The sequence below is a fragment of the Phycodurus eques genome, chromosome 7 (assembly GCF_024500275.1).
Source record: "Phycodurus eques isolate BA_2022a chromosome 7, UOR_Pequ_1.1, whole genome shotgun sequence".
Classification (NCBI taxonomy): domain Eukaryota; kingdom Metazoa; phylum Chordata; class Actinopteri; order Syngnathiformes; family Syngnathidae; genus Phycodurus; species Phycodurus eques.
The window spans coordinates 14,910,389-15,049,895 of NC_084531.1; the positions used below are offsets into that span (position 1 = coordinate 14,910,389).

Below are 139,507 nucleotides of genomic sequence, written 5' to 3' on the forward strand. Positions count from 1 at the left end.
AGTACACTATATTGAGATGCAATACAAGACCTAAATCGAAAATCCTTCCTTCACACAAATAGCAATGCTCAGTTTTAATTGATCGTGTCTGTGGAGATTCTCAGCCATCCAGCTCATGATAATTCACAAAAGTTGAACTACTGGACTCTTCTTGGTTGTTAAAGAAGTTTTTCCTTTTCTGTAATTTTTTTTTTTTTATTAATAGGTATGAATTCAACAATAAGTTTACTGCCGTGGTTGAAAAACGTTCACTACATGAGTTCAGTTCAGTATGCTTTATCGCCCCACAGCAAAGGGCAAAAGACAGTTTGACGCTTTGGGAACAGTGAATGCGTTTTAAAACAGTCAAGACAAAGTAGACTTGACAGGCCCTAGACATTTCACAGATTTAAAAAAAAAAAAAAAAAGACACAGACCGATGCACCAATTTTGCAGTACTTTAGCCATTTGTGGCATTGTGAAAATTAATCTTTTTATTGCTCGAGGGACAAATGTGTCCCTGGACTTATTTATCCTGTATAAGGGGACACTAAATCTCATATCATCAAGTAAGTAACCGCCACAAGTAAACTACAAGCACAACAAGGTGTTCAATGAATGAAGATCTTGTATCGATCCTAAATAGAGTGTTATACATGCAGATGTACTTATTCTGGGCTTTGCGTATATTTGAGTCAGACGTAGAAAAAAAAATACACTTTAAAATCTATGTTGGTCAATTCATTCAGTGATAAGTATAATTTGTGAGTAATACATTCATGTCTGATTTGGGTTATCTTTTTTTAATAAATACTGTTCTAGATAGGTGCATGTTTTTTTAAGTTAAGAAGGTACCAATATAAAGATGGCAAAACAATTGTGGCAGGTGCCATTTTTTTCAGTACATCAAATTGAAGTATTATTTCATCAAATGCAGATCCCGTCCAAAACCTTTCCAACACCGTCCCCAAAAGGATCCTCCTTTCTCACAAGCGCAGGTAATAACAGAGGAGAAAAAGAAGGCAATACGTTACTAAAGATGTGTTAAATGTGTGGATTTCTCCTCCACAGCCACCATCACATTCAGCCCGGCCAGGCACGAAGTTTGGCTGCCCGCCGACACCAGCAGATGGGTTGGGAGAGTGTTTTTGGCTGCCATCTTGCTGGCATGGGTTCACATTACCAGAATGAAAATGTCACCGATCAGAGTCGGCAACACCACCGTTATGACGTTCTTTTCTTTCAAACTGTGTTGGATTCCGTTGCCAGTCACCGTCCGTCCATCCTTCCAGTGTTCCTGGATAACCGTGGCCTACTGCCTTCAGTATTCTCTGTTCAAAAGTTCACATCTGCTCATCTCCTGTTGGGCTGCTCATCGTGCCATGAAGTGGTTCCGACCCACACGGCAGCAATGTCTAGCTCTCCCTGCCACTGTGCTCGTTCTCGGCTTGACTCTCTGCCTTCCTTATCCAACCAAGAGTGACAAACACTGGTTTGAAGATGTATTCCTTGGGTCAACATTGCAACAACTCTGGCCTGTGTTAGACCACAGGGAGCTCACGTCTCACTTGTACTGTGTGTTGACGTCACTTCCCACTTTGCTGCTCTACATCTGGACTCAGCTGACTCCTATGAGCATCTTCTTACATGTGCAGGTGGTAGTAGCCTGTGTGCACAACTCAAGGGCACCAACAAAGTATGTGCTGGTTATTAAGATGAACCAAATAATGTGAGAATGTCGACAAATGCTATGTCACATTGCAAAACAATTACTGTACACCTTCAAAATCTCTTCACATTTTACATTCATCCATCTCTATTTATCAAATGTTTAAAGTATGCTGTGTACATTTGTATGTCTAAAATGTCTTGAGTCTACACACTAGTTCTGTGATCTATAATATTAAAAAAAAAAAAAAAAGGGGGGGGGGAGACGTAACATTCCTTCTAACAACCTGGTGCTTTTTACACGTTGATGTTTAATGTTTCAATTTAAAGGCACATTCATTCCATATAAGCATGTTTTTTTTGTTTTTTGTTTTTTTTTACCATACCAGGCATTATATTTTGAAACATTAAAATAATCTCCAGTTGTTTGTTGAGTGTCTCATCAATCTGTAAATGAACACTTTACTTTTTTTTCTGTGATGTCTTACAACCAATAATGATCGATTCTGTCATGCCTTTACAGTTTGTGAAAATTAAGCTTCAAATACAGTAAACGCATTGCATGAATTCTAATGACGAATCCTGCAGGATCAAAACAAGTGCTCGCAACCACAAAGGTATGCACCTATGACATGACATTGCCTTGTCATTGTCATACTGACATGATATGATCAAATATTCAGTATCCAATACTGAATTTCACTTATTTTCAGCTGTTTATAGGGACTTATTAAATATTTGTGAAACACACTTTCTATCAAAATATTTGTTTCCTCTTCACCATTCTTTCCCAGAAAATTGTAAATTAAAAAATTTAAATTGTAAATTGTTTGCACCAAGTCACAAAAAAATGCAATACCTTTTTTATAACTTCAAACCTAACTCAAGTCAAATTTATTTGTATTGCCCTTAATCACAAAAGAGTCTCAAAGGGCTTCACAGGCCCACAGTTGGCAATGATAGACAGCATCGCCTAATCTAGACCCCCCGATCCGGCAAGGAAAAACTCCAAACCCCATTTAAGGAAAAAGGAAACCTTGAGAAGGGATTGCAGATTGCGGTGGGAGGCTTCCAGGATGACCATGCTGCAATGGATGTCGAGTGGGCAACAACTCTAAAAGCCAAGCTACAAATACAGAAAAAGTCATCTTCTTTGTGTGTTTTTCTTTCCGTCACCTGCATTATTACCCAACATACTCAAAAGGGCTCCATTTGATTTGTTGTACTGCAGTCTGACATTGACATAAGTGGAATAATGCAAGTGTAGTTGTTTTTGTTTACAATTTCTTTAAACGAACCAATGAGTGAATCAAGGTGTCATTTCAAACATATGAGATCACACAGTAAACAATAAAACAAACAAATCAAAGTAGTCACACAATACTTCAGCAAAACAAAAACATATCTATTGCATATTTAACATGTTGGAAAATGAGTAGGCAGAAACATACAGCAAGTTTATTCAGTCCTACTGCATCTCCACTGGTCAACTGGAATAGAAATGTCCTATCCTGTCTTCACACAGTTTGTCACAAATTCCTACGTACATGAAAACTAAATACAGTACAGTATTTGTGCTCACGCACTCACATATTCATACAATAATTACATACATATACTATGCATATTTAGAAACAACAGAAGTACAAATGAACAAATGTGTAAAGATTTGAAAAAGAAACGTACATACCCAAGGAAATGTACTTCATGAGAACTGAGTCGGACTTTCAGTCCAAAAAAATGATGCAGTCTAAGTAGTCGGTGATGAACCTAGTAATGGGATTCCTGAAAAAGCTTCGTCCCTTGTCTTTTTAAATAAAAATATTGAGCTCTAAAATTATCCCCTAATCACAGAGTACAGCATTTTCTGTCCAGCCTGTTTGCCAAAACACTAAAACAAAATACTAAATCATTTTAATGAAGGACCTTTATACTGTTGGAAATGATTTTCTGTTGGATCACATAATGTGACATTTGACAAGTTGAAAAATTCCGATAACCATGGAATCCGTAAATGTAGCTATCTACAAAACTTAAAGTAGATAAAAGTCTGTTAGAAGATAAGCAAATAATTAATCCCAAAAATGTCATATCCATATCAGGAAAACAACCACTGAAAAACATGCAGTATTCGTTTGGGAATTGGCAGAAAGTGCATATTGGCTGCTGCAATCTCTATAAAGGTCAGCTCCCAGGGTCAGTATTGCATCAGGGAAGGGGAGGGTGGCTGACAATGGGTTGGTTCATTGTGATCATCAGCTTGCTGGCGACGACCAACTCAGAGAACCGAACATGCAAACTGATTGGGCAGACAGGCTTCTTGGAGTTCTCCAGGGAAGGAGATATTCTGATTGGAGGGATTTTCTCCCTGGCAAGCACTCGAAAACTAAATGATAATGACTATAAGGCGGTTCCATATTCATACTGCACAAAGTAAGTTGGTGTGTAAAACTGTATTGTACGTCCAAATGTTTAACACTTGAAATGGTTCACAGGTGGAATGACAGAGAACTGAAGTTTGTCCGCACTGTGATGTTCACGGTGGAGGAGATCAACAGGAATACGCAGCTCCTTCCAGGAATCAGTCTGGGTTATCGGATCTACAACGGCTGCGGGAGTGAGAACCTGATACGAGCGGCGATAGAAGCTGTAAGCCGAGAGGAGTCTGCATGCGGTGGTCGGATCCAGGCCCTTCTTGGTCACTCATCGTCCGGAATAAGCGAAGATATCAACATCCTTCTGAGCCCGTTGTCCATTCCACAGGTGAGGAGAAAACGTAGAAAGACCTTTTCGCATGTCAGGATTTAATGTGATGGTGTAGTGGTACACTCGCCCGACTTTGGTCTAGGCAGGGTGGGTTCAGTTCTATGTCAGTGACAGTGAGAATGTTTGTGGGAATGGTTGTGTCTCTATATTGCCCTGTGATTGACTGATGACCAGTGCAGGCTACTTTTGACACTGAAAAGGATAAGTGGTATAGAAAACGGTTGGATGAAGGATTTAATGTGTTTCTTTGTTTCACTTGAAGGTCAGCCATCTTTCAACATGTGCGTGTTTGTCAGATAAGAATCTGTATCCCACCTTCTTCAGAACCGTGCCAAGCGATCACTTTCAGGTGCTGGGGCTGGTGCAGCTCATGAAGTATTTTGACTGGCGCTGGGTGGGGATTATTTATTCAGAAACCTTGTACGCCGATGAGGGCACAGCTGAATTTATTGTGGAAGCAATGAAGGAGGGCATATGTGTTGAATATCGACTACCATACCTAAAGACTTCCACAAAAAAGCAGAAGGCCATTGTGAAGATGCTGAGGGAATCATCATCCAAAGTGGTCCTGCTGTTCATGTCTTTATCTTACATCAAGTCATTTCTATCAAAAATGGAAAGCTACAACATAAATGGGAAGCATTGGGTTGGCAGCGAAGCGTGGATCACACAACAGGACCTCGCATCCCTGGAGAGGAAGAACATTCTACAAGGGGCGATGGGCTTTGCACTACCAGACGTGTCTATTCCCGGGCTGGGCGAGTTCCTACTCGACCTGAAACCATCTGATGAGCCTGACACTGGTATAATTGAGGCTTTCTGGGAGAAGTTCTTTGACTGCAGCTTCTCTCCTTCCAACACCTCAAACCTGTGCACTGGTGCAGAGGACCTGAAAACTGTCTCCAGTGACTACACGGACGTGAACAACCTCAGGGCAGAGAATAATGTGTACAAAGCTGTGTACTTGGTTGCATATGCACTTCATTCATTGCTGCAGTGTGAAAATGGGGTCAATCCCACCACAGGAAATTCCTGTGTAAACAAGAGTGAGGTCCAGCCTAAAATGGTAAATATAAAGCATACAGTATCTGTGTCAAATCTGACCTATGAACATGTTTTTATCGGTCTGTCTAATATCTCTTCAGGTGTTGGAGCACATTAAATATGTAAATTTTACGACGCAGAACGGTGCCAAGGTATTCTTCGATGATAATGGCGACTCTGTGGCCCAGTACGACTTAGTCAACTGGCACATGAATGACGACGGCTCAGTCGAGATCCTGAACATTGGCCAGTACGACACGTCTTTTCCAGTGGGTAAAAAGCTCAAACTGAGAGAAGATGCCAACATAGTTTGGGGGGGAAACAGCACAGAGGTAAAGTGAGCCTTATGTTCTTTTTCAAGTAGATGTGAGTGGTTGTAATCCACTTCCTATTCTCTCTTCATTTCACCTCGCCAGGTGCCACGGTCTGTGTGCACGGAACCATGTCCGCCAGGGACCCGCAAGGCCATAAACAAAAACAAGCCCGTGTGCTGCTTTGATTGCTTTGAGTGTCCCGAGGGAACAATAAGTAATCAGACAGGTGAGGGGCGATTTCAAAGTTGACTCTGTCCTGTGCATTGGAGCATGCTTAAATGATTTCATTACACGTGTCAATTTGTGGTTTCAGATTCTCCTGACTGTTTGGCATGTTCACTGGAATTCTGGCCCAATACAAAAAAAGACCAGTGCCTTCCAAAACCCACTGAGTACCTTTCTCATAAAGATATCATGGGTGCTCTTTTAACGGCATTCAGCTGTGTTGGTGTGTTTTTAGCCTTTCTGACTTTCCTCATATTTCTGACCCACAAAGAGACTCCCATCGTCAAAGCCAACAACTCAGAGCTAAGTTTCCTGCTGCTCATCTCCTTAAAACTATGCTTCCTATGCTCTCTGACCTTCATTGGCCGGCCGACTGAGTGGTCCTGCATGCTGCGCCACACGGCCTTTGGCATCACCTTTGTGCTCTGCATCTCCTGTGTTCTGGGGAAAACTTTAGTAGTGCTGATGGCTTTCCGAGCCACATTTCCCGGCAAAAATATTAAACTGTTTGGTCATGCCCAGCAGAGGCTCAGTGTTCTGGTTCTCACTCTAGTCCAGGTTCTGTTCTGTATCATTTGGCTGTGTACAAATCCGCCGTTCCCTGCCATGAATGTGAAATACTACAAGGAGAAGATAATCCTTGAATGCGCACTGGGTTCAGCTGTTGGGTTCTGGGCTGTGTTGGGTTACATAGGACTTCTTGCCCTCTTGTGTTTTATTCTTGCTTTTCTGGCCAGGAACTTACCAGACAGTTTTAATGAAGCCAAGCTGATCACCTTCAGCATGCTAATATTCTGTATGGTGTGGATTGTCTTCATCCCGGTTTATGTCAGTTCCCCTGGCAAATTCACAGTTGCCGTGGAGATTTTCGCCATTCTGGCCTCCAGTTTTGGAATGCTGGTTTGTATATTTGTTCCAAAGTGCTACATTATCATCTTCAGACCAGAGAAAAACTGCAGAAAACATCTCATGGGAAAAATACCTTCAAGAACCCTTTAAAAGTGTCCCCTATGTCAAGTACGGTAGTGTATACTTTCGTCATAGTCTGAAACTATATCGACTCCTAACTTGTACAGTAGATTCATTCATTAAATTAATTGAATCTGATGACATTGGGTCCATATTTTCCTTCAAAATATAAAATCCATCCCACCGCAGTGTTATGTAGACCAGGTGTCTAAAGTCAGTAATTAAATTGCAACCTGTATCATCCCTGCCAATGAGCAAGCAATGTGCACAAGCAACATACGATGAGCAATCCTCCACAGACATGAATCAGAATCATCTTTATTTGCCAAGTATGTCAAAAACACACAAGGAATTTGTCTCTGGTAGTTGGAACTGCTCTAGTACAACAATAGACAGCCATTTGACAGAAAATACTTTTGAGACATAAAAACACAGTACGGAGAGTCACTGAGCAATGAAAGGTTACCAGTAATGTGGTAATGAAGATTTTTTTTTTTTTCACAATTGTGCAAATGATGCACTTAATTGCCGTATTTAGTTCTAATCATTATTTTCAATGTAATATCAGCAAACTTATCTTCAGGCAAATTCCACTCTCATTTTTCTATGCGCACACACAGATATAACATGTGATGGCTACCCCCAATGGGGATTATATCCACTGTTTATTAAGAGAACAAATCCATTTGCATCATATAATAGCCAAGTCCTCGTCTCTCTTACTGCAGAGCAAACATGCTGGGCAAAGCCATCCTCTTGTCCTCTCTCTTGTCTGTTTTGCCATTTGTTGCAGTGAGTGGTTGTGAGCTGTTTGGCAGGTTCAACATGCCCAGTCTTTTACAGAGAGGGACATCATGACTGGGGGCATTTTCCCAATTTTTAACAAAGCGATAGGAAGCACCTCAACATTTCAGCACAACCCTCCTGAAGTCAAGTGTGCAGGGTGAGTTTAATAACTTCCCAATAGTCCATCTTTCAATTGTGACAAAATAGTCCAAAGTACAGAAATCTGGTGTCAAATGCAGGGAGTAAAAGTAAAAAGTCAAAGTATTTGTACTTTGTTGCTTCCCACCACTGCATCTAAAGGATACTTCATTTTAACTCCTGAGGTTCCAGTATCGGTGTGCTCTGTGGAATGTCCAGTGGGGACAGGGAAAGTGCAGATAAAGGGAGAACCAACCTGTTGTTTTGACTGTATCCCATGCACTGAATGTACTATTGCCAACACAACAGGTGCGTGCATCAACATGTACTCAAGAAACCAATTTCAGATGCAGAAATCAAACTTTGCAGTAGATTGCGCGCCCTGTCCTCAGGAGTTCTGCTCCAACGAGAGGAGGGATGAGTGCGTTCCGAAGACAATAAAGTCCCTGACCTATTACAAGCCGATGGGCATAGCTTTGACCGTTGTGTCTCTGCTGGGGGCCTCGCTGTCGCTGGCCACCATGCTCATCTTCATCTACTACGGACACATTCCGGCGATCAAGGCCAGTAACTCCGAACTGAGCATCTTCTTGCTGTTTTCTCTCTTTTTGTGCTTTCTTTGCCCCCTCGCATTCATTGGCAGACCCACGGCGTGGGTGTGTGTGCATGCCGCGCCATACAGCGTTCCGAGTGACATTCGCTCTCTGCATCTCTTCCGTCTCGGGTAAGCCGATTGTGGTGGTGACAGCAAGTTAGCCGGAAAGTTTGGGCTGGCGCAGCAGCGGGTCATAGTGTGCTCCTGCACTCTGGTGCAAATTCTATTATGCGTGCTTTGGCTCAAATTAAACGCACCCTTTCTAGCTGTGGTTTTCAGATACAGCAATAAGATCATTTTAGAAAGCAACACCAGCTCTGAAGCTGCGTTCTCTGCAGTGCTGCAGGCTTTCTTTCAATTATATGTTTAGTTCTGGCATTTCTAGCAAGTAAGCTGCCTGAGAACTTTAACGAGGCCAAATTGATCTCATTTAGCATGTTGATATTCTGCGCAGTCTGGATCACCTTTATTCCAGCGTATGTCAGCTCCCCTGGCAAGTTTACTGTGGCTGTGGAGATATTTGCCATTTTGTCGTCAGCCTTTAGTTTACCATTCAGCATTTTTGCACCTAAATGTTACATAATACTAATAAAGTCTGAAAAGAATACCAAAAAGCATGTCATGGGGAAAATGTTTAATACAGGTCCGTGAGACAATTGTATTTTATTATAATTTGCAGTCTATCTCTTAACGTGCATGTAAAAAATGACAATAAAGATATATGAATGCAATGTACTTCAGTGAAAATACTGTATTTATCACCTAATGGACAATTTACTAAAATAAATAAATAAATAAATAAAAAGTTAAGTTCTTGTTGTCATAACATGCATTGTTTCAGAATGATTCAGGGACACGCTACTGTCAATTAACCATTTAAAAAATGTGTAGTATTTAGACTCTATACAGTATATAGCTGGTACACTAGCTTCAATGAGATCCAATACAAATATCAAATCAAATATTAGCTCCACAAAGATAATGTTCCATTTTGATTGATTATGGTTCTAGTTTGCACTTTTTTTGCATTATAACGAGAATTGTTTCTAATACTGTATTTAGGTGAACATATTTAGCTACAGTAAACATACACAACTGGAGGAACCCCATGTTTTTTTTTCATGCAACCTTTATGCATTTCAAATAAGAGTAATTACCAACATGTTCAATTTTGAAAGGGAGCAATATTCTTTTAAGGATCATTGCACACTTTACTTGTCGTGGTGAATTCAATGAAATTGGATAAGTGGTTGAGAATCACTCCGCTGTGGTATTATTCCACCCCATATTGCAGATCCTGATGGGAGGTGCTAGCGTCCATACACTTGTGATGAGAATGACGATTCAGCACCGCATATAAAACAATGTGGCATGAAGAAATGGAGCAAAAATGAGACCAGGCATCATGGGGCTGTTCCTTGACAAACATTTCTTCTCGTGTCTGCTCTTGACTCATTTCTCCTCGTCCTCTTTGAGCTCATCTTCTCATTCCACTTCATGCAAGCTATGGAGGCATTTCCAGCTGAATGAGGTGCACCAGCCCGGCGATGTGGTTTTGGGCGGGCTCTTTGAGGTCCATTTCAAGTCTGTGTTCCCTGAGCAGACGTTCACTTCGGAACCACGCCAGCCCAGGTGCCAGGGGTACGTACTGGAATATGCAGACCTGTACTACCAATTCCACTGTCTTCTTTGTTGACTTTTTGTGTGCATGTGTCAGCTTTGACACCTTAGGCTTCAGGCACCTCATGACCATGGCCTTCGCTGTGGACGAGATCAACAGAAACAAGGAGTTGCTGCCAGGCCTCACTCTGGGTTACCGACTTTACGATAACTGCGGCGAACTGGTGGTCGGGTTCAGCGGAGGGTTTTCGCTGGTCAGCGGGCAAGAGGAACAGTTTGTGTCGCAGGACAACTGTGTGGGAACCCCTCCGGTGCTTGGGATTGTGGGCGATTCCTATTCGACATTCTCCATCGCCATGTCCGTGGTGCTGGGTTTATACAGGATGCCCGTTGTGAGGTTCTTCTTTAATCACTCTTTAAATGCAGACTTTAAACGAGCTACTTTATGTGTATTGTGTTGGTTTCTATCTACAGGTGAGTTATTTTTCCACGTGTTCCTGTTTAAGCAATCGGAAACTGTTCCCATCCTTCTTCAGAACCATCCCGAATGACGACTTCCAGGTTGAAGCAACATTTATGGATCAATCAAGTAGCATATAGTCACGGGAGCTGTATCAAAAAAAATCGGGCTGTTTTCTAAGATAATGTTCACTTTTGATTGAATGAGGTGTTATTAGTAGTGTACAACTGCACCATGTGATACTAAGAAATGGTTTTAATATTTCGGTAAGGAGAGGGTTAAAAATATAAGGAACATCTCACTGTAAAATGCAGTGCAGTATTACAATTATAATATTGGAATATTAGAATAATATTCACACTTCGCGGCATGGTGGACGACTGGTTAGAGCGTCAGCCTCACAGTTCTGAGGAGCGGGGTTCAATCCCCGACCCCGACTGTGTGGGGTTTGCGTGAGGTGAGGAGAAGCGGCTCAGAAAATGGATGGATGGATGGATATTCACACTGCAAAATGTTCTGATTCAAACCATTCCAACTTCAAGTCTCATATTGTACATGTCAAAAACGTAATTAATTCCGCAGCATTTCAGTTCAGCTTCAGCGTTCACATTTTCAACAAAACTCGCAGTCTCCAGTTTTCTTTTAATTGTCGTATTGTGTCTGATTCATGCTGGTACACCTAAAGAAGTGTCTTGTGAGTCTACAATATCTTCTAATCTCTCTGTTCAGGTTCGAGCTTTGATTCAGATCCTCAAACACTTCCGCTGGACTTGGACCGGCCTGCTGGTCACGGCCGATGACTACGGAGTCGGCGTGGCCCGGGCCTTCCAGCACGAGCTGGCCGAGTCTGGCAGCGGTTGCTTGGCCTACCTGGAGGTCCTACCGTGGGACAACGACCCGCCGGAGCTCCAGAGGATTGTGGACATAATGAGGACATCGACAGCCCGCGTCGTCATGGTGTTTGCGCACGAAAGCCACATGCTCCATCTGATGGAAGAGGTTGGAATCAAGATATAAAAGAGAAATTTATCATTCATTTATCAAGTCTGTGTGAATGAGATGATGATTTATTTTCTGTAATTTTCCAATACCGACTTAGTTTTATTCTTACTGCAGAAAACAACAACAACAACCACAATCATGACTACATTGCCAAATCAATACCAAACTTAATAATTGATACATACTCGAAAACTGAGCATTATTATCTTTTTATAAAGGTAGAATGTTTCACACAGCTCTTGTATTGGATCTCATTAGATTGTGTAGGGAGGCATGGTGGACGACTGGTTAGAGCGTCAGCCTCACAGTTCTGAGGACCCGGGTTCAATCCCCGGCCCCGCCTGTGTGGAGTTTGCATGTTCTCCCCGTGCCTGCGTGGGTTTTCTCCGGGCACTCCGGTTTCCTCCCACATCCCAAAAACATGCATGAATTGGAGACTCTAAATTGCCCGTAGGCATGACTGTGAGTGCGAATGGTTGTTTGTTTCTATGTGCCCTGCCATTGGCTGGCAACCAGTTCAGGGTGTACCCCGCCTCCTGCCCGATGACAGCTGGGATAGGCTCCAGCACGCCCGCGACCCCAGTGAGGAGAAGCGGCTCAGAAAATGGATGGATGGATCGATTGTGTAGGTAAATGTCCAATACCTTACTTCAACATGCTATTGGATAAGTTTGACTAAATTGTCATCAGTAGACAGAATAAAAGAGGAATTTTCTTTTTTGTGTTAAATAATAATTTAATATTAATAAATATTCTTAAAATATTGTAATACTACCACTTTATTGCTGTAAAAACAATACTGATTTGTATTACTGTGGCTTTAGTGTTGTACAGTAGATTTATGACATTGAACATGTACTAGGTCTTATTATCGTAAAATTCTGCCCTTTTTTTCTTTAAATATTACTCAACTCAGCTTTATTTTTAGACCACATTAAAAATAACTCACAGCTATGACAAAGTGATGTACATATGTACATAAAAATCTAACATAAAAGATGAAAGAAAAACAAACTCAAAAAAAGAATAAACAAATTTATTCTTGTGAATAGGAATTTCATTATCACAATTGTAAAGCTACTTTATTCTGGTCGAAATTTTGTTTTCATAAAATAATAATTTAATTCCTGTAAAATAATGACTTTTTCTTGTGGTGTTACAACTTTATCTGTGTAGAAGTTTATTTTCTTGTTATATTACATACTTATTCATGTGAAGTTATGACAGTTTATTCTGGTAAAATTACAATTTAATTTACACCCAAAAAAAACTAGCGTAAAATTACAATTACTTGTTAAAAAATTATATTATATTATATTATCTTATATTATATTAGCCGGCACGTTGGACGACTGGTTAGAGCGTCAGCCTCACAGTTCTGAGGACCGGGGTTCAACCGGCCCCGCCTGTGGGGAGTTTGCATGCCTGCGTGGGTTTTCTCCGGGCACTCCGGTTTCCTCCCACATCCCAAAAACATGCATTAATTGGAGACTCTAAATTGCCCGTAGGTGTGACTGTGCGTGCGAATGGTTGTTTGTTTGTATGTGCCCTGCGATTGGCTGGCAACCAGTTCAGGGTGTACCCCGCCTCCTGCCCGATGACAGCTGGGATAGGCTCCAGCACGCCCGCGACCCCAGTGAGGAGAAAAGGCTCAGAAAATGGATGGATGGATAGATTATATTATATTATGACTATTTCGACTTTATTCTCATAATATTGCCATAGAATGTATTTCTATTTTGTCTTCAATGTGGCCCTAACGCTCCTTTCTGATGAACTTGCTGATTTAGTAATCAGACTATGCTTCATCGCTTTAATTCATGGTCCATTTAAAATAAAGAGGTCTGAACTCATCCTCCAGGTAATTGGATGTAGCTTGGGAACTAACAAACAATTTGACTGCTCTCTTCAACATAAAGTCTAGCATTCGGATTATTTGCACCCCAAAGGTCATGAAGCAGAACGTGACGGGCCTGCAGTGGATCGCCAGCGAAGCCTGGACAGCAGCCACGGTATTGCATACATCCCGTTTCATGTACTATCTGGGGGGCACGCTGGGCATCGCCATCCGCAGAGGAGAAATACTGGGACTCCGCGACTTCCTCTCACAAATACGTCCTGACGAACATGACAAAAGCGAATACAGCCTGGTGAGCCTTTAAACTCGAACCGCACCTTCAATTGAAGAGGCTACTACTGTTCAAATGACGACTGTTCTTCTTTTTCCAGGTGAACCAATTCTGGGAACACATATTTCATTGTCGGTTTGCACCTCCAGCGGGCTGGTTGGAGGCGGGTGGAGAGACATGCACGGGCCGTGAAGACTTGGCGAGTGTAGAGACAGATTTTTTGGATGTTTCAAACCTCAGACCTGAGTATAATATTTACAAGGCGGTCTACGCTTTGGCTCATGCCCTCCATGACCTGCTGCATTGTGTGCCCGGGAGGGGGCCTTTCCGCGGCCACAGCTGTGTCACTTTGCAGGGACTGGAGCCATGGCAGGTATAGAAAATTATAGACTGAGGTAAACCCGCACAATCTATTAGAGGAGCGGTATTTCTAGCTTTATAAAGAGACTACATTTTGTCAGAGAGGTATGAATTTAACATGTTGGTAAACCCGGTGTCAAATTCAATTATTTTGAAAGACACATTACAATATAATTACAGGTACTTCATGCATACAGTCCTGCGAAGAATGAAAATTGTAAAATTGAGGCTTAATATTACTAACCTTCAGAATGTTATGACCAAAAACGTTGTCAAGTTTCTGGAGTAAAAGTTGTATTTGGGATGGCTTTTTTCTGTTAATATTCTGACCTCACTCCTGAAAATATTCTAAATGAATTATTGAAACAAAATCTGACTATTTTGTCTAAAAGTACAACTTCATTTCTGTAATAATAATTCTTCTTCTGAAATATACTTAATTTCTGTGAATCTATTTTGCTATTGCGGCATTATGACTTAATTCTCAGAAAATCCATTTTTCTTAAAATATTATGAATTTATTCTTGCAAAATGCAGACTTTTTTTCTTGTCATATCAGTATTTTATTCCAGTAAAATTATCATATTATGACTTTGTATGAATATGTAACATAAACTTTACACTGGAAATTGTATTAATTTAAGAATAAATTGAAAAATCTGATTGGTTTTGTTTTGTTTGTTTTTACAATTCATTTTTTGTAATATTCTGACTTCAAATCAAATGACATTTTTCTGAAACTATTATGAATTTTATTTTTGGTAAAATTGTTAACTTTTCTCATGTAATATTACAGTTGTATTCCTTTTTCTGTAATATGATGACTTACCTTATCTTTACCTATCACTTCTTCCCCTAAAATTTTGAGGTTACTCTCGTATGCGTTTATTCTCTATTTTTTTACCCTACCATTATTTCATCCATGATAGCAATCATATTTAGATAAAAACTCACTCACATATTTTGAATGTCATTATTTGTACATTTTGTATGTCTAATTCAATGTATTTGGTTTTTTTTAACTGTCATTCGCAGCTTCTGCATTATTTGCAAAAGGTCAACTTTACCACATCTTTTGGTGACCAAGTGTCGTTTGATGACAGTGGTGATGCAGTACAGATATATGATGTCATAAACTGGCAATGGCTGCCTGACGGGCAAACCAAAGTTCAGCATGTCGGTGAAGTTAAGGAGTCAGCATTCAAAGGCGAAGAGCTCACACTTGATGATAACAAAATCATCTGGAGCTTTGGATCCAAAAAGGTCAATTCCAAATGTGTTATGATGTACAGCAATATTGTGATCATGTTCAATAGATTATTTTCTTCATGTGCAGCCTCCTCAGTCTGTGTGCAGTGAGAGTTGTCCTCCAGGTTCTCGCATGGCCAGAAAGAAAAGACAACCTGAGTGTTGCTTTGACTGCATCCTTTGTTCTGAGGGCAAGATCAGCAACACGACAAGTGGGTCATTGTTTTTAGGTTTCGTTTTCAGAAGACCCGTCCTACATAAGCGTGGTAAACACATCCCGATTTATAACATGTTTAAAAAAAACGAACGAGACCCAACACATGGGCAGGGGGGAATAGCAACTGTAAATACTTACTGCTTATAGTATATGGTATATTCGAGTTGACCAAAGCACTCAGCACAGATAAGGATGTCTGTGGTAGTACCAAGACTGACCTGTGAGAGGAAGCATGGTGCCATGTGGCATCCAGGCCCCCAATATTGCTAAAAAAATACAAAATACACCCGCTATATGGGGGGAATAGTGAAAATTTGCAAATGATTGAAGCCCCTAAAACAAATCAATTCCATTTGAATTGATTTGTGAACTGTGATGCTAGCTCTATACCTTATCGGGTCTTTTCCTCGTTATTTTTCTCGTGGTGAATGACTTGTGAGACACGTTATCCAAACACTTAACACAACCAGTTGCTCCTCTATTTGTGTCCGGCAACAGGCAGGCCTCACGTCGCTGCACGGAGTCCATGGCTTGGCCCAATGAGACACTCGAGGAGAAGGACACAAGAAAATGACATTTCAGTTTGTGTAGTTTGCCTTAGAAGGTTACATCCACTATATCAAACTGACACAAGAAAATAAAGCCCCAAAAAAATCAAGATGGAAGCTAATGCATAAAGATCACATTTCGCGACAGAGGAGAGGGCTGTGATATTAAGGAGAAATACTGACCCTGTAAAGTTGGCTCGCTCTTGATTTACTATTGCACTCTAACATGCTTGGACAAACATTGCAACCAGGATTATGAAGCTAGCCTTGTTCACTTAGCTGGTTTAAGCCTCACATAAGTAACACATTTTGTTTAAGAAGCTAACAACAGCATAATACAAGTACATTGCTTACCTTGGAGCAGACAGAAAGACATGCCTGTTGATTTTTTGATGGCTTTGACTGACTATTCGGACGGCCGCATTGCTTTATATACAGCCTATATTGATGCAAACTCTCTTGTACAGATCCCCCAAGTTCATCATGGAATTACCTTTCAAAATGCCAAAACTATACTTCAAATGTTTGCAATCACTTCTACTGTTTCTGCAGACTCCATGGAGTGCTCCAGTTGTCCAGAGGATTTCTGGTCCAGTCCTCAACGTGACCGTTGTGTTCCAAAGATAACAGAGTTCCTCTCTTACCATGACCCCCTTGGTATCTGCTTGACAAGCTTCTCATTACTGGGCACGTTAATCTGTGCTGTTGTTCTGGGGATTTTCATCTACCATCGCGGCACACCCATTGTACGGGCCAACAATTCGCAACTCAGTTTCCTGCTATTGATATCGCTCAAACTGTGCTTCCTCTGTTCACTGCTCTTCATCGGCCATCCGAGATTGTGGACTTGCCAGATGAGGCACGTGGCATTTGGCATCAGTTTTGTGCTTTGTGTGTCCTGCATCCTGGTTAAAACCATGGTGGTTCTGGCTGTGTTCAGTGCCTCCAAACCAGGAGGGGGAGCCAGTCTCAAATGGTTTGGTGCCATGAAGCAGAGAGGCACAATTCTGGCTCTGACTTGCATTCAGGCCATTGTCTGCACTGCTTGGATAGTCTCTGCCTCACCAAGTCCTCATAAAAACATTGAATACCACAAAGATAAGATCGTGTATGAGTGTGTGGTTGGGTCCACTGTGAGTTTTGCAGTACTGCTGGGCTATATTGCTATACTGGCTATCCTCAGCTTTCTGCTGGCATTCATGGTAAGGAATCTGCCCGACAACTTCAACGAGGCCAAAATGATTACCTTTAGTATGTTGATCTTTTGTGCAGTATGGGTCGCATTCGTCCCGGCTTACATCAACTCTCCCGGAAAGTATGCAGACGCGGTGGAGGTCTTTGCCATCTTGGCCTCCAGTTTTGGCCTCTTGGTAGCGCTCTTTGGACCCAAATGTTACATAATCCTGCTGAGACCAGAGAGAAACACAAAGAAAGCCATCATGGGCCGAGCCGCTGAAAAGTTGCATAAGCACTGTTAGAAAGAGAATTGCATTTTCTGACAACACACCTGAATGTTATAATATGTATCTGTTATATTTTTTATTACCTGAACTATAATGAATAAATCATTTAGAAGCTGCTAAATATTTTATTTGGACCCAGTTTGTCCCCCTCATTATATATCCAAATTGTAAATGAAACTCACTTCACTGTGCCAACTAATTTTGCGCCATTGTCGAACGCTAAACTATACCACGTGTCCAAACCTGAACAGGAAGCTCTTACGGACTATATTTCATCTTCACTAGCCGTGGGGCTCATTCGACCTTCGAAATCCCCAGTAGGAGCAGGATTCTTTTTAATGGATAAGAAGGACAGGACGCGTCGTCCTTGTGTCGATTACAGGGGCCTAAATGATATTACGATCAAGAATAGGTACCCGCTGCCGCTGTTGGACTCTGCATTCAAGCCGTTGCATTCTGCTAGCATCTCCACTAAGCTGGACTTGCGTAATGCCTATCACTTAGTGAGAATCAGAAAGGGTGATGAGTGGAAGACTGCCTTCATGATGCCGTTCGGTCTTACGAATGCCCCCGCTCTGTTCCAAAACTTGATCAATGACGTACTGCGCGATATGTTTGGTCGATTCTGTTTTGTTTACTTGAATGACATTCTCATTTTTTCCAGAGATCTCAAAGATCACCAGCAGCATGTTCGACTAGTCTTGCAGAGACTTGTTGAAAACCGTCTGTTCGCCAAAGCAGCGAAGTGTGAATTTCATGCCCGTTCCGTTCAATTTCTGGGGTTCATCGTGGAGGCGGGCCAGCTAAGACCCAATCCAGCCAAGATACAGGCTGTGGTCGACGGGCCATCTCCCACACCAAGCAAAAACAGTCATTAAAGGCAGGCAGCTGTGTTTTTCAAAAGCAAAGCAAAGCAACAAGGCCGCAGAGACAACCCGCTCAAGGGTCCACTTGCTGAGATGAGGCCAGTCTGTTGGTTTCTAAAGTGAGATCAGTTAGCCTTCATTCAACCACTCTCGTTTTATCACACGAGAAAGTACTGTAGATAGATTTGAAGTAATAATGAAAAAAGAAGGGTTTCTGAACAATCAGTATTCACTGATGGCGTAGTGATGCACTTGACTGACTCCCATGCAGGACGTTTTTCCCACTCGGTGACTGAGAGTGTGAAAGATTTTCTGTTTTAACAATACAGTACACAGTATGTGCCCTGTTATGGACTGGCAACCAGTCCAGGGTGTTGTCGGCTGGGATAGGCTCCCACTGCCCAAGACCCTGAACAAGATACGTGTTATAGAAAATTGGGAAAACTTTTAGTTTGTTACAATATGACCGTGTGGTCAGTTAGATCAGATGAGGATGTTGGACAGAGGCATACTGTATGTATAAATGGAAATATTTGCCCGAGTCTCCAAAATGGCCGTAATCCAACGCCTCCATTGCTGAAGCAGCCAGTCGTAGCTGTGGCCGCAAAATGTTTGGTGCAAGTTGGAGCGGAAACCCCCAAACCAAATGGTAGAGTTGGTAGTAGAGGTAGGGGGAGTCCTAGAGCTTCCCCCTAGCTCTTCTTCTGCCAACCTAACAACGTGTGGATTAATTGAAAACACGAACAAAACTCTCCGGTCTTGTGTTCCCCCGTAGTCTTGGCCCATTTGTGAAACTCCCGAAACAGATGACAGGTACCAACAGGCTAAGCAATGTTCAGCACTTTTTTGTCACTTTCATCATATCACGTTCTCCACTTTCTCACCAAACAATCTCAAATTAACAGATTTTTAAGCAGTCATTTATTGAAAATTTTCAATTCAACATCATTTTATGTCGCCCACACACACGCACACACTACTAGTTGGGAAATTTCAAGTTTGACAGCATGTGAAGTCAAATGAGGAGGAAAAGCACAACTTGACTGGTCTGACGTTGCCATCTAGTGGTTATCATTTGGTGATTAAGATTTAAGAGGACATATCTTGCCACACAACTACAAAAACTTCATAAACAGGAAGAGTTCTAACAAAGATTTCGATGACAATACAATGTTAAAGTCAACAGAAAGACTACCTGGCCATCAAGTGTTTCTTGGTGTTTTTCTCTGGCCTCAGAACAATGACGAAACTTTTTTCGGCAAAAATACAAATGAGCAAGCCGTAGCTGGAGGTCAGGATGTCAAAGATCTCCACTGTGACAGTGCACGTAAGCGGGCATGAAGGCCACCCACACGGTGCAGAAGACGAGCATGCTGAAAGTGATCAGCTTGGCCTCATTGAAGTTATCCCTTCTGCTGACAAGGACCGAACCACTTCATTAAGTTTCTAGAACGACCCGAGCGGAAGGCCGCCAAGACCACCACAGTCTTGATGAGGAGGCAGGACAGGCAAAGCTCAAAACTGATGCTGAAGGCGGCCTGCTGGAAGCGACATGAACACGCGGACGGGCGGCCCATGAACACCAGCGAGCACAGGAAACAGAATTTAAGAGACACGAGGAGCAGGAAGCTCAGTTCGGAATTGTTGGCTCGAACCTGAAAAAAAAAAGACATGAACGTACCAAGATGGCAAGTTTTGTGACCAGACCTATCATGTCAGACAAATAAAAGATGGCGCACAAACCAATTAGGATGGCTACATATCAGGAAATTTTGTGCCCGGTGAGCTTTTCAAATTTAAATGTACTTTCCAACAGCAACAACTAATTCATGATTCATTATACAGCTGAAATTATTTTAGGATTGGGGTTGGGTTTAGGTTTAAGGTTAGCTGCGTTAGGATCAGGATTCATATTTCTGGTCCTATTATATTCATTCACTTGCTGTTAGATGGAATATGTGGCGCAAAAACATTTGTGTGTCCCTCAGGCCCAATGAAATAATTTATGTTAAAAAGGGTCTATAGCAGGGGTACTCAAACACAAATCTTGAAGGGCCACAATTCATTTTTTTCAGTGAGTCAAAGGTCCATTTATTGAGGCCAAATTCAATAATACTCTAATATTATTATTTATACATTGGCACCAGGAGGGCAACTCTCACTGCACACTGAAGTAGGCACCGACAATCCAAGAAAGAAAGAAATTCAATTTTGGTTAACATGGCAGCGTAGGCAATCGCTCTTAACGACCAAATCGAAGCAGGAGAAAGAGGTTGGCCACTTGATATCGCCGACCCGATTGGATCCCGTGCTCCACCGGATAGCCGTCTCATTAAGGTACAGGTCAAGGCCGTCCACCTGGCCAATCACAGCCAGTTTCAGGAAAGGTCGAGGTCGTACTTGGCCGGGATGTCGGCCCCTTGGAAGTGTAACTCGTCCCCGTGCGGTGTGCTGACTCGCACTTTGTTTAAGTGCTGCAACAGCTGGAAAGCATCATTCGTGTTTCAGAGACCGTTGACCTTTTGAAAGTACATACGACCTAAAGCCACTAGAGAGCGCCACACACATGCGCAGTATGCTGAATAACGTCACATGTTGATCGAGTGAAACCTCCTCTTCAGTCCATCCGTCCATTTTGGATTGCCCAAATGGGGGTCAAGGGTGAGCTGGAGCCAATTTAGAGTCTTCAATGAACCTCTTTTTGGAATGTCGGAGGAAGTCAGAGTCCGGAGAAAATGCACACAAGTACGAGGACTCGGGGAGAACATGTAAACCCGAGACATAAAGACCTGAGATTTGAACCCAGAACCTCTCCACTGTCGTCTGCCTGACGACTAAACTAACGAGTAGGGCGCTGTGCTGCCCCATTACCGTTATATTTATACTACACAATTTTCGGTTGCTTATTATGGCACCACTACATTTTATACCTCCTGTATATTTACCAACAGCCATATACAATTCAATTGTATAACCATATTTAGTCATATCTACATCACTTTTTCTTTTTTTACCTTGTCTACTGTATGTAGACAAAGTTTGACTTAATTAGTCATACCGTAATTCTAATTATTAGAGTTATTACCAAACCTATACAGTAAATAAAAAATTGTTATATGTTATATAACATATAACAAAAATTGTTATATCTAGTTCTCATTCTTCAGGAGTCATGTTAATACATTGTTTTTATTGTTTTACATCTATTACATACTACTGACCTTTGCAGCAAGGACATCCGATATAAAAACTCCAACATCCGTTCTCTATACCGCTTATCCTCACTAGGATCACGGGTGAGCTGCAGCCTATCCCAGCTGACTTTGGGCGAGAGGCGGGGTACACAATGGATTGGTCGCCAGCCAATCAGAGGGCACGTATAGACAAGCAATCATTCACACTCACATTCACACCTACGAATAATTTTGAGTCTTCAATTAACCTAAGAAAGAAACTGTTGAAGAAAATAAGAATAAGGAACTGCCAATACATTTAGAATGGGGGGCATGTGCCAAGACAAAAACATTTAAATTTGGTGCATATCTATTATTGTTGCTGAAAGTCTTCCCTTTGTCGAAACTGTAAGGGCAATTTTGTTTTCTCGCTGACTAATGCACGAATCACAATTTGGCGGCGTTACAATTCAGTGTTGATCCACTAATACAGTAATTAAGGAAGACCACAACAGAGTGCGATTGTATGCATGTGAACTATAATTGATGCCTCTGCTGTCTGATGATGATTTAAATGAATGGCATCTATGAATAATACATTTTAAAATGCATCCCTGTGTTTACCTCAGCGGGGTTGATGTGTTTGGAAGAGGAACAGGTGGTGCTGCTGTGTCAGGGCAGGCGAGGAGGCTGTGGAGGGCGTGAGCTGCAGCCTAAACAGCCACATAGACGTTATCGGACCATCGGAGCTGGGAAGTGTCAGTGAAGAGTTGCTGCAAACCCTCCAGGGACTCTTCCCCACTGCAGAGTGGCAGGGAGGCCCTAACAACTGAAGACTTGCCAGCTGAGGAGTTTGATGGCTGCTCAAAGTGTCTCTCGGGCAACAACGAGTGGGGTGTTGTTGACTTTGGTGACCGAACTCTTTTTCTCAGAATCCTTTCAAGAAGTCGTCGTCAGGGCGACGAATGGGGTTCAAACTTCGGAGGTAGCGTTCAAATGTTGCCGCTTCGGATGGCCACCCCATTTGAGCTATGATTTATGACTGCAGTTATCCTTAGTGTCATTTTCATAGAAAAAGGTCATTTTGCAGTTATGACATCATCATATCAGTGCATCTTGACAAGTTAGTTGCACATCTGGAAAGTCCTCGCCAAGAGCTTGCATTTGAGGTATGATTCCATGTGGTTTGTTTTTGGTGACATTTTCAAGTTTTTATCCAGTACGTCATCATATGAGGGATTATGGACAAACTAATGTCATATCTGGAAATCCCTAATTGAGCCATTTCATTTGCGGTATGACACGTTACAGTTAATCATTGGTGTCATTTTCCAGCAAAGAAAAAAAGGTTTTACAGTCATTACAACATCATATGAGTGCATATTGACAAATTCATGTCATATCTGGACGTTCTTCTTGAATAGCTTTAATTTGAGGTATGACTCCATATGTGGTTTTTTTTCAAAATGTATTTTGAACTAGTTACTGGCAAACAAGCGCATATACATATATATATATATATATATATATATATATATATATATATATATATATATATATATATATATATATATATATACATACACACGTTCTATTTATATATGTACATCTATAGCCAATAGACCATAGTCATTGTTTCCAACCACAGCTCCTACCCTGGTCCGCTGGAAGCGAACGGCCCGTCTCGCGAAGGCACCGGCTTGGTAAACGCCACTGGAGATGGTCCTGAAGAAGTTGGGGAACTTGGACCTGTCACTGAGGCAGGGGCAGCTGGCCAAGTAGCTGATCTGTGATCAAATATAGAAATATTTTCATACTATTTTTCGATCAACATGCATGATGTTGTTACAAACTACTTCAACTCAAAATAGGCACAGAGAATGGGCCCAGAATGTTTGACACCCTTAGGCTTGACGTGGAAGAGGCTGGACCGATGAGAACTGCGGCGGATTGACCACCTGACAACAGCATTAAACACACTAACTGTAATGATCTTTTACATTCTGTCTTCTATGTATTTTTTCCCGTTTTATTTTATTTTTAATCTTTTGTTTATTTTTAGGAGCAATTTTAACTTATGTACAATATTTTTTGAAATTATTCATTATTTAAGTTATTTTTAGAGTTATATTAGAGTTAATGTTGAAACTGTGCATAATGTTACATTAACTTACAATAAAATTAAGTATGCATTTTAGGAATGAAACCAATGTAGGTCATTATGTTTGTACTTGGCGAGCAAAGTATTTTTTGAGGTTGAACTTGATGTAAAAATGTCAAAGAACCACTGCAGTAGATAATGGTAAAATTTGTTGCCTTGATGTAGCAAGTTTACCCTGAAATTAGTTACTTAAAATGCATTAATTCATCCTTTCCTTTTGTTTCAATTAATTTATCTATTTAGATCAATTTATTGTAAATTGTAAACATATTAGTAACAAGCTATTTTTCTTATACATTTAAGGATGTTTTACATTTTTTAACAAATAATGTTAGTTAATTATAATTAATAAAATTGAGAATTGTTTTGTTTGTCAAATAAACTATCCATCCATCCATTTTCTAAGCCGCTTCTCCTCACTAGGGTCGCGGGCGCGCCGGAGCCTATCCCAGCTATCATCGGGCAGGCGGCGGGGTACACCCTGAACTGGTTGCCAGCCAATCGCAGAGCACATACAAACGAACAACAATTCGCACTCACATTCACACCTACGGGCAATTTAGAGTCGTCAATTAACCTACCATGCATGTTTTTGGGATGTGGGAGGAAACCGGAGTGCCCGGAGAAAACCCACGCAGGCACGGTGAGAACATGCAAACTCCACACAGGGGGGGCCGGAGATTGAACCCCGGTCCTCAGAACTGTGAGGCAGACTCTCTAACCAGTTGTTCACTGTGCCGCCAAATAAATAAACTATTTTATTCAATATATATTTTACCGACACATTTAAACTTCTTTAAACTTCATACATGGATGACCTAGCCCAAGTTACCCCACCTCACATAAATATCTGCCAATCAAAGAGAAGTCTTGTTAAACCCCATACGCTTCAGAATCAGAATCAGAATTAGAATCATCTTTATTTGCCAAGTGTTGTTTTGAAAATTTATAATAGTCGTGAGGCCTTTGGAACACAAAAGCGATGACGCCGGCCGGAATTGAAAATGACTCGTCTCTGGAGTTCAGCTGGAAAAACAAGTTAACACGTGTGCATATTATGCGTACAATATTTTGTACAATATCACACAGGGATTTTATCATATTTATTTGATCAATTTAGTGAGAATTGTGTTTGATTTTCTTTATTGTGTGTATTGTTAATTTTGATGAAAGTATTTATTTTAACATCATCTTTTTTCTATTTTAGTGTTATCATTTTTAATTGATTGATTTATTTTGATTTTGTTTGACACTTTTATGTTTTTAAATTTTATTTATTTTGTAATTTATAAAATTTTTAGTATCTGTATTTTTATTATTTTTAAGTGTACTTTTTAACAGATTGATTAGATTGCATAGTTTTATTGAACTTTAATTGTATTCGATAATTTCAAAATGTTTTCAAATAGTTTGACTTTTCAAATTGTTTGACTTGATTCTTTGTAATAGTTTTATTAGATTTTAAAATGTACATTATATATTAAATGATTAAGGATTCATTTATTCAGATTTTATTTTTGATACACTTTTTTATTTGAATATTTTTAAAGTGATTTACTTTTCATCTATTTTTTGTATTTTCATTTTTTATTTTTAATATACTTTAAATGTACTAACAGATATTTTTATGATTGTATTTTTTGATTGTACTTTGTGCATCCCATTTTGTTTTTATTTTTTCTCACTGTATTATTTGTAATATTTTAGTTTTATTACTTTTTAAACATTAATTGTGATTGTATGGTTTTATTGTACTTTAATTGTATTCTATTATTTCATGTTTATTTAAATCATTTGATTGTATTCTTTGTATTTGGGGCCAACCCAAAAGGTTATGAGTTCAATCCTCAGTCCTTGTGACGACCTCCAAGTATCCGTGAGCAAAATACTGAAGCCCCAGTTGCTACTGATGCTGTGTCATCAGGAGGTGAGGGAGGAGACAGTCTTAAAACCATCTGAGTACCTTGAAGGTAGAAAATCGCTATACAAGTGTAAGCCCATTTACTAATTATTTTGATTTAATTAGATTTCACTTGGATTTTAGTTAACACTAATGAATCCATTTTTAAAATATATTTCCTTTAAATGTTTTCATTTAGTATTCTTATTTTTTTAAATGTACTTTTTATGTCCTCTGTAGTCTGTAATATTTTCATTTTAGTAAATATTTCAATGTACTTTTGAATGTATTAATTAGTTTGGAATTGATTTGAATGTGCTTTTCATAAGGATATAATTAGACACCTTTTAAAAATGTTTTTAAACGATTTATTATTAATTTATTTTCTTTTTTAGGATTGAGATTTTTTTAAATTCTACTCTCAAAAATGTTTTAAATTATTGGATTGCATTCTTTGTATTCTTTTTTATTAGGTTTATAAATGTTAACTTTAATTTAATGTTTTATATTGGTATTCTTTTGTTATTTCAAATGTATTTGTAAATTTTTTTTAATTGATTTCTAAATTACATTTTTAAATGATTGATGCTTTATTAGTTTTTTGTGGCTTTTTAATTTTAATAGGGGTTTGTTGGGTCTTTTGTGTGTATTCCCCCCCTCCTCCCATCACCCCGGCGCCCCCTCTTCTTCCCCATCTTTAATAATACGGAGCCCCCCCTCCCTCCCCATCTTTAATAATACTTGTAGTATATTATAATAATGGATATCTACAAAAAAATTCAATGAAGACAATTATTACATTCATAATTATCAGCATTATCAAATTCAAATCTACACATAATCTAATGAACTGATCTTAAATTCTCCCACAGAACTAATCTAAAACTTTTAATGAATACAATAAAATAACCAGATTATTAAATGTATTTAAAATACATTTAATTTTAATGAATTCACTATAAGTTCATGTAATAATTTAATTACGTAAATACCTCAAAAAGAATGTCCCGAATTTACCTGATTGAAAATTGACGCAAATCCAAAAAATACTGCAGCTTTATTTTCACCGTTATGGTCCGCTTGCATCGGGGCCAAGTATGTCACACCCCCCCCCCCCCCCCCCACACCCCCCACCCCGCTTGCATCGGGGCCAAGTATGTCACCCCCCCCCCCTAAAAAGCTTTGCTGTGTGTGGCAGTGAGCACACACTTTAAATTGTGTATGGTATGACATCACAATTTTTCAGTGGGCCCTTTAGGATAATTCAGCCTTAGTGCAGATCTGTGCCCATAGTCCATTCATATATTATTGAATTAAATTTTTTTTTTTTTACAATTTTAAACGAAATTCCAAAATGTATTGAATATTTTTGAAGAGAAGAGACAACAAAACACATGATCAGTGGAAATGAAATACTTCATTATTTGTATTGCATTGGTAGGAAAATGCTCACAGTTGTCAAATGAGCAACAATACAAAGAAAAGAGATGGTCTACTCTGGAACAATAAAAATAATACAATTACAACTTTGCTACGCTCCCTCCCTCAGCCTCACCGCTGTACACTTATTTGCATTCTGTTACAAGTTGTACAAAATAAAAATCACCAGAATAGACAAGAGTTTGTATTCTGTATTCAAAGCAATTAAAAAAATAAAAGCCTTTAAGTTCCAAATATTTTTTTGTTTGCAGATCATAGACGGCAACAAGTCCAGAAGCAAAGAAGTTGATACACTAGATGGCACCCGGTGTGAGCCTTCATCTTCAATTGCAACTGTTCATTCTGTGCAAAAGTTGTCCGGAGCTGTAACAACGTTTGTATAAACGGGTGCATAGTCATGCTCGACATGTTCACATGTGGGTAACATGCACAAACATACGTTCAGTGTACAGTCAGAATAAAAATACCATCCAAGGATCCAAGACAACAGCGGAATTATTTACACTTAAAATAAAATACTTGGGTGAACGAGAAGACTTTTATGGTGATGACCTTCACTTATTATTTAAAAACAAAACATTCCAGTAATACAAAGAAACACATTCTGCTTCATAATCCAGTCTTTTTTCTTTTTTTTCTTTTTTTTGCTTCAGAGTCACAGTTTTGACATCACAGGGACAATGATAACACGTCTGTCTTATTTGGACATGAAGCAGAATATCGACAATACACCGCCAGACTAGAACAACTTTTAACTAGTACAACTGCTGACAGTTCATACATGAATTTCATGCTGTAACAATGTTGTTTGTATGGTGTCATTTGGAGTGTTTAGCTGGGCATACACTGTGCAAATTCACCTTTGACCTTCTAAGGTGACATTCACCATATCAAAATGATACAAGGAAATAATACAAAACAAATCTAGATGAATTGGGAGTAGCGTAACGTTAGGCTTTTGGTTAGCGTGCTAACAACAGCATACCATTATTGTACGAATATTACAAGTATATTGATTACCTTTTTGTTTTTTGACCCGATTCAACTATGCAGACAATCGCAGAGGTTTATCCAGAGCCTGCATTTATCTGTCGTTTGCAGATCTGACGAGAAATTGTGCAAAACAAATCAATATGGAAGCTAACATGTAAAACTCGCAGAACAAACTAACTATAAACAAAACAGGAAACCCATTGCGAAACAATACAGTTCCTATAAAGCGTGCAAGTTTTTAAAAAAATTTAAATCATTTGAAAGGCTAAAAATAGGCCTAAACAAATGTTGCAACTCGGAGTCCATAGCTAGCCTTGTTAGCGCAGCTGGTGAAGCTTGCTATCGCCACAGATATGAACATGCCCTCACATTTATAGCAGTATTTTACAAATAATAAAAGTACATTGCTTACCTCAGAGCAAATGAGTGCCTGCTTATTTTTGAGGGACTATGACTAAGCAGTCAGCCGTTTAGCTTTATCTGGGTTAGTTTTGGAAATAGAACTAAGAAAATAAAAAAAAACACATTTCACCTTCAACCTCTCTGACATCATTTAACCTTAATTACCTTTTAAAAGAGCAGACATATATCCAAAACTGAAGTCATAAAATTATCATTGAATCCCTTGGGATTTAATCTTATCATTACAGACCCTAGAGCATTGAGACACTTTACAACAATAATAACTATGTTCCTTTAAAACTGGCCATCTCTCTAGTTACTATTACAATCATTTAAAAGGCAAATGTCCAACGTAAACATTACGATCAGGAGCCCATAGCTAGCCTTGTTAGCATAGCTCTTTATGCTTTCTAGTGTGGATAGTGACATACCCTCAAGTTTGTAGCATGAGTTCGTAGTAATAAACATAAATTGGTTACCTTGGAGCAGATAAAAGCCTGACTTTAGATTTCAAATGACAGCCGCATTAAAAAAAAAATCATTCACGCTCTCTTATATTATTTAACCATATTTATCTTATAAAAGAGCCCAATTATATCTAAAACTTAAGTCATAAAATCTAGCGCTGGATTCCTTTGGAACATCACCAAGAAAATGTCAGATCTCTGTTCTCCGTTCTGATTGGCCAGTCCGCCTTTCCAAAGTATGGCTTAGCAAAAGTGAATTTCCATTGACTCACTTTTATAATTGAGACCGATTTAAAGCCTTTTCGTTCCACGTACAGTGTACACGGCAAAACAAGGACCGACTGACAGATACCAAACGGTCATGCGACAATCAAATTATGAATATGGTCGGCTGCGACAATGTTCTCGCACAGGTGGAGCAGAGTTATGACTATCTTTTCCAAACTCCTGAGCCCTTTTCCATCCATGTGCTACTGACATCTACGGGACTTGAGTGGAACAGCAGCTGTGTGGTAAGTCCAGGTCCAGTGTTAGCACATCAATTGCCAGCTTTCTCTTTTTCTGTCGCAGGCGATTAACTCCTAGAGAGTGAGTTGGAATGTAAACACAACACTAGTAAAATGGTACAGTGTATGTCCAGCTTCAGGGCAAACCTTCTGGTCTGCAGATAAAACAAAGTTTATAATTCCTTGATCAACCAGTATAGTCACAATCAGGCCTTTATCTCATTTTACTGTCAAAGCTAAAGTCTGAGAAGGAAGTAGACCTCTGGCTCTGATGAAAATTGGGAAGAATTTGAAGGAGGAAGAGAGTCATCGGTACAGTAGTGATCTGCATGTTGATCGCTGTTTCCGTACTGTGATGATGTACAAGCTCCCTCAGGAAGTCCCCTGTCTTCCAGCCGGCCTAAGTAGCCTGCAATATAAGAGCCAGTAGAGTGTCTGTTCACAGGTGAATTCTGTGAGGCTGGTTTATTCCTCAAAACCACCCCGCCTATGGTGGTGGTGGTGCCATTGACCGTGCCACCCGAGCGCGGTTTCAGGGCCTCTTGTTGTCTTTCGCGGGCGCGGCTGTTGATGTGGCGCACTCGGCTTTGGCTACGGGAGGATAAGCGACGGGTGAGTAGTGGAGGGTCGTCGTCGATATCCAGGGAAGTAGAGGGTTCTGTGCTTGTTGTCTGTGGGGTTTTCACTTCCTGATCGCACTGAGGAGACTTGGACATTTCTCTTTCACTATCCTCAACCTCCAGACTGACCAGTTTGCGCAACTGTTCTGTCAGCGGGTCACGAGATTGGGACTGGAAAGTTCCTACCCCCATGGTTCCCATCCTCTTTTGTTTCCTCATTTGTGGAGTGATGAAACTGCGACTAATGATGTGGTATTTACTCTGAAAGTTACATGATATGTCTTCAGACGTCAAATCTCCCAGAGACTTGGACTTACATGGAGTGTTGCCGGTCAAATCGACAGTATTCGACTGGGGACCAGTTGATAAAGATCGTAAAGTTGAAATCTTTGGAGCTTTGGTGTTGGACTGTACCTGGGACAAAGTTACCTTTTGGTTCCACGAATGCTTTGGAGTGAACGCTTGGTCTTGACTTTGACAACATGGCTGTGACACTGAAGGCGGTGGAGACTTTGATAAGGATGTAATGCCATTATAGTTGACGTGGCTGTACACTGTATCCAAATCAGAAGAAGGAGAATAAAGGCCTCTACCTCTACAGCTATTGGGCGAATGCGCAGAGTGAACTGGGAGATTTTCTGAAGAGGAGAACCCATTTTGCAAGCATCTTTCCTGCTCTGTGACTCTATATCCTTGTCTTACTTGGTAAAAACTGTTGGGGGCCTGGCTGCCTTGTCTTCCTTGGTGAAAACAGTTTGGGGTCAGGCTTCTGTTGAAGCCTCTCTGTTGCGCCAAGTCTCTATTATGAAGAAAAGGATTGCTTTGAGGACTCGGGTAGCCGTTATGGCTTAGTGGTCTTGGTCTGGAAACCTTAGAGTCTATGGGTCTATGCGTTGGAGAAGATTGGATGCTGAATTGGTGATTCAATTTCTGATACTTTACTGATACTGAACTTGGTTTACTATACGGGGAAGGACACGATGAAATTGTTGGGTACTGCTGAGGCTCACAATATGGCAGAGGGTGTCTTTGGTGGGAGTATTTGGACTCATTTTGATAAATAGCGTTCTGTTTCGTCAGACTACTGAGGGTCTTCCATGAATGTCTTGGTGTGGTCAACCTCATCTCTGTTGGATCCTCATCAACATTCACCTCCACCTCTGCAAAAGCATTGCAGACATGGTCATGGGATGACTGGAAAGACTTATTCACAGGTGAAAGTGTATATCTTTGAGTAGAACTCCTCTGTTGTTCTGTTATAGGTGCTGGTGGATCAAACACTTCCTCGTACACACTCTCCTCTACCTCCTCTGGATCTTCAATCCTCCCTCCATTTGTGGAAATATTTTCCCAACACACATTGCCCGGGCTTCTTAAACATTGAGCCACCTTTAGTGGAGAAGAAGCCAAGATACTTGACGGTATGCTATCCAGTGTATTTGTCTGAACATTGACTGACTGATTCTTCAGGTTGTACAGTGACACAGGGGGTGACAGCATCTCCTCATCTAGAATGGTGTAGACCTCCTCAAGGTCAGCGGTTTCTGGACTGGAGAGGAGGGCAGGGTCTGCCGGAGGAATCGTGCATGGTGAAAGGGTTGTTCCTGGAGTGGCAATTTGAGGAGCTTTCTGGTCGGCTGACATTGTTGGAGTGAACCTGACATCTTGATGTTCTCTAAGAGGAGAAAGGGCCCGATCACGAGAGGAGTCGAACTCGTTTTGGTCAGCAGTGCTTTCAAATTGACTAATCAGAGCTGATATGGAGCCTCGCGTGTCTTGCTCGTTGCCTAAGGACATGGCGTCAATGAGTCTGGAGATAGTGCTGTCATGCAGCGTTCTGGGACTCTTCACGTCATGGTCCATGTTGACTGGGGAAAGAGGAGCCACAGACAAATGGGCAGACGAAGAGGAGGATGAGGACACGGAAGGTGCGACTGTGAAAGCCATGCTGGTTGAAGAAATTTCCGGTTTATCTAATCTGCACTGGTTGTTGGTGGAAAGTGCAGAGTGGATCTTAGATTGGGTGACTCGATTGTTACCTGCTTGATAATTGACATAGTCGTCCTCATTTCTAATGTTATCACCAACAACAAGATAAGATGCCTCCTGTGGTTTTTTGAGATCTTTTTTCCACCTGTGGTTCATCTTAGATGGGGATTGGACATTTTTTTTAATAGAAGCTGATGATTTGGTGTGAAGATCCACAGAGGAACACCTGGGTCTGTCAAAGGGGTAAGTTCCTGTGGACACAGATTGTCGACCATAAACAAATACTGTATAAACACAGAAAATGAGTCTGTTGAATGCAGGACATCATGCCATCCAACAATAGCAACGAAAACAATTAACAGTCCAGCCAATACAACGTAAACCACAGACAAATGGATCACCAAGTACGACTGTAAAGGAGAAGCTGGAGAATGAGGCTTTGGAGTCCATGTTTTCAAACACCATATCGGGAAAAGAGATGATCAGATGGGATTGATAAAATGGGAACAAATGGCACAGCGATATAGTTCTCATATCACTTTCAATTGCCCCTTTTCCGCTGGACAGAACCATCTCGGCATGGCTGACCTTATTTTGGTTTGGGCTCGTTTGTTTTGCACTTCAAAATAGTACCACAGGAAACTGTGAAAAGCAAATCGCATTCGTTCTCCTGTGGCTGTTGACAAAGGTAGGGAGAAATTTTATTGGAGGAGACTGTGGAGAACAAGAAAATGGACCGATGCAGCAAAGGGGAGGGTAGTGTCAAGAGCTAAGACACAGAAACAGGGCATGTGTGACCACCAGTGCCTTCCGTCACCCACATGGTATCAGCTTGGTACACTCAGAACCCTGGCTGACCACGTACAGTCGATCCCCGCACATTCCCACTTTAACAATCATGAATTCACCCTTACGCTGATTTTTATTTCAGAACGTAACCCCCCTTCATCAGCAGAAAATCCAGCCTACTCGCGATTTATTTTTTTGTGACGTGGTAAGAAGTCAGAAATTTTTATTTTTCATTTTTGTGGCAAAATACTGTTTACAGTGTGTATGTACTTTGGGAGACCAATTTTGAAGTTACAGTTGTTAAACTGTCCCATTGCGTCAGGTATAGTCTCATGTTTATCTCTGAAGTCATGTAGCATTTGCTTACACCAAGGGTGTCAAACTCAAATTCACGGTGGGCCAAAATAAAAAATTGGGACAATGTTGCGGGCCAAACTCAATATTTAATAAAAAAAAAACACTAAGATGTGCATGTTTCCCTTCTCTGCAGAAATGTAGCGTTAAGGTTTATCATATGACAACAAACTTAAATTTTGCTTAAACACTGAATTTGGAATAAACAAACTTTAATATTATCAACACGAGAAATTAAATTTGCGATAAAAGACATCAGTGGTATCTGTTTGTTGTTTTGTATTTAAATAGATAACATCAATTCTTCTGTCTCTCCATCTTCTATTTATCTGTCTCCAACTACCTTTCTTTTGGATGTAAATCTTTTTTCAAAGGCCAACAACAAAACAACCCAAAAAAATAAGAATGTCCTTCAATAAAAAAGCCAAACTTCCAACTATTAACAGTTCCTGCCTAGGAGTTGATAAAGGGTACCATTAAAAAAAACAAAAACAATTCAATTATATTATATTCTTTGTTACAGCCACATTGCTTCGCACACGAGAAACAGGTCTGTCTTTTACTTTAGTGAACAGACAATCTGCCACCCACCTGTCTTGGAAGTTAATTGTTTTCCATCTTTCGTTTGGCCATTTTTGGGAAGGGGAAGTGTAAATTTGTTCGAGGAGACTGGTTGGGACTGCAACAGAAAGCTCGCCGGTCGAGACTGATGGGCCAACACACGAGCAAAGCATTCTAGGATTTAGAATATTAGTGTCGCATGTGCTATATACTGGCAGGTCAGCTCTAATACACATTTGATATGGTCTTGCGGGCCAAATATAATTACATCGTGGCCCAAATTTGGCCCCTGGGCCTGAGTTTGACATATATGGCTTACACAGTAGAATGTAAAGCCAGCTTGAACAAACAGCGCTGAACTAATTTGCTTGATAAAAAAACGTCAACACTTTACCTTAGCCATTCACCGTTCAGCAGTATTATCCAACATCTGAATAAGATATCCGCCCACCACCTGTTGTTAACGCTTATATAATCCATCTTGTCGAGGTACTGGTGCTGTCAACAGGCTAAATAGCGAGTTAACGGCTAGCTGGGAGCAGAGGCTGAGGAGGAAGTTAGTTTTTGGATGCTCTTATTTTTGTAACACACACTGGAAGTACAGATGCGGAGCATGGGAGGCATAGCAAGCAAAGCAGACACCGGCAAGAGATTTAAAATGTTTCCTATACTGCACAGTACTGCATTTTTAAGAGCATTACAATGCTTAAAGATGTTTGTAAGTGCATGAAATGCTATTAAAGTGTTTTGTGATCATAGTTTGTGGTATATTTGTGTGTCTAAACTATTAATATAGGCAAGTATAACTTTTATCACTATCACAAATGATAACACTTTTGGGCGTCAATTATTCACTGAAATGCACAAAACACGTCCTGGCTCAGTCACTATCCCCCGTCAAGGGCGGGAGTCCACTGTACTGGAAAGCGGACCTGATACTAACTTGTTGTTGAGAGCCGTGTAGGGACCATCCAGAGGAAAAGGGACAAAATAGAATACACTGGGAGGACGCAATACTGGCATATCATTTCAATGATGCAACCTTCAGACAAGCGGCGTATAACTCTGATTTACCTGCAGGAACATCGAAGTCACTTCTCTACTATCAAGAAGCACAACAAATGAAGATGGGACAGAAAAGGTATGTTAAGGCAACGTGGAGAGCACGCTGTAGTGTGTCAGTTCACATGGTTTACTGGACATAGGTTAGATGAAGAAGTCCAAATTTTGCATTAACTCATATGAGGCAGTTTACAGTGCAGTAGAACCTCCAAAGTCCAGGAGTGGCTCAGCCTCCGATCTGTTTTTTTTTAATTTATTCTAAATCATTTTTAATGACAAATCATGTATAAAATGAAAAATATATATTATACAGTAAATTGGTTGCCTTCATATATCCATCCATCCATCCATTTTCTGAGCCGCTTATCCTCACAAGGGTCGCGGGAGTGCTGGAGCCTATCCCAGCTATCATTGGGTAGGAGGCGGAGAACACCCTGAACTGGTTGCCAGCCAATCGCAGGGCACATATAAACAAACAACCATTCGCACTCACATTCACACCTACGGGAAATTTAGAGTCTTCAATTAACCTACCATGCATGGTTTTGGGATGTGGGAGGAAACCGGAGTGCCCGGATAAAACCCACGCAGGCACGGGGAGAACATGCCGCTGCCTTCAGAGAGTCTTCATTAATTCCAAAGGCCAAAGTAAAATCTATTTAAAACTCCAAGTATATATAAAAAGAAATAAGTGAAGCACTATACGATAAGACTAAATACTAGAGATAGGACTTAAATACTGAACTGAAATAAAATTCCACATGAAGCTTAGCGTACATGGAAGTGAGGCAAAGTGATTGTCGCTCTAGTCATATTGTACTGAGCAGCCAGGACAGAGATGGATGTCACGCTTTGTTATGTCGTTAAGTTCCATTTCCAATTCTATGTCTAGAATCACATTTTGGCTCCTACCCATCGCTGGTGGTATAAACACACACACACACACGCACACACACACACACACACACACACACACACACCAAAGCCAAAGAAAAAGAAAAGGACACCTTTAGATGCTCACTAAGTTTAACTTTGGAGGTTGCACCGTAGTCTCTTAGAGACTAATCCTGACTAACCCTGAATGTTAAACAGTAGAATGGTTTGTTTAGTTTAATTGTAAATCAGTATAATTATAAACATACATGCTGATTTGGCTAAAATTTAAACTGTTAAAAGAGAAAGTTGATACCCACCAATGACCGCATTGGCACCCAAGTCATGCTCCTTGTCTGCAGAGCACAGGGTCAGCTGTCCCTGCAGAAGCCTGTCTAAAGGCATAGAGGTGGGTCTGTGGGTGAGGGGAGGCCGTGCTTTGGCCCGCTTTTCCACGTCTGCCTCCGTCCCGGACACGCCCTCCCCGACGACCTCGACACCCGCACCATTCTTGTGCTCCGACATGGGGGCCGCCGACTCGGACAGCGCCATCTTGGTTTTCTTGCGGCCCTTCACCGGGGCGCTTGCCGTGCGACGCAGCAGGTGGTCGCTGATGGAGCGCTTTCGAAGGCCTGCCGAGGTCGTATCAACGGAAGACTTGGAAGAGCGGTTGAACAAACCCCGGATGCCTCGAAGCTGATTTCCCTAAAGAAAATAAACACAGTGAGCCCAAGTGGTGTGGGAATGTTTTCTTATGCAGTCTTTACATGGCTTTATAAGTGTTGCCTATATGAGCACTTGTGTCTTTAGATACCACTGCAAAACATGGAAAAAGCCAGTGTGTGGGTTAAGCAAGCATGCTCACATTACAGTACAACGTTAATAAATAAATAATATTTGTGAAGTTTAACACCTAAAATATGCTGTCACATGATGCCCGTTTAATGTTTCTGCCTGCCCCTCAAGGATGTATTCCCAGAACCGGCCTTGGTTGTACTGTAACATGTTCAGATTGTTGAAAAAAAATTGTTGACTTTGGGTTGTTGGGGGATGCGGTGTTGAAAGACCCACATTTAGAGGCGAAGCATACTGCGCAAAAGTGGGGGGGTTGGGCGGGGAGGGGTTGTACGGCAACATTTTCGAGGTGCAGACCACTCAAAAATGTTTTCAAAGCAGGGGGCTATTAATTACAGCAATAAAAGTGTGGGTGTTTTTGTCTTTCATCAGGAAAAGCCGCCAAATATTTTATACTTCGTCATGCATCTTATTATCCGCTTATATATATATATATATATATATATATATGCGGGAATATTTTTTAACAGCTCTGATGTGGCAATTTTGTGGCATCTGTGTGAAAGAGGCTTATGAGACATGGGTGTTTTGGGTCACACACAAATATAAATAACTTTTCTTTTTGCATCCATGCATTTTCCTACAGTTCATGCAGCACCACAAAGAGCTTTCACGAAGGCATCCGGATACCTTGTTGGATCCTAGAAAGTGCATTATGGTAAAGCTGGGATTCAGGACTAGAGGACTCCACTAGAAAGAAAAAAGGATCAAGGCGGATAAGCAGAGAATTGAGAAAACTTCATTTCCTCGGGCTCTCTTCTCATATATATTCCCACACGCGTCAAGCCATTCACACGCCAGTCAACAGGCTGCGGGACACTCACTTTGCCGTAGACGTCATGCACCGACACGTGCACAAAGATGGACGCCTCTGTCAGGCCTTCTAGGTAGACGTGTCTGTAACCTGGCGAGAGATTTTTAAAAGAGAGAGTCAAAGCGGACTTGACACAAAACTGCAGCCTACGGCCATGACGCTGTCAAAGGCATGAGAAGAAACATTCGGTAAAATGTGACAGCGTGTCGTGTCGGGTCTGTCAAATTGTGTTCTATATTAGAGCCGCGATGAGACCGGGGGGCGATCGGGGATGGTGCGCACAAACCAGGCATGAGGCTGCTGAAGGCCACCGTCCGTTGGCCGATGAAGTCTCGTCCGATCGGGTCGTGATCCCACACCAGGAAGCGCACTAGAGCCACTTCGGCCATGTGCAGCGTGAAGGACAGCGTCTCCTCCCAAACCGGGTTGAAACCTAGAGAGAGTCACATCATAAACCAATATCAAGCGTTCCTGGGATTATAAAAATTCGCTTTAGAAACCTTTTTTACCTTTTAAGGTAAGCTAAACTATTTATACCTATGTGACTGTGTGAACTGCTCTAGTTTTAAATTTACAAACGTGCATATAAAATGACTTCCTCGTCACCTGACTGACAGCAGTTCATTGTTGACTGACAACAATGAACTGCTGTCAGTCAGGTGACTAGTAAGTTGAGCTACCACTTTATTTAATTTACTTTTTTATTATTTGAAAAGTTAATCACCAAAGTATTAAATATAAAATAAAACATTGGAAAGATAAAGGACAAACACAGCTGTCTACTGGATATGGTAGGGAACTGTCTCACCTGGCCCTAATGCAGAGTAGTAACAAGCCACCTTTCACGCTGCCTCCGAAAAGCGGGACTTGTCAACCTTTTCCCCAGGGTGGGCTGTTCTGTTCTGTTCTGCTGACGGAGGGATGCTATGTCGCCGTGTCAGCAGATTCTATGTTTTCAATGATTTAGAGCCTACGCCAATATGCATCTTTTCATAGAATGTACCCCAGTAAACACAACATGTCAAATAAAAGCTTTTAATAGTTGTGGAGGCTTTTTCCCTGTACCCCCATTGGCTATCTTAATCTAGACAGACATGATGGGGCGACGACACCATCAACGCCCCCTGTTCTGCTACCCTTCAGCCTTTAATTAGTTCATCTGACTCTTTGATCCCACCAGTGCTGCACACACATCCTGTCTGTCTGTGTGTCAATAGTGGGTTGTTTTTTTCCTCACCATTGTCATCAACAACACGTGTTTGCTCCTTGCAGCAGTCAACAGGTAGACCGATAATCTCCACTTCCACGAATGGATCAATAATCTGAAGGGAGAAAAAAAAATATGTCATATAATGTTACACAGCAATGCCTTATCACTAATGATTATAAAGTTGTGACTTTTGTCTCTGTCAATAAGCAGCAGTAATACAATACAACGACTGTGGGACACACCATTAGGTACACTTGCCTCTTGAGATTAAAGCCGCAATCCACAATTTTTTTTAAATAAAAAAAATGATATATATATTCACCCAAACCAAAACTAGAGAAGATGACAAAATGCTGATTAAGCCTTTCAGCCCCTCAAACATCTTGCTGTATTCTTCAACAGTTTATTTTTCTATATTTAGTGAATGCCTGATTCATTTCCTGTACTGGCCCAGTTGGCGGCGCACCAAAAATGACATAGAAATGACGGCACGGAAATGAGGCACTTTGCCGAGCAATGGGCAAAGCCTAGTTGCTCACGAAAAATATTATTTTGCCTTTCTGTAGCATAAAATAGTCATCCAATAATAAAACCGCTTTGTTGTAATGCTGAATTACAGCAGTAGGGGACACCAAAAATATCAGATTATAGTTTTAAATGCAACAATAGCAAAGGTTTGGGCTCTCTCACTTGGCCAGATAAAGTGAAGTAAATGTTTTTCAAAATAAAAAATACAGTACATGAAATAAAATATTTAAAACTATAAAAATATATTCATAAATATGTATTCATAAAATAAAAAAAATAATGTAAACATAATATAAAATGTAAAAATAATCCTGAAAATGACATAAAATGTCTACATTAAACATTGTAAATTCAAGAATTTTTTGACATAATTCTGCCCAAAGTTTACGACTAAAATATAAAAAATTAAAATATAAAAAAAATAAAATAAAAACTAATAAGATTACAACTATCTATTCCATCCATTTTCCATACCGCTGATCTTCACTAGAGTTGCGGGCCTGCTGGAGCCTATCCCAGCTGTCTTCGGGCGGTGGTACATCCTGAACTGGTCGCCAGCCAATCGCATGGCATATATAAACAACCATTCGCACTCACATTCACACCTACGGGCAATTTAGAGTTGTCAATTAACCTACCACACATGATTTTGGAATGTGGGAGAAAACCGGAGTACCCGGAGAAAACCCACGCAGGCACAGGGAGAACATGCAAACTCCAGACAGGCGAGGCCCGATTTGAACCCGGGTCCTCAGAACTGTGAGGCTGACGTGCTAACCAGTCGTTCACCATGCCGCTATATTACAATTAATACAATTAAAATTAAATATAAAAAAGTAATAACAACAGAATAATAAAGGATATGAAAACATTTTTGAATAAAAATAAAGAAATTAAATTCAATAACAATAAAAAAATTAATTTTCTGAAATCAAATATTATAATTCACATTAAATTCATCCCGCAAGGCACCATTTTTTTTTTTATAGCTCTTGTATCGGATCTATTAGACTGTGCAGGTGTACCTAATGAAGTGTCTTGCGAGTGTGTATGACATTCCGTAGCTTTTTGTTTCCATATCTTTCACATTGTTTCCAACAACAACTAGCATTTATAATATCTGACAGAGTTACAAATAAATATGCTTTAGTTTAGATTTGTCTTCAAATTCATTGATTTCTGGTAGGAAAATGATATAAAAACGTTTTTTTTAAACAGGCATATTGAGATTTTGGGTGTGTCTAATTTATTCAATTTTTTGAGTACCTCTCCGCGGTCCCCCAGCATGGAATCCGGCGGTTTGGGCAAATGCTGTCCGCTAATGACCTTAAGAACGAGCTGCTTCTTGGGGCATGCAGGAAGTGGGTCATCACTAAATGGATTGAAGGTGCCTGCAGGGGATGCAAAACATCAAAGGTCTGATGGGAGTGCCATCACTCAATAGTATTAAAACACTGTATGTGGTTGCTTAGTTTGTTCCCTTGGATTTCAATACAGAAAGTGGGCGCGCACACACACGAAAGAATAAACTACGATGATGTAGGAAAAGTTAAAAGGCAGTAAATGCAGCATCGTGAACAAGTCATCTAAGGTTAACCACCCCTCTCCTTTGTTGTCAAGTGAAGATTCAATGCAACATTAACTGCGAGATCCCACTGTAAATCAGACATTTAATCCCCTGAATGACATCTAAACAGTGTTGCAGAGATTCCACTCCATTTTCACAAGCACAGTCAAAACAAGTAAATGATAGTTAGCAATGTGTATGTCTGCAAGCTTGGGATGGGCATAATAATCAGTTCATTGATCATTAAAGAATTCGGTCATTAATCGCATCTTGAAGCAACTGAGGTATAACGTCAGTTATTCTTCAAATAAAGACATCCCCAAAATGTGGAAAAACTAACTTAGAATACTTACCTAAAATGAAGAGAAAAATATAAGAAAGCTAAATACTACAAATAATAAAGATATATTAATATTAAATGTGAAAATACTACCAAAATATATATAAATACTGTAATATAACTATTTTACACATTTCTTAATATCTTCCGCATCTAAAATGAATATAAAAGAATATAAAAATATTAAACAATATGACAAAAGGTAACATAATTTCAAATGTGAAATGCAGTATCATAATGTCAATTTCTCGAAATAGTTGTGTCGCAGTATTAAAAATAATAAATGTAAAATATTTTAAAAATATATTTAATCATTAAAATATGTACAGGTTTCGTTAAAAAAATTGCTTAATTTACAGTACGTACACTTTTCAATTTGCGAACGGTCTTGGCATGAACAGAAGGCTCTCCAGTATGTTGTGCTTCTTCTCGTGCTGCTCTCGTGCCTCCGTGAATAATGCATTGCTGTAAGCTGAAAACTAATTGTCGACTCCGTGGCGTAATGTGGAGAGCTGTTGCGCGCGGAGGCGGAGGTTCTACCTCCGCATCCTCAATCATCCAATCAGAGATCTAATAGCGGACACGATCGTTTTGTCATTGACGTGATAAAAAAAAAAAAAAAAATGCATATTATGTAATTTATTGAATTATAGCATCTCTTTAATTAAGACAACAAATGGTTAATGTCGAGGTTCCACTGTACTGTGTTGCAGTACCTTTACACATGGGCGGGGGCTTGAGGGCATATCCGCTGCCTCCGTTCACCATGAACTTTGCCCTGTTGAGCTGCATCATTCGGCCTTCCGTCTGGTAGTTCAGCGCCACTGAAAGGCAAACACTGAAATATGTAATATGTAATGATCCCTCTCAGTATATTTGAGCTCATGAAATGTCTTCTATGAAATGTTACTCATTCATTGAGTCTGTCGAGGGAAGCAGGCGCTTGTTTGCTTTTGTACTCAAGAGTGTAATGAGTGTTAAGAAGGATTTAGACATCAATAAAGGAAAGTTTGCTCAATTGGCATGTTTTACTCATCTCTCCATCACTTGTGTTTCTAATGAAGTTGCACCTTCCTGTGCGGTCTAACTGCACCGGGATTGGCTGGCTTTCTAGCAGCCGGAATGCATGACAATCACAAATCACAATTGAATGCCTGAGGACTGTGGGCTAACTCCATCCATCCATTTTTGAGCCGCTTATCCTCACTAGGGTCACGGGAGTGCTGGAGCCTATCCCAGTTATCATCGGGCAGGAGGCGGGGTACACCCTGAAGTGGTTGCCAGCCAATCGCAGGGTACATATAAACAAACAACCATTCACACCTACGGGCAATTTAGAGTCTTCAATCAACCTACCACGCATGTTTTTGGGATGTGGGAGGAAACCGGAGTGCCCGGAGAAAACCCACGCAGGCACAGGGAGAACAAGCAAACTCCACACAGGCGGGGCCAGGGATTGAACCCCGGTCCTCAGAACTGTGAGGCAGATGCTCGAACCAGTCGTCCACTGCGCTAACTCAATTTTTGTTATTTTTCTTTTTAATTAAGTGCAGAAATGAATAAAGAAAATGCATATCTTACAGATGGTCTAAAAATCAAAGTTCAATTGCAATTTTCATACGCAGGGGGCAGTCTTTTATTGCACTCAGCACTTTTCCTGATTCATCAGTGCAACAATGTGCCAACTCCCTTTACTGCACCCATGAAACTGGGCTCACCTCCCATAACAACATCCCAGAAAGTGAGGTTCAGACGACTCGGAAAGTAAGTAGTGCTTTAGCTTTGGTGCTAGTGCATGTTACTATACAGTAAGTGAAAGTTGAATGAGGGCGGACCCCCATCTCTCCGTGGCCCGACAACCGAAGGGGAGGGGGTCGCGGGCCCCAAGAGCCGACCCAAGAAAAATGTGAATACCCACCAGTCACCCTTTTCCGAAGGTTTCCAGTTCCCCAATTGGCAACCATTATCCCTGTGCCGTAATCGTGTGTGGTAGGGTGTAGTGCATTCAAACTGGGGACAGTGGTGGGGGTGAGGCGAGACGGTCACAGGGCAATGATGACCCGTAACCGTCACCCCCACGCAGGCCAAACAGCTCCCCAAAGGATGTGCGAATGGATGTGGTGCACTCCAATTCTCAGGGGCTCAAATACAATTTATGGACCAAAGTATCTGGACACACCCCTTAAAACCCTGTAAAGTGACAACAACAACAAAAGACACACAACAACACTGAGCTGACGTATTAACTGACCCCTTCGCCGTTCTAGCAAGTTCTCAAGCTCGTTAGCTAGCTTGTAGCTACAAATAGCTGGCCAATTCGCAGTGGAGCCGTCCCACTCACCATCGCCTCGCTCCGGGCGCCGCGCCTGGCATAACACTTCAAGGAAGATTTTTTTTTGGTGTGTTGTAGGCATAGCTTAATGGCTAACTTCACACTGTAGTGGGAGAAATGGGCCAAGTTATTATTAAGTAATGCGCAATTGTGACAGATAGCTTCTGATAAAATGACAGCGCTCAGTACTTATACAGTGGGGGATGGCCGACTCTTGGGCAGAATGTACACCCAAGCTGAAGTGCGCGCTTTGGCTTGTTTTTAACTCGCCCCCAAAAATCCGTACAACTGAGGTGATGAAAAAAAGTTTCACACTATATCTCAACAATTCAATATTACTGTAACTTGTCGTCAGTCTTTGCACTTTTCAGCACTTATCTTCAAACCTATTTAATGTATTTAGAAAAAGAAAAACAAAATCACAAAATTGACCTTACGGGGTCTTTACTCAATCGATTAACCAATGGAGGGTTGGATGAAACCTCTTAGTTACCCCTGAATTTGAATTCAAGATCATTTGGACAATTGAAGCCCCCTTTTCTGTTCCCCAGTGCACAAGCAAGGTATCCTAGGATGAGATTAGTCTCGAATAAACCCATAAAAAACATAAACTTGATTAGAGATGCTGACCTCAAAAATACATTTTCAGTAACGGGCCAGCGTGCCACATGTGGCGTGTACATATTTCATTGTCACCTTTTTTTTTTTTTTTTTTTTTTTTTTTTTTTTACAACCTCTAATCTAAAAAAAAAATAATAATAAATTCATTGCCACCAAGCACGCAGAAATGCAGAAGACGAGCTTACCCAGCTGACAGCCAATATTCCAGTAGAGCTGGGGATTGAAATTGGACGAGTCGATACGGTACGCCGAGGGATAAATCCGCGACAGCTGCCTCTGATTGAAAGCCAGGAAGTGTTCGGCTCGGTGATTGACGAGCGACTGGGCTCGTGTCTCGCTGAATGACAGGACGTCGCCGGGCGTGCCTTGAAAACAGATGCGGAAAAGGTGTGTTTAGGAAAAAAAAAAAAAGGAATTTCAAATTGCAATCTACTATATTTGAGCTGGCCGGTGCTTTCGTCGCACCTTCATTGAGACACTCCTGCGAGGCCACAGAGTTGGTGAACACCACCAAATTTGACAGATCTCGACTCAGCTTCATCGTCTTCCTCTTCCTTCCTCCCCTACAACAACAGCCGGAGAATAGAGTCAAAGCACAGACGGCCAAGTAATTATTATTTCAGACTTTTATAGATTAATATACACATTTTAACACAGTAGTCATTAGGGATGAAACAGTAAATGGTGCTATGAAACACAGCGGAAGGCAACCAGAAAACAAATGTTTTCATTGTATCTTTTTTTTTCATTATTTTACTATCATTAATTATTTTTCTGCAACATTTTTATTATTTTACATTTTTTCCCCTTACACGTTTGTATAGTTTGTTGAATAATAATATTTCTTCTAATATTGGTGTATTTTTCATTACATATTTTTGTAATTTTTGCAATGTGTTTTTGTCACAATTTTCCTTTTTTTCCCGCTAATATTTTTACATTGTTTATTAGTATATTTTCTATTTGTTTATTATTTTAAATTATATATTTTAATTATTTGTCTAATATTTTTGAATTTATTACAATGTTTGTGTGGGGGGGGGTTATAATGTTTTACATTTTAAAATAATGTTTGTGTATTTTTGTCTAATATTTTGTATGATTTCCCTTATAGTTTTGTATTTTCTTTCTAAAATTAGTCATTTTTGTCTTTTTTAGATTTAAAATATTTTTTTCATTAATCTGTTTTATTTAACTAGTACAGTTCAATTTCTAATTTTAAAAACACACAATCAAGTGTTAGTAGCTTTTTTTTTATTGTTATTATTAGCCGAAACAGATTTAAAAAAATTAAATAATATAGGTTATAATCACTTAATTGTTTTTTTCTTTTTTAGAATTCAACATGTACAATTAAATTTTTAAAGCATCGTAACAATTATTGTACTTTTTTTTTTTTTAAATTCTAATCTTTCCGCCAACCGATTTCCTGAATTGTGCGACACAAGTTAATCGGCACATTGTATTTTTCTTAAATTTTGCTTCATTCATTTTAGTTAGATGTGGTCATGTTTCTACTTCTATGTATGAAGTCAGTTTTTCACATACACTCACACCCACACACACACACATACGCTCGCATACACACTCAAACACACAGCTGGACTCAGAACATGACGCATTTGCGTAGAGTCAAGTCAAACAGACAATATTTTATGTTTTCTATCTATATATAGTATTAAACAAAGACACAAAGTCACATGACTTGGACTCGAGTCATGACTTGGATGAATTTTGACTCGACTTGACAATATGTTAAAAGACTTGCAAATGGACTCGGAATTGAAAAGCAGTGACTCGTGACTTCACATGAAGTGAACTTTGTACCCATTGGCATGTTTCTGCGGTAACCTATGCAAATGTGGTGGAAACACAGACAGCTCTCAGGACTGTCCAAAGTCCCTCTTGAACACTGTTGCCAATGTCCCGAGAAAAATGCACACATTTATGGTATGTACAATTTCCAGTTTCAAGAGTCCCACCATGACCACCATTTTCACTCATTTAACACATACTGGTCAAACTCAAATCCATTTTAGTGAACAGTGTACACCTTTTGTAGCACCTGTAAAAAAAAAAAAAAAAAAAAAAAAAAAGGATTAACTTTTATGATATTTTTATGTTTGTATATTTTGGTCATATTTCAGGAGAAGGGATGGCATTTATGGTATTTGTATTGCTGTCAAATGTCAAAACCGGTCAAATTTGATCCAAACAGTATGTAAGGATTAACAGCAGCAGTGATCACGTTATGTGATTTCCGGCAAGTTCACCTGTTAAACTGTCCTCCGGCGTCCCGTGTGGATGTGTCCAGCTCGTCCTCGTCCTTTTCCACACTTTGGCACGTCAGTCGCGACTTGGAGTGCCTCTGGACAACCCACGCACACAAGCACACACTCGGATGTTACCGCAATATACCCCAACAACAACACAAAACAACTCGCAATATGTCTGGTCAATGTATTTCCTACACGCATACTTCACACGGATCACACACAGTATAGCATGTAAGTGGTTGATGTAATGACTGGCAGTGTGTGTGAGCTGAAGAGTGCAGTTGAAAAAAGTTCACGACAAATGCGACTTGGTGGAGGCATGTCGCCAGCACATTCCACGCGCCGATGCATGCACGCACACACATGAACATGCGTGGGAAGATGCGGATGATGCATCGTGTGTGGCATTTTTAGAACAAAAACATCTAAAGATCTGAGTTGGTAAACAGAGAAGTATGAAACCTCGGGTACAAAAAGATGATGGTAATATGGTATTTAATTTTTTTATTTTTTTTTGAAAGTGCTGTGGATCCTGAATGCTTAATAATATAATACAAAATAAGAATCAGTGTGCCCAACAATAAAACTAAGTATGGCTACTAGAGTGATAAATAAAATAAGATCAAATAAAATAAAATATAGAGGCTCGGCTGTATAGAGTAATATATTCAAATAAATACATACATTTAAATTAAGTGATAGTGAATGGGTCCTAAAATAAAATGAAGTGGCACATTGGTGAGGATAAGCGGTGCAGAAAATGGATGGATGGATGGATGGATGGAAAAATAAATAAAGGCTGCTATATTAATACATTAAATAAATGCATAAAACAAACACAAAATAAAATGACAGTAAATAGGTCCAGAAATAAAACAAAATAAAGTGGAGCATGGAGGCCAGAGTATTAAATATATAATTAAAAACTACAAATAAAATAAATACCGTAATAATGTGTCCTGTAATAAGTGTAGCCTGTGAGCTACCAATAATAACAATAATAATAATAATAGTGGGGCCTGGTTGCTCCAGTAATTCATACAGAAATAAATATAATAACTAGATAAACAACAAAATTAGATTATTGCTTCATCAGGAGCTTAACATCAATCACAAATGTGCAATGCATTTCTTCACACGGCTCAACCTTTGGGAGGTTTATGTCAAGAAAATGTCACTTTAAGAGAGCATCTTAAATCAGTGCAGGCATCCTGCAGATATGAATAATTTATTCATAGTGGGCATCACGTCGAAAATTATTGCACTGAATGTGTGTATAGAGCAGAAATTACATATAAGGCCAGCGGATAAAGGGATACGGATGAGTTGTTTCATTCGCAGCTAGTCTGAAGCTGACTTCTGCCGAAGGAGTCCTTTGAGAAGCCACGCAAATCAATCGAAACACAATAAGTCCTTCTATGAAGCCCACCTTCTGTTTGAGGGTGGTGATGAAGGATCGGCTTTGGGATTTCTTCAGAACACCCCTGGAGCTCTGCAACACACAGCGGGAGGAAGAAGAGCTCGGTCAAAGCTGTTGGCTTATGATCACCTATGAACATTGAGTGAGTCACTTCATGTCTAAATTGTCTATGAGGGTGACCTGAATATGAACTCATTTTGTGCTGATTTGTGAATTTAATTAGCAGTTGTTTAATGGTCATTACATCATCATATAAGAGTATATTGGCCACATAGTTACAGATCTGGAAAGCCCTCACCAAGGCCTTTGAAATGATATCTGACTTGATGTGGTTTGTTGAGAATAGATTTTTTTTTACTTTGGCCACAGTCAATTGACATCAAAAATTAATCAGCTGAATTTCAATTGATTTTGTGTTGGCAATGCAGTTGTGTGGCATTTCCCATCAAAACATTTTTTTTTTTGTTCCTTTCTCATTACATCATCGAATGAGGGCCTATTGATATAATAATTACACATTTGGGAAGCCCTTATTGAAGTCTTTAATTTCATGTATTGTATAATAATTAGAATCATCTGTATTGGCCATGTACCGTATGTTAAAAACACACAAGTAATTTGTCTCTGGTAGTTGGAGCTACTTTAACTAAGCACATCTAACTTGATGTGGTTTGTTGCTAATTGACTTTTGACCTTGTTACTGTTTAACTTTGACCTGGTAAATCTCCTGAAGGTAAAAGTCAATCACCACCACCACAAAAGCACCTGAGCAACTATTTAACTACTATATGTCTACCAAATTTGGAAAGAGCTTGATACAAATTGTTGAAAAATGTATTTTGGGCGATTTGGCATAATTGACCTAATTATTACATTAACCTTTTACCTTGACATTGATGTTTGTGCTTGTGAAAAACTGTTTATTAAATACGCCTACAAAGAGGAAATCAAGTGTTTTTTGCCGATTGGTAAGAGTGAGAAAGCAAGTGTTGGAGATGCCGTTGAAGACGGAAGTAAAGAAAAGCCCACTCTTTATGTTCAAACGGGAAACACAGGCTCCTAAAAATAGCACAAGAAGCAAAGTGAGGAAATGAAATATTACGTAACGCCACTGAAGACTTAGTTTCTCAACACTTTGGAGCCTTTTGACGTGTTACATGACACATCGCCCATGCATTGTGTCCATATGTGCTTGTTGGAGCCTCCTTCCCGCTGATGACCTACTTTCCCTCCTCCACCATCCTTCTCTTCTTGCTAAGCGTCAGTTGTGGTTTTCCACACTGTACCTGGCAGAGGTTCTTCTGAAGGCCCTGGTGCGTGGCCCTCAGCAGGGCTCTGATGCTGAAGCTGTCGGTGTCTTCCTTGTCGCCGATACGAGACTCCTTCAGGAGAGAGTCCAGCTTCTTCCTGATATGAGACTCAACTTGGTGATGGTGACCGTTCCCCTGCAAGGAAAAAGATTGCCTGAAATAGTTGAAATCAAAAATAATGAAAATAAAATAGTAGGCTGGGACCAGCAGAGGTGCTGTCGATTAACTCTCAAATGCAGTAGTTTGCTTTTAAGGCCCGCCGCACACCGAGCGACACGTCTTAACACGACTGAACTGGACAATCGTGAACAAATTACAGTAGGCGACACACACCAGCACACCTGACAATTGACTCTAGCGCACATACCAACACGCACCAGAAAAACTGCAAACCCAGGTGTTCTTTTCAACAAAAAATATTTTGACGTGCTACATATACTGTACTATATTATTTGTCATTTAACTACAAATAACATGGTGCGAATTTCACAGAAGAAGTGGACTGCCAATGTATCTCTATTGTATTATAATAAAGAGAGGAAACGGGTGAAAATAAAAGAAAACGTGTGACATTTGAGAGGTTGTTGGCAATGATAGCCCTATTCATTGACTCCCCTTGTGCATTTCAACAACAGACTCTCTACTCTTCATTTTTTAGCTGCGGAAACATACGGAATTTTACAGTAGTTGTAATTAGTGATAGAACGATTATCGACCGGGACGATTATAGGGGCCGGCATCGGCCTTTTTTTAATCCGACGACCGATAATTTAAAACTGGGTTATTTTGGCTCTGATGCAGCCGCACCGAGCTTCTCTGTCTCTGATTTCTCTCTCCAGTATTGTCCCGCCCACAGCACCACCTGATTGGTTACCCTTGCACAGCCACTGCACGGGTAACAGCCAATCAGCAAGCAGTAAAAGCCGTGCTACGCATGCACAGTGCTCTCAGTCTCACACACACGGGACAGAGAAAAGAATGTTTTACCAAACGAGATGGTCCAGGGAGCAAATATATGTTTCAAAGGTAAACTAAGCCTGCAGACTCTACATAGATTGTAATAAATCCTAATCCTACTACTTGTAACATTACTATGAGGCCATTAAGGTATTTTATATGTGTGTGTGTGTGTGTATATATATGTATGTGTGTGTGTGCCCCTGACTCAACTAATTCCCCTAAAAACTCTCCTTATAGGACATCCTCAATACTTATCGGCATCACCCAAATGTATTGCTGCGCTTGCCCAACAGTGCACTCAGAAGCAATTTAAAACACAGTTTTGTTGCACGGGAAGGAAGGAAGGAGACAATTATCACGCCTTCCAGGCCGCTAGCATTAAGTTTTTGTCTACGGCCGAAGATGTTCATCTGGTTGCGGTTTTAACGAGCGCTCTATTTTTCAGTAGAAACCTGCTACCGTCCGTTTAAAAAGGGCTTTGCTCATCCAAAGTGGCATCTGCAGCCCACGTGCCTCCAGCTAAATATGGGAGACGGCTGCCGTATTTAGTCACACAAGGGAACCATGTGACAAGTGATTGGAGCGCTGTCCTGCTTTATGTCATAATAATAACGAGAATACACCAGGGCATCGTGAGATACAGAGGGACTGAAGAGAAAGGTTTTATTAACAGAAAATAGGCGCAATGATGAGACGTTTTGACGTGACATTTGCATTGCCCTCACGCATGCACACTATCTCCTTTATTAAACCTTAAGAGATCCAAGGGACATTTTGTGACATTATTATTATTATTTTTTTAGGGAATATACTGTTGGTAACATTGTCTAGAAGATAGTCATTTTCAAAAATATTTGAATAGTCATTTCTCTTCCTTAGATTAGCCTAAAATGGCAAAACTGTTCCGGGTGCCATCCCCGAAAAACAGTGAAAACACATTCATCCAAACATAAACTAATGCTACTACTTCAAACAAATTTGATGTTGAGTTTACAATTCAAACTACATTTATCCTCCACTATATCATGGTTCATGATTCCCGTCTCGGCTATATTACGCTTTTTAAACGATCTTTATTTTAAAGGTTTTTACACTTAGTCAAGTGGGAAAGGAGAGCCACAGTTGCCAATGCCCTTTTCAGCTGTTAATTGAATGCCAGTAAAACACATTCACACTTAGAACACAATAACCCAAAAGCTGCTGTTGACCACAGATCACAGACCCACGCAGATACTCCACCCCACCTGGCACAACATACACAACACGCTACAATAAGTAAAGTATGTTCTATACAGTGCCCTGTGATTGGCTGGCGACCAGTTCAGGGTGTACCCCGCCTCTCGCCCGAAGATAGCTGGGATAGGCTCCAGCATGCTTGCGACCCGCGTGAGGATAAGCGGTCCGGAAAATGAATGAATGAATGAATGTTCTATACATTTTATTTGTATTTTATTTTGGGTTTTTTTTTGTGTTCAAATACATTCATGATGTATTTAAAAGATGTTTTGGTAAGTTTAAGTGTGTTTTCATAAGTTTAAATGTGTTTAAACCATGTGAGAGGGGTAAAATTACAACAAAATCATTTTATTCAAATTTACTTCTCTCTCGATGCTCTCGCTTTATCACAGACTTTCACCTATTGCGTGTGTGTCTGCAGCGTGTGTGTCTGCCCCTTGAGAAATGGGAGTTCTCTGTACTGACTTTTGATTTTTAATTTTCATATTTTCCCACCAGATGGCAGTAGATGTTTCCATTCAAAGCATGCAGCTACAGCAAACAAAACATTTCTTGTTTTCTGCAAGGGTGCCTTGTTACTGAAATGATAACCGTGCTTGGCTATTGATGTTGGATAAATATTGGATTCGAATATAGATTTTTCTTTTATCTTAACATTCCCAATTACTCTTTTTGTCTGAATTATCAGTTGCCACATGTCCCATTAGCCTACTGATTTCCCAATCAATGCCTCTCTCCAAACAGCTTGTGTTCTAAAAATAATTTTCAATAAAAACATTTCCTCATACAATGAGCAACATGTCGCAGTAGGTCAAATTTCCCCTTGTACAGTTATCATCACAGTTTTCCACTAGCATCACTCACACTGTTGTGGTGACATCACAAAAAAAAAAAAAGAAGCAAATCACACTTGGGGAGTTCATCCATTAGATGCTCACTGAGCTGAAGTATAACGAGATTTCTGCCATTTTCTTTCTTAGGAAAACTTGGTCATACGATTTTTGGAATGTTTTGACTTTGTTCCATTCAAAAGTAGCATAAATTAAGAGCATCTTAATGTCAGCAATGTCTCACATTGTTGTTCTTGAGCTTGAAGTCGTCCTCAATTTCGTCGGCGCTGTCGTCGTCGGACACCTCGCCTTCCTCGGCATCAGCAGACAGATATGCAGGGAGACGCTTTCCCTGCACGGTGTGAAAGAGACAGACAGCTATTACTAGCAAACAGTAAGTCTTGAACGCAGCTTTGATTAATCCACGTTGTTTTGTGCAATATTGATCCAAGTAAGCAGTACAAATACTTGTCATTAAATTGTTTGATCTAAATCAGCGGTGTCAAACTCATTTTTGCTGCGGGCCACACCGTAGTTATGGTTTCCTTCGGAGGGCCGTCATGACTGCGAACATATATACAGTAAATGTACAATTGCCTCATATGAATACATATATCCCCCCAAAAAAAACATGAATAACTATATTTGAAATCAGAAGCCAGGAGAAAGTTGTTAATTCAGTTTATTTTGAAATGGGAATTGGGAACAAAAATGTTTGTAATCGACATTTTTAAAAGTGAAGACGATTTGCAATGTTGTTATTTTAGTAAGAATCATGAAGTCGACGTGCTTGATTTGCTTTCGCGGGCCACATAAATTGATTTGGTGGGCCGGATGTGGCCCCCGGGCCTTGAGTTTGACACCTGTGATCTAAATGAATTTTCATGACCTTCAATAGAAAATTCAATCAGTCATATATAAAATAAATTGGCGTACTCCTCGATGTTATATAAGTCATTTAACTCTAACAACCTTTAAGTGTTTTTATGATTGCTTTTTCCATCTATTAATAATTGATTAAAACTCAGTGAAGAATTCATGCAAAGTTTATCAGGCGAGAAAGAGAAAGTACTTTATTGATCGTAATTACTAAATTGCTCAGAAACAACAATTATCATAGCTGGATTTGTTTTCTAAAGCACCCCCAAATTATAACTTGAAGTAAATTAAAACAAATATTTTTTTTTTTTTCAATTCAATGATGACAATACAAAAAAAGTTTCCCTTTCCTTGCATTCATTTCGTGGATTTTTGTACTTTAAAAAAGTGTACAAAAATTATCACTGTACAGCAAATCGTATAAAACATTTTAAGTGAAGTACAATGCGTTTTCATGGAATACAGTGCAAAAAAAACAACAACAAAAAACATTACACTTCTTTTCTGGCTTTGAAAAAAAATGCAGTAATAATTAGTGAAACCACAAAAAGCCACTTCAATAGTAGATAACCAGCGGAGTCACCTTCACAGCCTTATTTCCCCTTTATTCAGGTGAGCACTCCATTTTTATGTGAAGGTGGCTTGGTGTTAGATATATTGTAGAAGTTATCATTTATTTGCTTAGCTTGCATTAGTATTATGGACAATGTTTAGAAAGAAAGATGTCTCGCCTTCAAGAAGATGACTCAGCAGGAATCATCTGAGAGAAGGACGTGGCCGGGACGTGGCAGGTGCCATGTTTTCACCTTGAAACCCTACCCTTAGTGTGTTGTGTCTTGTAGCTTAGTACGTTATGTCTTGTAAACTTAGAAACCTCCCTATTTTCAAATAAATGCAGGAGCGACGGGAGAGATTGTTTAGAGCGTGTTGAGAGGCTGTAACCGGAACAATCTCCCATGCGCCCTCCTCATGAGTAAAATGACCAACGTCTTCATTCCTTTTGTGTTTATTCATTATAATGTTTGGTGAGATAAATCCAACACTTGGAAAATGTTTCTTGAGCTGCAGAAACAGCTCTCTGTCTTGGATTAGCATCAATTGGACTCTGGACTTTGGTGTATACAACCGGTTTTGCAGGATCCCAACTGTCCTGCTTCCTTCAGAGATGTAAATCATCATCACAGGTTATCATTGTATTTAATTCTATTTCACTGTATTTCATTGTACTGGTATCAAGTCCGGCACGGTGGTCGACTGGTTAGCACATCCGCCTCACAGTTCTGAGGACCTGGGTTCAAATCCCGCCGCTGTGGAGTTTGCATGTTCTCCCCGTGCCTCGGGTGGATTTTCTCCGAGTGCTCCGGTTTCCTCCCACATCCCAAAAACATGCATGGTAGGTTAATTGAAGACTCTAAATTGCCTGTAGCTGTGAATGTGAATGGTCGTTTGTTTATATGTGCTCTGCGATTGGCTGGTGACCAGTTCAGGGTGTACCCCACCTCTCGCCCGAAGGTAGCTGGGATAGGTTCCAACACGCCCGCGACCCGCGTGAGGATAAGCGGTACAGAAAATGGATGGATGGACTGATGTGACACCCAGGTTGGCCTAGGTTCTAAAAATAACAGCACCAAAAGAAAAAAGCAAAAAAAAAAAGCCCACTATATGTTTAAACAGGAGGCATACTTCTCAAAACGACTCATGTGGCTCTTTTTGCTGGCACATTTCTACCCACAAACACAAATGTACAATCTGCTGCTGACTCTTCCAAAAGCTCCCCAAGAGAGGCTCTTCCGGTCGAGTGGGAGCCCATTAGCGAGGGTGTGAGTGGGCGTGGGGAGATTTTCTGAGCTTCTCTGTTAAAAAAACAAAACAAAACAAAAAAAAAGTCAATGGCAAACTCTCGCCCCCTTGCTGTCTCTTGGTTTACATCACTGTCCCCTCATTTTAAAACGCCGCCGCATGTTTTATTACCACTTCCTTCACATCTTATTTGTCACTCTTGCCATTTTTCTCAGAGGCTGCTGAGGAGTTGAAGAGGAATAAAAGTCTTTGTAACAAAATCAATCAGCCTTTTTCTCTTTTTTGGGTTTATGCTCGGAAGATCTAAAAGATTTTTTGCAGGGGAACAATTCATGCCTTTTCTTCACGCTGCAGAGGACAGACATAAAAACCAACGCGCTCAAAAGTTCTCTTCCGCTCAGAAGGTCGCTCGCTTCCTCTTTATGTCCACCAGCAAAAAGCTCTTCCTGTGCTCTTAAACACAAATAAGTACACATGGGCAACCTTACATCACCGCTAAAATCAATAAGAATTTTGTCTTAAAACAAGAACGGAAGGTTGTTAAATGGAGATACAGTAAGTCCCAAAGGTTAAAAGTAGGGGTGTCAAACTCATTAGGGTCGCCGGCCACATCGTTAATTCACTTATTCACAGATGTTTTGGGGGGCAAACTATCCTCTGTTATTATTTTCAGGGCGAAACGCTGTCTACAGTCTGTACGATATTTATTGTATTGTGTCTCTTTCGTTGCGACGATGAACGGTTCCTCTTAGCCATAAAAATGCCCCAAAAAATATTGATCTCGTTGTCGGCTCAACCAAACAACCACACGCTCATCCAATCAACAATCAAACAGCAGCCGTGTTAGATTTGTGATTGACAGCCAGTGGGACACAATACAGTAGCTATTGTACATGGCTGCGCCCATGTCTGCTTCGGCTCATGATAGTTTTGCCAACCTAGGACTAAACACGTCATTAAAACCAGTGGAATCCGTCACAAAAGAACAGCGCAACAATTGGTGTCACTACATGGATTCACTAGTCTCCGGTCAGACGCACAAGCCATTCTAGCACTAACTGCTGAACCAGTCGGAGCCAGCAGTCTAGGAAGTAACAGACATTCCCACCAGCGCAGGCCGCCACAGGGAGCGTCAGGCCGGCACCATCGATGTAACTCCTCTGCTTTGGTGTGCAGTCAAACGTTCGTTGTTTTGCACTACAGTAAATCATCATTATCATCAAAATTGTTGATGTCAACATACATACTGTACATTGTGTATCTGCGTTTAGCTGTAAGCCGTTTACTGTCCTGTATGTTTTTAGGGTACAGCCATATTGAAAGATGTTTGTAGGCATTATAATCATATTTTGTGGTATATTTATGGTTTCAATTATTAATATAGGTAATTATAATCACGTTTAGGGGAGCATTGATTATTGGCAGAAAATTGCTATTCGCAGTGGGGCTCGGTCCCTGTCCCCCGCGAATAGCGATGGTCCACTGTACAAAACAAAATCATGGATAACCAGTTTTGAAACCAGAAGTAAAAAAAATGTTTTAAAAAGTATTATGTATCAGTATACATGAAGTATCCGCACATGACTTGCTTACGTGGGCCACATCCAATGATGTGGTGGGCCAGATCTGGCCCCTGGGCCTTGTGTTTGACACCAGTGTTTTAAAGAAAGACTGATCCAAAAAGGGTGGCTGGGAGAGCGCTGGATCTCTTGTACTGATTTGAACTCAACCGCAGAGGTCTTCTTTTGCTAGATATCCTTAAAGGGGGACATATGGAAAATTGCCTTTTTATTGCTTGCATACAAATAGCTGGGTCTCTGGAATGCCTCCTCCCACTCATTAAGTGTGAAATTAGACAACCAAGTAATTATTTTTATTTCCGAAAAAGTGTCTGTGACCAAGCCATTCAGCAATTAACATAACAGGTTGAAAAATGTTGGTTGAGAAAATAGTGGCTAATAAAGCATTGAAAAGAAGACCCTGGACCCCAGCTACATGAAAATCTGGATCCATCTTTTGAAATCATTAAGATTCTTGTTGTGACTCAGAAGAAGAATCCATAATCAGCTAAAATAACAGCTTGGCGCACTAAAAGGAGGAAATTTTGTGATTTGATGTCAGCCAATACCGTCAAAAGTCATTCAAAATGAATGGGATTCTTGCCCTTAGACAGAAAACATTAACATTGCTGAATAAACAAGCACTGAGAAGCACTTTTGCAGTATCATAATCATGCAAATGCACACCAAGGGGGATTTTGACAACTGAATCTTTCATTTCTGCTGAATGAACAACTCCATTATTTATGCGATGTTCACATTCAGGACGCAAATATTGCCGCTTTTGTATTTCAATGTGTCATACTCATAAGACACATTATGACACTGCTGATACGGCATGATTTGAATTATTTCAAGCATCATGACAAAAAAGCGATTCCCTGTGCATTGTTAAAACTGTGATGTATTCAAATACTTTCAATTTTTCAATTAATTACTGTGCATTGTTTTTGTTTTTTTTAATGAAATCGAGCTAAATGATTGTGAGAACGGGCTCTAATACAGTAGTTTAACTCTCACTGGTTCCTTTTCTCCTTATTAGGAGGTAAATTGAGCACGGCCAATTGAAATGACGTCCTAAATTCTATTATTTTGTTTGATAATGGCTTCAATTGGCATTTGAAACATTGCCAAAGCAGAAACATTATGGGAGATAATCTGTGCTAATACTGTGTTAATTAAATGGGCTTTATAGCAAGGTGCCCCTAATAATTTTATCAAAAGGTATATAAATGGATTTCACAATATTTTAGGAACCTCAAAAGAAACGTTGTACAGTGGTTCCTTGACTTACGATTTTAATTTGGTCTGTTGCCTCGACTAATGTGTTCAATGACCACGCTAGTACCTCAAAATATGTATATCTTAAATTATCTTTCCCTGTTGAAATTAGGAGAAATGACATTAATTTGTTCCAACAACCCATAAAAAAAACATCAATATATGTTGTAATGTGTTCGTTAATAAGAAAAATAGCACTCTACAGTATTGTACTTTATAAAAATATACAGTAATAACAGAATGTATATGATATATATAATAAGTAATATAATTAAAATAAAATGTTTGTGCATCAGGATTAAATCATTGTGCACCTCTATCTGGGGTGTGTGCCTTGGCCACCAGAGGGCAGTAAAATCCAGACATACCACTATACACGAAAGAGATGGTCACAACAGCTCTGTAAGATGCAGTAGTATTCGTTTTTTTTTCTTTTGCAGAGTATAAAGAATATATGCCTGTGAGTTAGTCTGTCTCGCTGTCTGTCTGTCTATGTGTGTGTTCAAATATATTCTTGCTTATAAGGTTATAACCACAAAATCCACGCTATTTGATAGCCCATCTATGGCGCTTTGATTTGTGTGTTCACACTAAGCTAGCAGATATTCCTAAGGCAAACGACATTGGTTCTTTGAAATACATATGAATTTGTTCTTTGTTTATTTTGACAGTAAACTTCAACCGAGAGTGACAATCAAGAGCAAAAAAAAAAGGAAAAAAAAAGAAATGGTCAAGCGATGGCTCGTAGTTTGGTAAACGAGCAAGTCGCGTTACCGCTGTACCAAAATTAATAATGTTAATAGTTTATTTACATTGGATATAAAAATTCAACACTGCACACAATATGTTGGTTGCCTCTACAAAGTAGAAGTAGAGGGAAAAAAACAACAGTAATAAAGGCATTTCTTCTTTGGAAAAAAGGGTAGTGTATTTTATTGACACACCAAACAAATGAGGATAAAATGTAGTAATCGTAGAGCCATAAAGTCATATTTTTGCAAGGGGAAACAGTGATCATGCAATAATAATAATAATAACAATAATGTACATCTTTTTCCAGGATTTATTTTAGTGTGTTATTTTATTTTTTTAACCACAAATTTTACAAGAATAAAGAACATTTCGTTTTTGACGTGCCCTGAGGGTGAAATTCACTTGAAGGTACTGAGAAAAATATGACTTTTTTTTCCTAGTTACATTTTGACTTTTTTGTCAAAGACATATGTCTTCATTCTTTTACCTTTATGACATTATTCTTGCCCTATAATTGTTGTTTTTCTTTTCCGTGTGGCCCTAACACTTCTTCACAAGCATTAGGGTGCATAACCGAAAAGAAATACTTGCTTTACGGCAGCATTCAATCTATTTTATTTGACCTCTCTTCTTTGCTGGGGTGCTCCGAATGTGTCCCATTGCGGGGATATCTCAGACCCCTTCAGGTCACACCAACAGATTTTCACTTGAATTTAGGTCCCTGATCTGGCTCGCCCTTTCCAAATATTGAAATGTCTTTTATTTCCCTTTTTACCTCAGGACATTGGCGTGCCCACTTTGTACAGTGTATCTCCAGTGGTTTTTAAGTTTAGAGCCCATACATTGTGTTGGTTTCCACTTACTTTAATGAGAATCTTGCCCTGCAGGCTCTGAGGGCTGGGTAGCGTCTTGGACTCTCTGCTGAACACGTGCCCGACGTCCAGCTTGTCGGCAAACACTTCCCTCAGATATTGGGCGATCTTCTTCTGCTGCTGGATGCTGCAGTGGTTTTCGATGGACAGAAGCACCGGGTACCTGCCACAACACACATACGCGAACATAGAGGGATGTTGAGCACATGCTCCAATAGACTGACAGGAAGTGAATGATTGAGATGATGAAATCACAGATCTGCAGCCACAAACCTGCACCTCTAAGGACAGCGTCTGTGCGTGTTGTGCGTGCGCATTGTGTGTGCGTCTTGTGTGTGTTTCTGAGAGCAAGTTGTATTTGTACCGGTGTTTTCGTTTGGAAAAGTGACTTTTGGCCACACGGTAGCACAAATGTCAGCTTTGTCAGAGTGACAGCTTCGCCTTGGGGGAAGCATGCCTGCTTTCACCTCTGCACACACCCACACACAAACACACGAACACACACGCACGCACACACACACACAGGTCCTATGCCTGTGACAAAAAGGGACAGCAGAGCGAGTGAGCCAGTCATTTCCTTTCCCCTATAGCTACATCCTGAGATTCTTTCAGGTGAAACATTAGTGTGTGTCTGTGTGCGTGCGTCTGTGCATGTGGTGATATGCCACTTCCACGCAGCCAGGGGCCCTTCATCATATAAACAGGCGGCGCTCATGATAAGATGAATGTAAAAGGGAGAACAGCAGCGACAATTAAGAAAAACCTGATTTATAAATGTATGTACCACAATTTCTCACGTATGATACGCTCTCAAGTATAATACACCCCCCCAAAATCGACCCCAATAATCAGGAAACCGTGTGCATGCGCTGACATCCGTTTCACTTGCTCACCATGCATTTCTAAACCAGTTCTCATATTAGCAAACAACAAAGACAGTGATCGACTCAAATCAATGCTCGTTCATACGGTATGTTTAACTTACTGTTACAGCAAAAGAAACAAAGATGCCCGAAATGCGTGAATGACCTTTTGTTTATTATTCTAAAAGAATTATGTATTATTCTTTTTTAAATTTGTATTTAATTGTATTTTTTTAATTTTAGTTGGCTTTTGTTCTTTTGCCCTGGCACTATTGAATGTTACATAACAACTAGTAGACTAGCTTCGTGTACCTTAGCCCCAATAATTAATTGGACACGCGACGCTGCCGAGCACACAGAACAAGCTGACAATTTAAGTAAATAATAGCTAAACGGGCACACAAACTCAGTGCAATTCTATTTTTGCTCCAACAAGCTGCTGCCAAAGTGAAACTCCACTTCAGGCTTAATTACACCGCTTGAATCTGCTGCCACCGGCTTTAAAGAAAATAAATAGCTTTATAACCAGAGCCACTGACTTCACATGGTAGAGCAAAGAGTCTGCGTCACTTTGTTGAGGTTGTGTTGGACTTTGCGGAGACAAAGGGCCTCTCCTGAGGGGATAGTGAGGAAACACTGGTGAGCAGATGGTTCACTTAGATGCTAGTGAGGGCCAAAAAGAACTGTGTTGTATGAGAAAGCCAATGTTGACTGTTTAAAACAACAACAACAACAAAATCAGATTGATTTCATGACAGCCGTTTGGCGCATCCTGTTTCCTATGGATTAAAAATTCAACATATATGCATCTTTTAGGATTATTCCGCAACGATTGAATCGAGGCAATTGGACTGGTCTTGTTCGTTGAAGACATTTTAGGATTATTGTTTCCCAAAATCACGGTAGTGGATGAGTGCATGCGATCAATAATGCAATTAACAGCATATCAAATTGTATTGTTTGCAGACAGAATGTCACTGTTGTTTGCCACGAGGGAACTAATTAAATGTCATTGGTGGACTCACGGGTTATTGATGAAAGCGTATTTGTCGATCGTCTCGATGACGGACTTGAAGGTGATCTTGGAGGTCAGCGTGTAGCCGTGCTGGACCATGGGCTCGCCATCTGGACCGTCCCAACAGTCCACTGCAGAGAGACGGAAGGAAAAACACATCTCATGTATCATTCTCTTCGGCAATGAGGGCTTCTTGTCTGTGTTAATGCCTCTTCTCATTGCTCACAATTAAGGTGAAGTGAGGCTTGGGCTTGATGATGTATTATAGCAACCTAGACAGACTTGACTTTCCTAAATTACTGTGATAAACACTCGGGTTTGAAAGCAGATGTTTTTTTTTTTTGTAGGCGACTCTAAGGTGTTGATAGTCAACGTCAACTATTCTATGATGTCATTTATGGGCGGGGTTCAGGGTGTACCCCGCCTCCTGCCTGATGATAGCTGGGATAGGCTTCAGCGCGCCCGCGACCCTCGTGAGGAGAAACGGCTCAGAAAATGGATGGATGGATGAAAAAAAACATAATTCAATACAATTTAAATAATCAAACAGATTAATTAATTGCTCCTCCTTCTGGTGTGTGGGACTTGACCACCAAGGTGCAGTATAATACAGTCATGCAGACGCAAACGAAGAATAGTTTTCACAAGTACTGTAGGTGACTCAGTGAGCTGCTGTAATATTAGTTGTTTTTCGTAGAGGATAAAGAATATATGCCCGAGTATTGTTGTATTGTGTGTTTACATGTGTTGTTGCACCATTTGTGTTCAAATATCCGTTGCTTAATGGGGTTTTACACCGCAACTATCAATGCTATTCTTTTGTCCATTTGTGGCATTGCGCATTGTGTGCGAGCAATAAGCTAGCGGAAGGCAAAGTTGTCTGGTTGTTTCAAATACACAACAATTTTCTTTCTTTTTTGTTTAGTTTGACAGTAAACCTGAAGTTGGCAATACACAGGTTGAAGCCTCTTTTTTGAAGAATTGTTTATAGATCATCGTATCTCAAGGCACCACTGTACTTTCAATAAAGGCACATCGGCCCGTTCTGAAAAAAACTGCCTCTACGACATCACTATCCCACGCCCGCTGACCTTCCACGCAGCGGCAGCCGGATTGCAGAACCCAGGCGTACATGTCGGTCTTGGAGTGCGATAGGAGCTGGTCTCCGGTCAAATACGTGTTGTGAGAGGAGGCGATGAAGTAGTTGCACAGAGGCTGATCCATGTCCTGGTTCACGTCGTTGTGCAGCGGGTTGAAAATGTCGCACGTTGGACTGCGCATGAAGCTTGTAAAACCTGGAGGGAGAAAAACAACAAATTGGTGAGCAGGTGATGGAATAAAAATCAATATTTATGCTTCAATACAGCAAAGACATATTGCCCAGTTCTGATCAAACTTACATTCAAGCATTTAAGCAACATCCATTCGGATAAAGAAATACTGTCCAATTTAAATTAATGTGCTTATATAATAACACACTTATCCCCTTGTTTCCAACTTTCCACCATATTTACGTTTCATTCTTTTATAATTTTGAGATTTTTCCTCAGAATATTCAAATATTCTCTCAAATTTACGATTTCGTTATTATTAAAAACAGAAGACAAATTCTCAAAATATTACAACTTTAATCAATTCCTCCTAACCGTTACTGTTGTAATTTCTTTTTAGAATTATTAGAACTTTGTTTTAATGAATAACAATAATAGTTTCAGTTATTTTTTTTATGTCAAAACTATCTGTAAAAGAAAATCATAGATTTTGTAACATATACTACATTTTTTTGTGTGCTTGTGTATTTCAAGCTTTTCTCATAAATTAACAATTTAACAAATTATTTTTTTCCTAATATGACAGTCTCATATGATTTGTCCACATATTATAAATGCAGTCTTGTATTTTAAAAGATATCACACTATTAAGATTGTTATTTTCTCATTTCAAATCTATATTTTTCTCAGTAATGTCAAATTTAAAGTTTTTTTCTCAAAATATTATCATTTTTTTCACAGCACCAAAACTTTGTTTTGTAATACGCATGTAATTTTTTTTCTGATAAAAATGATTTCCCTAATATGATATACCCCATCCATATTTTTTCACAATATTAATAATGTAAAACTCAAGTTATTTTCCCATAATACTACCTCTTTAGCCTTGTAAAATATTTTATTTCTTACAATGTTCTCATAAGATTACATTTCTTTTTAAAAATCTCATAAAGTTACTATTTCTTTTCATATAAATCACAACATTCTCAATTTTCTTTTTCGAGTTAATCTCATAGTATTACTTATTGCTTGTTTTTCTGGTAGTATGGCATACTCCTTTTATAATAAATGAAATATTAATAGATTTAATGAAATATTAATACATTCAAATAGTACAATGTTTTAGCATTAATATTGCAAAATAAAATTATATGAATAGAAAACATTCTAAACAGGTCACAAAATGAATAATAATAATTATTATTATTCTTATCTATTTTCCTTTAAATTTTGAATTAAACATTGACAATTTTAGTGCGTGTTGCCTCCGTGGCAATATAATGTAAAATAAAAGCAAAACACTGTACTGTAAGTATAGTAACACACATTTGATCATTTCTCTTGAAATGCATTGAAGAGGAATGTCATGACATGATCTCTTCAAAAGCAGGTGGACCATCCAGCAAAAAGCACATGATTGAGGGACAGGCTTTTAATGGTAAAGGATGAGGACACACAAGATTGGGAAGAAAGCTTCCATTCACCCGGAGAGGTGGGAGGGTGAAATGAGACAGGAATAGCAAGAATCAAGCGGTTATAATACGGAAAGCCAACTGTGGTGCTTTGCAAATGTTGGGGGGAAACAATCTTGCTGTGGAAACGCAGTTATCAGAGTGTACATCCATCTTGTCACGCTTCTATCAAATTCTTGTAAGTATTATCCCCGTATGTGAGAAAAGGTTATTCTCTGTCACAAAGGAGGATGTTGAAGGCCTTAGGCCGACGTCATGGCATGATCAGTCAGACTCATCGTGCCGCCTCCCACGACGACAATGACATTAGTCTCGCTCCTACACCTCCTCGCGTCGCCGGCACGCTCCCTTGCAAGCCGCCGCGCTCTGACTTCCCAATTTTCTTACGCCTCTTCGCTCTGTCGCCTCCCTTAAGTCGAGCCATCAGCTGGCACTCGCCGTGACACTGAGGGGGAGTGAGTACTCTCTGAAGAACTAATTATTTATGGGCAAACGCATTGGCACAGCGGCCCCATGACACATCTGGGAAGTGAATGTTGAAGAAAGGCCTGCCTGGCTCAACATCTCATCTTCATGTTCAAGTTCCCCTCAAAGGGTTTTGATGGGCTTGTTCTTGTGCACAATCCACACCACGTCAGTCACGCCTTCTTTCTGTGATTGGCTGTTCTTCTTCAGGCACAGTGGTTTCTTTCAAATCAAATTAGAGGTACAAGATGGGCCCAGAGCATGATGTTTTTTACTCATGTACTACTGTCAGGTTCACACTGACAGTTTTAACAAATATGACAAAGTTATTTTTTTAAGGGGTGCGGCATGTTGACCTAGTAGTCTGCTTCACATTCGAGGGTTCCCTAATTAGATGTAGACAGGTACTACGCCTTCTTCCCACATTCCAAAGACATGCATGTTCACTTTCTTGACGACTCTAAATTGCCCATAGCAATTGGCAATTGGTATACCCAAAGTCAGCTCAGATAGGCTCCAGCATCCCTACTGATGACAAGCTCTATGGAAAATGGATGGGGGACTAAAAGGGTTTCGTCCAACCCCCTGATTGATTAATTCATTTACAGTATTGGGACGTGTCCTTTGTGACTATTCCTACTCTTACAGGTAGCTCAATTGGTGAAAAGGTTTGTTAAAATGACAAAATTTCCAACTGTAGCCAGTCCAAAATGTGTCAGTCAATCAATGACAATGAACTTATCAACTATGTAGAATTGATTGTTGATTAATCGTGTCATTGACGCAATTGAGTCAAAATGTGCACTACTTGGCACAGTTGATTCACGTTCAACTACTGTAGCTAAAGAAAACAAAACATGACATGCTCTACGGCGGCACGGTGGACGACTGGTTAGAGCGTCAGTCTCACAGTTCGCCTCCTGCCCGATGACAGCTGGGATAGGCTCCAGCACGCCCGCGACCCTAGTGAGGAGAAGCGGCTCAGAAAATGGATGGATGGATGGACATGCGCTACAGGAAGTTTATTCTGCGGAGCACAACACTTGCATTGAAACAGGAGTTCAGAACATTCACGGAGATATTTTCAGATCCCATTAAAAAAAATGACCCCACCCCCCGCCTACCAGACCAGACCGCGAACATCCGAGGCTAATTGATACGCATTGTACCTGTAATCGTATTGAAACTTATTTTCACTGCAATTACACGGGTAATTGGGTAAGTGGGGATGAGCTGCCAATAAGCGTCTTCGGGGTTGGTTGCCCCCATAAAAGGAAACTACTAAAAGAAAAAAAGAAAAATAATTTAAAAAATAATAATAATTTGAAAAAATGTGAATAGCATTTGAAAAAAAATCTTTCAATAGGTGAATCCGCAGGTGCTGAAGCGCGAGAATGTGGGGATGCACTGTATATGTAAAGTATATATTCATCTTCGAGGAAATTGTGTCAAATGCTCATCCTTCCCAATCCCTTTTCCAAGCAGTTTCTGCAACCATAAATATTAATACATAAAGAGAACACTACACTACAGTATAGCAAGGCTCACCTTCGATCCCCATGACCCCTTTTTGTTTGTTTTCATCAGACACTTCAAACTTGTCAATGATTTCAGCCACGTATTCCGGAGTAATGTTGACCATCTGCAGACACAAACAAAAGGTTGTCTTAAAAGAAGGGAGGCATTTATTTGTATGGTACCAGTATACAGTATTACAATTTAGATCAAGTGAAAGTGAGGTTTAAAACAAAATTAAAAAGGACTAATAAGTAGAAAGTCAGGTTTCCTTGGGCACCAGATAGCACTACCCAAGGGCCACATTAGTAAGCCGCACCCTGTTCTTAAGAAGAAGAAGAAAAAAGCTCGCCAGTGACAGGTCATTGTGTTGTTGTCGAAGTGATCATTGGAAAATGTAAACACTTAAAGAGATTTCTAGAAATAGTGCTGCATAGCCTCTCGCCCAGAGTCAGCTGGGATAGGCTCCAGCTTGCCACCGACCCTAGTGTGGATAAGCAGTAGGGAAAAATTGATATATATATATCATCATCATCTGCCCTTTTCTATCCACGGCAGGATGAAGGCCTCGTCTTCACGTTTCCAACTATTACTGCAGTTTGCAATTTGTTGCCAGTGTATTCCGGTGTGTTTAATAATTTCATCTATCCGTCTACCTTTAGGTGCCCAGTGGTATCCAATTGATAGTTTCTGTGGTCCACCTTTTGTACGAACTCCGGGCAACGTGGCCAACCCATTTCCATATAAGGCTTTTCAGTTTTTGAATGACGTCGGTAACTCGCGTCTGCTGTCTTATCCAACTGCATCTTTTCTTGTCACGAATGCTTATTTCGGCGTTCCATGTTCTTTAGGGTTATAACTTCGGCATTCGTAGTCCAAGTTTCATTACCGTAAGTGAGGACTGGTAAAATACATAGATCGAAAACTCTCCTTTTCAAGCAAATGGGAAGATTGTTCTTGAATATAACACTAAGCAATCCATAAGCCTGCCAGGCAAGCTTTATGCACCATTGAACTTCAGTGCTTGTATTTCCATCCATTGTTACAAGTTGGCCTATATAGATGTTGTTGTCGACGGAGTCTAGGACATAGTCGTCCGGTCTGACATCTTCTTGCGGACTAACGATTGAACATGACCTTTGTTTTTGTTTTTTTTTGGTTCATTTTGACACCTGAGTGACGGCTTTCTAAGGCAAATTCCTGAATGCAACGCTGTAGTTGTTCAGCATCGAAGGAGAATAAAATGATGTCGTCTGCAAAGCGATTTGAGAAATGACTATTTTGAGTTATGAGCCTGGTCATGGAACAAATTTAACTCTTAAGTCAGGAGACCACTGTATTCACAAACAATTAAGGATAATCGGCTTTTGGGTGAAATGTCAGGATGAACGTAAAAAGCACTGTTACCTTTCCAGATCATCCTAATTTGACCTTCCCTTAAATTTTGACTCCACATGGCCAACTGTTCAATGATTCTTTACTTCTTGCATAACTTTTTGTTTTTTAACAAGGAGCTAAATGGCAGTATTCGCAACGGGTGTTTGATCCATGAATCAACCAATACTTTTCCTGTGGTGTGCGTTATAAATAAACAGTCCTCTTTATTATGCTCTTCACATTTGACATCACGAGACCAAGACGACACCTAACAATTGATCAATAGTAACCCAACATCAAACAGGAAGTGGCCAACTGATCTTAAGGGCGTAATGGAGTGTCATCAACGAAGATATAGAGAAAGCGGAAGAGTCACAGAAAGGCTAAGTAGTGGACGTCCTTGGAAACGTATTGATCGATTCATAGATCAAACACCTGTTGTGAATTTTACCTTTTAACTCTTTGTTAAGGCGGCACGGTGGTCGGCTGGTTAGCACATCCGCCTCACAGTTCTGAGGACCGGGGTCCAAATCCCGGCCCCACCTGTGTGGAGTTTGCATGTTCTCCCCCGTGCCTGCGTGGGTTTTCTCCGGGTACTCCGGTTTCCTCCCGCGTCCCAAAAACATGCGTGATAGGTTAATTGACCACTCTAAATTGCCCGTAGGTGTGCATGTGAGTGCGAATGGTTGTTTGTTTGTATGTGCCCTGCGATTGGCTGGCGTCCAGTTCAGGTGTACCCCGCCTCGCGCCCGAAGATAGCTGGGATAGGCTCCAGCACGCCCGCGACCCTACTGAGGATAAGCGGAATGGAAGATGAATGAATGAATTAATTCTTTGTTAAGCAACAGTGAGTTGTGCAAAAAGTACTGCATAACTGAACAGTTAAAAATGTTAATGCAAAAGTTTAAGATCAAATGAAGTTCAACTTTAAAAGTTACAGTGCATTTCACGTTCAACCTGAAATTTCACCCGAAAACCCAATATCCCTAACTTTTTCGGAGTAGTGTGTGTCAATCAAACAGCATATTGGAGACATGGTACTGTAGAGCTCAACGCGCACCCACCTTCTGCTCGCAGCGCAACATGTTGGTCAGCTCGTCGGCCGTCAGGTGGTCCTTCCTGTCGCTGTAGGCCATCATGAGCAGGAAGAGGTCCCGCCGCATGGACATCATCTTGTAGAAGACAGAGAACTCGTCGTACGTCAGCGTGCCCCGATGATCGTCCGTGTCTGCTTCCTGAAAGCGGGAAAGCCACGTCAGTCAGTCACTTGGATGACCACAGGTCACGACCCGACCTCGGATAAGCGTTAGAAAATGGATGCATGGGTGGATGGATGGACTCAAGGTCTATTAATATGATCATAAACCTCCACAAGGAGGATGGTGACAATCACAAAACAGCAACAACACTATTGATACTTTCCATAAAGGTTTTTTGTTGTTAGTGATTTTTACATGGCAAAGCTTTAGCTTCAAGGTCAAATATAAAAGGTCGAACATAACAAATAACAAAATAAATAACAACAACAAATGATTTTTGGACAACTTGTATGCAATTGTCATCAAACTTGGTGGACTTGTAATAAGCTGACAGGTCCTCTGCTGCTATGTTTTTCGTGGTTATTTATTTATTTCTCCTTTATTTTAAGGAGATCGTCTAAGGTCAATGTTCCTATCAGGGTCAAAAAATATTTTGCAACAAACCACAAAGAATCATACCTCCAATTAAAGAGGGTTATACAGATATGTTATTATTATGTCAATACTTCCTCATATGTTGACGTAATCACAAGGAATGTCCCAATAACATTTTTTGTATCCAAATCCATCACTTGATTTTAAATATCTCCTGTTACCGAATCTCGATAAAATATCTCGGGAATGCATTCACAAAAAAGTTACATTATTTTGCCAAAAGTATTGGCTCACCTGGCTTGACTCAGATATGAATTGAAAATTTCATTCCAGTCTTAATCTTTTTCTTTTCTTCTTTTTCTTTCGGCTTGTCCCTTCAGAGGTCGCCACAGCGCGTCATCCTTTTCCATGTAAGCCTATCTCCTGCATCCTCCTCTCGAACACCAACTGCCCTCATGTCTTCCCTCACGACATCCATCAACCTTCTCTTTGGTCTTCCTCTAGCTCTCTTGCCTGGCAGCTCCATCCTCATCATCCTTCTACCAATATACTCACTCTCTCTCCTCTAGACGTGTCCAAACCATCAAAGTCTCCAAAATATCGAACCTTGGCTGTCCCAAGAAATGAGCTCATTTCTAATTTTATCCAACCTGGTCACTCTGAGAGCGAACCTCAGCATCTTCATTTCCGCCACCTCCATCTCTGCTTCCTGTTGTCTCTTCAGTGCCACTGTCTTTCATCCGTACCTCATGGCTGGCCTCACCACTGTTTTATAAACTTTGCCCTTCATCCAAGAGACTCTTCTGTCACATAATACACCTGCCACATTCCTCCACCCATTGCAACCTGCTTTGACCCCTTTCTTCACTTCCTTACAATACTCACTGTTGCTCTGGACGGTTGACCTCAAGTATTTAATGCCCTCCACCCTTGCTATCTCTTCTCCCTTTAGCCTCACTCTTCCCCCACCACCCCCCTAATTCATGCACGTATATTCTGTCTTACTTTGGCTAATCTTCATTCCTCTGCTTTCCAGTGCTTGCCTCCATTTTTCTAACTGGTCCTCCACCCGCTCCCTGCTTTCACTGCAAATCACAATGTCATCTGCAAACATCATGGTCCACGGGGATTCCGGTCTAACCTCATCTGGCAGCCTATCCATCACCACTGCAAACAGGAAGGGGCTCAGGGCTGATCCTTGATGCAGTCCCACCACCACCTTCAATTCGTCTGTCACACCTACCGCACACCTCACCACTGTTCTGCTGCCCTCGTACATGTCCTGTATTATTCTAACATACTTCTCTGCCACTCCAGACTTCCGCATGCAGTACCACAGTTCCTCTCTGGGTACTCTGTCATAGGCTTTCTCAAGATCTACAAAGACACAATGTAGCTCCTTCTGACCTTCTCTGTACTTTTCCATCAACATGCTCAAGGCAAATCTGTGGTACTCTTTCTAAGCATGAAACCATACTGTTGCTCGCAAATACTCACTTCTGTCCTGAGTCTAGCCTCCACTACTCTTTCCCATAACTTCATTGTGTGGCTCATCAATTTTATTCCTCTATAATTCCCACAGCTCTGCACATCACCCTTGTTCTTAAAAATGGGCACCAGCACACATTTCCTCCGTTCCTCAGGCATCTTCTCACAACAAAACAACAAGCTGGTCAAGAACTCCACAGCCACCTCTCCTAGATGCTTCCATACCTCCACGGGAATGTCATCAGGACCAACTTTCCATTTTTCATCCTCTTTAATGTCTTTCTAACTTCCCCCTTACTAATCATTGACACTTCCTGGTCCACCATACTTGCCTCTTCTGCTCTCCCTTCTCTCTCATTTTCCTCATTCATCAACTCCTCGAAGTATTCTTTCCATCTATCTAGCACACTACTGGCACCACTCAACATAATTCCATCTCTATCCTTAATCACCCTAACCTGCTGCACATCCTTCCCATCTCTATCCCTCTGTCTGGCCAGCCTGTATAGATCATTTTCTTGTTTGGAAAACCCTGATGTATATGACAAGAACCTATGTTACTTTAGGTCCCACACCAATGGAAAATGTATCATTTCATCTATTGTACCAGACCGTATGCGCTTTTTCTATATTTAATGGTTTTGTGACTCCACACTCTCCCCTCATATCGTCGCCCACGTTGCCTGAGGACATGCTCAGCGCGCGTCACTGCTCGTTCCAGTCCGCCACCTCACAATGACAGCTCGCTGCCACCGCCTCATATCACCTGGATCTCACGGGGACCATTCCAATTGACGCCCAATCTAATAATGGCGGCTAATCCCTCCATTACACGACAATTACATTAGACAGAATCTACATGCAAACTCCTTGATGGTCTCCTACAAAAAGCTCTAGATTTTGGCTTTCTGCATGCCATATTTACAATGATTTGTCAGAAAATAGGTCCACATGGTTGTTTGTAACACAAAGCACACTATAGAGAAGCTAAAAGCGCAGGCAAAAAAGCATCACTTTATCTGGTTTCCGTAAAATAAAAATCCTTTTGCAGGGGATATAAATGGAACCGCCCTCGTTCCTCTCATTTCTGCGCAATAAATTATTTTTATGGCATTATTTTTTCAGGCAAGAAGCAAGGCTTTTAAATCACCAAGCCTAAGAGAAGTCACAAATCATTGAAGATGGTCAAAAATAGCCCCCAAAAAAAACGACGAGTCCACAACTAAAAGCGCAATATCTGTTAGCTGTTCCGCTCAGGTTCCTAATAAAGTGAGACATTTATGGTCATTAGCATTGCAATGCACGCTGCGTGGTGGTCCTCAGAAACAACACTAACGTCCCGTGTGGAGTTGCGACATTGGCTCAGTTTAAGAATTAAGGCTCTCCTAGCACTTTATCCTTTTCCCCCTCGTCTAAACCTTTTTATCTCACCTGAGAACATATAACTATTCATGCATGTTGAGTAGAACCCAAAAAAAAAGATAAGACAAATGTGTACATATTGATCTAGAACTGTCATTAATTTTAATAATGCTGTAGAGAACCAGGACATTTCATTAGGCACGGATCCCACTCGGTCTTGACAAAGAATATCATGCGCATTTTTGCCTGATTAATGGGGTGATTCCTAACGAATGCAGTGCGGGAAAGGTTCCAATTTCGCTTAGTTGGTTGGAAAATTATTCATTTTGTTTGCTGATCTATCTATGCCACTGACGTATAATAAGAAACAGAACAATAAAATGCTCCTCCACGAGATGGCAGAAGGTTTAATTAACCTGTGTATCCACTTGTTGCCATTCATACAGATTAATCGATTCAATCCGATTTTTTATCAGTGTGGTGTAGAACTTCACTGCATCAAACTGAAAGCTGTTTCTAATGATTTTCTAGATGAGAAATTTTTAAAAAATAATTTAAATTAAAACTTTCTCTTGTTGTCAATCAAATTCAAAGTGTTTATTCAGTCATTGTATTTTAATATGCATGAAGGAGACTTCATTATATGCGCCTAAACCCTTAAGTGATCATTTCTGCACCACTGCAAAATACCATAAGAATAATAAACATATTCTTAAATGACAACCTCACTGAGAGTCTCAATCAAGACTTTATTATCTTTGTAAAGGCACAATTTTAAATACAGCTGTTGTATTGGATCAAATTACATTGTGCAAGTGTACCTAATGAAGTGGGTACTAAGCATATATAACATTATGTACCCTGTAGTTGCCTTTTTTCCTGCTAATAAAACATTACGACGCAAAGAGAAATGTCTCAATTTTTTTTCCCCCACCTGGAACATTTGCTTGACCTTCCTCCGTGGGAGATTCACGTTGAGCTTGTGGAGGAGCTGGTAGATCTCATCAATGTTCAGCAGGCCGTCGCCGTTCTTATCGGCTTCCTCAAAGGTCTGCTTCATCCACGTCACCACACGCACGTTAAGTATATTTGTCCCAAAAAAATGAAGATTGACAGGGCACTATGCTTGTTTTTTTGGGGGGGGGGTCTGGGAAACCTATGCCTTGAACACATCAGTCAGAAGGAGACACGCGAACAAACAATGGGAGAAAACGAAGGTTCCATTACTTAATTCTGCTACTATAAGGAGACATTTTATTCAAGGGGAGAAAACAATGCACTTCTGCAGAGTGGAAACTATGGAGTAAAATACTATAGGGTCCAGAGAAGGGGTATGCAATATATACAATATATGCATTAGACAATATACATTTTGCATATGGTTATCAATTTGGACTCTATTGACTCATCGCGATAATGCTTGTTGATGACATCATCATTTCTGCCTCTGTGTGAAAATGGCTTCAAGCACGTCAGACTGCGGCGCTGCAGGAGCTGCTTGCACCTTTCTTTTTAAGCACCTTCAAGCTTCCACATCAAGCAGTCGGCCATCTTGCCTGCTTTCCCGGCTCCTCTGGAACTACTAGGGGAATGCTACGCTATCTCGCGTCGCACCAGCTACGAGCTGCACCCGGACAGCTAGCGTGGCTAAACATTATCGTTTCACGGTGCAGGGCTGCTCATCTAAGTCACAGTTCTCTGCATAGTCAGTGTAACTGTGATTTTCTCAGTTCATAGACGCCATTGTTAGCACACAGATATTAAAACATTAACTGATGAACCCATTTGGACTCTGTTGCTAACTAAAACAGCAGCACTACTCACAATATTTGAAATGTGGCGATTTACGGTACGTTGTTCCATGTGTATTATCAAAGTCAATCTTTAACGATGACTAGTGTTACAGTAGCTTGTGGTCACTCCACAATTTTGTGCGTGTCCAGGTTTATGTTCCGCGGACCTACCTGACCTATTTGTTCTGCCTCGTCTGCCTCAGTTGACATTAAATTAATGTACTGGTAACATTGTCGTGAGTGTTTTCAAATAAATTCCTCACCCATCTGCAGTTGAGCAAAAAAATACTACCTGGGCCACTATATGTTAGGTTTTGCATGGGAAAAGGATATTGGTCGTGCGTGCGCTGCCGTTTGGCCAGAGAGTCCTCGTCACTGATGCCGGCCATCAGGTAGCGAAGACCCGTAACCCAGGTCCGAGCTTCGTCCGAGTTGGACGTAACCAGGTCCAGGGACTCCATGTGGTTGCCATGGAAGACCGTGAAGCAGCACGCTGGGTCCAAGCTGCCCTCGGGATGCCGATGGAAGCTAGCCGACTGGCCGCCCTCCGTCACCTTGTACAGCGAGTCGATGGTGACTGACAGGGGGGAAGGAGGGGATGGAAAATCAGAAGACTACAACTACTTACCTAATGATCCAGCCATCCAATAATGTATGTAAATACTCACTAAGCCTCAAATATCTATGCTAACATGCATATGTTTACATATCAACTTGAAAAATAGGAAGCACAACTCTGGGTGTGTGTGTGTTTGTGTGTGTGTGTGTGTGTGTGTGTGTGTGTGTGTGTGTCGTTGCTGTGAAGCCATGGGAGGAAAATAATTTTAGTCCCTAGACATTTTATTAGGTAAGCCGCCTTCAGCACATTCTAATGCAATCCAATAAGAGTTGTATTCACTGAAACATATATATTTTAAAACTGATATTAAGAGTAAATTAAATTAAGAATCCAATGAAGGATTAAACTAAGTATAATACACTTATAAATAAATAAATACATAAATAATATTAATCGCAATCACACAGTTTAATCAGAAGTCATAACTGTCTGCAGACATTTGTAAATATATTAATATTAATATTAAGAAAGAAATTGCATTAAATAAAATCCTCAATAAATTAGATCAAATTTATATTTATAATAATTATTATAATTATAAGTAATAATATAAGTTAGTTATAGTTATCCCACAGTTTTAATAAAACCTCACTGCATCAAAAATACGTTAATTAGGATTCAAATTAAAGGCATGAATGTAATTTTTTTTTAAAATCTATATTTGTTAATGAACACAAAAGTAATATTAACAGCTCTTTGACGATTTTAATTAAAACCTTTTATAATTGCGGACATTTTGAAATTGTTCCTGTATTGGATGTCGTTGGATTGTGCAGGGGGTCATTATAAAGTGAATGGTGTGTGTGTTTGTGTTGCATGTATGTAATGCAATGGCGTATGATGTATGCAGTACAACATATGTAATTAAGTTAGATTACTTGGCTTTACAATGATAATCCTCATTGGCTGTATGACTACACTGTATACTCTGGATAGTGACAAAACCTTTAGCTGCATCCAGCACAATAACATTATCCCTAAATATTGAGAAAAGGGTTTAATTCAAATCCAGTAAGGCCAATGTTTATGTTTTATTTCTATTTTTTTTTTAAAACCATTGTGCCATATTGGATGCACCCAATAAACCAGCCCTTTTAAGATACTTTTTTTTTTTTTATTTCGAGCCAAAATGTTTCTGTCACAATCCATTGCAGAATCATCCATTTCCCTCCTCCAGCATAATCCTTGCCGGACAGTCTCAATATGGCCGCATTATTTTACACCCCATGCACACCCCATGCACACGCATTTTTTGGAAAGAACAAGGCACGAGTGCATATTTCACAATTCGGACGACTGAGCATATTTAAGAGGCTTATCTAATGCTGACAGTCACAAACTGTCGTTTTTAAACATGTTCGTACACATCCATAGGCATCTCAGTGGGTTGATATGGAAAAAAATGTATAATCCTCTCAGTGGCACCAGCAGTGAGGATCACACACAAACACAGACACACACACACACACACACACAGGCACACACGGGCACGCACAAAGCTTCTGGGTGACTTTTGAGCCATTTAAAATGGAATAGGAGGACTGCATAAAACCCTTTCTATAACGACTTTTGACATTTGTTGCTGGGCAATTAAATCTTGTGTTTTGAGACAAATGTAGGCAACACCTCAGTTGAAGTTAAATTTGTGCTACTTGCCTTTAAAAAAATAATAATAATAAATAAAAATTGTCCTGTTCAGCTGAATGGCCTTGCAGAATGGGGGATACACGTGCCTTTTGTGTTGGAACAGATTTGCTGTGAAACAGGGGAGTTTGAAATACTTGCTCTGCATCCATTTGCTTTACCCACCCAGGCACGGAGAGAACATGCAAACTCCACACAGGCGGGGCCAGGATTTGAACCCCAGTCCCCAGAAATGTGAGGCAGATATGCTAACCAGTCATCCACCTCTCACACTGCATATTTTAAAATATAAACAGAGGGACCGACTGGACGAGGGGAGTAGGGTGTGAACCAAAGCAGAACAATCTCGTCTAGATATTTGACCACAAGTAACGTTACAAAAGTCAAATTATTTTCTTATTTGTGGACGGTGGTGACACCCAGTGAGGACATGCAACAACTAACCAAGAGGACAAGATGAGGAAGGACAGGACAGGACAGGACAGAACAGGGCAGGATGATTAGCAAGGCAATGCTACTGACGAGTGGTGCGGTTTTTAATACCTGGAATAACCTGTGAGATGATCTCTTAATATAACCTGTGTTATTATTAGTGGTCCCAGCACAAGCGATTAAAGCCTATAGCGTGTCTATGGAACTTATTAGTGAATGAACACCACATCACATGCATGTTAGTCAACTGGTGTACGGAGGCACATGGAGGAAGGGTGGCCACCCGCTAGGGGGAGGCAAAGCCAGCGCGCCCACCCCACGGGGAGCCCAGCCAGGGGGACGCCACCCACTCCCCAGGACCCAGGGTGGTCTCCCAGCCAAGGGGAGGGGCAAGGGTAGGGAGAGGAAGACGGGGATCCAAGGGCAGGGAGGTGGGCACCACCGTCTCCCCATGGCCCGACAATAGAAAGGGTGGGGGGTGCAGGCCCCAGGAGTCAAAAGAAATGTGAATACCCACCACCCAACCTATTACTATGGTTACCAGGTCTCCGACGGGCAACCATTAGCCCTGTAGCGTGATCGTGTGTGGTGGGGTGTCGGGCATTAAAATTGGGGAGACTTGTGAGGGTGAGGCGAGACGGTCACGGGGCAATGACGACCCGCAACCGTCACTCCCACCCAGGCTAACCGGCTCCCCAAAGGATGTGCGAATGTACAGTATATGGTGCATTAAAAATCTGCGGGGGGAAAGGCATGGCGGGCCACAGAGCAGGCCGGAGTGCCGGAATTCCTGGCTGGGTATCCTGCCCAGCCCAACGTTGCCCTACCCCCACTGACGTGTGTATGATGCAAAACTGGAGGTCGGCAGAGAATCAGGGCGACCGGGTGCCAGGTGCCAAGACCCGCCCCAGCATCCGCATCATCATGCCTCACACCAGCCTCCCAGGGGAACCTGAATGCCCGATGTGTGAAATATGTACAGTGTGAGTAATACAAATGTGCAGAGTATGTGAAGTAAGAGGCGAAACTCCTGCGGGCCTGGCCCGGCCCGACCAGCTGGATGACCACAGAGAAAAATATTAAATATTCATTTGTAGTTTTATATTCAGTGTAATGTGGCTGTATTTTATGTGTATTATTTCATATTTTTTATGGTTTATTTTCATTGCATTTTTTCTTGTTTCAATATCTTTGTATTTTCATGTGTTTGTATTTTCATGTTTTTTTATTCATTTGTTATTTTGGATTCTGGATTTTTAAATTCCCCTCCTGGAATCAATAGCGTACCCTGATTCGGACTCAGTGCAAGTGCCGTGTGCGCGAGCGATCGTGCGTGCGTGCAAACGTACTCTTGGCCTTCTCGCTCTTGCGTGATGGCTTCCAGCGGATGCAGGAGCGATGCTCATCCAGGTAAAAGAGCCTCACAAGCCCTTTGGATCCTGCCTTCAGCTTCACCATCTGCGTCCCGGACTGCATCACACTCATGCATCGCTCCACTGAAGAGGAAACACACACACACACAGAAACATATATATATACATACATATATATATATATATATATATATATATATATATATATATATACATATACATATACATATACATATATATATATATATATATATATATATACATATATATATGTATATACATATATACATATATATATATATTTATATATATATATATATATATATACATATATATATACACATATATATATATATATATACATAAATTAGGTCAGTATGCGTGACTGTAAGGCACAAAGGGAACAGGTGTGTGTTTTTATTTGTCTTTTAATGTGTCGATGTGGTCAAGGTCAGAAGTACAAAGTGCGCATAGAGCGATGCGGCTGTGTGTGAACACAAGGCCATCTATCCACTGAGAGAGAGTTCTGAAAGAAGCTCATAGAGCGGAGACACAGAGTCATTGATGCACAGGAAGAACATCTCAGCCTCGCCGAGCGGGAGGAAGCAAATGTCTCGGCTTCATTCAACACACTGGGAAGAGCCAATGTCCTTTAGGTACACCTGCTCAACTCACACACCATTCTGTAGAGGCTCTCTAATAGAACTATGTTGCTAACCAAAACAGCAGCACCCACTGAGGCACAGAAAAATTGCATGTTGTAGACGAGTTCTTCCCGAGGTATATCTATTGTACATAGAGCAGAGAGAGAGTGGCATGGCTGCAGCGTTAACTCTGAGGTGTACAAAAAACAAGTCTGGAACATGCCATTTTTGGTAAAGAAACAGTTTTTTTTCCTTAAGCCGTTAAACTTCAGCAATGGATTTGGAACTCGGAAGCACATGAATTCCTCGCAGCTCATGAAAGCAACTCACCTATGATGAGTACTGTACGTCAACAATGTCATCATGACCAAGCACACGGGCGTAGTCAGTTTGGATAAACTGTGAACCTTTCAAACATTTTCAAGCTTTTCTTAATATTTATTTACATATTTACTTTGTACTGTACTGGGCATTTTAGGCCAAAAAAAACCGAGAAAACAATAGCTTTTTACTGTATAGTAATATGGGTGCATATGGCCTCATAAAAAAAAAAAAAAAAAAAAATCAGAATTGTCTATATCAGACTTACTCCCCACCCCTATTAGTCCGTTCTATTGAGGTTCCGCTGTATAGTGTTTATGCAGAATGCAGTATTTTATACAGACTTGGATGTGTATGCCTGTCCCAGATGATCGCACTACTCGTCACTTTAAACCGCATACACTCCTTGAAGTCTCGGCGCCCTTTGCACAATGGTCATTGCACCGGACTATTGCAATATTCGTCATTCGAACTGCTCTAAGTGCTAGATGAGTCTGCATCTTTTGCACAATTAACTATTAACCCTTTATTGCTCAGTGACTGTTTTTTGTCAATGTCTGTCTCAAAGTGTTCTCTGTCAATTGACTGTCTGTTGTCGTACTAGAGCGGCTCCAACTACCGCAGACAAATTCCTTGTGTGTTTTTGGACATACTTGGCAAATAAAGATGATTCTGATTCTGAAACATCAAAGAGGAGGAAGATAATAACATTACAACGTGTTGTGTTGTGAAATGAAGAATAGAGGAATAGAAATGATGGGGAGACGACAGCACGTCGTGTTTGATGACGGCTCGCTTGACTGCCTGCCGCTGACCATGAAATGCATCAACGCATGAAAGATACAACATTTTTCATTGAAGCTGAGGCAAGGCATCTACTAGGGTGGATGTCTTTATTTTTGAAATAATATTAAACAATTGTACCTGTATATTGCAATTTAGTCACTACCCATTTTGTTGCTGATGGTGAGGCATTAATTTGTCTTTTCTATAGCAGATGGAATAAGGTACTTAACACGCCAAATATACAGTAGATACTGGTATTGCACATAGGCATTAGGGTAATACCTCATACAATAGATGTCCATAACTGTCGGCATATGTCAATCCTGGGAGTGTTGGGAATTTTTTATTTCAGCGTGGTATAGTTGTATTGATTTAGCAAACCAATTGGATGTTGGATCATGGCGCTGACAATGAAGCTCAGGGAACTACAGTACTCTCGTATGTTACACCGCCAGCTGCACAATAACATGAGCAGCATGCCATCTACTGCAGTGGACCACAACAAAGACAAGATTCTGCCCTCAATCCCTGGCATCCGCTGAGAATGTCCCATACACAGACAGACAGGCAGGCAGAAAAAGACACAGACACACACACACACACGCACACGCACACGTATATTTCATAAGGAGCAGGTTGTGAGTCCTCAGGAATAGCTGAGCAAAGAAACAGTCTGCTCTCCATATTACACCAAGAGATAATCACGTCATTGACACAAACATAAACAGTACTTTACACAACCTACAAGCATTACTCGTCACTCAAATCGAGTGCTATTCAGACCATGCCCTCCCGCAAACAACGAAAAGCTGCAAATGATTGATGCCAGCCAAAAGACGTTTGAAATTGCATATAAATGCCACACGATGGCGGCAAAGCACTTAAAACGGAGAAGACGATAAAGCATCGACACCATGCATCTAGCATGGACACAATCATGAACCCATGTTACAAAAATGACTATTCAGTAGTTAAATTATCCAACACAAACAAACCACCTTCACATGAGGCTCATCAATAGTATTAGATAGCATACTAGCCTAAAGAACACTAATGCAAACTGATAACATCCCACATGAGGAAACAAATTTGCACACTGGCATTTTACACAAACTTTAAACCAAACTTTTGTTGTGTGGAAAAGCCAAACTTTTGGCTTTTCCACACAATTTTAAATCTTAGGAAATAGAGGCAACAGAATCGGTGACAAAGGGCAGCCTTGGCGGAGTCCAAACCTCACCGGAAACAAGTCCGACTGACTGCCGGATATGCGGACCAAACTCTAATTCCGGTCATACAGGGACCGAACACCCCGTATCAGGGGGTCATTCTCCCGAAGCACCCCCCACAGGACCCCCCAAGGGACACGGTCGAACGCCTTCTCCAAGTCCACAAAACACATGTAGACTGGTTGGGCGAACTCCCACGCACCCTCGAGGACCCTGCCGAGGGTGTAGAGCTGGTCCTCTGTTCCACGGCCAGGACAAAAACCACTCTGCTCCTCCTGAATCCGAGATTCGACTTCCCGACGGACCCTCCTCGCCAGCACCCCTGAATAGACTTTACCAGGGAGGCTGAGGAGTGTGATCCCCCTGTAGTTAGAACACACCCTCCGGTCCCCCTTCTTAAAAAGGGGGACCGCCACCCCAGTCTGCCAATCCAGAGGCACTGTCCCCGATGTCCACGCGATGTTGCACAGGCGTGTCAACCAGGACAGCCCTACAACATCCAGAGCCTTTAGTAACTCCGGACGAATCTCATCCACCCCCGGGGCCTTGCTACCGAGGAGCTTTTTAAGCACCTCAGTGACCTCAACCCCAGAGATTGGAGAGCGCGCCTCAGAGAACCCAGACTCTGCTTCCTGATGGGAAGACGTGTCGGTGGAATCGAGGAGGTCTTCGAAGTAGCACCGACCACCTTACGGCCAAAGCTCCGATCGGCCGCCTCAGCAATGGAGGTGCAGAACATGGTCCACTCGGACTTGATGTCCCCCGCCTCCACCAGGACATGAGCAAAGTTCTGTCAGAGGTGGGAGTTGAAACTCCTTCTGACAGGGGATTCCGCCAGACGTTGCCAGCAGACCCTCACAATACGTTTGGGCCTGCCACATCGGACCGCCATCTTCCCCCACCATCGGAGCCAACTCACCACCAGGTGGTGATCAGTTGACAGCTCCCCCTCTCTCTTCACCCGAGTGTCCAAGACATGCGGCCGCAAGTCCGATGACACATGTCCACAAAGTCGATCATCGAACTGCGACCTAGGGTGTCCTGGTGCCAGGTGCACATGTGGACACCCTTATGCTTGAACATGGTGTTCGTCATGGACAATCCGTGATGAGCACAGAAGTCCAATAACAGAACACCGCTCGGGTTCTGATCGGGGGGGCCGTTCCTCCGAATCACGCCTTTCCAGGTCTCACTGTCGTTGCCAAAGTGAGCATTGAAGGTCCCATGCAATCAATTATTTTTAAAATCTGATCAGAAGTGCTAACCAGTCGCCCACCGTGCCGCCCCGACAAAACACTATCAATTCATTCAACCTAATAACAACACTAAGGTTCCAACAGATGGCGCCAAAGTAGTATTATTATTGCTTTAGATGCAATTTTCAGCAAATAATGGAGACTAGTTTCCAAAAAAAAAAGAAAAAACAATATGCAAATATGCAAGTTTGCAAATGACAAATCACAAATATTCGGGGATCCACTGTATACTATATGTTGCATGGAGGTTAGGGACCGCACAATACAGGGCTACCTCATCATCTTGACTACCGAGCATCATTCCAGCTCTTATGGATGGTGTGGGAGTATGGAGCGCCAGGGCCAACAAGACCCATCCAGTCTGTATTATGTAACTCGGATGTGTCCTTGTTATCGGGGCGTATTCACCCGCGGGTGCCCATTCTGCCAATCCGCTTAATTCTGTCATTTGCACACCTCGCTCTGGGTGGAGTACCCCTGAAGTATGGCGTTCCCTCTCATATCTGGCTGAGTGCGCATTCTGCCAAAGATTTAAGTACGTTTCCTCATCTGCATTCCAGAGGCTGTAGTAAGTTTAGTGCCCCGGGTAGGTAAAACAGCATATTGCATGTTTTAATTCAGTTAACTGCTCCTGTGCTCCGACGGCAGCTGACGGCCGGCGACGGCCCGCCCGGCACGGCGGCTGACTCGGGCTGATGGTGCGGGAGACAACTCGGCCCTTACATGGTCACAGATTGCCCAAGGGCCGTAGTGTCCCTACCACGTTACACCGACGGCCAAACGTCGGCATAATAAATCTTATTAATTGGTGAAGAAAAAAAAAATTGGCGCCAGCTGACTTATTTTTCACATTACAGCTTCATTGGGGCTGGCGGTTTGGAGTTTGTCTGAAAGCGCCCCTCACAAAAACTGTAGTCATTCTTAATGACGCGATGGTGAGTTCGATTTTGAATCCTTTGTTTTTATTTTATCTATATCGTTGTCGGCCTTGAAATCCGTTTAAGTGACATGTGTGGCACTAGCACGGTTGCTGGGCAAACCTGATCAAAAACAGCTGGCTTACTCGCTTTTCTATTGATGGCCCAGCGCCAAACATGCGTTCACGTTTGAGCAGTCTTCTGACTAAATTACATTTATTGGATTTATTAAATACAGAATAGAAAAACCCGTGTGCCTTCAAAGTAGCCTGTTACCTGAGCGGTGCACACATTTCACTCACGATGATAACTTCCGTATTCGCTACAGGAGTTAATGTCACATTTACAATGTGACATAACATCCCAAATAGATATCTATGGCATTCATGCGTCTCAGGAAAACTCCACGATGCAGGAATTCCAGCGAGCCTCAGACTTCAATGAGTCACACCTCTTGTGTTGGGGCGCACGTATTCAACTGGTATCCATGGTGGGTGTGTCAGAAGTCATTACGGGAGATTCATCGCACCTTGACGGCGCGCAAGCCAGGTGTGTAAAAAACAGACGCACGCACCAATGAGAGAATATGCCATCCATCCATTTTTCGTACCGCTTCTCCTCACTAGGGTCGCGGGCGTGCTGGAGCCAATCCCAGCTCACTCTGGGCGAGAGGCAGGGTACACCCTGAACTGATTGCCAGCCGATCACAGGGCACACATGATCAAACAACCATTCACACTAACATTCACACTACGCATGTTTTGGGGATGTGGAAGAAAACCGGAGTGCCCGGAGAAAACCCACGCAGGCATGGGGAGAACATGCAAACTCCACACAGGCGGGGCCGGGGATTGAACCCGGGTCCTCAGAACTGTGAGGCAGATGTGCTAACTTGAACCTCATGTTTTTCTGCTTTTGATATTTAATGCTCCCCGAAACGCTGCTCTGTACTAACTATAAAATACATATTGGGAAGAAAGCAAACCAGCGCTATCTAGATTAGATTTGACTGCCTTTCACGCAGAATCACCCCTGCTGATGAGGCATGACGGGTATAGTGTGAACCCTTCAGTGCTGAGAAAATAATAGGACACTGAAACATGGAGGAAAAAATTAATTCATCCGAGACAAGAAAATAGGTGTGCATTATTTATCTCACACAATCTTCTAAAGCCCACAGCTTCATTAACAGGTGGATCTCAAATGTGGCCAGTGTGGGAATGTCATGCTGTTGATCTACAATCTACAGTCCTGGCTCCAGAGAGCGAGACAGAGCATATTCTTCTGGGTGTCCTATCTCGGTTTCAGGCTACAACTGCATGAGTCTGGCGCGACAAGCTTCTAGCAAGATGTTTAATTACGTAACATCATAAATACGGTAGAGAGGGGGGGAATCTGCGCAGGCACACACACACACACTGCCACCATTGGGGAACTGCGCAATTCCCTCAGCATGTACATATGTGACAATGTTTTCGCAGAGAAAAAAAAAGAGGAGGAAGATGAAGAGGAGGATGAGGGGAAACAAGCTAAAGGGGATAAAGCAAGGCTGTATTGATTTATTTATTATTATCCTCGCCAGTTCTTTAAATAGGTGGCAGTTTGGCATCTTGTCTTAATGTGTAATGTTGACATCAGACACATTTTACCATATTTGAAACCAGGGGGACTGAAAGAGGAAAACAGTAGTTGATTGGTTAGCGATCACGTCTGCTTCACAATTCTGAGGTTCTGGGTTCGAATCGTGTTTTCTCTGGGTACTCCCGCACATACACATTTTGCAAACGTGCGTGTGAGGTTCATTGAAGAAGAATTGCTTGCCTCAGTGTGAATGGTTGTTTGTTTTTATGTGCCCTATGATTGGCTGGGGACGTGTCTAGGGTGTACCCGGCTTCTCTCCCCCAAATCAACTGGGATTGGCTCAAGCTCACCCGTAACCAAGGAGGACAAGCGCTATAGAAAATGGATGGGTGGATGTTACTGAAATAGTCCATATTAAAGCACTTCATGATACTCTATAGGATGGTCTCTTTATGCCAGGCGGTCTAATATAATTGCTTAGCCCTGTATATATTTTGCATTTATCATAAGGGAAATCCTGATTGCAAGGAAAAAAAGATGTCTTCTTCTACCTTCCAACCAGATAGTAAAGTTCTATACTGCCACCAAGAGCACTGGAGTGGAACAGTATCCACTCAGCAACCAGGACAGAGTCGTGCATACCACTTTCCTATATTGCAGTAAGTTCTGTTTAAATGTTAACTATCGAGCAAACACAGCAAAATTTAATGTATCGTAGAACTGTTCAGATTTGTTACACTGGTCACTTGTTGCTAGGCAGAGTTCCTAGGGCTGATCATCAATGAGTCAACTACTCATATACACCGGTGACAAAATTGGCTAGGACAAAAAAAGTAATTCCATTCCATTGCTGGCTTGATTGTTATCATCCCATTTTTTCTTTTTATGCCAATAATGTTTGTTATGCAGAGTTAATAAGGACAATCATCAATCATTCTTCCTTTTGATCAAAAAGTGTCACATTTTTGTGGGAGAATTACAACAAAACAGAAAAAAAAGCAACAACAACAAAAAGCCCTTGCGTTGTTAATCCTTTAGATATTCACGGTGCTCAAGTCTCATATGAAGTCATACATGGCGGTGGTTCAATCTCTGAAGTTCTGTGTGCCTTTAGAGGCATATAGTTTTGCTTAGAGTCTGAACTTCATACAACTTTAGGGACATTTAACAGTAGCGGTTCCAGTGTACTTTGTAGTGTGATCAGTCAAAATTAACTACACGGGGGTGGGGGGGGGGGGGCATGGAAAAGCGACTACCTGGCATTATTGTTCTTCCTTGTGGGTGCTCCTCAATCTACTGAGAGCCATTTTAGTCCTCATCAGGTTCGTGTAAGGATTTGATGTTCCCTCAACCAAATGATTTGTGTAGCATTAATCAGGCTAAAATTCACCGAGTCACACTCCACTTTGCAAAACTGTGTCAGGAAAAATCCATTTTCTGTCTGTCATATTTAATGGTGCAACCTCCCTGAAAATATTTCTGATTGGATAAAGTGGGACAAAATTGATCTTCATCATCTTTAAACCTTTTTTTCTGTTCCTCGTATTTATTTTTCAGGGAGGCACACATGTAAGCTGCTGGCCCTAAGCGTAGATAGCACATGAAAGCTTTGAAGTAGCAAATTCAAACATATTTTAATAGAAGAGCTGATGGCAGTGACGTGGTTGAACAAAGCTTGTCCTCTCTCTGATGCACACAATGAAGATCAAGTCAGGACACAGAGAACACCCACTCGCCCGTGTCACATTAGCACCCACACCTTTCATCATTTTGGATCAAGACGGACACTTTTTATACAGCAATTTAAAACGTCACAAAGAGCTTTGGATTTGTAAACCAACTGCATTTTTGGAGAAAATATATTTGAAAATTTCACACAAAAACCTGAAAGACTGCATCTCACTAGACCTCTGTTCAACGAGCAGAAAAAAAAATCTGCCCATTTTCCTTTAGCGTTTTGTGTATGTATGTGTGATAATTAATTGTATTGTTCATATTGTACTGAAAAGCCAAAGTCATTCCTATGTCTCAGTGAATAGCATTTTCTAATCTATGGTTATGATCACATTTTAGTAGCACGGAAAAGTCAAAGAAAAAGCAAAATACACTTGTCAGTAAATCTTTTAGATGCTCACTATGCGGAAATCTCACATGATGACGGTTCCACTCTATATTTTTTGTCACATGACATGAAGCCTCCTACAACCAAATTTGAATGAAGGACCAGTGTCAAAGTTTGGCCCTCCTATACGACTTGAAGTATTGTTTCCTTATTGTTATCGAGCGACTCATCCGTTTTGATTGATGGACAAGCTAACGCTTAAAAATGCACACGTGACAGATGGTAGAATCCACGGCAAATCAGACAGCACGAGTAACGCAGCATTGAAGACTGCAGGCAGTGAAAGCCACACAGTCGTCGCCAGGATACTGCCAATGAATAAACATGAGCTTCTGCTTATTCATTTGCTGATTTAAATAGCAGTGGCGGAAGCAGCATGACAAATACATGATCAATATGCAACATGTTTGTCCACAAACACACGCAAACAGCATAAGTCATCAGACCAGCGCTAACGAGACAGCAACAAAACATACTGCTGCTTGAGTGGTTTTATCCACTTGGACAGTGTGACGCAATCCAATGCAAAAGACATCAATTATAATATTACAACACTTGTATTTGTTCTAAAAGAAAATCTCTGACGGCTACAGAAATATGTAGCCTACCTACTTATACCACAAGTTTCTTGGTGCCTTTCGTTTGCCTTACGTTCACTTTATTTGGTACAACTGAACAATCAAATGACAAATATCCTAAAACAAGCACTGACGACAGAACAACACTAGATTACACACGTCGGCTCTGTCACAACCACAATAATAAACAAATCGTAAATGTATACTAAAATACGGTTTATGCATGTGTGCCTAATGTTTAGACCAATGAGTGTAGCAATCGTGTATACACAGATCCGTTGCAGAGATGACTCGTATGCACATGAATTCTAAGTTCACAAACAAGAAGATGAGATTTCAGCATACAAACACACACGCTCACCTATCAGTGTTAGTCTGCATTTTGGGGGCGCAGCCAGGGTGCCGCCAATGTGCTCGACGCTCCGCGCCAGCAGGGTCGCTACAGCTAACGCTGCCGATTTTTCTGCAGATCCGCAAATTAAAGTGGCTGGCACTTTGTGTGCGGTGGGACCAAAGAGCGAAAAATAGATTTCCTCCATTTTTGTTCCACTCCAGGAAAAAGACGAAAGTTTGCAACAACAACAAAAAAGCTGTCCAAAGAGTAGTCCGAGCAGTCAGTTGCGCTGTCTGTGGCTCTCGATGGACACTTCACAGGAAAATCCTCGCTGCCAAGCACAAGCAGCGGCTGAGGAGCACCCGTTGCTCATCCTCGTCCTCTGATGTGTGTCAGTACCTTCATCTCCTTCCCGGAAAATACACACACACACACACACACACACACACACATCTTCCTCCTGGTCATTTACTCTACTCTACATCCTTGACTGATGCACACATTTAGCCTCTGAAATTGTTATTGTTGAGCAGATGATGATAGAGTGAGGCAGATGCGCACATGGACAAGTCTCCTGCTATCCGCTGCACTCAGAGGGTCAACCGGCGGGATGCGAGGGGGGATAACCGCCCCTGTGTGACATAACAGCCATGATATTGCACCGGCATTAAGCGTGTGACATGTGGGATATGTGAGGCCATCCATCTGTCCGTTACACACTCAAATGCTTTCAATTGCAGTCGTGCTCTCTGGGTATATTATATTACTGTAATAAACCCTGGGAAACACCAAGGGTTCTCTTTTTAGTTCAGTGTTTCCCAACCTTTAGTGAGCCAAGGCACATAATCGTCGCTGTCGTGCGGAATTCTCATATCTCCAACATCGCTAGTTTTCAGGCACCCTCTTACTTGAGTCAACAAACACCACATCCCAAATCATGTTCATCACGAATTTAATACGCTGTGACCCTAGTGAGGATAAGCACCACGGAAAATTAATGACTGAATGAATGATTAAATACGCCACCGAAGCCAGGTCTGCGCTCACACTGACCGCCCGACCAGACAAAAAGCCTTTGGTACTTCACAAAAGCAAACGACTGTGTTACAAGTGTACATCATCTTCCTGAACTCTTTTTCAAAGGTCTGGGGAGCCATGAGTGATCCAATAAATAAAACGATGAGCTAACTAAACAGTTTAAGGAAATGAATTTGCATGCACTTACCTTCGCGGCTGACAGAATTCAGTGCACGAACGTTTGAATAAAATAGGCTCACTCAAATGTATATAGCATCACGATTTTCACTATTGTCTGAAAAACATCCAGACTTTCAATCAAGAGGGGATATAATGCCGCACGGCTCCCGCAGATGGAGGGAAGAGGCGGAGTTTTATGACACTTCTCAGACAATTCAAATGTTCAAAAGAGTTCATGGATTTGTTCTCAAGCTTTTTGAACACTTTAAATTGTTAAATAATGTGAAAAAAAATAACAGACGAATAGTAGCGATTTGTGAAAAGATTTATAGTTTTTTGGACATACAAGGTTTCGGCCTGACAGAAAAATCACACTGCACACCACCAAACAAAAATGTCACCAAAAGTTAATATCGCACATATTTTTGGGTGAAATTTCAGGATGAACTTAAAATGCACTATAACCTTTACATTTCAGCACTTTTTGCACAACTTGCTGTTTTCTAATATGGAACTGAAAATTCTTAAAAGTTGGTTGATCCATGAACTGACCACCACATTTCCAAGGACGTCCTTATATGCCTTCTGCAACTCTTCCACTGTCTCTTTATCTTTGTTGAAATATGCTGATGATACTATGTGATGCTGTAAGCCAGGGGTGTCAAACTCATTTTTGACATTGTAGCTACTGTATGTTTTCCCAACTGTGTTTTGAGAAAAAGGAGTTCAGAACTTTCAGAGTCATTTACAGTCACCACGATTCTGAGAGACTGTTTAAATGCTTCGGTGGGTGCTGCTGTTTTGGCTAGCAAGAGAGTTCAAAGGGCCTCTGCAGCCTGTGAGTGAATAATAGTGTTAATGAGTTGACCAACCTCTAATGTACATAAGTGTAAACGCAGTGAAAAAAGTCTGGTCTGCTGTGATAGGAGAATAGCAGAACTACTAACCCTGTGATGAAAGCAACTTCAATACCTCTTCTTTAATAAGAGTTAAGCCTGTGCCTTATTTCCATAAAATGACTGTGGTTCTTCACAGCTGTGTGAATGATGATGCGGGGCTAGGACAAATGCCCAAATCGCAGGTGTGACATTAATGTGCTGCAAATCCAGACTCCATCACGAGCCAAAACAAGTGAATAGCATATGGCTGCATTTCATCACACGATGCCAACGCTGGATTGAAAACGTAAATTGACGCCTTAATGAAAACGAGTCATGGAAGCCCCGGAGGCCTTGCAGAGAGTGGATTAAAGGCGGAGAGAAGACGGCTGGCTTGTCACTCTAAGGACTTGACTTCATTCGTTCCTCTACTGGAGGTTTTAATACACAGTGAAGCCCTGTTCATCACGGGGGTTATATTCCAGATCCACCTGCTATAGAAGAAAATCTTCGATAGTTTTTATACACGCTAATTTCCCGTGTATAATACATGCTCGTGTATAATGCGCACGCCCAAAATAAGGAATTCCTTTCCATCCATCCAGACAGATATGCTATTGCTGCGCCGCGAGGACGTCATGATTCTCAGATAAGCAGCAAGAATTTACGATATTATATTTCAATTTGTAACATTGGATATTAGATATCATATTGGAATGAAAGTACACCATTTTCTCAACCCCTAGGTACCGGTATACGTTTATACGATGTAAAAAAAAAAATAATTTTCTTACTGATGTATAATACGCTCTATAGACTTTCGATACAAATTTTTAGAAAAAAAAACATTATACATGAGAAATTACGATAATCCTACCCCTAACACACTTTAAACAAAAAGATTACAAGCATAAAATGTATAGAAAATAATGTACGTATTGTAGTGTCCGTTTGTTAGATATGTGCCTCACCAGCCAGAGATTACATCGGCCGTTCTTTGTTGTTTTTAACCAGGTTTCATGAAGATTTGTCACTTTGAAAACTTTCCTTCTGTGTGAGGCCGTGGAGACTGTTTGCAGTCATGGGAGTACCTGACGCCGGCACCAGTAGTTCGTGACAGCACCCAAGGCGGAAGTCTCTGACTATGGGGAGAGATATGTCTCAAAATTATTTGCACGTGTTTTTCAAATCCGCAAATATATCCGTGATTTAGAGAGAGAGAGAGAGAGAGAGAGAGAGAGAGAGAGAGAGAGAGAGAGAGAGAGAGAGAGAGAGGCAGGCAGGCAGGCAGACAGATACACAGATAGACAGATAGATAGACAGACAGACAGACAGACAGACAGACAGACAGACAGACAGACACACAGACAGACAGATAGATAGATAGATAGATAGATAGATAGATAGATAGATAGATAGATAGATAGATAGATAGATAGATAGATAGATAGAAATGTTTTAAGCGATATGTACCAATGTGACAAAGTTAAAGTACCATTTCTTCTAAACAAAACTACTCAAGTAAAAGTAAAATACTGCATTAAAACTACTCTGAGAAGTACATCCATCCATTTTCTGAACCACTTGTCCTCTGACAAGTACAATGTATCCCCCCCCCACCTCCCCCCAAAAAATGTAGCGCAGTAAATGCAGCGCGTTACGACCCAGCTCTAGTTACACCTCGACTGTAGATGTAGTCTTCACAGGCAAAAGCCAAATCTGAAACTGAAACCTAAGACATTTTTGTTTGAATAATCAACGTAAAGGGCAACAATACATACCTCTAGGTCACACGTTCCAATCCCTCACATGCAAAATTGGTAGTTTCAAACTAAAGTGCCATCTTCTAAATTACAGCATGTATTTGATGCAGATGTAAATAAAAGTAGAAATGATCTCGTGTCACATCTTTTAGTCGACAACAAAAATGAAGGAATTGGATTCACTGTCCCAAAACCTTTGAGGGGAGTGTACAGAGAGAAAAAGCCACACGAAAATCTGTGCACTATCCCATTAGCATCATGAAAGGTTGAGCAACATTGGGAAATGACTCTCACATTTGTCTCACAGTCTCTCTCCTCTGCTAATTAGGAAGCGCCCAATGCAGTGCTGATGTCGCCTGTGCTGCAAATGAGTTGCCAGGTTTCCCTTGGGGAGGCCGTGGAATCCAAATAAGCACGTGACTAGTGCGGCATGATCATGTGTGCACACCGAGCGTGCTCCGGGGGAGGAGGGAGGAGTTCTGTTCCGGCATCAAAGCGGGGGAACGGAAGTCTTCATTACAGCGCGCACGTGTGTGCGCACACATATTGATGTTGACTCCCCCCTGCCAGGTTTAACCTGGCACTTTCTTCCTCGCAAAGACGGCGCGGCTGCTCGGCTGTGAGAAGATGGACGTATAGTATCTTTGGCAGAGGAGCCACTCTTGTCAAGCAAACTGAGGAGCCACAGAAGCGCCACGGACGCTCATCCAGGCGCACCGGACGGGTGTAAGAAGTGAAGTTACTTAGCCGGCCGAGCTTCCGGGCAGAGGGGATGTCGGAGCACAAATGTTCCAGCTCCAACGTATGCGAGCACAAGCTGCTCTTCGTTGTGGGAGCCTTTGAAAGATGACGCGATACTCTCACTGTTATTTGAGAGCAATGTTTTGGAGACTAAAAACGTTTCAGAATGCGTCTCTCAGCACATTTCATCTTGGTGACAGCCCTAACTTGTGATAGACCGATTATCGGCTGGGTTGATGTAATGTATATCAGCAGCTGCCTTTTTTTTTTCTTTTTTCTTTCTTTAATCCAATGACCAATAAGAGATCATTTTGAAGCTGGGTAAACTTCAGGGAACAATTTATTCAAATGTCCTGTTAACTATATAAGCGAGGCTGCTGACCCTGAGAACTGCCTGCACTTGTTTCTGCTTGAATTTAAACAGTGATAAGTGAAAGATTAACATTTCAGTTATGTTGAAATTTTGGAAAACTGTATTTGCTGTGGAAAACTTTAGGGATCTTTCATTTGTTTGAGTTTTCTTTTCACTTTATAAAACAATGCTGAGCCTGGGAGCTCCCTGCATCTTTTGTAAGAATTTTAAAACAAAGCTGTCTATTGCTTCAGATTTAAAAACAAAAAGTTGAGCATGTTGAAAATCTGAAAAGCTGTTAAATAAGCATATGCTTAAAATTGTATTTAAATGAAGTGTTGGTTTTTGTATTGTTCCACATTTTGACACATATTTCCCCTTGAAATGCAAATGAATATTTCGGCTCTAAATATTGGTTACCTTGACTACTAATAATCGGTATCGATATCAGTCCTGAAGAAAACATAATACTGTATCGCTACCTCTAAGTGGTGTAAATGTAGCAGCGCTATTTACTGTGTGCTTAACTGAATGCAACGAGACCCTCCCGTCGGTCACGTGTTCCAATACTATTTGCTTAAATTGCTGAAAAATGGTGGGTTGAAACAAAAGGCGCTATCTACCGATTCATGTATCCGATCCAGACGTAAATACCTAGAAAGTTGAGTCGACTCGACGTCTAGCCGGTTCAACTCCGACTTCCCACGACCATTTGCGTTGAGATCAATTATCGCTGTCCCAGGTGCTGGAACCGACGTGCGCAAGCATCTAATCATCTGAATGTGCGAAGCTGCAATGGCTGTGCAAACTTGCAATGTAGTGCTTCTGCGAGTTCTATCTGAAATGGAACGGCAAAAAAAAAAATATGTTTGACTCTACCGTTACGCCCCATTAAGGTGTTTGTGACGTTTTTGCCTCTGATGTGCATTAAAAGACAAGTCAAGTCATAGCATTTTATTTCTCGCAGTGGTTAACTTCTTATAACACCAATTGATAATGTTAAAAAACAAAATGCACTTGCGATCAAATTATCACACACGTCCACCTGACGATTGACCCTCGCACACCAACTCGCTGCAACGAAAAAACTGCGACCGTGGGTTTTTTTAATTTTGAGGCACCACATATATTATAGGACCAAAAACAACGTGGAGCGATTTTCAAGGAAGAAGCTGATTGCCCTCGCTGCTGAAGCTACATAACAAAAATACAATGAGAGAAGACAGGTGAGAAAGAAAGGATAGAGTTTGGATATTTGAGAGGACGTTGGCAATGATAACCCCATTCATTGACTGCACTTGGGTGACAGAGACTCTCCACGCTTTGTTTTATACCCACAGGTACATTACAGGCGGCACGGTGGACGACTGGTTAGAGCGTCTACCTCACAGTTCAGGGGACCGGGGTTCAAATCCCGGCCCCGCCTGCGTGGAGTTTGCATGTTCTCCCCGTGCCTGCGTGGGTTTTGTCCGGGCACTGCGGTTTCCTCCCACATCCCAAAAAAATGCGTGGTAGGTTAATTGACAACTCTAAATTGCCCGTAGGTGTGAATGTGAGTGTGAATGGTTGTTTGTTTATATGTGCCCTGCGACTGGCTGGCAACCAGTTCAGGGTGTACCCCGCCTCTTGCCCGATGATAGCTGAGATGGGCTCCAGCACGCCCGCGACCCTTGTGAGGAGAAGCGGCTCAGAAAATGGATGGATGAATGGAGGTACATTACAAATATAGTTCTCACTTTATACCTGCAAAGGTCATTTTTGTTGTGAAAACTCAAATTGTGATACGACTTGCAACGCTGTTCGCCTGTAATTGAAATTTCCAATTACAGCAAAACTAGTGGCTGACGGTCGGCCGTTCAGGAAAACCAATTGCAGAACCCAGCATATTGTGTGCCAGCACAGTCAAGGCCGGCTTCTTGATTGAAGTTAAGACTAACTGGTTTTACATCCTAATATTACCAGTGGTAAACTTATTTTTACATTTGTATGGCAGTTACGAATGTTAGAATGTTGCAAAATGTCACCTGTTCAGTTCATAAAGGTTTTATGATTGAGACATTTTGACCCTGGAATGTGGAAAATTGGCAACCTTAATGGGATTCTGTTGAAGGTTTAGAGCTTCCAATGTATACATGAAATAGTCTGACAGATATTAGACGGCAGCTGTTGGTCCTTGCATTATTCAGTACGCGTTTCCATACAAAGGAGACAAAACAGAAGGAAATTCACTCAAAAGAGGAGCCGAGAGGCGAGGAGATGAGATGCGCTCCCCTGATGTCCGTTAGCTGTTTTCTTTGGCCTGGGGCAACGGAGAGGAAGACGAGAGCGCGCCAACATGCTGATGTTCATCATTATCATCATCATCATCATCATCATCATGGGGCATCAGCGTGGAGGAGGAGACACATTTTACAAGCACATTTTAGGAGGATTTTCAGGGAAAGCCATTTCCTATGCACGGGGGGATGATAGCAACAGACAGAGAGCAAAAACAAGCTAAAAAAAAGCAACTCTATTCTTGTCCTAAAAGGGAATGAAGCATGTCATGTGACAGCTTCTCACCCAAAATGCAGCAATGATGCTTCAACATCCCACACACGCATTTACTGCTCTCCATGGGCTGACAATTTGAGGCTTTCCTGACCCCTAGTGACACGCACCAAACGGACATTTCTGACATACAATTTCTCGTCACTGACCAATTAGTTCACGTTGCATTGTTGCATGTTATGTAATCCAAGTCCCAGCCACAGTCAAAACAAAACAAGCCCGCGTCGCTTTGCATGCGCATTGGAGACTTTACGCTCATCTGGCACAGCATGACTCACTTTAATAATACGTATCATCAAACTTACCCCTTTCCAAACTGAGATTCCTGCAAACTTCAAGTTCCGCCATTGTGTTCTCTCACAGGCTCCCTCCATGCGCTTTAATGCCCATCAACGTCGCGTTCAATGGTCACCAAAAGCAGGCACAAATGGTCCCCACGTCCAGTAGTGGTTCAAATCATGAATTCGTCATTTTTCCCACCCCACCATAATAAAATAAAAAGAATGACCAAATGAAGCTCCTTGACACCTGGCTCCTGTGTGCAGAGTGGGCTCACTTCCACGTATAGCGCGCGCGCACATCCCCTCCTCACTGTCCTCAGCGTGCAAGCCGATTTCTCGCAATGACTGAACGAGTGTGTGAGCGACTGTTAGAGTGTGTGCGTGTGTGCGCGTGTGTGTGTGTCAGTAAAACTGAGGAAGCACAAGTATCGGCACTTGAATGCATACCACCATACAGGTTTGAACCACATCATGGACAGTGCATAGGGTCCAGTGCGTGTGTGTCTGCGCGCGCACATGCGTGCTTGCATTTGAAAACACGAATGCGCTACAACAGTTACCCAATTGGGTTATGTTCTGTCTCCCCCTGCACACACTCTCAATGTGGCTCTTTGGAGGTGTGTGCGTGTGTGCATATGTGGGTGGGTGCGTGCGTGCGCGCGTATACCCCAAAGACATTACCCTGATGAAAGTGTTCCCATCAGTCTCATTCACAGCACGGTTCACATTAAAGACATTTAATTTAGGATTGCATGCGGTGGGACACTTACAAATATTCTCTCTCTCTCGCGCGCGCGCGCGCGCGCGCACACGCACACACACATACACACACAGAGCTGTGTTCAAACACTAAAAGTCATTCACAGGGGTCACCAAATCGATTAGTGCTGTCTGGAAGAAAGAAAAAAAAAAGACGTCTGAACACCGGTGTGACCCTCACTTCAGTGTGTGCGCGCGTGTGTGTGTGTGTGTGCGTGCGTGTGTGTGCGTGTGTGCGTGTGTGTGTGTGTGTGTGTGTGTGTGTGTGCTACAGGCTTTCCACTAATTGCCTATTTTGATTTACCTCCGACCTTTCACACTTCCTCACACTCTGACTGCATCTACCTTCCATCTTCTTTTTCAGCAGGTTTATTATGTTCCCCGAGCCAAGGTAGCCCTGCACACTCCCAGTTCTTTTTTTTTTTTGTCATAGTCACTTAATGCTCAGGGAAAAAGAAGAAAGACGACGTGAGAAGTGACTGTCAAGAAAACAAACACGCAACCAACGCCAACAGGGTGAGAAAGGAAGTAAGTTGGAGTCTAAAATACCAATAACATCATTTATTTATAAGCTATATGCTTCATTTTTCATTGAATAACACCACCGCATGCTATTTGATAAGCAAAGTGTTCTTTTGTGTACAGCAGGCATCACAAATTTGCAACAGATTTGTGTGCTATCTTCAATATTCAGAATGAAAATCTTCCAGTGAGGCTGATTTATTTTTATGATGTGTCTGAATTGGACTTTCCATTAAGCAGATGCACAAGCGCAATAGTGGAGAGGAGTCTCCCTCTATTGTTCATTGCGTGACATGCCCCGTGTAGTCGTTCAACATTAGTTCATGAGAATTTAGTAGGATTTTTAGTAGGGTTTTCAGATTTGATTTACCGAAAAGCTTGAAAATTAAAAAGCCCGTTTCCAGAAACCTTGACCAAATATGGACTGAAAATATGGCAAACTTTGTCATAGGGGGAGGCAGTTTCTAATTGTGTAAACAGGGGTCAATCAGCACATTCTCAGATATGTTTGCTGCAGCACTTAGATGTGAGGAGCTAAAGGAGATCTCACAGCTTGTGGATATTTGTGCTACATTTCAAGCTTCCAGTGTAGATTGTGAAAGAGGATTTAGTTTAATGAATCATATCAAAACTAATCCAGAAATCGTCTTGAAGTGGCACATTTGGACCAGCTGATGTGCAGAAAGTCAAAGCTAGAAGCAGAGGAAGTCATCGACCTGGACAAAGTGTACAAGCATTGGAGAAGCGAGAAGGACAGACGTAAACAATAAGGTAAAATTGAAGTCAGATTTGTGCATATTCTAGTGATATTTATTTAATTAAAAAATAATTTAAATAATAATTTAACATATTGTTAAATATGAGGGATGGGAGTGACGATGCTGAAGCCCTCCCCCACAGTTTCAAAAAAAATCCTAGAGCAAACCGTGATTGGTAGTAGAAATGCTAATAAAAAACTGAGTAATTAGAAAGTTTACATACAGAGAGTTACAGGAATTTACACTGTATCACAAGCTACAGCACACGTCATTGTGCAAAATGTGAATGTTTTAATGTGAACAAAATGATATGTCTGAAAGGTGTATATGTGTCATTTCTTCCAGAACATGACCCTCACCCAGGCCACAACTGGACCTCACCCAGGCCAAAGCAGGACTCCTGTGGTTAAAGCATTTTCATTTCAAGTGGGCCAAATCAATTATATTAAAAGTTAACCAATGAAAATTGCTGCTGTAACTTGGTTCTTTAAATAAGCCATGCAACTTGCGATGAGCCAAGGTTTTGAACAGGTGTCATACTGGTGTGTGGCCACAGCGGGCACATCTGATGTTGCTCACAGTGGTCCTCAGTGTGCTCAAGGAGCTTGTATGTCTGCCCAGACACATGAAAAAGTAGAGGGAACATTGCTAGTGGCCCGTTTTTGCTTTTCATTTTTGTTTTGGGAGATCCCAGCCATCGTTCTGACAATTTTTTGCTTTGACTTGTGAGCAAAAATTTGAGACATGAGCGCTGTATGGTGGCAGTGGACTCAAGTCAACTCACTTCACAATAAGAATCAGTTTGGCAGATACTGTAGTAAAAAAATCTTCCAGAAATAGGCTTCGAGCTGTTTATTGCCACTCTCAGTTGAAGTTTACTGTCAAACTAAACAAACAAACACAAACAAAGACAATCACACATTTTGTATTGAAAACTTTGCCTTAAAGTCTGCTAGCTTAATGATAACACGCAAGGCGGAAATGCCATAGATGGGCAAACGAATAGCATCTACGTTACGGTGTCATAACCCTTTAAGCAACAGCTATTTGAACACAAATGGTAGCAACACATGAAGACAGATAATAACAGTACTCTGAGGCATATATTCTTGATCCTATGTGAAGAACAACTAACATTACTGCAGTTTAAGGAGGAGCTCAGACAATCTCCGTATGTCCATATTAGACTGCCTCCAGGTCGCCAAGGCGCACGCACCATGAAGGAGCAGTACAATGTCCATTGAAGAAAAATATTGCAAAAATATGGCAAAAAATGTTTAATATCTTTACATTCTATTTATTTATGTCATTACTGTATGATTTTATAATAAAGTGATATTTTCTTATTAAAAAGACATTACAAACATTTTTGTTGGGTTTTGGTTGGCTGGAACCATTGAAAAGCATTCTTTTCAATGGGTACAGATGATTTGAGATACATTTTGAGTTCTGAGCGTGGTCACGGAACAACTGAAAGTCGTATCTCAAGGCACGACTGTACAATGATGATAACATTCTGTAATCATCAGAACAGTTGGTAATTGTGCCAACATTACCACTTTTCTTTGTAAAATGGTGTGTTCTCCTCTGTATTTGCAAATGTTTTGTGATGGTATTTTTCTGGTGGTGAGCTGAAGCGTATCCCAGCTGACTTTGGGTGAGAGGCGGACGACACCCTGGACTGGTCGCCAGCCAATTGCAGGGCACATACTATATGAACACAAAATCATTCACTCACATTTTCACCTATGGACAAATCCGAGTCTACAGTTAGCCTAATGCAATGCTTTTGCAATGTAGGATGATTTGAACCCAGAACACGGCGACTGTGAGACCATTGGTAATTACCAACGCTGTTGATTTTTTTGAGCATTCAAGCACACATTGGCTGGTGGTCTAATTTGGTAAGCAATGTACCACAAGCCCAACAATGACGTTTGTGAGTGCTTGATTACTTTGCGTTATTTACTGTACGAGAAAAATTCTAGCAGAGCTAGCCGCAAGTTTTACCTTGAGAGACGCTGTTGCTGGTCAGAAAGTGGCGGCGGTACTGCGGTTGCCCCTTCCTGTTCACCACCCAAGCGCTCATGATGAGAGGAGGACGTAGAACAACCTCTGAAAAGGAGAATAAAGTAGTACGTCAGGTTTTTTGTTACAGTCACACTATCGATAGTACTAGTTTCAGTATCTAGCTGCACTGGTACACAGTGAACATAATATGCACACACAGCTTATGATTGACAGGGACAGCTAACAGAGAGCAACAGTTGTAAGGGCTACATGTCTTGATTGATGCTGATTTTTCACATCTCACTCTCAGCATGTTCCCGTTTATGTCATCTCTCAGGTTCTCTCCACCACTGTACTTCCTCCTGCTCACCTTTTATTACGCACCTGTCGCCTGTCTGTCCCGCTGTGATGCGCTACTTCCCCTCATAGACACACGCGCAAGCATGTGCTTTCGTGCGCGAGTGTTTGTGCAAGTAGGTGTGTGTGTGTGTGTGTGTGTGTGTGCATGTGCGAGCACAATCAAAAGGGAATGGACCAGGCCTCACCGCGAATAGCGAAAATCTGCAAATAGTTGTCTATTCTGTCTGTCTAATAGTCTATTATAATAGCATCGGGGGAGGGGGGGGGGGGGGGGGGTTTGTTTTTTTTAACCCCTGAAACTTCTTAAATAAGCGGGGATATACCACCGATAAGCATTTTCCACGAAAAATGGGGGAAGGTTTCCCGCCCCAAAAAAAACATTTTTTTAATCCCAAAAAAATTTTAAATAAAAATCTGCGACTAGGTGGCTAGGTGGGTGCCAAACCACAAATATGCGGTGGTCCACAATATGTAAAGGGGATCAAAACCCACACTTTTTCACAGGGGTGTTGCATGGGTGAAGGATGGGGGGGTTGTAATACGCACACTTTCGCCCATGAAAGGGTTCAGAAACCACACATTTCCCAATGAAAACATTTAGAATATCCATTAAATTCCACTTTAGCACTTTCTTTTCATGTTTGATCAAGTGAAGACGGTTTGACGCCTATTAGCTGCTCTGAGCCCTCTGCGGAGCACAGGCCCCCATGCGGCCCTCTGCTTAATCATACAATCATGTTTCCAAATAGCTGTTTGTTTTCATAGCACCGCTTCAGTGATACACGAGCAAATGACAGGGGACATTTTTTCCCCTCTAGGGTTTGTTTTAAGCAGGCTCATGGCATAGCAGCTTTTACAATAATCACCACTTCATCGTAATGTATGATGACAAGCATGAAGCCAAAACAGCACACTGACAAAAACAGTCAGTGTGTCATTATTATATTAATTATTGAAGGGGCACATATTATGAAAAACTGACTTTTGAATGGCTTGTATACAAATTATTGGGTCTCTGGAGAGCCTCTCCACCCATCAAGTGTGAAATTAAACAAACAAGTACATCTTTAGTTATGCCAATTTCTGAAAATGTGTCTTTGAGTGATCTGTTCCGCACGTCTGCCCCACTGTTATGTACGGTGGCCTGGAAGTGCAAAACAATATAACAAATTGTAAAACACTTTAACTTTTCAGAAAACACAAAAACAAAACACGAAACACTTTAACATTTCAGGAAGCACAAAAACAAAAGACGAAACACTTTTACAAAAAGACGAACCAAATTACAATTACGGACACCCGTAAAGGGAGGGGCCCATTTCACAGCCATTCTTGGAGATCCCACGGCCTTTCTCGGCAAGACCCGCCCCGCTTCAACATGATTGGCTCTCGCATCGCGGGAAGGCTAGGCTACACAGATGGAACGTGATGTTCATCCCAAATAGCGATTGTATATTTGGACGCCCTGAACAGCGAGTCTGTATAGGCGTTTGATGCTGTGTATACAATATATTGTACTTGATCACATTTCTTAAACCATAAAAAGATAGATTAAGAGCTAAGGAAGAAGCAGGTTGCTAAAGAGAGAGGATGCTGGCGATAATTAAAGGTAAACTGTGGATATTAGCAAGGAAGCTCCCGGCTTCATTCATTTTTTAACGTACCGAGCGAGGGATCTACCTTGCAAACATTCAGGTCACAAGCTATGCTTTTTCATCGACAGGCACATTATACATTATGAGTATAGTTTAGCATTGATGTTAGACAACATTTGATGCTTTACGTACTTTTTATGTGGCTTGATACGAGGCAACGCGGTGGCACGGCTCGCAAACCCGGAAATGAATTTTGACCATAGTGTAAAGCTTCTGTGCATTTTGATTGAATGTAAACTGGGATGCGAAGAGTGAGGGTTTTGTTGGGGTGGACATTCAAGATAGAGTGAAGTAACAATCGGAAACAGGCAGATGGAGTATGTGCAAAAGTACACGGTACGATATAGAAAATGGATCAATAGATGTTATTCTTTTGGGGGGAGGGCAAAAACTAGAAAAACTACCAGATATAATAAATCCACACATCCAAATGATGTAAAAGAAAAATGTTTATATCATATGATTAACATTCATAGTGGCCTCATTAGAGAAAGCTTGTTGACCTCTTATTACCCTGTTTGAAGTCCCCATTGTCATGCTAATACATTGCTATGGGTATTTAAAGGTTGCATGTAACTTCCACACGGCCTAAGTGGCCCCACACACATGAGACAAAGACCTGATAAATGTAGACACAAAGGGAGAAGCATCTCTCCCTCCCATGCTGACACATGTCACAGTGTCCACTTCATCTTATGCAAGCAGCTGTCCTTTGCAAATCAAGTACATGCCAGGTGTTTTCCATTCAATTATTGCAAATATCCTCAATAGGTCAAGAATGGAATTAAATGGAAAAATGGTGCAACACCAACCACTTCTGCCAGTTTAATACAAATGCCAGCATTCTATTTCCTGTTCACATTTGAGCAGTTACTAGAGCACAAATCATTTGTGCCCAACAGCCCAGAAAAAAAGAACATTCAAAAAGATTTGTTATGTCGGCGGCACGGCGGACGACTGGTTAGCACATCTGCCTCACACTTCTGAGGACAGGGGTTTGAATCCCGGCCCCGCCTGTGTGGAGTTTGCATGTTCTCCCCGGTTCTCTGGGTTTCCTCCCACATCCCAAAAACATGCAAGGTAGGTTAATTGAATACTCTAAATTGCCAGTAGGTGTGAATGTGCGTGCGATTGGTTGTTTGTTTATATGTGCCCTGCGATTGGCTGGCGACCGGTTCAGGGTGTACCCTGCCTTTCGACCAGAATCAGCTGGGATAGATCACCCCTAGTGAGGGTAAGCGGAACGGAATGGTTTTGTTATGTCACTGTAATTCTAAATAACTGCTCTGTACACAAACCGCGAAGTGGAAACTGTGGAGTACAACAAGTCAGTGTCCAGAGCTCAGACACAGCTACTGGGTATGCTAACATTACTGTGTATAATAGTGTAGCATCTAGAGCTAAAGTATAGCAACAGGTTTAGCTAATGTTAGCATGTGTCTTGGAGAGGATACTGGGGCAGCAAGAAAATGTGCCGCTGCAGCAAGGTGGAGACAGCGCATCCTCAAATGTTATAATGATTGGTTGGGCAATGATAGATCTGTTGACCCAGCAGGGTGCTCACAAACACTCTTCTCACTCCGCCACAAAACTTTCCAGACACCCAACTGTCTCCCGCCGCACGTGTAAACACTGGACACTTGTAACTCATTAATGCTGTTTTTTAATGAAAAAAATGGAAACTATTTATCAACACCTATCTTCTAATGCTTTGCCTCGCTCCAGTCCTGAACCCTCCCCATCTGTCAGACTTTCTCCGCTTTCGTAATCACCGATTCTACCGTAATTTCTGATCTCATTCATACTGTAAATCACAGCCCTCCACCTGTCACCTCGATCCCCTCCCCACAACCTTGTTCAAATCCGGCTTCTCCTCAATGCTTCCCTTCCTTTCTGCCATTATTCACTCTTTTCTCTCCTTCGGTATCGTCCCGTCATGTTAAAGGACACCAGCTGTCACCCCTTTTCTGAACATCAGACCCCAGCAATTACAATAACCTCCGCCCAATTTTCAATCTACCTTTCATCTCGACAATTCTCGAAATTAAACACAGTGTTCCCTCGCCACTTCGCGCTTCACGTTTTGCGGCTTCAGTGCTTTGTGGCTTTTTCCAAAATATTCATCCCAAAAAAAGAAAATGCATCAAAAAATAAAAATGAAAAAAATACAGCCATATCAGCACCCATATTGCGGAAAGAGGCGTTGCTTCATGTTGACGCACGAGAGAGAAGGTTTCCCTGCATGCCAATCAAAGAGATGAGTCTTTGTACATGCCTGTACTGCACTGTACATGCCACAAGCACTCATACAAGGCGCGTGATTGGTTCCCGGCGCGACATCGACCAATGAGAGCACGAGTGGATTTATCCCGTCAGCTGATTGGCTGCATCACAGCCTCACCCACCATCTTCCCATGTTGTGTCTCGCCAGTCTCGTCCATGCTGTTGACTGTCTCGCACACTGCATCTTAGTGTTGTGTTCGTGATAACATTATTTGTTAACTTTTTTTTGATTAGTTAAGCCCTTACAATGCCGCCTAAGCGCTGTGCCAGATATTAACTCGTGGGTCACCTCTAACATCATGAAATTAATCCGCGAAAAAACAGAAATTCTCCTAATTGGCACCGAATTTACATTATCCAAAGTTAACAGTTTTTACATCCCAGTAGGTCAATCCTTGGTTTCCCCTTCCCTTCAGGTTAAGAGTATGGGTGTCATCCTCGACAGCACACTATCATTCAATTTGCAAAGCAATAACTAACGCTGTCTGCTTACTTCCATCTGCGCAACATCAAACAACTCTACCCCTCACCCCGCATACTGCCTCTATCCTGGTCCACAGTCTTATCATATCATCAATTGTGCACTGCAACTTTCTCCTCTTTGGCCTCCCTCACAAGTCCCTCCACAAGCTTCAACTGGTCCAGAATTCTCCTGCATGTGTCATCACCAAAACCCCCTCTTTCCAACACATTACCCCTATCTTCCAAGAGCTCCACTGGCTCCCGATCAAACATGGGATTCGATTCAAACTCCTTCTCTATACCTTCAAGGCCATTCACAACATCGCCCCTCCATATTTGTCAGACCTCCTCTACATCGCCAATCCAGTCCACACCCGCTCTGGAACTTTCTACCACCAGACCTCTGCAAATCAGACTCGCTCATTACGTTCAAACCCAAACTTAAAACATACCTGTTCTGTATCGCCAACTCACTTTAACCACACCGCCTTGTCATCTTGTTTACAGTATTTGTTTTATTCTCCTGTTAATGCTGTTTTTAATCTATAAATCATGTACAGTGTCCTTGGGGGACTTAAAAGGCACTTAAAAATGAAATGCATCATTATTATTATTGTTATAATTATTATTAGAGCCAGGTAGTCAAAACAGCACCTCCAGTATCAAATAAGTAGAACCATGTAGGTACGGTGAATAGGAAAGGCGGCATAAATGTCTCAGTCAACATCCTCCCGCACCAAAAGTTAACTGTGAGGGAGGTACTCAGCGAGAGGGCCTTGGTGTTCCGCACAGTGAATGAGTGACCTGACCTGCAATAGCTTGTTAAACAGTTATCAGAAGAGAAAGCAAACAGTCTGCTGGCTGCTACACACACACAGACACACTGGGTGAGTGGTTTTAGTAGAAAACAGAGGTCAATAAATGGCATTGTGTTTAGTTTAACACGATGGACTTTGATCAAATTGAACCACTCACATCATTTGGTAAACCTGCACAGTCTTGTACAATATTCTGTTATTTGAGAATGCTTAATTTTTAGTATGCTGCCAATTATTATGTATGTGCCTCTGTCAATCATAACTCAGCATGACCTTTTCTTTAAAAACCTTAAACTTAAACCTAAAGTAACAGTCTTGGAGAAAATGTGTAGTTCACTCCTAGGCGCTCCCCTAGATTTCCCTTTGAAGCATCTCCTTATCTCCTGAAAGCAGGGGCTTCAAACTTACTGCGCAGGGGCCAATTGAGGCCCATACGATGATATTTTGCAGCCCCCTACTTGACATCAAAGTTTAGTGTTCGTGCTTTTTTTCCAAGTTGTTGCCCCAGGCGTTTTTTTTATTTTTTATTATTATTATTATTATTATTATTATTTTTATTTTTTAATTATTTTTTTTTAATCACTTGTAAGCTATCATAGCTCAGGCTCATGACAGCTTTCGGCAGTGTTTATCGACAATTTAGCCAAAGTGAATTAGCAACGTTAGTCACTTGGTTAAAACGGAATTCTGAAGTGACACCAAGTGGAAGGAAAATATATGCTGTCACCCAGTCCAAGTCATGTCTTTCTCAAAACCTGTGAAGAGAAATGTTGGCAACGAGCACAGCCACTTTCAAGAAAAGTGGTGTTTTTTGGTTGCGCATGGGGGCACCCCGATGTGTCTTAAATGCACAGAGTAAGTTGCGATGCTCAAGAAATACAGCATCAGATGTCAATACTCCTCAACTAGACATGCTAAGGTGTATGCAAAATACCAGGCAGCTAGAGAGAGGACCGGGTCACTCATCTTGTGCTGAACTGTTAATAATAAACACTGAGAAAGTGTTCTCAGTGTTTATTTATTATATACTGGCGCGACCGTTTTAGAGTGCCTCACTGTTGGCTGTGAGTGCGCGCACGTCACGTAGAGGAAGTCGGAAGAGCTATGCAGGGGGAATTTTGTTTAAAAAGTCTGACTTGACAGCCAGCGTGTGGACCAGAGCTTCAGGCTGGCATAGCCACTTTAGAGGGCCCCATTGTCAGCTGTGAGTATGCTCTGTGAACACATCTTATGTAAGATACATAAAATCACCAAATATAGCTATACTTGGCAAAAAAAAAATGTATCATTACAATTTGACAGGGTTGTTAACAACACTATTCTCTGTGGTGTGTCAAGTTTAGAAGACATTCATTTTCACATTAAAGAGACATTAACCTATCTTTTGGCAAGAAGCTTGCAGGTGTATTCAGTCAATGTTTTCTTGTTAAATCCAGCACAGTATGAAAAGACGGTCTACAGTACTTAAGTACAAGGCTGTCCCCTTGATTTCCCTGTAAAGCTTCTCCTTCAATTAAAGAGAGCAATTAAGTACACAGTTCCTTCGATTCCGAGTATCCTGTTGTAACAAAAATCCCAGTGATACAGGGCAGTAAGAAAGAATGAAAATGGTCAAACCAGGTCTGCTTCCCAGAGCTCTTTGACCTGATAAGGAGACAGAGCAAACCTGGAAGAAGCAGCGAGGTTACTGAGGGGTCAGAGTCGCGTTAAAGAGGGACGAGATGTCGAGAAAGCTTCATAGGCTATCTCAGGAGCTTAGCGGTCGTAAAATTAAATAAAATGTCTATACGCCACTCTCTATTTGGATGTGCATCTTGGAATTGTCAAAAATAAAATTCAAATTACGAAAAAACCCAAAAGAATGATAGGTGAAGTTATGGACCATGTGTGTGTGGTCATGTGTTGGTTTATGGGAGAAATAAGGGGTGTGTAAGGTCATGGGTTTCAGATTTATTTCAAACAAGCTCAACTTTCACTTCTGTTCCTCCAGAATAGGAGGAACAGAACTGTGACATAAATTCACGTCACAAGGAAGTGCAGCATGAATCAAGTTAACTTGAAGTCAATGTTCAATTGCAGGGTCCAAAGTTCTGGATTTGGAGCTGTTAAAAACAAAGTGACAAATCATTTCTTAAGGGAAAATGTTTTGTAATGAGAACAAATTGGAAGTTAACCAGCATCAACTGTACTTAAATAAATGCTTAAAACTGGATTATTCAGGATTAAATGCAAATATATTGAATTTAAAAGTTAAATACAACTGAACTGTATTCAGGCAGTTGTTCTCTCGAGTACCACTAGAGCAGGGGTGTCAAATTCAAATTTACAGTGGGACAAAGTTAAAAACTGGAACAAAGTCAAGGGCTAAACTCACTATTTATTGAAAGTTGAGTGCAATTGTGCATGTTTTCCCTTCTCTCCAGATATGTAATGTTAAAACTTATCACATGAAAACGAACTTATCTGAATCTGGAATAAGCAAACTCTAATATTATAAACGCATGAGAAATCAAATGTGCAATAAAACACATCAGTGGTATTTGTTTCTTATTTAAATGATTAAAATCTGTAGATCGGAAATCTATAATACTTTGCAAACGGATAATCTGCCTCCCACCTGTTTTGAAAGCTCCTGTTTTCCATCTTTCGCTTGGCCATTTTTGGGAAGGGGATGTATAAATTTGCCCAAGGAGACTGGTAGCATACACAGCTGCTAATGACTGCAACAGAAAAGGAGTAGCCGCTTGCCTGTCTCAAGTGACGCGCCAACACACACGCAAAGCACAATTTGCGCTACTGGTGGACCGGCTCTAAAACACATTCAATATGGTCTCACAGGCCAAAAATGACTATATCGCCGGCCCGCGGGCCTGAGTTTGACCTACTGTATATGCACTAGAGCAGCAGTGTCAAACTCATTTTTGCTGCGGGCCACATTGTAGTTATGGTTTCCTTCGGAGGGCCGTCATGACTGCGAACATAAATACAGTAAATGTACAATTGCCTCATATTAATACATATACCCAAAAAAATCTATGACTAACTATATTTGAAATCAGAAGCCAGTAAAAAGTTGTTAATTCACTTTATTTTGAAATGGGGAAATTTTGTAATCAACGTCTTTAAAAGTGAAGACGATTTGCAATGTTGTTATTTTAGCACGAAACATGAAGTCGACGCACTTGATTTGCTTTCGCGGGCCACATAAATTGATTTGGCGCGTCGGATGTGGCGCCCGGGCCTTAGGTTTGACACTTGTGCACTAGAGGGACTTTGAGAATCACTGACCAAACACAAGCTCTCTATCTATAAATCCGCTCTGAACCTCAGAACGGTGAGGATACACGATAACCACTCGGAAGAAAATCCACCACAATGCCTCAGGACCATACCATTTGTTAGCTTGCAGGCTACTTGCAGCTACCGCATGTCACAGTATGTTAAATTTTTGGTTCTATCATCATCATCACACTTTTCTTCTTTGCCATCACTGGTACTTTTGCTTGTTGACAACAACAATGTTTACACAGGTTTTGGGAGCTCAATTGCTCAATTACACTTTGTGATGGATGCTTGTAAAGATTAGCTCCCCAAAAACATATCATACCTACAGTGAAGCAAATTGGAGGGAATGATGAACTGTTCAAAATAGCAGTCAGTGTTGGCACAAAACATTCAGGCTTCTGCAAGAAAACAAAAGCCAGGAAAAGCCTACTAGAACAGCTGAGGTTTATTCGAGGTTAATAAGAGGCACTTTCAATGGGGGCAGGTGTGTGCAAACTCCCATTTAACATAAGTTTGAATGTAATTGGTTAATTCTGAAAATAGCCACATCCCTAGTGATGAGGTTGTGCACACTTTTGTAACCAATTATCCCAGTTATTTATTTTTAAGTCCCTCTCATAAAGATTTTAAAAATAAGAATAATAATCAATTGAGTTGTACAGGTTATGGATCACATTAATAATGGTCAACATTTTTAACCATCACATCAGCACTGTCACACAAGATTCAAATGTAGTTCACATCTAAACGTGGTACACACTAAAATACAGTCCCAACATGACTCCTGGAGCTTCAGTTATTCATGACAGTTCAGAGCGCCCACATGCAGCGTCTCACATTACCCCTCCTACAACTCTACACCAGCAAACTGATACACTGCTCACAATAGTTCGCTCACATCACAACAAGGGAGTCACTTTACGACAGAAACATTCCAACACACACACATATGCATGCACAAAGTCTCTACAGCAGAAGTGGAGAATATTAAATTCATGAAAAAATATGATGCATTGCTCAAACAAAGTTTTATTATCATGTGTTATGAGTATTTATGGGCTTTGGGGGGCTCGACATTCCAAAAACTCACCAAATTTGGCAAAAGTGTGTATCCTGGTGAAAATGCACTCTATTGATTTACATGTGACACCCAGCACCAAGATTTATTGAGCTACAGTATTCAACCCCCGGTGAGCAAAACTCACATTAACCAGGTAAAAGAAATATTTTATTTGGTTATTATTTTGAAAATACTGTAAACATTTTGCATTGTTAAGTGAAATAGTCCTTATTAAATCAAGTTGACCGCTGACTGCAGGCTCCATATGTGAGGAAAATTATGATGTAACATAGAAGCAGATTACATTTTTGATTTACATTTTTCATCCGCTGCAGGTTGATAATTTGAAGATTGGCTTTAATTTCATGAATAACAGATAGACACAAATAGACATTCACTATTTTCTTTGAAAATAAGCTTCAACCAAGTGCTTTTTTTTAAAAGTTCAAAATATTTTTGTAACACGTAGAAATAAAATTTTAGCGTCAGTGATATCATAAATGCAACATTCTATACTTTTTTTTCATACAGGTAAAAAAAAACAAAAAAACATTATATGCAGTGTTAGCCTCACTTTAGATGTCAAAAGGGTTTTGTGGCTCCCGGTGGGTTTTTTCTCTGGGAGACAGTCAAAATGACTCTATAAGTATTTAAGGTTGCCTACCCCTGCACGAGTGGTATCCGTACCGCACTTTGAGAATCCTTCCCCATCTAATCTTCATGGAGCAAAGTTTGATGGTCGCTTGGAGAAATTGACATGAAAAAGAGGGTGCGGGGACTCGTTCAAATGCTTTCATGGTCAGCACATGGCCCATGAGCCATAGGTTTCACACATCTGCTCGACAATGCACATGGCTACATGATGACACTGGCTCACTGGTTTTTAGTTTACAAAAAAAAAGATAGACGTTTGCATCGCATTAAATTAAAACCTCACCTAATGACAAATTTCGTGTCAGTTTAACCGGCCTTCTGTCACATTAATTCCTTTTATCTCCCTGGTTCATCCAACTAGTCAAATCAAATTGCAGAAAAATCCCCAAGGACTCACTCTGGCTGGCTGGGGGAGTGCCCTCATGTCTTCTCTCAGGGATGGCTACCGGCTGAGTGTAATAAAGGCCTTTGTTATGCTGCCCTGCTGCAGACAATCTCTGCTCTTGAGGCACAATGGTGAGAAACAGGCATGTGAGATAAACAGTTCATCTTTAGTGATTGCGGTAACAAAAAGAGTAAAAAATGGAAGATGGCAATCATGTTTTAGGGGTAATAAATTAATTGAAGGGTGGAGATATAATCCGAATGATGTATCTAACGTACTTTTTTTTTTATTTACTACACAAAATGGGTGCAACCAAGCTACAAGCTAAACTATTATTGACAGTACCCTAAAAGAAACAGTGGGATTAAAGTGATTGCAATGTGCAAAACAGTCCAAAATGCCCAATAATAAACCATATGTCAAGCAGTGTGTTTTTTTCTTCTGAGTTTACTTACTTTTTCAGCTCTTGACAGCTCTCTCACAAAGTCCCGGCATCCTCAGCAGTGCTCCTTCTTCAGGTATCCATCCATAGTGTGTGGAACACCACTGTATATATATACATATATATATGTGTCATATACGTCAGGGAAGCTGCCACTGGCTTTTTGATCTCACATCCCAACAGACTTCACTGGTGTGTGTGGTCAAAGCAGCAACCACCAACAGCAGCACAACCTCGCGCATGGTGCCTTATTCAAACACTGCTCCTTCTGGTGCGGGATCACTGGTGACCTGGAAAACATGGAGTGGATAACGAGAAATGGAAAGTCACTTTATACTAGTAAAGAAGGACGACCCTGAATAATAATAACCATTTACGGTGAAATATTTATTCATTTCCTTTTCTTATCCACTGAAAGTGACAGTAAGAAGCTCATTTTTATGGATAAAAGTATTTAGACACCCCTGTTTTAAAATGTATGAAACAATGAATCAAGGGTATGATTGGACCCTCTTGTCCAGGGATGCGCAAACGGATGCGCAAGGGATACAGTAATTCATCTTCGGTACTGCTTATTCCCACTAGGGTCGCGGGTGTGCTGGACCCTATCCCAGTTGACTCTGGGCGAGAGGCGGGGTACACCCTCAACTGGTCGCCAGCCAAGCGCAGGGCACATACAAACAAGCAACCATTCGCACTCACATTCACACCTATTGGCAATTTATAGTTTTCAATTAACCTACCATGCATGTTTTTTGGGATGTGGGAGGAAACCGGTGTACCCAGAGAAAACCCGCGCAGGCACGGGAAGAACATACAAACTCCACATAGGTGAGGACGGATTTGAACCCGGGTCCTCAGATCTGTGAGGCTGATGTCCACTGTGCCGCCATACTTATTGTTAAATTGCATTATTTATATTTAATTATAATTCATAAATCATGTAGTATTTAATTAAAGCAATGTTAACTGTATATGTAGATGGTTTTATTTCACTAATTGTCATTTTATTTTTCATTATTAATAATTCCATTAACAATTATTTTAAGTAGTTAAATGCATACCACATAATAAAAAGGAGTACATTTTAACTACCTATTGTGGGGGACATAAAATGCTAAAATAATGCATCAAATATTCCACATTATTATTATTTATTATTTTCACAGTGTTAATTGAAGACTCTACATTACCCATAGGTGAGAATGTAAGTGCGAATGGTTGTTTGTTTATATGTGCCCTGCCATTGGCTGGCAACCAGTTCAGGGTGTTATCCGCCTCCTACCGGATGATAGCTTGGATAGGCTCCAGCACGCCCGCGACCCTTGTGAGGATAAGCGACTCAGAAAATGGATGGATGGATTTTTACAGTGGGACGGATTAAAGAACAGCAACGTACATGACATTATTTCTTCATTTTACCAAGACATTTTAAACAGTTGCATGCTTCCAACTTTTGGGAAGAACAAATCACAAGGTCTGTAAAGGCATGATGGGCTTTGTCTTATATTTATTATGGATCCACGCACAAACTCATGCAGGAATATCTGGCTGCTAACAGTCAGATAACGTTTGGTGTAACATTAAATCTTCAACATAAACAACCAGTTTACTGCAATAACACAAAAGAATCTTAAGTGTTGTCAAAAGATGTCAGGAATGTATCATTTCTTTATAAATAAATAAATAAAAAATAAAAGAGAGAGAAAAAATACATTAAAAACACACACCGTAGGAAAGCACTAAGACCAAAAGTGCAGACATTTTGCTCAGTGATAAACACCCCCCGTCAAAAAAAATTCAAATAGAAATGAATAGTGGGTATCTTCTGGCTGCAAATGGCACAAGAACGAGTCAAAAGACGTGATTTGAAGCAATATTATTGATATTGTCCGTGTTAACATTTTGAGCCTTGAAACAATGTTGAGAAAATGAAATCTTTTGCATCATTCTAGAAGGTCCTAGTATGTAGAACATTTGAATCAACAATAAAGTAAAGACAAGGTACTGTAACAGTAATTATTATTATTTTTTTAATCAGTTTATTTGAAAGGGGACAATGCAATTTCATAAAACACATTAAATACACATGGTTAAAAAAGCCAGAATTAGCCAGAAGGCTAGTTTTCATCCGTAGTCCCCTGGCCATGATGTAAAAAAGCAGTAAAATACATCTACAAGACAATATAATATAAAACAGGATACATAAAGACTTACTATTAAGAGAGAATAAAACCACAAATCATTTGATCATAACAAAAAAACAAAAACAAAAAAACATCATAACATACTTGTCTTTTAGTGTTGGCAGCTATAGGTGTTAACTAACCACATTTTCAGTTTTTTTGTGAAGGCCTTGTATGTTGTAAGCAGTTTAACCTCCTCAGGTACTGAGGTCCACTCACCAGCGCTCCTCACTGACCAGGCTGACTTACTGAAAGTGCTCCTGCGCAGAGGAATGAGACAGTCACCTCTGACCGAGCCTCGAGTGACACGCTCAGAGCTGTTTCTTTGGCTGATGAACTCAGCCAGAGGAGCTGGAGCCAAATCATGCAGTACTTTATAAATCAAATTTAAATCTGCAAATATGTGAAGACTGTCCCAGTTGAAAAGACTGTATTTTTTAAAAATTGCACAGTGATGATAGTGCCTTGGTTTTTTATCCATCACTTTAATTGCTTGTTTGTACAAAACTTCCAATGTTTTTTTTGCATTCTGACCAGCCTGGGACCAACTGGTTATGCAATAGTTAAAGTGACTAAGAATCATTGAATACAAGTACATTTTTGCGGCTTCAGTTGACATTTCATTTCGAATTGCACTAAAATTTGCGAGGTTTAATTTGATATTTTTACACAATTTGTCAATATGGGCTTTAAAGGAAAGCTGTGAATCTATTATTAACCCAAGATATTTGTATTGGCTGACAATTTGCATTTTTTCCTCCATTAACAAGTATGTCGGGGTCAGGTGATACTCTATTTGTTTTAGTGAAATACATGCCTACAGTTTTAGAAACGTTTAGCTGTAGACAGCACTCCTGCAACCAAGTTGTGACACAGGACATTGTATTAGTGAGTTTAGCAGCAACAGTATCTTTGGAGCGACCATGAACAAAGAAAACCGTGTCGTCTGCATACATTACGCACTCTGCTTCAGAACAAACAGTGGGCAAATCGTTGATATAAAGACTAAATAAAAGGGGGCCTAATATTGATCCCTGAGGGACTCCAGAGGTTAGCCTAAGAGACTCTGATCTGTAGTTGTTAACTGATACAGATTGTGTTCGGTCATGCAGATATGATTCAATCCAGCTCACAGCTTTGCGAGAGAAGTTAAATTTTGAGAGCTTGGTAAGAAGAACAGTGATTTACTGTATCGAAAGCTTTCCTGAGGTCCAAGAACACCGCCCCTACAACTCCACCCTTGTCGAGAGAAGATTTTATTTTCTCAATGAAGAGGCATGTAGCCATTTCAGTGGAATGCTTGGATCTGAAACCAAACTGCATGGCGTGGAGAGAGGGGGAGCTGCTGTTTAAATAATGGACAATCTGCTCTGACACCCATTTTTCTGCAACTTTGGAAATGGCCGGAAGAATGCTTATAGGTCTGTAGTTATTCAGACAAGTTGAGTCACCGGATTTAAAGACAGGGGTAACAATAGCAGATTTCCAGGCCTTTGGAAAGTGACCAGATGAAATTGAAAGATTAATGATTGAGGCAATAGGAGTAGCAAGAGTTGAACCTAGATCTTTGAGCATGTTCGTGTCCATTCCAAAAACATCCTTTGCCTTAGATGGTTTGAGTGAATGAATTAAATCGATAACTTTGGTCTCAGTAATATTTGTAATAGTAAAGAACTGCGTTGCAGACAATGCAGGGTATTCCTTCCTTTGTTTTACTGCAAACTTAGAAGAGATTTCTGACACAGATTCAATGAAGTAGTTGTTAAAAGCATCAGCCATCACTTGAGGTTCCGTCAGGATGTTTCCATTTAATTTAATTTGCATTAGTTTTGTTTTGTTATTTTGTGTATTACCCAATAGTTTTTTAATATAATTCCAGGTTATTTTTGAATTTCCCTTCGCACTATTCAAAGCAGTAATGAAAAAGTCAGCTTTAGATTTTCTTATTTCTTTCATTTTCTTTCTATTTCTCAGTGAAATAAAGTGGTGTCTATTGTATCCTGATTTGACCGACAATTTCAAGGAATGATCGCGTTCTTTCATCAGTTTCAGAATAAATGTGTTTAACCAAGGAAGGCCATTCTTTCTAGCTTTTAGTTTAATTATCCGTGTAAATTGTATAATAATTTTTTGTATTTTGTTGGCAAATTTAGAACAATCCTCATCTAAATTTTTACGAGCAAGTAATACATCCCAGTTTACTTCTTGGATAGAATCTTGGAAATGTTGTTGTTCATGTTTTGGTATCCTATTGGATTCAGTGGTGGCCAAGGGTTTGAAGCGCTTTTGAGAAATTATATACATTTTTGGGACCTGGTACTTATGGAGCCATCTCCAAACTGTTCCCACAAAATTGGAAATGTCGAAAATATTAGCCTCTGAGCTCCAGTGAAAGGAACTCTCAATGCTTCAGCATACCAAGATATTTAGCATAGTCAAATAGTTTGGGGATTACCCCTTTGTGTTCCAACATGTCTGTGCACCAGTGCACCAAGCAAGGCCCATAAAGACATGAATGAGAGAATTTGGTATGGATGAACTTGACTGGCCTGCACAGACCCCTGCCCTCAACCCGACAGAACACGTTTGGGTTGATTTCAAGTGGCCAGTGAGCCAGGCCTTCTCGTCCAACATTAGTGTGTGACCTCACAAATATGCTCCTGGTAGAATGAGCATAAACTCCCATAGACTCACTTCTAAACCTTTTTGAAAGCCTTCCCGCAAGAGTTGAAGCTGTTAGAACTGCCAAGGGTAGACCAAAATCCTAACATATGGATTTAGAACGGGATTATCACTTAAAATCATATGTGAGTCTAGGCAGGTGAGCAAATACTCTTGGCAATATAGTGTATGTACATTCACATTATTTGTAGAAAAAGAAGAACAATCAACAGTGTTCCAAAAACTTAAGTCAGCAATTCTCAATTTGTGTCTGATTATCCAAATTTAGAGAGCTTTGACCTCACAAAACCTCTCTCGCAACATATTTTCCCAATACTTTAGTCCACACTGGAGTGCACTCACCAATGTTTTTGATTGACCCCCGTTCCATGCTCTGCGGACTTCCCGTGGTGCGTCTCAACCATGGTTTCCCTCCCACTCCTCCCTGTGTGACAGTTCAAACTCTTGACAGCCCACACATGCACCTTACAATTTAAACTAGACAGCCAATGGCGAGCCGCCTTTGCCTTAACAGTCACTTGCGACATTTGCACAACAAAGGATTCATCAACCCCTCCACCCTCCCTCTTTCCGTGCTCCTCACACCCCCTTTTACTCCCTTTGCTTTACCCTGGTGACTCCTCCTCTCTCGTCTTTTGTGCTTGATTACAAAAAAAATCCCCACTGTGACCCTCCTCCTCCTCCCGTCTGCTGCTAATCTCCTTGTGTGCTCATTGGGATTGAGTGCTTCAGTGCACCCTCGTGAGACACATCACGCTCTGGTCTCATTTGCAGAAGTGCCTCTATGAGGTGTCATTTTGAGCTGCATACAAACACATTTAGGCCTACACAGCGAATTTGCTCTGTTTATTAGTAATCACTCTCATTAGGTCAAAACACATTCATTTGGGGGCAATTGACATTGTTTTTTTCTCATGTTTCAGTGCTAATGCATCTATTAGGACCCCCCTACCCAGACACACACACATATACAAGGTTCCCATGGGGTGTGAGCGAGGCCAATATAGCCCTGAGTAGCGTTTGTATTTCTCATTTAGTGGCTCTATAGCAACAGTAATCACAAGTGAACCATGCAGTGTCCACAGCAACACAAACAAACTCTACTCACAAAAAGTTAAGAATATTCAGCTTTCGGGTGAAATCTGAATGACGAGTGTAACTATACTAAACTTTTACAGATACAAAAAAATTAACAATTAACCAGAAAACTACTTACGCTTGTCAATCAAAAGTTTGTAAGTTTCACATTCAATAGCATGAGAAAGAATGCTCAAACTTTGGACTGGCCGTGTACTTTCTTCAAATGTAAAGCAATTGAGAAAAAAAAAATCTACTCATCAGGTCCTCCCAAAGAGTCTGCATAACAGTCTGAATAATGCACTGTCCCGTACAGCCTTGACGGTCCTCTCCCATTGGCTGTCTTCCCTCCACAAGCCCAGCCTCCTCTTCTCAGCTTTGACCTCTGCCCTGTGCAGCCGCTGATGCAGACGCCAGTAGAGGCGAGAGTGCTGCGAGAGGCCGGCGACAGGCGCCCTGCGGGCAAGGCCCAGATACAGGGCCTCCTCGTTCACAGAGCGGCCCCATGACGACCCCTGCTGAAGAACAGAGGGAGGACAAGGAGGTCAAACACTGTTTTGGTTGTTATTTAATAGGAAATAAATGTCCTTCACCATGCTGTGGGCCACAAAACAGTGCAGTGCATCATCCTGTCGGCTGATCAGCTTCAACCACACCGTCTGAGCGGGAAGTACTCTTGTCTGCAGCCATAACTTGCCCTCTGCCGTCAGGTCCACGCCGGCAAGTTTCACCAGCAAGGGGGACGTGGGCACACCTGACCAGACAAATAAACACAACATTTAAATGCATTAAATGGACACTCACTAAACTGGCACAATATGATGAGATCGAAACATTTTGTACTTAAATTAGTTAATGTGAAAGAAAAGGTTACACACCTTGCTCTTTACTGTTGGTATTTTTTTATAACTGGTCAAACTTAATTGAGAAAAAAAAAATCTATTTTTGAGAGGGGAAGTAAAAATAAAGAACTGAGATAATGTGAATGCACAAGTATGCACACCCTCTTATAATGATTGTTGTGGCTGTGTTCAGATCTTACCAGACACATTCAAACTCATGTTAAATGATAATCAGTACACACTGGCCATCATTTAAGGTTTAAATTTTAGCTGTTCGAGTAGGCCTTTTTGCTTTATAACAGAAACCTGAAGGTTATGTGCTAAAACTGACTGCTATTTGTAACTGTTCATAATTTCCCCCAACGTGACTAAGGCCCCAGTTCCCAGCTGTAGAAAACAGCTTCAAAGCATGAGGCTGCTGCCACCATGCTAAGTGCAGGTATGGTGTTCTTTTGGTGATGAGAAGTGTTGTGTTTGCGCAAAACATACCTTTTGGAATTTCGGCCAAAATGTGCAACCTTGGTTTAATCAGACCATAACGCATTTTCCCACATGCGTTTCAGAGATGAAACCGAGGTTGAACTTTTTAGCCATAATTACTAAAGGTATGTTTGGCTCAACCACAACAACATTATATCCACAGAAAAGCAACGTGGAGGGAATATGAAGAATTTGACATAGCAGTCAATGATGGCACAAAACCCTCTGGCTTCTGCTAGAAGACAAAAAAATGTCAGGAAAAGCTTACTAGAATATCTGAACTTAATTTGGGGTTAATCGGGGGCACTTTCAATGGTGACACGTGTGTGCAATGCTAACTCCCATTTAACATGAGTTTTAATGGGATTGGTTAATTCTGAACGCAGACACATCTCCAGTTATATGATTCAAGTGAGTTGAACAGGTTATAGGTCATGTGAATGGTGAAAGTTTTTTCAATTTTTTTTATATCATAAAAACCTGGCATTTGAACAGGGGTATGTAGATTGTTTATGTCCACAGTATCTGTCTATGGGTCTGTCTACCTAGCTACCTACCTACCTATTGTATCTATCTATCTATCAGGGTCTGTTGATTTCTAGGTAAATACTATACTGCAAGCTCCTTACACAAAGTTCATTAATTAAAAATAAACCCTTTTAAATTGGATTTTAACAGTCATACAGGTGTAAAAATAAGTGAGCCCATGTTAATAGTCAAACTGCAAAGAACTCCTCAATCTTAATTTCAGGCAACATCTTACTTTTTAACATTCTTAATCATCACACAAGTGTAAAAATAAGACTACCATAGTAAATATTGATGTATGCAGGGTGGAATAAAATCGATCCATCCATTTTCCGTACTGCTTATCCTCACTAGGGTTGCTGGCGTGCTGGCGCCTATCACACCTAACTCTGGACGAGAGGCGGGGTACACCCTGATCTGGTCGGCAGCCAATTGCGGGGCACATATAAACAAACAACCATTCGCACTCACATTCACACCTGCGGGCAATTTAGAGTCTTTGTAAACCTACCATGCATGTTTTAGGGATGTGGGAGGAAACCGGAGTACTCGGAGAAAATCCACCCAGGCACGGGAAGAACATTCAAACTCAACACAGGCGAGGCCGGATTTGAACCTCAGAACTGTAAGGCAGGTGTGATAACTAGTTGTCCACTGTGCCGCCTTGATTTAAATCTCAATACATTCATGTATTACAGTTAAATATTGATATTTGTATTAAATTCCCAGGCCCTCAGAATTAATTCAGCAATGATGTCATGGTACAGCATCAAAGCATTTACCCACTGTCCAATGAGATTGCTCTGACATCATCCCTTAAACTGCAATACGGCAATTTGAGCCTCCATTCATTTCTTTCTTCTGCATTTCAGCTTGGTGACAGCACCTCTCCTCATTCGCAAGTGTTCTTATGTTTAATCAAAGTCAATCAAGGTGCAAAAGGTGCAGCTTGTTCAGAACAGGTGAGCTATTACTTTTCTTAGTAGGGACATATTACAGAACAAATAAAATTCTGATTATTTACATGATATCCGCCCCACATTGAGCTTCTCCGCCCAAAACTTGGCAATAACGCTGCATGAAGACCTGCCACTTTCAAACAAAACTACACTCGCACTATGTCAAAGCCAAACGGTAAGTAGAGTTGCATTAAGTTTTGTTGGATCCAAAGATTAACATTAGTTAACGGTGCTAGCTTCTGATAATCATCAGATATTTGATTGAAGCACACTGACTGACAAGTGTATGAAGTGTAGTGCATGAAGTGCTGCCTCCATGAGTGAAAATTCTGTTATTATCTTTATGGGTGTTAGTTTTTCTCCACATTCACTCCGCGAGTCGACTCGCAACACCCTAGCTCTGCCCTTGGTCGTCGTGGCAACTGAAGCCATACACACCGTTGGCACAGCAGTACAAGGGATGGAGTTAAAGTAGCTTACATGCATAAAAGAGGGCAATAAATAGCGTGTGTAAAGTGTAATATAATACTTGATTCTTGGAGTATTTTGACATAACATTCTATAGACATGTTAAGAACCCGAGGAAATGTTTTAAATGCATTATGGAATTGCTATGATATAATGTGATGTATGAAGCACCATATATAATGTGATGTATTAAGCATCATATACAGTGAACCCCCGCATATAGAGTGGACCGCCGCTATTCGCGGGGGATAGGGACCAGGCCGGCCGCAAAAGTCCGTGGATAATTGAAACCCATTATAATTGCACTAATTTATTTAAATATTTAACCCCAAAAATGAATAAATGGGGATACACTGACAATTAGCGCTTTCCGGATTAAAGCAAAGACCAATAAAAAAAAATTAAATGAAAGAAAATTGTAAAAAAATAAAAATTAAAAAAAGGCAAAAAGGAAAAGTAATTGAAAACACAACCTGAAACCTGAATATTTCGAATAGTGAACATCTGTGGCAAACTGACACCCACTATAATAGCATTGAAAAAAAACATTTTTGTTTGGTTCCCCTCAAAAAAAAAAAAAACTAAAAAGAAAAAAAAGCAATATCTGGAAAAATATTTGAAAACAAATTGTGAAAAAAAGAAATCTGCAAATTGCTGAATCCACAAGTACCGAACCGCAAGTATGCAGGGGTTCACTGTACAGAGTTCAGCATTTGCAAATTCGCTGATTTTGGGGGGAAAAACCTCTCCTCTTTTATTGTGCTGAAAATCTAGACTTTTGGTTGTTTAGCTCAGGCCAAAACAATAAAAGTTATCACTTTGGCACCATCTGGTGAAATCTTGGTAGTTTTGTTGTAATAATTTCATTGATTGTATTTTTTCAGCAGCGTTTGAAATGTCCTGTTTACTTGGTGGTCCTTGAATGCACCTAGCATACAGTCAAAGTGAAACTGAAAGTAGAAGTTTGTTTTGGCTTCTCTCCTGATTCAGCTATAATAGCCCATGTACATCTACTCTACTTTGCAGTTACAACTTGCCCGGATTCCCTAACATTTATGATTATAGTGTATGTGCTAGTGCCCATATTTGTTTGCCCATGTGTGATGTTACGTCAGAATGTGCGAGCATGTTATTTAGGCTAGTATTCTAGCTAATACTATTGGTGAGCCTCATGTGGAGGTGGTTTCCATCCATCCATTTTCTGTACCGCTTCTCCTCATTAGGGTCGCGGGCTGAATACAGTCATTTATGTTACGTGGGTTCGTGATTATGTATATGCTAGAAGCATGTTGTTGAGGCTTAATGATCCTCTCCTTTTTGGGGGGGGGGGGGCTCCGTCCCTATCCCCCGTGAGTAGTGGGGGTTCACTGGAGTAGTCATTATTGCATTGTATGTAGCTCAATGACATAGCTGAGCAATAAGGAACACATTTTTACTCTAATGCAGTTGACAGTGCAGTCCGTCCATATTACATGACATGCACATCTGAACAGTCAGCAGTTCTCGTGGCATGATAGTCAATGTTTGTCCTTCACGAGGCTGATGGAGCGCACACACGCGCGCCGGTGCACACACAACCACACACACACACACACACACACACACACAAACAATACCGCCAACCATGATTTCATAAGACAACTAGCGTGCTTTAAACACTAAAAATGTCACAGTGACATTAGAAGAGGAAACCTGTGCTGCCGCATTAAGCAATAATGCTGAAAGTCACAATGAGTGTGTGGATTTGACGCTTAATATTTTCCAGAATTTCTAACACGTTTAATTGACGGAGCGGGTGTTATGCGGACGACCTTTGTGTTTGGCCAGTCGAGGTGAGAGCAGCGGCAGGTAAATGGGCACATGCTCCACTTGGAGGGCTTGATCAGTGACAGAATGAACCCTCCCGCGGAGGCTGACGTTGCTCTCCACGAAACGAGCTGGGATCTCAGACACTGTTTGAAATTTGGTGATCTGAGGAAGAGACCATTTATGGTTTTTTATGGTTTTTTTTAGACTATATACGCACACCAGCCAAAATATTAGGTATGCCTGCACAAGGCACCAATCGAATACACAGCTTTATCAAATGTTGCGTTTTGAAATTACTAATTTATAGTAATTTAATCTTGTTTAAAATGTGACTTTTGCTCGCCACTCCATTATACTGAGGTGTAACCAAAATATTCGAAATAGCTCTCAGTATAATACAGTCCAGTTCTACACCACAATGACAATTATAAACATATTGTTAAATGATTGCCTCTCTTATTGTGTCAAAACTGACCATTATTATCTTTACAAAGTCAGCTTTATAGATACAGATGTTAATTATGTACTTAATATTGTGATAGGTTTAATATGCGGTATTAAAGAAAGTATCATATTTAACATTTAAAATTTTTTCAAGTTAGGCTTGCCAATGAATGACTTCCTTTTCGAAATAGTTACAATCAATTACAATGGGTCCTTCAAAGTTGAAATCAGCCCGTTCCATGGTGCTGTTTGATCCAAGTTGTTCTCATCTCAAAAAGATTCCCCCATAGAAAATAATGTAAAGGACTTCATTTGTCCCAGGTTCTGTCATTGGGGGTTCTTCCTTTAGATCAGGGGTGGAAAAACTTTTGTTCAAGGGCCGTATAACGTTGTATAATTGTAAAATATAATGCATTCTAATTTTTTCATTTTTATTATTTATAATTGTTGTAATTTTAATTCATTTACCAAGTATTACTGTAATTACATTTTATTTTTTTAATTATCTTATATTTTCATGTTTTATTATTTGTTGATTAACCAATTATTTAATGAGATACAATAATTTTTAAACTACATACATTTTGATAAACCAATTTTAAGCAAAATGGTTAATTACAACAAATATATAACAAATATCCATACTTTCCCCACTTTTGCTTTAGATACTCACTGAGCCTAAGTCACCAGATTTGCATCACATCATTCATGTTTTAAAATCCAAAATGAACTTTTGACGCACATTTATTTTTCCTCAAAAATCTGATTGAACTCCAAATTGTACCTCCACTTTTGTAGAGTTCCACTGTTTGACACGCAGGTGCTGCGTGTTTGAACACACTTACCAGTTTGATGCTCCTCGCTATTACAATCACCCCAGCAAGAGCGAGCCCGCCACTTATGCTCTGTGTGGGAGACAAGAGATGGATTATGACAGTGACAGCATCCCAAAAGCAGTATGGAAAAAGTTGTGCATAATGTTCCCCCTGTGCTTGCGTCGGTTTTCTTCGGGTAGTCCGGCTTCCTCCCACTTTCCAAAAATATGCATGTTAGGTTCATTGAAGACTCTTAAATTGTCGAAATAAAGTGTAAATATGTCTCAAATTCTTATTTTTTTGCATGCTTACCCCACTTTCATGTTTAAGATAATCAAACAAATGTACATATCAGACAAGGGTAACCCAAGCAAACATAATATACAGTTTTTAAATGGTGATTTGATTTATTAAGGTAAAAAAAACTACTCCAAGTTACCTGGCGTTGTGTGAAAAAGTAATGCCCCCCTGATCCTAATAACTGGTTGGGCCATCCTCAGCAGCACCAACTGAAATCAAGCGTTTTCTATAACTGGCAATGAGTCTTTCACATCTCTTTTTCAGGTCTCGTCACAGCATTTTAATCGGATTCAAGTCCAGACTTTGATTAGGCCACTCCAAAACCTTCATTTTGTTTTTGTTTTTTTCAACGATTCAGAAGTTGGATTGTTGGCCAGCCCCAGACCATCACACTACCACCACCAAGTTTGACTGTTGGTATGTTGTTCTTTTTCTGAAATGCTGTGTTACATTTAGCTAAATGTAACGAGACACACATCTTGAAAAAAATGTCACTTTTGCCTTGTCAGTCGATATTCTCCCAAAAGTCTTGGGACTCATTCAAATGTTTTTTGGTTTAGTGCAAACCGGTCTGCCAAATTGGCAACACGTGCAGTGAGCATTGCACTGGCACGAAAATCAAGATGCATTGATGGATTTGCGCTCTGGCGCATGTTGTGCAGTCTACAAATATAGAGCCCATGGATTCCATTTTTGCCCAATCTCTTCCTTATTGATGAGTCATGAACACTGTCCTTCACTGGGGCAAAGGAGGACTGCAGTTCGTTAGATGTTGTCCTGGGTTCTTTTGTGACCTCATTTATGAGTTGCCCCAATGCTCTTCAGGTAATTTTTGTAGGCCAGCCACTCCTGGGGAGGTTCAACACTGTTTCATGTTTTCTCCATTTGAGGATAATGGTTCTTCCTATTGTTCGCTGGAATCCTGAAGCTTTAGAAATATGTTTGTAACTCTTTCCAGACTGATAGATGTCAATTAATTTTTCTCGTCTGTTCTTGAATTTCTTTGGACTGTGGCATTTTGTCGCAGGTTTTTGAGATCCTTTGGCCGACTTCATTTTGTCAAACTGGTTCTATTTAAGTGATTTCTTGATTGAATATATCTGAATGTAATCGGGCTTCGGTGTGGTCAGTGAAAATTCATCATAAAATGTGATTACCCAGTGTTAAATCATACGATGGCATATTAGTCACCTAGTGAAAGAAACAAAAAAAACGAGAGATTTAAAGCCTTCATGACGACATTTAAAGTCGACAGAACGCTATTTAAAGTCATTGTGATGAGATATAAAGTCATCATGATGAGATAAAGTCGTCATGATGAAATTTAAAGTGATCATGATGAGATTTAAAGTCAACAACTGATCTGAGGATCCCTGTTAACATAGAATCAACTTATAACATCAACAATTGATGACTGGCGGACACGTGGGACTTGGTTGCTACGACAATATAGACTACTCAATTGTTGATTTTTATATGTTAACTGTATGTTAATCGGGATCCTCGAGTCATCCTCACCGGGATCCTCAGCAACCATTTTGAAACTGAGAGGTACTTCTTGGGTACCGATTAATGTGAAGGGCTACTAGTTTGATATACACCTCTAAGGCACCTCATATAAAGCTTTTTCATACTACAGCTGCAAATAACCATTATTTTCATAATACAATCCCCATTTCAATAAAGTTGGAACATTGTATTAAACATAAATTAAAACAGAATACAATGATTTGCAAATCATGTTCAACCTATATTAAATTGAATACACTACAAAGACAAGATATTTAATGTTCAAACTGATAAACTTTGTTGTTTTTAGCAAATAATCATTAACTAAGAATTTTATGGCTGCAACACGTTCCAAAAAAGCTAAGACAGGGTCATGTTTACCACTGTGTTACACCACCTTTTCTTTTAACAACATTCAATAAACATTTGGGAACTGAGGACACTAATTGTTGAAGCTTTGTAGGTGGAATTCTTTCCCATTCTTGCTTGATGTACAGCTTCAGCTGTTCAATAGTCCGGGATCTCCGTTGCCATATTTTACGCTTCATAATGCGCCACACATTTTCAATGGGAGATAGTTCTGGACTTCAGGCAGGCCAGTCTAGTACCCGCACTCTTTTACTACGAAGCCACGCTGTTGTAACACGTGCAGAATGTGGTTTGGCATTGTCTTGCTGAAATAAGTAGAGGCGTCCATGAAAAAGACGTTGCTTGGATGGCAGCATATGTTTCTCCAAAACCTGTATGTACCTTTCAGTATTAATGGTGCCTTCACAGATGTGTAAGTTACCCATGCCATTGGCACTAACACAGCCCCATACCATCACAGATGCTGGCTTTTGAACTTTGCGTCCATAACAGTCCGGATGGTTCTTTTCCTCTTTGGCCCGGAGGACACGACGTCCACAATTTCCAAAAACAATCTGAAATGCGGACTCGTCGGACCACAGAACACATTTCCACTTTGCATCAGTCCATCTTAGATGAGCTCGGGCCCAGAGCAGCCGGCTGCGTTTCTGGGTGTTGTTGATACTACTATTTGCATAGTAGAGTTTCAAGTTGCACTTACGGATGTAGCGCCGAACTGTATTTACTGACATTGGTTTTCTGAAGTGTTCCTGAGCCCATGTGGTGATATCCTTTACACATTCATGTCGGTTTTTGATGCAGTGCCGCCTGAGGGATCGAAGGTCACGGGCATTCAATGTTGGTTTTCGGCCTTGCCGCTTACATGTAGTGATTTCTCCAGATTCTCTGAACCTTTTTATTATATTATGGACTGTAGATGGTGAAATCCCTCAATTCCCTGGAATTGTACGTTGAGGAACATCATCTTTAAACTGTTCGACTATTTTCTCACGCACTTGTTCACAAAGAGGTGAACCTCGCCCCATCGTTGCTTGTGAATGACTGAGCAATTCAGGGAAGCTCCTTTTATACCCAATCATGGTACCCACCTTAGCCGGTTCCCCTGTGGGATGTTCCAGACAGGTGTTTGATGAGCATTCCTCAATTTGCTCAGTCTTTTTTGCCACCTGTCCCATCTTTTTTAGAACGCGTTGCAGCCATAAAATTCTAAGTTAATGATTATTTGCTAAAAACAATAAAGTTTATCAGTTTGAACATTAAATATCTTGTCTTTGTCATGTATTCAATTAAATATATATTGAACATGATTTGCAAATCATTGTATTCGGTTTTTATTTATGTTGAACACAACGTCCCAACTACATTGGAATTGGGGCTGTAGATTAAACTATTATTTCTTTCCATAAACTGATTACGGCGGCACGGTGGACGACTGGTTCGAGCGTCAGCCTCACAGTTCTGAGGACCCGGGTTCAATCCCCGGTACCGCTTGTGTGGAGTTTGCATGTTCTCCCCGTGCCTGCGTGGGTTTTCTCCGGGCACTCCGGTTTCCTCCCACATCCCCAAAACATGCATTAATTGGATAGTCTAAATTGCCCATAGGTGTGACTGTGAGTGTGAATGGTTGTTTGTTTGTTTGTGCCCTGCGATTGGCTGGCAACCGGTTCAGGGTGTACCCCGCCTCCTGCCCGATGATAGCTGGGATAGGCTCCAGCACGCCCGCGACCCTTGTGGGGAGTAGCGGCTTAGAAAATGGATGGATGGATGGATAAACTGATTACGATTCAGTAACTGGTTTGGTTTATAGCATGTCAGAAAATAGGGGAAAACATTCATCGTTGTTTTACAAAGTATAAGCAGATGTTTGGAACTGTCTTATTCCGATTAAACACTCCTGCCTTCATTAAGGACAACAGAGATCTGAGAATATTTAGTGTTGACAATAAACATTATTGTGCTATTTTTGCTGTCATTTTTGTATTGGATCTTATTAGACTGTACAAGTGTGGCTAATGTTGTACACATCAAAGAAAACCTATTTTGTTGTACCACTTCCGCGTTCAGAAGGTTCCTACCCGCACAAATGTGAGATTCTCATCTGCCAACTGAGAGACAGTAGACACGATGTTGTGTGACGCCGCCATTTCTCGTTGTGATTGTGGTGTGCGTCGTCTCCCGTCCGCAGTTTGTGTTTCTCGACTGGACTCCGGCATGTTGTTGATATGTCGATTGTGGTGCTGCAGTCGCCCGAAGTCCCGCCCCCTATTCTTTCTCCACCTACCAGGAGGGACGTTGCTGCGAACGTCAAAAAGTCTCCGCCCGGTGGATTTGGAAATAACACTATGACGTTGCCGATGTACACTGTAATGCGTCATCAGACACGTCAATTTTTACTGTACTAATTTATTGCAGGAATACACCTGTCACGGGTGAGGGGATGGGGTTACACATATGCAGATATATGCTTCACACACGTTTTTTTTGTTCCAGACAAAACTTTTATCAGTATGTTTTGCATATGAAAATTAGATACGTCCACATTTTGTCACGGGAAAAAAATGGAATCCCCAAATTTTGACTGCTTTTCATTGGACAGCAACACAAATGTTTTTGCATCTCAAATTAAACTATGTGGCAAATAAATTTTAATGACACAGAGTCTTTGTTTTCCGATGTCATGCGCAGTATACAGATCATCAATATTTTTGCAAATAAAATATGTGGCAAAGAAAAGGTGCATGATATAGCACCCATATATATTTTCTACTATAACTTAAATATGTGGCAAATGATACCATTATGATATATTGGCATGATATAATGCCCATATATATTTTGTATGACATAAATATTTTTGGGCAATTCAACTTCAAATATGTGGCTGTATAAAAATATACACAATATGCATGTATATTCATGTTATCTAAAAAAATGTATCTCTTATCGCTCTTATATATATATATATATATATATATATATATATACATTTAAAAAATGTGAATAATATTGTGCCAATATTTTTATGTCACATATGCATAACTATATTTGTAACTCAAATTAAAATATGTGGCATTTCAAGAAAATATATACAATATAGGCCCCATAAAAACATTTTTGCAGTATTTTCTTTGCTTGAATTTTAATGTGGCAAATAGTCAAGAAAATATTAATGGACAATATGAATGATTTAGTTCCCATATAATTTTCTTATGTCATATATATATATATATATATATATATATATATATATATAGTGTAACTCAAATTAAAATGTGCGGTAATTTAATAAAATATAATGAATATAGTGCCCAATTTTTTTATACATCAATAATTTTTCAAATTTGTGTCAAATAAAGTACATAAATACATACTGTACATAAATGTTTTTGGAACTAGAATTCAAATGAATGCCAAGTAATAAAATAATTTTCTTCCTATATTTCTTCTCGACCACAAATACTTAATAATTTTTTTGACACTAATTAAACTGTATGGAAGTTAAATGCAAGAAAGCGGGATTGTATACCAATTTTTTTATATATAAATCACATGCAATTTTGGAGGGAATTAGAGCGTAGTCAGGATAAGCGGTAAAGAAAATGGATGGATTATGGAAGATACCTGTTAAATATGGTAATTTTAAGGTGAAAATGTGGTAATTTCATAGTGGAATACTGTGGAATTTGAGGATTCTAGGAATACGTGGGATGTGAAAAAAATTTCAAGTTGAAATTGTGTTTGTCAACAAATGTGTCAACAAAAGTTGTAGGGATCTCTATAAAGTATCTCCTAAATGTTTTACTGTGAGTAATTGAAAATTTTACTGTGAAAAAAGTGGCATTTTTGGAATGTGAAAATTATTTTAAAGTTGGAATGGTTTGAACTGGTCCAGAAATGTGGAAGGATAAGGAAATTATATAAAACAGGAGTGTCAAAATCATTTTTGTTCATGGGACACATTCACCCAAATTTGATCTCAAGTGGGCCGTACCAGTATAGTAGTGGCTTAATAAGCTATAAAGGACTATTCCAAGTTTTTCCCCCTGGTGTGAGCGAATGGTTAGCACATCTGCCTCACATTTCTGAGGACCTGGGTTCAAATCCAGCACTTGTGTGGAGTTTGCATGTTCTCCCCGTGCCTGTCTGTTTTTTTTCTGGGTACTCCTGTTTTTACCCACGTCCCAAAAACATGCATAGTAAGTTAATTGAAAACTATACATTGCTTGTAGGTGTGAATGTCAGTGTGAATGGTTGTTTGTTTATATGTTCCCTGTGATTGGCTGGCGAACAGTTCGGGTGTACCCCGCCTCTCGCCCAAAGATAGCTAGGATAGGCTCCAGCAGCCCGCGACCCTAGTGAGGAGAGGCGGTACAGAAAACAGATGGGTGGATGGATGATTAACATATTGTAGCAAATGTTATAAATCATATTAGCAATCTGACATTTTTTCATTTACACATGTTCAACTTACAGACCAAACGGGAGCTGTATATGTACCGTTTATAAAACAGCTGGTTAAGACCTAGAAATCATTTTAAATTTACAGAAATGTCCACATCCATGTAGAAATCTTGACATCAACTGATTCATCACACCACACAAACTAAAGTGGGAACTATTAGGAAACAGGATGCAGTTATCCTCATCAAGGACGGTGACGAGTCTGCATATCGACAGGAAAAAAAAAGTGGAGCGGCTGGAGCTGTGGTGCGGCCAACACAACCTGAGCTGAACACGCTCAAAACTGTTGAGATGATCGTGGACTTCAGGAGGCATCCTTCGCCACAGCTGCCCCTCACGCTGTCCAGCTGCCTTGTGTCAACTGTCGAGACCTTCAAGTTCCTGGGAATTGCAGTCTCTCGGGACCTGAAGTGGGCGATCAACATCAACTCCGTCCTCAAAAAGGCCCAACAGAGGATGTACTTCCTGCGACTTCTGAGAAAGCACGGCCTGCCACGGGAGCTGCTGAGGCAGTTCTACACAGCTGTCATTGAATCACTCCTGTGTTCTTCCATCACAAGACTAAGACAAGAGCGTGCAAAATCCTCTCGGACCCTCCACATCCCGGTCACTGGCTCTTCCAGCTCCTTCCCTCAGGTAGGCGCTACCGATCAATGAAAACTTGAACTAGCAGACATTCCAACAGCTTCTTCCCTCTTGCAGTCAACTTCTTACAATTCCATTGCGACATGCTGCCAATTTGTTTGTCTGCGTTTGTTGTCACATTTCTGTCGGGCCAATGATACATTAATCGTGCACTCACCGGAGTAGTCTCGCCACGCTGCACTATTTGCATATCTGTTGTTGACCAATACAGGCCACTCATGCCAGCGTCTGCCCCATTTGCACACTGACTGAGGAGAATCTGCAACATTTGCACAATCGACATTGTCCCAGATTATCGCACTACTCGTCACTTTAAACTGCATACACTCCTTGAAGTCTCGGCGCCCTTTGCACAATGGTCATTGCACCAGACTATTGCGAGATTAGTCATTCGAACTGCTCTAAGTGCTAGAGGACTCTGCATCTTTTTGCAGAATTGTCAAAAAATAATAATAATTTGTACCGGCATTACCAGATAACTAGCAACCCTTTATTGCTCAGTGACTGTTTTTGTCAATGTCTTTATGTCACAAAAGTGTTATCTGTCAACTGACTGTCTGTTGTCGTACTAGAGCGGATCCAACTCCCGGAGACAAATTCCTTGTGTTTGTTTTTGGACATACTTGGCAAATAAAGATCATTTTGATTCTGATTATGGTATACAGAAAAAACACATACTGTACAAATTGTGGCAGGGAATGAAAAAAATATGAAAGGGTTCAACCACATGAACTTCTTTTGCTCTGTAACTGTTGACTGAAATTTTCCAATATTCCATTCCCTAAAATAGTTCTACAGTAGGTATTCATTTTAGCAAAACTTTATTCTTCACAGTGCAAAGATAGCACAGCCTTTTTCATGAAGGAGGCTTACCTTGCTCCTGAAACATGACATCTTTAAGCCTTCATAAGTCCATCAATATCAGGTGTCAAATCCTGAGTAGCAGCCAATTCCAGAATGTCATTTCAGTGGTAAGTGGTCGTTAGGGCGACCTCCAGTGGAGAAAATGCAGCAACGGTTATTTTTATTGAAAAATAACAGTCTATGTGTGCTCTCTCCCCACGGGCCGGATTGGACCACCTGAAGGGCCGGTTCTGGCCCCCGGGCCATATGTTGACAATAGATGTGAAAGGTCTCTTAAATGTATGAATTTTATTGTAAAAATGTAGGAATTTGGGGAATGTTTGGGAGTTTTGGGAATGTGAAAAATGAAAAAAAAGAAGAATGGTTTAAAACGGTCAAGAAAATGGAAGTGAATCATGGAAAATTGCTCCTAAATGTGGCACATTTCTTCTGAAAATTTGGGAAATTTACTGACTGAAAATGTAGAATTTGGGGAATATGGAAGTTCTTGGAATGTAAAAAAGATTTTAACATTGGAATGGTTTGAATCGGTCATGGAATGCTGATATTGGAGTGAATTATTTAAAATATCTCCTAAATGTGGCAATTTTGTTAAAATTTGAGAATTGTACAGTGAAAAGAGTGGAATTTGGGGAACGTGGGAATTCTTCGAATGGGAAAAATATTTTGAAGTTGAAATTGGTCAAGAAATGTGTAAATTGGAGAGAATTATTTAAATGACCTCTCAAATGTTGGAATTTTGTGGTGAAAATCTGAGAATTTTACTGCAAAAAGTGTAGGATTTTGGATATGCGGGAATTCTTGGAATGAGAAAAATATTGAACTTTGAATGGTTTGGTCATGAAATGTGGACGTTGGAGGGAATTATGTAAAATGTCTCTTAAAGGTGTGCTTTTTTTAATTGTGAAATTTTAGGAAATGTACTGTGAACAATGTGGAATTTTGTGTAGTGTGGGAATTGTTGGAATGTGAAAAATATTTTGAAGTTGGAATTCGTCAAGAAATTTGGAAGTTGGCTTATGTAAAATATCTCTTAAATGTGGTAATTAAATTGTGGAAAAACTTTTGAATTTTAGTGAGAAAATTGAAATTGTTTGAATTAGGGTATTCTTGGAATGTGAAAAATATTTTGAAGTTGGATTGGTCAAGAAATGTGGATGTTGGAGGGATAATTAGCTCTAAATGTAGGAATTTTATCGTGAAATTTTCAGTATTTTACTGTGAAGTGTGGAATGAGAAAATATTTTAAAGTTGGAATGATTTGAATCAGTCATTAAATGTGTAGGTTTGTGGAAAATTATGTAAAGTGGAAATTATATATATATATTATTAGAATTATATTGAAAATGTGAGGATTTTAGTGTGAAACGTGTGAAATTTTGTAAGACTGGAAATTATTAGCATGTGGAAAATTGTACTCAAGATGTTCTGAATGACCTGAACAGATTGAATTTGGAATGGGTACGATGGGGAACTTTTTTTGTTGAATGTTTCACTGTGAATAAAGGGTTTTGGGTGGAAAATGTGGCATTCCAAGGAAAATGGGATTTATTTATTTATTTTAGAAAGTGGTAGACAAACATGTCCTGAATTTTTGGGAATATGTTCAAGTTGGAATGCTTTGATCGGTGTAGACGTGTGGAAGGAGTATAGGACGGCGAAAAATAATAGTAATAAAAAAACAATTTTCGGTGTGGAACAACGTGCATTCACACAATCAAATCAAAACGTGTTGTAGTGAGCAACGTGTTGGCCGAGAGTCATCATTGAGGAGGTGACCACCGGTGACAGTCGTATGACAGATGCAAGTGGAGCTTTCATCTTGGTAAACTGTGAAGTCATGGAGCTACTTGAAGCCGGATGACGCCCCCATTAGCGGTGATCGGCCAATCAGAGCCGAGAGGCAGACTTGTCCTCCTGGCCGCCATTAAAGAATTCAATCCATGAGCTGAAATAATGGAAATCTGCTGCTGGAGCCGCGGAGCGCGAGCAGGGGGGCGCGCAAGCCGATGAGTAGCCTCACCGTTTCGCCGTTTGCTTTCTTTCTCGGGGGGGCCGTTTTTTTTTTTTTTTTTTTTTTTGCGCGGAATCGTTGCGGGGAGCATCATGGTGCTTGTTAGTGAAGCTGGGGGCGGTGGAGCTAATTGTTTTATATAGGCTCGCGTTGTGGACCTCTGGCATGTTAGCTCGTCTGCTAGCAGGCTAACTGAGACCAGGGGGAGGGGAGAGAGCGACAGACAGACAGACAGACAGACACACACATAGAGTTCCTTTGCCTTGAAATTGTTTCAGATCGGCTAGCGGCCATTAGCATTAGAGCTCCAGGGGCTGAAGTTTTTCTTTTGACTTTCGGAACCCCCCGCCCCCCTCCTCCCCGTTTTTGGACCGCGAATATCACTTAGTCAGCGCTAGTCAATCCGGGTCATGTTAACTCGTGCTATTTGGATTTACGGTAATGTAGCTCGCACCGGACAATACATTTCACATCGTTGAGCTAGATGCTTGTCTTTCCGGTCGATGCGAGCTATAACGTTGGGTTAGCGGTAGCTAGCGCCGGCTGGAAGTTGTCTGCCTGACTAGCGGCGGCGGCTAGTCGTAGCAGCAGTAAAACACTAGCGCTTCTCCGGCTCAAGCGCTAACCCACCCACCCCCTCCCGAGCAGTTCTTGTGTGAGACGATGGATTTAAAGGTTCCGAGGACGCAGTGACAAGGATGAGTTCGTGCTTTGTTCCAAACGGGGCGAGTTTGGAGGACTGCCACTCCAACCTCTTCTGCCTGGTAAGACTGTGTAGCTTAGCCTAGCTCGTTAGCTGCGCCCGCTGAGGCCACAGAAAGCCATTTTGGCTAATCAGCCTGCCCGAGCTTTGTAACGTCACTTGCAGACTGGCGTGAAGGCATTGGGGCCTGCAACTTGCAAATCGTGATCTCGGCCAACTTCCATAATAGGAGCAGCACACACACACTCACACTGCGGGGCCAAGTGGTGCCCACTTGCCTTGTGAATAGGGCTCCAACGCCGCGTCGGGTGCGCACACACACAATACGCTGACATTAGCAATAATTACGAGCAAGTCGTACTACAAACACTATGTAGTGTTAGATGAGCCTGTCAGCTGTTAAATGTTTCACCCCACTAATCGGGTTCTACTGACGTGTGCGCTGTCAACTTTGGGACATTAATCATTGTGATTGTGCATGTCATTTTCGAAACGAGCCTGTTTATTTTGTGACTTTCACTCTCACAGCTGCTTTATTACTGTATGCTCGTTGACTGTATTCATTCAAGTCCATGCCTGGTACGTTGGTTGAAGACTCTAAATTGCCCGTAGGTGTGAATGTGAGTGCGAATGGTTGTTTGTTTATATGTGCCCTGCCATTGGCTGGCGACCAGTTCAGGGTGTACCCCCGCCTCTCGCCCAAAGATAGCTAGGATAGGTACCGGCACGCCCGCGACCCTAGTGAGAATAAGCGCTACAGAAAATGGATGGATGTTAATTATGTAGTGCCAATTAAAGGGCACATCTGCCTCATCTTTCTGAGGTTCTGGGTTCGAATCTAGCATTCCTGTGTTTAGTTTGCGTGTTCTCCCTGTGCTACTCCCTGTGATTTCAAACTAACATGCATGTTAGTTTAATTGAAGACTTGAAATTGTCCATAAATGTGAGTGTGAATGTTTGTTTATTTGTGCGACGGGCGAACAGTCCAGGGTGTAACCGGCTTCTCGCCCAAATTCAGTGGTCACAGCTTCCGTCTCACCCTTGACTCGAATGAGGATAAGTGCTAGAGAAAATGGATGGATGTAGTGTTATGCGACATGATATGGATAGTTATTTCCCCTAACTTTTCTCCATTTATTTATATGAAAAACTTTTTATGTAGAAACCACACTAAAAGGAATAAACAAACATAAAACTACAATAAATCACATATCCAGTGAAAAAATATCATTCAAAATATCAGACTGCAAACCTGTTTTCAAGAAATGTACATGAACCTTCATGCATTGTTCGTGCAATGTTAGTGTAGCGTCTGAGGGGTAAGGCATCTCTTTTCACGCACAAACCAATACTCTATTGGAACGCATTGTACAGACTCTGTTTATTGAACTATGCTCACAAGTGTTCTGCATAACATAACAGTCACCTCTTTAGCGCGTCATCCCTGCCCGCACCTCACTTTTCAGTCACGTTTTGATATTACATTACGATATTCATCCTAATATCGCACAGCACTGAATGTATGAATTGGATAGCGTCAATTCACAACAGAAGTAAGTTATCTCAATGGACTTTATACATGAAGGATGCTCTCAAGCAAGGAAAAACTCCCTCTAAGGAAAAAAAAAAAAAAAACTCAAACACACCCTAGACTCGGTGTGATGAGATGGTGACAGAGGTCAGGAACAGCAGGCAGAGAGGGATTGCTTGTGGGATAAGGAATTATATTTCTCATCTTCAGCCTCACATCAAACCTTTTCCCTTCCTTTTTAGGCTGATTTGACCGGGATAAAATGGCGACGCTTTGTGTGGGAAGGGCCTACCTCGTCGCCCATCCTCTTCCCCGTGACTGAGGAGGACCCCATCTTATGCAGCTTCAGCCGGTGCATGGCGGCCGATGTGCTGAGCGTGTGGCGGCGGCACCACACGCCCGGTCGCAGGGAGCTCTGGCTCTTCTGGTGGGGCGACGACCCCAGCTTCGCCGAGCTCATCCACAACGAGCTCTCGAGTGAGTGCGCAATGTCCGATTCCACCTTGTCTGTGTGTACAGTATAGTCTCTCCAATGTAAAGACTCATAGAAGCTGACAGAGTTAAGCTTGCAGGCGGAATAGAGGCACTTACATGGTATGATTTGTTAAATTCACGATTCAAAACAAGGCGCTCGCCTTTTTCCATTGCAATTTGTATTATACAACATCTGACGTGTTGTGAGTCAGTTCTCCAAAGCTAGGTGGAATCTGCTGGCTCTCGGCCACCGGCGATTCAGGCCGGTATGTAGCAGCTTTCCTCAAAAACGCTTGTGGAATTTGATTTTCGGCGATCCATTCAACATGACCTCTTTCTGGGTTTTATAACGCAATTATTTGTGAGTGGGACATGCCTTCTTGGGGAGTCATCAGCACAGATTTGGGTTGAAATGATCGTGGGCCTATGAGTAGGGCAAATATATCGGAGTTCACTTTACTTTCAGACCACTACATTAGGTACACCTGCGCAATTTGTCACAGGCTTTCCCAAACGCTTTCAGTTTAATATAAAAATTAGAATGACTAAAATTTAGTAAAATGCATAATTTAATAACATCATCATACACAGTAATACCCGTACCAAAAAAATGCAGCAAAAACTGAGAGTACACTAATACTGGAAGCCACCCCCAAAATGTAGTAGTTTAAGCTTGAAATTACCATCTTACACTCTTTAAACACATTCTAGACACAAACACATACTGTAAATATATGTACTTTAAATCATTTTGAAGTCATTGTACTCACCAGTGAAGATGCAAAACTTGAGTGAAAGGGGGGTGCGAGGTTAGCGGAGTTGGGAATTTTTGTACGCTTTGGCATACTGGGGCGCTCTGTTAAAGTGGCTGGCAGTGGCTGTACGGTGCGCTGCATTTCTTCGGCCATAGGAATGAAAGCCATTCTCCTTTTACTGCAAAGCAGTGTATTTACAGCTCTTCACAAAAATATAAATACATAGTAGGCTTTTCATGCCGCAATATAGCAGGGCATCCACAAAAACAATAAATGTGTTCTAATTAGAAATCCGCAAGCAATCGGGCTGCAATTTTGTACTGTTATAGCACGGTATTACTTCATCGTATGTAAACTAATTATAATAAATACAATGCATTACAACAAATGGGAATCATGCCCTTTGCCACGGAATTGTGCCTGCTTTACCATCAACAACAATCAGCAACCTTTGACAATTAGCGACCTAATAAACTAAGCATTATCATCTTTGTAAAGGTAGAATATTGTTATGCTGGTATTGGACTCATCAGTTTGTGCATCATGTTCAACCTTTGTGTGTTTGTAGTTGGATGCAGCATATAAATGTTATCTCATAAGTTATGACAGTGTCATTCAAAAGACGGTTTCAATTTCACTTGAGCTGTCCATTATGTTAAAACTCGACTGACAACTTGCGTAATTAAAAACACAATTGGAGGATGCCCGGTGGGATACGTGCGTACGGTTGTGCATTTCCAGTTTTCTAACTTCTGCTCTTGCTTCTAGGTGAGGAGGACGGCGAGTGGGAGAGCGGCCTGTCCTACGAGTGTCGCACGCTCCTGTTCAAAGCCATCCACAACCTGCTGGAGCGCTGCCTCATGAACCGCGGCTTCGTACGCATTGGCAAGTGGTTTGTGAAGCCTTATCAGAAGGATGAGAAAGTCATCAACAAAAGGTAGGACCTCCTCCCCCGCTGTTACACTCAGTAATGGCCACACGTCATAGTAAACTGTCACTCCAAGAATACTCACAATTTAGCTGCATTTACCAAGATGCTTCTTTTTTTTTTTTTTTTTTTCCCCTAGCAAGACATATTCTGTTTGTCCTATTAAATTCTGCATGCACCTTAAACATGCCTCAGGGAAAATTCTTTGCAATGCAAACAAAGCAGCACAACTCCTCGAGATAAATGTGGTACTGAAATGGCACACTTTTGTTCTGAACGGTGGACCATTCATCTGTATGCTGTTTTTCAAATCAAGCTGTTTCTGTATAATGCTTTCAAAGCCGGGCACTTAAACTTAGGGCTGGGCGAGTTCTTCATTTAATCGATTGATCGTTTTTTGAAGGTAAGTTTTTAGCGGCTTCTGTACTTTGTTGCCGCGCACTATTTATACTGACAACATGGCGACAAACAGAGCAGAGCTAGTTTACTAAAGAGACACTGCTTTGTCGGTTATTTGGAATTGGTTCAGGTTTGCAGCGTCAGAGAATGAGCAAGAAACAGTCCGATGCAAGTATATTTTAAGACTGTTGAACTTGAAACTAAGGTGTGCAGCATAAAAGGGAAAACTCCCGTTAAGAAACAGACAACATGAGCCGAATTATTTCACTTTGTTTTACGTATGATTTAGGAGCCTGGTGGAAGGTATTCACTGAGTTGATCGTGCTGAACATCCACTTAAATGGTGGTAGAAGCTGTTGTCATAAACTACATGCTATCTATATTAAAGCTTATTTAAATGCATAAACTTCACCAGGGTTTATTCCCATCAAGTCACAGTCTATCGCTTTTTATCTGATCGCTTCCGTTAGTGTGACTTCACAATAAGAGCAGCCGGAAGTTCGCCAAACATTACAGCTGCATGAAATAAACTTCACACAGCTGAATAATGTAGGCTAGAAATAACTCTGTATCCCTAAGTGTGCCATCAGAGAGTGTTTTCAGTGTAGGGGGGTGATGACATTATAACATGGAACAGGGCATGCAATTAAACTTCAGTAGGAAATCTACCTGGCATGTACCTGAAGTGCTATTTCCGGTATGCACGATTTTGTTTACACAAGACAAAGGTTAATTTTGTTTGGAAGCATCACCTTTTATTCTTGTTACGTTCAGTGACAGTAACTTGTAACACATTAATCCCAAAGGGAATATTTGTTAATTTATTGATGTTAAATTCTTAAACATTTACATTTTTTTATTAAAATGTATTAAGGGTTGTGTTTAAAGGACCACTTCCAAGTTTTGAATAGTTCATTGTCATTTTCTTTTTATTGCAGGGGAAATAATCTTTTTATCTGAATTAAAATCAGAAGTGCGATTTTTGTTTTTTCTGGGGGAAAAAAAAAAAAAAAATTTAAGGCCGTATCGCCCAGCCCTACTTACTTTATTAATGGGACCCCTTTTGAAGTTATGGACAGCAACAATATGGCCGTGACAACGGAGCTGCAAAGGATCCCAGAAAAATCCTTCCAGCGGTGCGTGAAGGCATGGTAGAAAAGGCTGGGAAAGTGTGTTAGACTCCAAGCAGATTACTTGGAAGGGAAACACTTGTAGTTTGGATTTAAAATAATTCTTTTATGACACCAGTTGTGGAACTTTTCTGGCACACTTTGTTTATATTTAGTTATACTTCAGCTGGGACAGATGTTCTCATTCATACTACTTTTCAGGGGCTTCCCACCCCATGACATCCTTCAGTCGTTCCATCTGGAAAAGTGGCACTTGCAGATGTTCATTGCTTGTGGGGCTCGAAGTGTCACACTATTTAAGAATTTATAGATTGTGATGCCATAGGTAGTTGAGAGTTACATGTTGCTTGATAATCTCACGTGTTGCGTTGTCATCTGTGTATGTGTCATATTAGATGTATTAAATCACAGTTGTCTTGATGTGTGACCTCCTCCACCATGAGACTGTGTTCTTTGCATTCCAGTATGTGACGCAAGGCAACACGCCTTCTGGAGAGCGGCCTGGCAGTTCAGTTGGCAAGGCCTGGTTCCTTGTCCTGTGTCTCAATATGTTTCTGTACGGTGCCAAAACATGTTGACTGTGTCACCCTGAGCAGACTCCGCTGGAGCCAGGCCAAGCCTAATTACAAGAAAGGCGATCAAAAGTAGATGCCTCGAGTGCTCCAATGTGTTTCGTCCACATGCTTGTTTTACCACGTG

The 139,507-nt window shown here is 40.9% G+C and overlaps 6 protein-coding genes and 1 pseudogene across 15 annotated transcripts in view; 4 read left to right on the forward strand and 3 right to left on the reverse strand.

Annotated features, from left to right (window-relative positions):
* Positions 1–3,880: 3,880 nt before the first annotated feature.
* On the forward strand, positions 3,881–9,452 carry LOC133405322 (extracellular calcium-sensing receptor-like). Its single transcript, XM_061682181.1, has 7 exons — positions 3,881–4,080; positions 4,143–4,410; positions 4,676–5,479; positions 5,559–5,789; positions 5,874–5,997; positions 6,085–6,974; positions 9,408–9,452. The coding sequence occupies exons 1-7, from the start codon at positions 3,881–3,883 to the stop codon at positions 9,450–9,452; spliced, it is 2,562 nt and encodes an 853-aa protein (XP_061538165.1).
* On the forward strand, positions 8,213–9,135 carry LOC133404834 (vomeronasal type-2 receptor 26-like). The gene is given in 4 exon segments (XM_061681214.1): positions 8,213–8,545; positions 8,547–8,631; positions 8,634–8,825; positions 8,828–9,135. Coding segments are annotated over 4 exon segments (918 nt in total).
* Positions 9,453–10,208: 756 nt separating the features above from the next.
* On the forward strand, positions 10,209–17,546 carry LOC133405324 (extracellular calcium-sensing receptor-like). The gene is made up of 8 exons (XM_061682183.1): positions 10,209–10,496; positions 10,579–10,665; positions 11,294–11,563; positions 13,516–13,716; positions 13,796–14,068; positions 15,091–15,318; positions 15,392–15,494; positions 16,621–17,546. The coding sequence occupies exons 1-8, from the start codon at positions 10,230–10,232 to the stop codon at positions 17,544–17,546; spliced, it is 2,355 nt and encodes a 784-aa protein (XP_061538167.1). The 5' UTR covers positions 10,209–10,229.
* A 2,042-nt stretch (positions 17,547–19,588) lies between these two features.
* Positions 19,589–23,541, reverse strand: LOC133405325 (extracellular calcium-sensing receptor-like; annotated as a pseudogene).
* Positions 23,542–27,029: 3,488 nt separating this feature from the next.
* Positions 27,030–110,471, reverse strand: plch1 (phospholipase C, eta 1). Of its 8 annotated transcripts, none has more exons than XM_061681301.1 (25): positions 110,450–110,471; positions 99,033–99,137; positions 77,430–77,576; positions 73,719–73,962; positions 72,527–72,656; positions 68,173–68,343; positions 65,765–65,858; positions 62,100–62,303; positions 61,019–61,139; positions 59,122–59,293; positions 52,231–52,338; positions 48,937–49,095; positions 47,660–47,722; positions 46,228–46,322; positions 44,420–44,517; positions 44,140–44,319; positions 41,718–41,825; positions 40,361–40,485; positions 38,594–38,678; positions 37,643–37,789; positions 37,367–37,446; positions 37,173–37,232; positions 36,008–36,392; positions 34,827–34,851; positions 32,235–32,299 (listed from the first exon to the last, which is right to left on the reverse strand). In XM_061681301.1, the coding sequence occupies exons 2-24, from the start codon at positions 99,109–99,111 to the stop codon at positions 34,844–34,846; spliced, it is 3,063 nt and encodes a 1,020-aa protein (XP_061537285.1). In that variant the 5' UTR covers positions 99,112–99,137; positions 110,450–110,471; the 3' UTR covers positions 32,235–32,299; positions 34,827–34,843. The 8 variants fall into 8 exon arrangements, with proteins under 8 accessions (XP_061537278.1, XP_061537279.1, XP_061537286.1 ...); XM_061681300.1 differs by having other exon boundaries at positions 32,259–32,299; positions 34,827–34,854; XM_061681294.1 differs by lacking the exons at positions 34,827–34,851; positions 110,450–110,471 and having other exon boundaries at positions 27,030–32,299.
* A 6,170-nt stretch (positions 110,472–116,641) lies between these two features.
* Positions 116,642–127,139, reverse strand: c18h3orf33 (c18h3orf33 homolog (H. sapiens)). 2 transcript variants are annotated; one of them, XM_061682548.1, is made up of 5 exons: positions 126,980–127,139; positions 122,757–122,816; positions 121,470–121,629; positions 116,975–117,135; positions 116,642–116,896 (listed from the first exon to the last, which is right to left on the reverse strand). In XM_061682548.1, exons 1-5 carry the CDS (start codon positions 127,115–127,117, stop codon positions 116,642–116,644), a joined length of 774 nt encoding a protein of 257 aa, XP_061538532.1. In that variant the 5' UTR covers positions 127,118–127,139. The 2 variants fall into 2 exon arrangements, with proteins under 2 accessions (XP_061538532.1, XP_061538531.1); XM_061682547.1 differs by having other exon boundaries at positions 116,642–116,899.
* Positions 127,140–132,949: 5,810 nt separating this feature from the next.
* LOC133404913 (mediator of RNA polymerase II transcription subunit 13-like) overlaps positions 132,950–139,507 on the forward strand; it is a 39,715-nt gene continuing 33,157 nt past the window's right edge. For both annotated transcript variants that reach the window (XM_061681431.1, XM_061681433.1), the window contains exons 1-3: positions 132,950–133,652; positions 135,365–135,599; positions 137,120–137,288. In XM_061681431.1, coding sequence (XP_061537415.1) covers positions 133,587–133,652; positions 135,365–135,599; positions 137,120–137,288 — 470 coding nt within the window. In that variant the 5' untranslated portion in view covers positions 132,950–133,586. The remainder of the gene's footprint in view (positions 133,653–135,364; positions 135,600–137,119; positions 137,289–139,507) is intronic.

Excerpts from the sequence above, each read along its gene's own strand:
- plch1 (XM_061681302.1), bottom strand. The coding sequence starts at position 87,426 with ATGGAGGAAATCTATTTTTCGCTCTTTGGTCCCACCGCACACAAAGTG. Across the intron at positions 37,233-37,366 it reads TGCATGACGTCTACGGCAAA|TGGAGTCCTCTAGTCCTGAA; the intron begins GTGAGTGTCCCG and ends TTTTCTTTCTAG. Across the intron at positions 32,300-36,007 it reads GGGTGCCAATGCGGTCATTG|GAACTTACCCCTTTGACAGA; the intron begins GTGGGTATCAAC and ends CTGTGTCCACAG.
- c18h3orf33 (XM_061682547.1), bottom strand. The coding sequence starts at position 127,117 with ATGCCGGAGTCCAGTCGAGAAACACAAACTGCGGACGGGAGACGACGC. Across the intron at positions 117,136-121,469 it reads TCGACTGGCCAAACACAAAG|GTGTGCCCACGTCCCCCTTG; the intron begins GTCGTCCGCATA and ends TTGTCTGGTCAG. Across the intron at positions 116,900-116,974 it reads GTTTTGTGGCCCACAGCATG|CAGGGGTCGTCATGGGGCCG; the intron begins GTGAAGGACATT and ends TCTGTTCTTCAG.
- LOC133405324 (XM_061682183.1), top strand. The coding sequence starts at position 10,230 with ATGACCATGGCCTTCGCTGTGGACGAGATCAACAGAAACAAGGAGTTG. Across the intron at positions 10,666-11,293 it reads TCCCGAATGACGACTTCCAG|GTTCGAGCTTTGATTCAGAT; the intron begins GTTGAAGCAACA and ends CTCTCTGTTCAG. Across the intron at positions 11,564-13,515 it reads TGCTCCATCTGATGGAAGAG|GTCATGAAGCAGAACGTGAC; the intron begins GTTGGAATCAAG and ends TGCACCCCAAAG.
- LOC133405322 (XM_061682181.1), top strand. The coding sequence starts at position 3,881 with ATGGGTTGGTTCATTGTGATCATCAGCTTGCTGGCGACGACCAACTCA. Across the intron at positions 4,411-4,675 it reads GCCCGTTGTCCATTCCACAG|GTCAGCCATCTTTCAACATG; the intron begins GTGAGGAGAAAA and ends TTTCACTTGAAG. Across the intron at positions 6,975-9,407 it reads GAAAACATCTCATGGGAAAA|ACTAGCTTCAATGAGATCCA; the intron begins ATACCTTCAAGA and ends TATAGCTGGTAC.